Below are 144,179 nucleotides of genomic sequence, written 5' to 3' on the forward strand. Positions count from 1 at the left end.
TTCTCATGTTTCATAATGGTACAGTCAATAATTATTATTAATATTTCCAAAGAATAAAATTACAGTACCTGTGGTATTTAGTTGAACAGCTGTCATACTAGTGATATTGGTCCCTAAAATAGAAATACAAGTTTTCATGAGACAAAAGCCTCTGCTTTCTCTCTGTTACTCCTTTTCTCTGCAGAGCAGATTTCAGAGATATTCTTTGCGGATTATATCTCAGAAAGTTATCGTTTAAGGTGTTGACAGACATTGAGAATTCATCCTCCCACCACCAATCTCCTTACACATCCTTGTCTAAACCATAATATATTTTAAACCATGATGCCTTGCAATATTAGAATCTCATTATTGCTCAGAACTAACTTCAAAGAGAAACATACAAGGATTGCGATGCTGATTGAGGTTGTTCAGTTGCCACCTCAATCCACCCCAGACTCCATCATCATACCTTCTGCCCACCACCCGGACTCCCTGTCCTTTTACATTTTACTCTACCAACATTTTGTAAAACAGCTTTATTTTGAAGTTACCATCATGAGACAAAGTGTCTAGCATTTCAGAGAAGGACCATCTCATAAACATTTGTGATATTCTTCATTTTACAGATTATATCACAGATCACATACAGCTAAGGAAAAGGACATACAGCTAAGGAAAAAATCCTTCTCGGAGAAGGATTTTCATACTCCACCAACATTATGTAATGAATGTTTTGAATCAGAAAAATAAAGAAATTAAATCCTCAGGCAGGTCAGTCAGCAGTCAGGGTGCAGGGATTCAGTGTTATTTGATTGGAACCGGTTGGGAAATGAGGCTGTACCAGAGAGTAAGAGGTGGATACTGTTTCAGAATGAAATTCCTTAAGAGAATTGGATAAGAAGAGAATTCCGGTTAATTCAGACGCATTGGGATCAGTAGATTTAGACCCAATTAATTCAACGATTCTACTGTGTTTCTTTGAATTTACTGTGAACGCTCTCAAGTGAACAAATCCTAGTGTTCTAGATGGGGACATACATGTATATTGATAATAAATTTACTTTGAACTTTGAGAACAAATAGCGCCGGTTCTTCCTTTCATTATAGAGATGGGTATGAAATACTGGCCTCAAAGCCGTGCCCACAGCCTGTACAGGGTTAACAATAAATTGCATAAACAGTCCTCATGTTTCTGAATAACAATTTCTGCAACATGTTTCTAACATTACCGATATTGTGAAAGAACTAATTGACTGTACCTGGTGTATTCAGTGGGCGTGCTGTTACGGTACTGGTATCTGTAATGAAAATATAAAGTCACATGAGACAAACAGCTATGCCCGGTGTGTGATGCTGCTTATGGTGCATCTGTAGACTATGACACTGGTGTACAGTCTGAGAATAATGGATACAAGTAGTTATTACAGAATATCATAGTTACTGGCAGTTCCCTTCAATACTCAATAGAACAAAATAATAACCCAGTGACAATTCAGTACAAAATATTCACTAACACCGGTGAAAAATGTCCTTTGGAAGTCCTTTAAAGTCATTCCAACTAGAGACAAATTCAGATTTTAACTTTCGTCAGTGCTGTTCAACTCCCATCACCAGTCCAGCCCATCATCCACAAAACATTCTATTCTTCCATCTTGTTTTATTAATTATTTGATTTCTAAATTTCCATCAGCAGTGAGCAGGAGTTTCTTAACTCTAATACAATGTAATCTGAAAAGAAACTTAAAAGCAATATCTCCTTTCTTCACACTCCCTACTTCCACCTTGCTCCGTCCATTTATTTCTTCCTTTTTCTTCTCTCTCTTAGTTTGCCTCCACCTATGATTCCCTTGCCAATGTATCTCAACTCCACCATTACTCCGCTCACCTAACTGGCACTAACTGCCCATCATCTTACACCCCTCCTCATTCCAACAGTCACCTCAGAATCCTTTATCGCCACTCCTCTTCTCCCCTTTACACTGGCAGCCTTGTCTCTCCACTCTCAGTCCTGATGCAGAATTTCAACTCAAAACAGTTCCTTTCCTCCCAGAGATGCTGCTGGACCCATGATTTCTTCTTGTTTGTTGCTTAGGATTTCAGCATCTGCAGTCCCTTGTGCCTCTCTTATGAACAACATTAGGAGTTTACTTTGTGCTCAATATACTTCTACTGATGTACTTATGTACAATCAAGGAAGCACTCTCTCAGAAGAACTTCGAGACAATAATAGACTGGGTAACAGAGGCAGTTGCCTGAATGGTGTAAAGGATGACTGTCTTCAGAAACTTGGGTGTCTGGAGAACCTTGTCTCCCTGGAAAAGGCCGATTCAAAAGGAATGTTCATGAAGGAGTTGATCCAGGGCATTGTTTTTTTCGTCTACAACCAAGATAACCATTTACACACACTGTAAATAATTTGTCTGGAGCTCAATGAAACTGAGGCAAAAAATATCTTTCGTAATTAATTATTTTGTTCATTTTGTAAAAACAACTTGATGAGTTATAGAAGCTGTTTTAATCTTTGTCAGCATAAGGGAATTGGGTATACCCATGTAAAACAGATATATGCAATCTCGCTGCAATCAGAGATTAATACTGTTACGGTTACTATTTCAGACGTACAACGGACTGAACACATTACTTGTGCTATATTAGAAGCATTAATAGACAGCAAATGCTGGGGTCCAAAACTCTGAACAAACAAAAGAATATAAAACTGCAACAGTCCTCATGTTTCATAATAATACAGAATAAGGAACAAAATTAAAGTACCTGTGGTATTCATTTGAACAGTTGTCAGACTAGTGTTACTGCTCTCTAAAATGGAAACACAAGGTTTCATGAGACAAATGCCTTTACATTCTCTCTGTTATTCCTTTTCTCTACAGAGTATAGCGGGGGGGGGGGGGAGCAATTCTTTGAATATTATGTATCAGAAAGCTATTGTTTAAGAAGTTAACAGATAATGGCCATTGCTCTGAAATGACTGTAAATAGATACATATAAACTATTACTGGGTTGTTCAGTTCCTACCCCAAGTCACCACCACATTTTATACCCACTACCCAGACACTCTGTCCTATTACATTCTATTTCTGATAATATCCAGTAAAACAACTGTTATAAAGTTATTATCACAATGGATTTCGGAGAAGGATCATCATACTCCACCACACTATGTTGGAAAGACATTCCTACATCCTTAGCAATTTATTGGCTAAATTAAAGTTGGTACCATATATTTACTAAAACAACATACTTTTTGAAAACCACAGTCTTTGGATTGGGAGTAGGGGTGATTTACAAAAGTAATATAAAATATGATTGAATTCAAATATCGAGGATGATTGAAGTATTTAATCTCCTGAGAACATAAATCTTCAGAAAAAAATTTTGACAGAATTTTCAAGTAATGAATGTTTTGAATCAGATAAATAAAGGAAATAAATCCTCAGGCAGGTCAGTCAGCAGTCAGGGTGCAGGGATTCAGTGTTATTTGATTGGAACCGGTTGGGAAATGAGGCTGTACCGGAGAGTAAGAGGTGGATACTGTTTCAGAATGAAATTCCTTAAGAGAATTGGATAAGAAGAGAATTCCGGTTAATTCAGACGCATTGGGATCAGTAGATTTAGACCCAATTAATTCAACGATTCTACTGTGTTTCTTTGAATTTACTGTGAACGCTCTCAAGTGAACAAATCCTAGTGTTCTAGATGGGGACATACATGTACTTTGATAATAAATTTACTTTGAACTTTGAGAACAAATAGCGCCAGTTCTTCTTTTCATTATAGAGATGGGTATGAAATACTGGCCCCAGAGCCGTGCTCACAGCCTGTACAGGGAAAACAATAAATTGCATAAACAGTCCTCATGTTTCTGAATAACAATTTCTGCAACATGTTTCTAACATTACCGATATTGTGAAAGAACTAATTGACTGTACCTGGTGTATTCAGTGGGCGTGCTGTTACGGTACTGGTATCTGTAATGAAAATATAAAGTCACATGAGACAGACAGCTATGCCCGGTGTGTGATACTGTTTATGGTGCATCTGTAGACTATGACACTGGTGTACAGTCTGAGAATAATGGATACAAGTAGTTATTACAGAATATCATAGTTACTGGCAGTTCCCTTCAATACTCAATAGAACAAAATAATAACCCAGTGACAATTCAGTACAAAATATTCACTAACACCGGTGAAAAATGTCCTTTGGAAGTCCTTTAAAGTCATTCCAACTAGAAACAAATTCAGATCTTAACTTTCATCAGTGTTGTTCAACTCCCATCACCAGTCCAGCCCATCATTCACACAACATTCTATTCTTCCATCTTGTTTTATTAATTATTTGTTTTCTAAATTTCCATCAGCAGTGAGCAGGAGCTTCTTAACTCTAATCCAATGTAATCTGAAAAGAAACTTAAAAACACTATCTCCTTTCTTCACACTCCCTACTTCCACCTTGCTCCGTCCATTTATTTCTTCCTTTTTCTTCTCTCTCTTTGTCTGCCTCCACCTATGATTCCCTTGCCAATGTATCTCAACTCCACCATTACTCCGCTCACCTAACTGGCACTAACTGCCCATCATCTTACACCCCTCCTCATTTCAACAGTCACCTCAGAATCCTTTATTGCCACTCCTCTTCTCCCCTTTACACTGGCAGTCTTGTCTCTCCACTCTCAGTCCTGATGCAGAATTTCAACTCAAAACAGTTCCTTTCCTCCCAGAGATGCTGCTGGACCCATGATTTCTTCTTGTTTGTTGCTCAGGATTTCAGCATCTGCAGTCCCTTGTGCCTCTCTTATGAACAACATTAGGAGTTTACTTTGTGCTCAATATACTTCTACTGATGTACTTATGTACAATCAAGGAAGCACTCTCTCAGAAGAACTTCGAGACAATAATAGACTGGGTAACAGAGGCAGTTGCCTGAATGGTGTAAAGGATGACTGTCTTCAGAAACTTGGGTGTCTGGAGAACCTTGTCTCCCTGGAAAAGGCCGATTCAAAAGGAATGTTCATGAAGGAGTTGATCCAGGGCATTTTTTTTTTCGTCCACAACCAAGATAACCATTTACACACACTGTAAATAATTTGTCTGGAGCTCAATGAAACTGAGGCAAAAAATATCTTTCGTAATTAATTATTTTGTTCATTTTGTAAAAACAACTTGATGAGTTATAGAAGCTGTTATAATCTTTGTCAGCATAAGGGAATTGGGTATACCCATGTAAAACAGATATATGCAATCTCGCTGCAATCAGAGATTAATACTGTTACGGTTACTATTTCAGACGTACAACGGACTGAATACATTACTTGTGCTATATTAGAAGCATTAATAGACAGCAAATGCTGGGGTCCAAAACTCTGAACAAACAAAAGAATATAAAACTGCAGCAGTCCTCATGTTTCATAATAATACAGAATAAGGAACAAAATTAAAGTACCTGTGGTATTCATATGAACAGTTGTCAGACTAGTGTTACTGCTCTCTAAAATGGAAACACAAGGTTTCATGAGACAAATGCCTTTACATTCTCTCTGTTATTCCTTTTCTCTACAGAGTATAGCGGGGGGGGGGGGGAGCATTCTTTGAATATTATGTATCAGAAAGCTATTGTTTAAGAAGTTAACAGATAATGGCCATTGCTCTGAAATGACTGTAAATAGATACATATAAACTATTACTGGATTGTTCAGTTCCTACCCCAAGTCACCACCACATTTTATACCCACTACCCAGACACTCTGTCCCATTACATTCTATTTCTGATAATGTCCAGTAAAACAACTGATATAAAGTTATTATCATAGTGGCTCTCGGAGAAGGATCGTCATACTCCACCATCATTATGTAATGAATGTTTTGAATCAGATAAATAAAGGAATTAAATCCTCAGGCAGGTCAGTCAGCAGTCAGGGTGCAGGGATTCAGTGTTATTTGATTGGAACCGGTTGGGAAATGAGGCTGTACCAGAGAGTAAGAGGTGGATACTGTTTCAGAATGAAATTCCTTAAGAGAATTGGATAAGAAGAGAATTCCGGTTAATTCAGACGCATTGGGATCAGTAGATTTAGACCCAATTAATTCAACGATTCTACTGTGTTTCTTTGAATTTACTGCGAATACTCTGAAGTGATACGAATCCTTGGGTTCTAGTTTGGGACATACATGTACTTTGATAATAAATTTACTTTGAACTTTGAGAACAAATAGCGCCGGTTCTTTCTTTCATTATAGAGATGGCTATGAAATACTGGCCTCAAAGCCGTGCCCACAGCCTGTACAGGGAAAACAATAAATTGCATAAACAGTCCTCATGTTTCTGAATAACAATTTCTGCAACATGTTTTTAATATTACCGATATTGTGAAAGAAATAATTGACTGTACCTGGTGTATTCAGTGGCAGTGCTGTTACGGTACTGGTATCTGTAATGAAAATATAAAGTCACATGAGACAGACAGCTATGCCCGGTGTGTGATCCTGTTTATGGTGCATCTGTAGACTATGACACTGGTGTACAATCTGAGAATAATGAATACAAGTAGTTATTAAAGAATATTATAGGTACTGACAGTTTCCTTCAATACTCAGTAGAACAAAATAATAACCTAGTGACAATTCAGTACAAAATATTCACTAACACCGGTGAAAGATGTCCTTTGGAAGTCCTTTAAAGTCATTCTAAGTAGAAACAAATTCAGATCTTAACTTTCATCAGTGTTGCTCAACTCCCATCACCAGTCCAGCCCATCATCCACAAAACATTCTATTCTACCATCTTGTTTTACTAATTATTTGATTTCTAAATTTCCATCAGCAGTGGGCAGGAGTTTAACTCTAATCCAATGTAATCTGAAAAGAAACTTAAAAGCAATATCTCCTTTCTTCACACTCCCTACTTCCACCTTGCTCCCTCCGTTTATTTCTTCCATTTCCTTCTCTCTCTTTGTCTGCCTTCATTTATGATTCCCCTGCCAATGTATCTCAACTCCACCATTCCTCCACTCACCTAACTGGAACTAACTGCCCATCATCTTACACCCCTCCTCATTCCAACAGTCACCTCAGAATTCTGTATCACTTCTTCTCTTCTCCCCTTTACAGTACAGTCTTGTCTCTCCACTCTCAGTCCTGATGCAGAATTTCTTTTTTTTTGTAATTTATTTTTTATTGAAGTTCTTCAAACAAACATTTCCATAAGATGTATTTGAGGCATTGTACATATATATCATATAATCATATATATCACAAAATCTCCACAAAGTATTTATCTGAGGTATACACTTATAGAAAAGAGTGGAAAGAAAAAACAACCAAAAGGAAAGAACTATGTACAAGTAGGGAGTGATCTTTTTTTTACAACAGATTCATTGATTTTTGAGAATAAAATCTGGCCTGTGAGGCATTATGTAGTTAAACCATTTTTCCTAGTATGAATCAAATTGTTCCAGCTTATGGTTAACAGATGCTGTTATCTTCTCCATTTTGTAAATTTCCATTGTAATTTCCATCCGTGTATTTAAAGTTGGGCTCTCCTGTGATAACCATTTTCTAGTAAGTCTTTTTACCAGCCACCAACAGCATATTCATTAAATATTTATCTCTTTTCAACCATTCTTGAGGTATATATCCAAAATATATGGTCTTACTCTCCAAGGGTATTTCACATTTAAAGATGTCTTCTAGGGCTTTGTGTATGCCCCTCCAATAGTTTTTGATAACAGGGCAGTCCCAAAAAATATAATGATTTGCATTTTGATTTCCACAATTTCTCCAGCAAACAGGGAGGTTACTACCATAATGGGATTTCAGAGAGCGTGTAATAAAATATCTTATCAAGTTTTTCCATCCAAACTCCCTCCATTTCTGTGAATTGGTGCACTTCCATTGATATCTCCATATTGTTGTCCATTCTTCCTCACATATAATTATCCCTCTTTCCTTCTCCCATTTTGTTTTAATGTATTAAGTCAAATGTGTTTTAAGATTTGACAACCCCTTATACATGCTTGAAATGATTCTACTACCAATATCTGAATTATATGCTCTTCTAAAGAGCTCTATCAAGCATGTATTTGCCTTGGTTCCATATTTAAACAACTTATTAACATATTGTCGCATCTGTAAATACCAATAAAAATCTTGGTTTTCTAATAAATGTTTCTCTTTAAGTATTTCAAAACTGAACAGTGTTCCTTCTTTCAATATGTTGCAAAGAACTGTTATTCCTTTAGCTGTCCTGTCCTTAAATCTAGCATCCAATTTATTTGGTGTAAAATCAGAGTCATATGCACACCATTTAAGAAATGCAATATCTCCCTCTAGACTATATTCTTTTATGGTAGTTTTCCATATTTTAAGAGTCCATTTCACCCATGGGTTATCAATAGTATTTATGTACCTTTGCAGTTTGCTATCAGCCAAAATTGCTTGTATGGGGATGGGAAGTACCCGCTCCTCAATGTTTTTCCATTGAACGTCATATGATGGGTTTGCACAACATATCACAGCTCTCAACTGTGATGCGAAATAATAATCTCTAAGAGAAGGCAAGCCCCATCACCCCTTTTCCTTTGTTAATAGCAAAGTTTTGAGATGAACTCTAGGCCATTTACCCTGCCAAATATACCTTGATAGCATCTTGTTCCATTCATTGAATTGATTTTGATTAATCTCTATTGGTAGGGTCTGAAAGAGATATAACAGTCTGGCCAGTATATTCACTTTAATAGACTCAATCCTTGAACTGAGACTGAAAAAAGGAATCAGGCTCCATCTTGCTGCATCTTCCTCATTTTTTTATATAACGGCTGATAATTACATTCTGATAATTTTGCCAAATCTTTTGGCATAATGTTGCCCAAATATTTAAAAGAATCTGTGTGCCATGCCCAGGGGTATTGATTTTCAATTTCTCTTCGTGGGCTATAGTAATGTGAAAGTAATTGGGTTTTATCTATGTTGATCTTGTATCCTGATAATTGACCATATTGTTCAAAGGATTGCATCATTTTAGGTAAAGAGTATGTTGGTTGCCCTAGGTAGATCAAAATGTCATCCGCATAACAATCCAATTTATGCTCTGTCCCTTTAATAGTAATTCCCCTGATATCTTCATTTTGTCTGATGTATTGAGCTAATGGTTCCAGATATAATGTAAAGTGTAGTGGTGACCATGCACAACCCTATCTTGTGCCCCTTTCTAGGGTAAGACTATTTGATAAATATCCATTGATTTTGATCCTAGCAGTAGGATTGTCATATAGTGTCTGTATAGTTTTAATAATTGTGTCTTGGAAACCAAATCTATGTAAAACTCTGTAAAGAAAATTCCAATTAACTGAATCAAATGCTTTTTCAGCATCCATGCTTATCACGATTGCTTCGATTTTATTTTTTTATATATGATCCATAATGTGAAGTGTCCTTCATATATTGCCTTGAGTCTGGCATTGTCATATAAAACCTGTCTGATCATTACGTATCATTATGGGTAGAAACTCCTCTAATCATTTGGCCATGATGGAAGTAAATAACCTATAATCTACATTAAGAATGGATATTGGTCTAAATGACCCGCATTCCATTTTATCCTTACCTTCTTTCGGTATAGCTGAGATTATTGCTTCCTTCCAACTGGGTGGCATTTGTGCCTTTTTTAGAGCCCAGTTCAGTGTGGGGAATAAAACAGGAATTAACTCATTTTTAAATTCTTTGTACCACTCTGCCGTATACCCATCTCATCCTGGTGACTTGCTTAATTTAAGCCTATTAATTGCAGCTTTTAATTCAACTTCAGTTATGTCAGCAGTCATCCTTCTATTTTGTTCTTTGCTTAAAGTGGGTAATTCTAGAGAATTCAAGAAGGTGACAATTTGGGTTATGCTTCCTCCTGGAACTTTGGAATATAGAGTTTTGTAAAACACTTCAAAAGATTCTTGAATTTCACTTAGCTTAGATTTTTTATCATTTTCATTCTTGGGTCTCTAATTCTAAGAATTATATTTTCTGCTATCTTTTTTTTTCAGTTTCCACGCCAGTATTTTCATAGATTTCGATCCACTTTCATAATGTCTCTGCTTCATAAACATTAAGTTTTTCCTGATTTCTTGTGTAGCCAAATTATTTATTTCATTCCTAATTCTTTTAATTTCCCCTAATGTATCCTGTGCCAAATTCAATTTGTGTTTTTTCTCTAGTTTCTTCAGCCTATTTTGTAATTTCTCTAATGTTTTATTCCTTATATTTTTCTTATATAAAGATATCGTTATAATTTTCCCTCTTAAGACCGCCTTCAGAGTATCCCATAAAATGGGAGGTGAAACCTCTCCATTATCGTTAACTTCTAAGTAGAGACCAATTTATTTTTTTAATTTGTTCCTTAAAGAACAGATCATTGAGTAGACTTGAATTTAGTTTCCAAATAGTATTCTTTGGTTGTAGGTCAAAATCAACAGATAAATATATAGGTGCATGGTCACTTAAATCTATTGTCCCAATTCCACAGGTGTTTATTTTGTCTTTGTCTTTTCCAAATGTTATAAAATAGTCTATTCTTGTATATACAGAATGTGGAGCAGAATAATGAGTGTAATCCCTTCTGTCAGGGAAAGGGTCCCTCCATATATCAATTAAACCAATATCCTCAAAAAATGTATTAACTTTCTTATGTAAAGATTTTGTTTCATAGGTTTTTCTATTGGAAGAGTCTAAGTTTGGTTGTAATTGTAAATTTAAGTCTCCCCCGCATATCAGGAGACCTTCTGTTTCTGTTACCATAATATCAGTAATTTTCTGAAAGAAACCAAGATCACTTCCCGGGGGTGCATATATATTCAATAGAGTAACTGAATTGCCATCTCTATTCCCCCTTACCAGAATATATCCACCTTCTTTATCTCCCATTTTGAATATTGTTTCAAAATTTAGCTTACTTGAGATAAGAATAGCAACTCCTCTCCTATGTCCTGATTTATATGAAAAACAGATTAGTGAAGCCCATTCTCTTTAGTTTTTTATGCTCATTATCACTTAAATGAGTTTCCTGTAAATATACTACATGGGCTTGTTCTTTTTTCATTTGGATAAAGTTCAGAACTGAATTTTACCTTTTCCTTAGCCATCTGTATTTATCTGTCAATGTATCACTGAAATTAGAATAAAACTTAATCGATCTGCTCCCTGAACAAATAAGAACCAAGAAATTCAAATATTAACAAAAATAGCAACGAATGTGTGATTCCAAGGCTCAGGCCTCTAGTAGATGACCCTGCGTTGAGCTAGAAGAAATGTCTAGCTGTGGGGGATAACCCCTCCTACTTGTGAGTTGAGGGCCTCCATTGCAGTATTCATAAAAGTCAGTGAACAAATCCATTACACAGAAAAGATTTCCCTGTGTACTCCTCCTATATATACATATATATATATATATATATATATATACACACACACACAAATATATATATATACACATTACACACATACACACATATGCACACATATATATATTCTCATTTTGGTGGGGAAAAAGGAGTAAGTGAGTGAATAAACAACTAAGTAATATAAAATCCACATTATAGTAAGTATTTCTCGAGATAGGTATAATACCGTGTACTTTTGCTTTCGTTTAGTTTCTCAACATTTTTAAAGTTAGCCAAACCTTATGGCTATTCTGAAGGGGGTGAGTACTGTCTTTGGGAAGCTCCCGGTCTCTTCCTGATATGTTTCTCTTGACCTCCTCCCGTCTCCTGTCTTCTCATTTCTTGCACTATTTCCCAAGCTGAGCAGGACAATTCCTCAGCCAGGCTGTCCTTTGTTTTGGTCATGCTGACGGGCAACCCTCTGGCCTTCATGTCTGTAGTTGCCTTTTCCACTGTCTGGTACAACTGCATCCCATTGTCATAAAACACTTGAAGTTTAGCAGGGTACGGAGATTGAAATCTAATCTTATTTTGCTTTAATATTCACTTTACTTCAGAGTATTCTTTATGTTTCTGGAGGACTGCGGGGGGGGGGGGGTAATCTTTGTGGAAATATTTTAATTTATCCTCTAAAAACACTCTCTTCTTACCCCAGGCTCTTCGTAGTATCTTCTCCTTGGTGCTGTACCGAAGGAATTTAATTATTATTGAGCATGGCTTTCTATCTTGGCTAGGTTTCGGGACGAGCACGCAGTGGGCTCTTTCGACTTCCAGCTTCACAGCCGGGATCCAACGCGTCCCATAGTAACTTTCCGACAAACTCCATCATAGACGAGCCCTCCACTCCTTCAGAAACGTAGTTTCTGATATTTTTCCAGCGTGATCTTCCCTTCAGGTCAAGCAGTTTCCCTTCTTGGTGATGTATTATTTTTATTGTCTTGCTCAGTATCCATTCCATGTTTTGAACGCGATCTTCCACCTTCTGAGTTCGAGTCTCTGCCACCGCTATTTTTTGATTAACATTGGCAAGCTCTGCCTTAATATCACAGATCTGCTGCTTCATATCTTTCTGGACCTCCATTATTTCTTTCAGGATTTCAAACATATTCGCCGCTTCGACTGTAGCCACCTCACTAACACATGGTCGGGTCGGAGAGCTGCTCGCTGTACTCCTCTCAGACACAGGCTCCGCAGTGTCGCTTTTTTTATTTCCATTTCTTCTCCCCATTCTTGCCCCTTTTCAGTTCAAATATTTTTCTAAAAATATTTTATTTGACAGGTTAATGGGGCTTAATACATGTTTTTCTGGAGGAACGTGACTTAAGCTGCTATTCTCGATGATGACATCACCAGCAAAAAACCCTGATGCAGAATTTCAACTCAAAATGTTGACAGTTCCTTTCCTCCCACAGACGCTGTTTGACCCATGATTTCTTCTTGTTTGTTGCTCAGGATTTCTGCATCTGCAGTCCCTTGTGCCTCTCTTATGAACAATATTAAGAGTTTACATTATGCTCAATATACTTCTACTAGTGTACTTATGTACAGTTTAGGAAACACTCTCTCATAAGAACTTGGAGACAATAGTAGACTGGGTACCATAGACAACTGCCTGAATGGAACTAAGGATGTCCGTCTTCAAAAACATGGGTATCTGGAGAATCTGACTAGAAAAATCCGATTCAAAGGAATGTTCATGAAGGTGCTGATTCAGGGCAACTTTTTTCAGTCCACAACCAAGATAACAATTAACATGCATTGTAAATAACTTGTCCGGGGCTTGAAGAAACTGAGGCAAAAATAGCTTTTACAATAAATGATACGATTCTTTTTGTAAAAACAATTTGATGAGTTATAGAAGCTGTTTTAATCTTTGTCATCAAAAGGGAATTGGGTATTCTTCTGGAAAAATAGAAATAAACAAACTCGCTGCAATGAGAGATTGATACTGAACATGTTTCTGATTAAGTAACTAGTTGGACGTACAATGGACTGAACCTGTATTTATTTTTCACTTTATTAGATGCATTATTAGACCGCAAACGCTGGGGTTCAAAACTCTATGCAAACAAAAGAATATTTATATAATTATAAGTTTTTTTGTAAAAACTGCTTGAAAAGATATAGAAGCTGTTTTAATCTTTGTTAGCAAAAGTGAATTGCATATGTCCCTGATTTACAGATATATACAAACTTTCCGTAATGAGAAGATAGTATTGAAACTGATCGAGGAAGTATTTCAATTGGACAAAAGATTAAGCATTTTTTTTACTTTTTCTTTGATGCATTATTAGACAGTAAATGCTGGAACTGTATACAAACTAAAGAACGAATACCCGCAGCAGTCATCATAGTTTGTAATGTTTCATCATATATTGTAATGATAAGGTATCTAATTATTTATATCTTCAAAGAACAAAATAACCATACCTGTGGTATTCATTTGATCTCTTGACGTACGACTGGAATTGTTCCCTAAAATGGAAATACAAGGTTTCATGAGACAGATATCTTTGCTTTTTCTGTTATTCCTTATCTCTACAGAGTATAGCACAGGGGTATTCTTTGAAGATTACGTATCTGAAAGGTATTGCTTAAGATGTTAACCGATATTGACAATTCATCCTGCAACTACCCAACTCTTTACACATCCTTGCCTAAATCATTTTATATGTTTCACCAAGGTGGCTTGTAATATTAGTTAATAAATCTCACTATTTCCCAGAATTAACTTCAATTAGGAACATACAAGGATTGCGATGCTGATTGAGGGTGTTCAGTTGCCTCCCCAATTCACCGCTGACTCCATCACCATACCTTTTGCCTACCACCCAGAGTCCCTGTCCTTCTATAACTTTCCCTGGTAAAGCTTTACTTTGAAGATACTAGTAACTGAGATAGAGTGTACAGTGTTCCAGAGTGTACAGTATTAGATATGTTATATTTTTCAATTTACTGATCACAGCAAAAATACAGCTAAAGAAAATGAACAAGAGAAAACACAAAGGTTTTGGTGTTATTACGGTTGAACTTTATTGAAAGCTACAGAGTGCAGTTGCCTTCAAACACCAGGGGTGATTAGAAAATCTAATCTCTTTTTCTAATCTAATCTTCTTTTCTTTCTTGGTTTCATGGCTACCTGAAGTAGAAGAATTTTAAGCTGTATACTTCAATAAGAAATAAACCTTTGAAGCTTTGATCCTTCAAAGTTCCTGATTTATGAACAGTCCATCCTTACAAAACATTGTTTGAGAGACTGGCAGGTTGGATTTGCCCGCTACTCTGAGATTGCAGGTATCTGCTGCTGTGTGGAACTCAGTTCACAGTAATGTTTTGCAGAACATCTGAATGACTAAATTAAAATTCCTGGTTTAATTATTTCTTGCCCTTAGTTGGCCAATGTTTTTATTTAAGTACACAATTCCAAATGTCAAATTGTTCAGTTTGCAGACTGCTCTCTGGAACAGATCTCAGCCATAACCTGGGGGAGGAGCTGAATTAATATGAATCATTCAGGTTCCTACCAACAACCCGTTAAATCTTCCTCAAAACACCTTCCACTTCAGGTCAAGATTTCAAAGACCCTTCACAGGCAGGATAGAACAAATAGTCTTCTTTTGTCAATTATTCTTAAATTATTAGAGATAAGCAAAACTGCTGCTCCCAACTGTGATACCCACTACATATATACAGGTTAGAATAAATCATATCAACAGTTCCCAAATTTATTAGGGATTAGAGATCTGCAACACAATTCTCATATTATTAATATTTTCAGGAAGTAAATTTACAGCGCCTATGGTATTTGTTTGACGTAATATCACGACAAATATTCTGGTCACTAAAATGAAAGTACAAGATTTTACATGAAACAACTCTGCATTCTTTATGTTATTCCTTTTCTAATATTTCTACAGAGATAGCACTGCCATCCCCTTGAAAGATTATGCAGCAAGAAGCAGTATTATGCAACATTAGAAGTTTAATAAATACTGATAACTACCCAATTTCTTTACACAACTAATTTATGGCCCTGTCTAAACTGAATAGAAATGATGATTTTCACCAATAAGACCTGTAATGTTTGTGAAAATATAACCATTGCTCTGAATTGAATACAAACAGATACATATAAACTATTACTGTTCAGTTCTTACCCCAATTCATTCGAGTCTTCGCCACCACATTTTATACTCACTAATCAAACATTCTGTCCCATTGCATTCTATTTCTGATAATGTCCAGTAATATGACTTTATTGTAAAGTTATCATCATAGTGGATCTTGGAGAAGGATTAGTGTACTGCACCGCAATATTACAAAAATATTCCTGCATCCTTTACAATTTACCAGCTAAATTAAAGCTGGTACTGTATATTTAATAAGAAACATACTATTTACAAACCACAGAGTCCTTGGATTGGGAATCGAGACGACTAACCCAAGTTATATAAATTGTGGTTGTCTTCAAACATCATGGTTGACTAAAGCATCTAATCTACTGAGAACATTAATCTTCAAGAAAAATATTGACAGATTTTCAAGTCATGAATGTTTTGAATCAGAAAAATAAGGGAATCAATTCCCCAGACTATTTAAGTATTAACTTCCATAAAAGAATTGGATATCCAGTGAATTCCATCTATTTGGGACACATTGGAACGAATACATTTTAGCCCAAATAAGTGGCTTCTCCAATTAGCTGGTTTCATGAAAATAGTTTAAATGCTGTAAAGAAGACAAATTACTGTTTAACTATGTACCAAATTATGTATTTAAATGAAATAGAGAGCAAATTAGAACACTACCAGTGCTACTGGTGGTTGTCTGTCATATTGGACAATGACAGGAAATCTGTGCAGAAGAGTTATTAAAATGGAAAACCATTGCACTGAGGCAGTTCTACACTCTTGACCCTGGAAGTCTGGGTCCAGTGGTATGAGGAGATATCACAACTCGGGTTTCCCCATGTCTTCTCTGTGCCTCATCATGCCCTTCATTCTCCATGGAGCATCACAGATCGGCCTTGCTGGCCGCCAGTTGGATCTCAGCGTAGATCTCATCTACCCAGTCCACTGGAACTGATTAAGCATGTCCCTATCTCACCGGCTGCCCTCACCTGATTTAACCAGCCTGTCGAAATGGTATGCAAAGGTATGGCTGCTGTCAAATGTAAACAGCTACTTGGAGCCTCAGGTGAGATCTGAGAGTTGGGTGGGGACCAAAGGTAGCATTCACGATGATCATCGATACTTTCAAATTCTTCATAGCACCTAGCTTGTTGAATTAGTGAAATCACTTCATTTTCACTCCAGGCCCTGTTTCAGGAATTTCCAAGTCTGAATGCTTGAAACCACATTGAGCAAAGTAGTTCTGGGTTGTCATATTACTTATTTCTCACCAACTATCAGTGCTTTTTTAACACGAACACACACTACTAACGATATTTAAAAGCTGTACTCTCTAAGCCTGGTGTAGTGTTCAACAGCCACACGATTGCACATGACTGGCGCTAGCTAGAAACCATTTGGCAACTGTGTCTGGTCCCAGTTAAGCAGCATAGAGCCCCAAAGGAATGAAGGGAATCCTGGCTATTTTCTCAATTAGTTTTTGGTCTTTAAGAGTTGTTCCAAATGAACGGTTGCTCCTATTAACTGACATCCCAATTAACCAGAATCCACTCTATTTCACTACAGGACACATAGACAGTGTTCTCTGATGGGACAAGGGGATTAAATCCATTCTGAGAAGGCTGCATAGGCATGATGGAATAGAGAATTCTGTCTTTTGTTCCACCATCAACATGGATAGGTATTAAATTCTGGTTTCATTGCAAAATACTCCGCTCAAATTTGAAATAAAACATTTCAGAAAACCTCGTTCTTTAACAACATAATTTATGGATTAGTTTTGTAATTTTGCTGTATAATTAAAGAAATAATTTAGAGCACTCTGGTTGTTTAATACAGAGGGTCTGTTGTCCCCTGTAATAAAAGTACATGATTTCATATGAGACAAACTGCCAAGCCTGCTGTGAGAAATTTCCTTGTCAGTTATCTGCAGATTATGGCAATGGTGTAATATTTCAGAATATCATAGAATAATATTAACCTCTTAATAGTTTAATAGATATTAATATTAGCCTGGAATCCTTAATTAAACTAAGTCACGTTCTCGTCAGAATGGAATAGAAGTGTCATCATCACCAGTGAAGTGTGTTCTCTTTTGTAAAACATTTACCCTTGTATTGAAACCACTTCAAACATGGCAAAAAATTAAATGTTAATATTAATCAAAGTTGTTCTTTTCCCAATTCTTTTCCCAACTCCAACCCATCCCATGTTCCTCACTACATCTTCCACCTAACACCCAGATTTTTGTTTGATGGGAGGAGGCTAATAATTTTATTCGGGTAAATATTTCAAGGAGCCATGGCTGGTACAATGGAGCAAGTAGACTTGTTCCATCAGCTATTCCCAGGATAATTAGGGAAGAGCAATAAATGCTGGCCTCCACCTTCAATACACATGGAAATAATGAATCACAACCGCAGTACTCATGTTGTTTTATAACCAAAAAACAAAATACAGCAAAGCATCTATAGTATTCTTTGGAAATTATGTCATATTAATGATGTCACTGGTTTTGTATATTTTCCTATGAACTATTTCACAAACATTTACAATTTTCTAGTTATATCTCAGCTAGCTAATTAAAATAGAGTCCAGGGGAAAAGTCCTCAAGACTAGTAAGGGGGAATTAAGTACATGCATGTTTCAGCACCAGGGATGGTAATCTTCAGATGCGCAGGGTGACTAGGAAATCTAATCACCAAAGATGAGAGGAAATAAGAGACACTCACTGTATAGTTCAACATTTTGAATGGCAAAAGCAAGGAAAAATTTAACAACTGCTTTCTGCAAATCTAGTTACCTTGGTTACCTTATAAGGTACTTATACAACAACTCGAGGGAAAATGAGATAAAAGAGTTTCTATGGTCTGTTACTCACAAGCTGAAAGTGTAATGGAAGCTACAGCATTTCAATATGATCTATGTAAAGATAATTATATATACTTCTCAAGGGTACCGATTAATTCCATATTCAAAAGAATAATATTGAAACTAATGAGATAATCAATTAACTAATGAGATAACCAATTAACTAATGAGATAACCAACAGACCTAAGCAGATTCCCTTCGCCACTACTATCCTCTGTCTGACAGAATTGGTCCTCAACCTCAACAATTCCCTTTGGCTCCTCCCACTCTCTCCAAACCCAAGGTTTAGTTATGGGCACCTGACAGGTCCCCAGCTATGCTTGCCTTTTCATTGGCCATGTGAACTGATAATGTTCCCTGATACTTTCTATGGGGTGTTGACCTCTATCTATATACTGATACCTTTTTATAAACCTACGGACTCTCACAGCCCTTCCCACACTATTCCCTTTTCCAGTTCTTTCATCTCCACTACATCTGTTCTTAGGATGAGAGTTCCCATTCTAGAATATCTGAAATATACTCCTTCTTCAAACAACAGTGATTCCCTTCCACGACCAATAAGGGTACCCTCACCAGCATTTCCTCCATTTCCTGTACATCTGCCCTCATGCCATTTGCCCACTGCCATAACAGGGATAGGGTTCCCCTTGTCCTTACCTTGCATTCCCACTAGCCTCCATGTCCAGTACATTATTCTCTGTAACATCCTCCATCTATAAAGGAACCCTACCACTAACCATATCTTTCCCTACCCCCCACCCACTCTCCACTTCCTGTATAGGTTGCTCTCGACATGAGTCTCTTGTCCACTCATTCCGCCCCCCATTGATTTCCCTCCAGGACAAGTGGCACACCTGCCCCAAAACCTCCTCTCTCACCACCATTCAGGGCACAATCTGTCCTTCCAGGTGGGAGATCACTTTCGGGATCATCTCCTCTATCCAGTGCTCCCAGTGGGTTCTCCACTATATCGCTGAGACCCAACATAGATTGGGGAATTGCTTTGTCACTCCCTTTTGCTCTGTTTGCCACAAGGGCAAAGTTTCCCTGAGACCACACATCATGACATGTCAGTCTGTGGCCTCTTCTACTGCTATGCAAAGGGCACGCTCAGGCTGGGGGAGCAACATCTTATATTCCATCTGATTAGCCTTCAAATTGATGGCATAAACACTAAATTATGGTAAGTTCTCCTTCTTCTCACTTCGCTCTTTTTCCATTCCCCATTATGGTTCCCCTCTCACCCCTTCTCCTCACCAGCGCATCACATACTCCTTCTCTTTCTTCCATGGTACACTGTCCTCTCCTATCATGTTCCTTCTTCTTCAGCCCTCTACCTCTTCCACCTATCACCTCACAGCTTCTTATTTCATCCCCCCTCCCCCTCCCACACACCTTCCCTCTCACCTGGTCTCACCTATCACCTGATGGCCTTTACACCTTCCCCTTCCCCCACCTTCTTATCCTGGCCACTGCCCCATTCCTTTCCATTCCAGATGAAATGTCTCAGCTTGAATGGTCAACAGTTTACTTGCCTCCACAGATGCTGCCTGACTAACTGAGTTCCTCCAGCAACTTGTGTGTCTTGCTCAAGATATCCAGGGTCTGCAGAACCACTTATTTTTAAAATTAAGGTAAGAGTTTCAAAGTTTTGTCAGAAGTACAGTGCAATGACTAGTGTTGGCCTTTTGCACTTTGTGGTGTGCAATAAATATTGCTTCACTAGCAAAACTCACAACTTGTAAATTATCAATGACAAAGTCGCAAAGAGAAGTTCCCATCTCTTGTATCAATAAAATATTTGCCACAGATTTTGAATTTTATTACTAAGGTTTGAAGAACAAGTTTACAGCACCTTTTGGGTTCTTCCGACGTATTGCCATATTAGGCACTTCTGTTCCTGTAATAGAAGTGGAACATTTCAAATGAGACCAACAATTACTTCTGGTGTGAGACTTCCCTTTGTAGTGTGTCTCTGGACTGTCGCTTTGGTGTAGCATTGGACGATAAAGTGGGGCAACATTTTTCTTTTAGGAGTTGAACATATATTCACAAGTTATGACAAAACTTCATGGTACTAAGATGTATTATTTTTCAGGTTGAATAGAATTGGTATTCATTACATCAAAATTTATAATTGTTGGTGCTAAAATTTTTTATTTGATCTGCAGTCACTTCCCACAGAGAGAAATTTGTATTTTAATACTAATCAAAGTTGTTTAGTTCCCAGCACCAAGCCATGCAATTCTCCCCTATCTCATTATATTGTGCTTCAGATGTACAGATGAGCAACTGTTTTCTTCCAACTTTCCATCAGTATCAGCCATGATAAGGCGATACTCAGAGAAGGGCTGTGGTATATAAACAATAGTTCTGATGTTCACAGTTTGCAGATCATAATTGTGGAATTGTATGCACAAGACAGGTCCTTTGCCCCAACTGTATCCTTTTTGTAGCAATGCATCTTAGCTGGTTTAATGACGTACATTCTAGGAAATAGCATTGGACTTGCTGCAGGAATGATTTATCTTCCCACCAACTCCCTCCTCCTATCCCCTGGACTACTTGAATGATTACTTTCTTACTATGAGCAAGCCTAGAAAAACAGCTCCATTTCTGAATTCCCAGACACATCTAATAGAAGATCTGTAGGATTGTTACACAACCTTTTAAAGCACTTGTTTACAATCCCAATCAAGTGCACCTCAGGACTTTATGGGGGGGGGGGGCTAGTGAAGAAATAACAGAGTACATTGTAGAAATAATATGTCATTATCCACTGGTAAAAGTTTGAAGATTGGAAGGTGGTTAATGTTGTTCAGGAAGGGTAGCAAAGACAGGCCAGTGAACTACAGATTAGTGATCCTCACTTCAGTTATAGGGAAGTTGCTGAAGGAAATCCTGAGGGATGCAGTCTCCCAGCACTTGGATAGTCAAGGCCTGAGCATGAGTTGTCAGCATTTGTCACCAGCCAAACCAGGGAACTTGTATCGTGAATGAGAGTGACCTGACGAGTGTTGTAGAACAAAAGGATCTGGAAGTACAAGAGATGCACAGAAATTCACAGAGTGGTGCTCAAGTAGACAGGAAGGTGAAGAAGGCATTTAACAGGCTGGCCTTCACCAGTCAGGGCATCAAGTTTAGAAGTGGGGTCAAATGTTGCAGCTATGTTAATGTCCCATTTAGGGGGCTTGAGATATAGCCGGGATTGGCCATGCTGGATCTTTACTCCTGGGACAGTAGAGGAATGAAATGTGACCTCACAGAAGTTTATGAAGTCATGAGGAGTATGGATAAGGTGGACAGTCATTGTCTTTTCCCAGGATAGAGGAGGCCATAAATACACAATCAGAGAGGAGAGATTTCAAAGTAACCTGAGAGGTAACCTCTTTACACAGGGGGTCGTGAGTACCTGGAATGATCTGCCAGAGGAAGTAGATGAGGTGGGTACAATTGCAATATTGAACAGGGGTTCAGAAAGAATCATGGAGAGAAAGGACTTGACAAGTTATGAGCCAAATGGAACTAGCAGGGAGGATGTAGTCAGCAGGGACCAGTTGGGCTGAATAGCCTGTTTCCATGCTGTATTACTCACGGATTCTATTTGGTTGGATTAGGCTGGTACATTTACTTACAATTAAAGGAAAGAAACTTTCTTATCCTTGCTTGCTACCCTTCCTTCCCATCTTCAAACTTTTACTAGTGGATAAGAAAGTGGACACCTTGGACTGGGTAGACAGCAATCAATGGGACAAAGTTTGTTTTGTTAGTGATCAGGTAACTGCTTCAAAGGTGCAATGCAGGCATGATGGATTGAACACACATCTTCTGCCCTTTATTTTATTATTATTAGGGATGAGCAATAAATGCTGGCCTTACCAGCAAAGCCTGTTACCTGTATACAAACAAAACAAAGGCATATCAGCAGACACATTATCCTTCATGATGCAGTCAGCATCTAGTTTCTAATATTATTACAATTTCCAAAGAACAGATTTACAGTACCTTGCATTTTCAGTGAAAATGGTGTCACACTAGAAGTACTTTCCCCTATGATTTAAGTATAAGGTTTATCATGAGATAAGTTGTCTTGCTTGATATGATGTCCTTATATAATTTTTATCCACATTATGGTACTAGCATACTATTTGGAGATTGTGTAGTACAAGTTATTTTCTCTGCATTAGATTTCTCCAGTCAATGCAGAAATCTATAAAAACTTTATTTCTCTGATCTGCAATGCCTTGCCTCCATATACTTCCCAAAGTGTGTTTCCCTTTATAGTACAGATTTAGGGCAGATTTAAAAATGTTTTATGAGACTGTGTCTTAATACTACATTACCACCAGAGCTACTAATAATAGGACAGGGATCCATAGAGTCATTGACTTAGAGAAAAGGACTGTAAAGAAACCGGCCCTTTGGCCCATTTAGTTCATGCCGAACCGTTTAAGCTGTCTATTCCCACTGACCTGCACCAGAACCATAGCCCTCCATACCTCTGCCAACCATGTACTGATCCAACCTTCCCTTAAGCATTGAAATCAAGCTTGCATGCACCACTTGTGCTGGCAACTTATTCCACACTCTCGCAACCTTCTGGGTGAAGAAGTTTCCCCTTTATTTCCCTTAAAATTTTTAACCTTTTAAACTCATTTACTCTAAACCAGGGATGGCCAACCTACGGTGCATGCGCTAAAAGTGATGCATTATATGATTAGAAGTGGCGCGTTGCACCCCAGTGATAATAATAATAAAGGAAACCTACTCATGCAAACAGTATTAACCAAAAACTGATTTGTAGAAAAAAAATCTGTAACAGGAATTCAAGTAGCTTAGAGCTAGAAATGGGTTTTACTGAGAATAAATCTAAAACTTAGCAATTATTTTTAGCAATTTTATTACTTCATGCACATCTTTTAGTGAATGTTATCTTCTTTCACATTAATCTGTTTTCAGTTTTAAAAATGTTTAATGAGTCAAACTAGGAAAGAAGGACTTTTGTTCTGCAGTCATTCCATAACTGTTCAATACATGTTTGATACTTGTTTGATCCTGATGCGCCAGGTGTCTGCACCAGCGATGCATTGCAGGTTTTTGTCAGTTTACAATTGACACTCGTGCGCTACAGAGTTGTGCTTTGTTCGTCCTTTGTGAACATTTGCAGTTTTGTATTTTTTTGAAAATTAAGCCTTGTTTTTACATTCAGTTACCAATCACAGTGCAAAAAGCAGAAAGTGATAGTAAGCGTGAATTCAATGAACAGTGGGAAAACAAGTTCTCGTTTATATCAGGAAAACCATTGTGCATTGTTTGTGAAAACATTTTCTCACATAATTGAGGACATGATCTTAATAGACACTATAAAAGACAACATCAGACTGAAATAGAAGGAAAACCGTAGCATGTGCTTGGGTCTGAGTTATGGAAAGAATATGTGATTAGGAAAAAGGAAGAAATCAAAAGAAGATAAAATATATTTGTTAAAAGTCTCACTAAGGTAAAGTAATGTTTATCTTGGATATCTACCAAATCAATATATCATGTAAAAATGCTAAATATGTCCATATTAACATATTTTTACAAGAATTGAATAGGGGAACAAGAATTGTGTGGTGCATCTGAACTCGTGTGAAAAAATTGACGCATGGAGTGTAAAAGGTTGGCCACCCCTGCTCTAAACCCATGACCTCTAGTTGTCGTTCCACCTAATCTCAGTGGAGAAAGCCTACTTGCATTTATCCTATCAATGCCCTTCATAATTGTGTACAACTCTATCCAATATCTGAGAACAAAATGTTCTTACCATGGAGAGAGTGCAAAATGCTCTCACTAGACTGATGACTGGGATAGCAGGACTGATGCATTGGGATCTGGGTTGGTTAGGCCTCTATTCACTGGATAATATCAGATCGATCGGTGATCTCAGAAACTTACAAAATTCTAACAGGACCACACAGTTTAGATACAAGAAAGACATCTCCTGATGCCTGAACAATCCAGAACAAGTGATCCCAGGTACAAAATTTATACAACACCATAAAGAACAAAGATCTAGCGTATTTCTTCACCCAGAGGCTGGAGAAGCTGGAGAAGGCAGAAGGGAAGAGGAGAGTGGTTGGAGTGGCAAACAGAACAAGATTTGTGATGGGAACTAAATAATTTGGTTTAGTTTTACATTCTGAATTTGAAACATAAGAAAGATAACCAATGAAAACTTTTGCTGCTGATAAAAAGGAAATATCTGTTCATTTCAGACAAGGTTAACAGCATTTCCTAAGTATTGTAAATTGGCTGCGCTGTTTCAGAATTACTAGCCGCAGTGATAAGGTGTTGCTCATGGAAAGTTTGAGAAATTGAGAAATACTTGCATGAAAGCATGTTATTTTTCAAGATTCCTCGTTACATCCCAGCTGCTTTAATTGTGCACAATGAAGGACAGCAGTCATTAGGAAAAGGTATTAAATTCTAGGATTGGGTGACAGGAATAATCTATCCACATGGTGCAATGGTTGATGGAACTCAGTATGTGGCACATCTGGAGCATCCAAAAGTCTAAGAGCAGAGAGAAGTATGAGGAATGTTCACAGAGCTGTTTAAATAAGTAGATGAGTGGGAGTAATTTCAATGATAGATCCACCAGCAATTAGAGTTTGTGACATCAGTGTAATTTATTATGGAAACGGAACAGAATGAGGGGAAATTTTGTTTGTGGAACTGCTTTTAAGATCTGGACTGCAAAATTGAAAAATGGTTGTTTCAGAGTTATTGTTCTTAAGTGAGCTGGATATCTTTCATCCAAAACAAGACTATTTGATGGGAGAAATGTAATTCGGTAGATCACCTTAAACCAGACGACCAAGTTTCAGAGGATTTTGCTACCATGCCCCTGCCACTGCAACATGACCAAGAACGTGTCAACACACCTCTGTACAAGCCAGAGGCCTCTGCTTTTCCTTCATACATGGGACATAGGAAGTGAGCTGGCGGCCCATCCGAACTCCAGACAGCCACACAGTGCCAGTTTTAGCAAATTTTTGGGGTGGCTTGTGCAAGGTAACATAATTAGTGGAAATGTACATAATTCACAGCCACCAATGTTGAGTTGGGGTTCACTATAAGAGGCTGGTCTGCCATTTTCATTTGCAAAAGCATCTAATATCACAGCAAGTACATTTGTACATTTATATATCATGAAGGGAAACACTCTTTAGAAAGAAAATGGAGGACTGAGTATAGGTGTGGTACAATTTATCTCAATCATACAAAGGGTGATAGTCTGTGGACACATGGGGAGCCTGGAGTATCTTGGAAGACGAGGGTTAAAACAAAATATTTACAAGGTGTTTTAAATTCCTCAATATTTAATGAAAATCTCTTGAACAAATTTAAATGGATGTACTATTTATTACAAAACATACAATTTTTCTTGTACATTCACTTCTAACAGAAATAAATTCTGATATTAATGTTGCATAAAATGTTGGTGTTCCCATCATACATATCTTACTAAAACTCCCTCCCACTACTACCCTGACTCACTGCCCCATTACGTTAAATCTTCACTAACTCCAGGAAAAACTGTTGCTTTTACCAATCTCCATCAGCAGAGATGAGCCTTCTCAGAGAAGGCTGATGACATTGTAATACTGTCTCATGATGCATTACTAAGATCTTTAGTTTGAGGTCTACATTATTTCAGATGCTGTATTTATGTACAGTCAAGGGAATCATTCATTCATAAGAATATGGAGGCCTTGGAGGTGGTATAGGTATGATTTAGTTAAGTGCTACTTAAGATAATTGTCTTCATACATGTGGAGCGATGGGGAATCTAATCACCAGAGTGTAGGGAGAATTATGAGAAATATTTACAGGAGGGGTTCAAAATTCTGAATGGCTGTGATTGGGAAACAAAAGAATTTGTAATGACTGGCAAGTCACAAGGAAATCAAGTCTGAATTCCATATATGTATATATATATATATAGAGAGAGAGAGAGATATTATTATATGAACTAGAAGAGAAATGAGAGGAATCTTCTTTCCTCTTTTGCAATGTATTTTAATGATTGTTACCAAAATTCTGAAAAGGAGTATCACCCATGAAAAGATAATTTCATATAAATCTGAAGGGGACAAATATATTTGGTGTATAAAAGAAGGTACTAATGAAACTAATCAGGTAGCTAACTAATCAGGTCTTTATTTTAAAAGAGTCATAAACTGGTCTTATTCTATTATTTTATCATTATTGGGAGAGGAAATAACTCTGGCCTCAGCAGCAAACCCATAAAATACAAACAAGGAAAAATATAAATCGAATGGGCAGTCTTAATGACACAATTCTTGCTTTGTTTCCATTCTGCTAATACTTTCAGAGAACAAATTTGCAGTACCCGTGGTATTCTGTACAGATGATGTCATTGTCATTATATCGTTCCCTACAATAAAAGGGAAAAGTTTCCGATGAGATGCAGTATTTGGTAATGTTTCTGTGGATTCTGGCACTAGTGACTAATCTAATGTGACATAAGATTAACTTTTCAAGAGGTTAATATATTGTCAAGATCCCCAACACTTTATGGAACCAAGCTGTACCATTGACAAGCAGATTAATAAAGATAATAATCTGAACAAACCTTAACTAACTTTGGCAAATGTTCATCTTTTGTCTGATATCTCTTCTCACTCAAAAGGATTTGCATCTTAATGCAAATAAATTTTGTTTAGTTCCCACAACCAAGCTATTCCACATTCCCCAAAACTCTCTTTACCACCCACGCTCCCTGCCCCATTACATGGTGTTCTGATAATGCTCATGGAATGAGCTCCAATTCCATCAGTAATAAGAGGTCTTTCTTAATGAAGGATGGTAATATGTAACACAAGTAATCTTAAAGCTGTTGGTGAGATTCTAACATTTTGCTAGTTATATCTCAGCTGGTGTATTGAGGGAAACAAACTTTAAAAAATGTTGAAAACTAAGTACTTAATCAACTTAACTAAATGGTTCAAAGGATGATCGAATATTGGTGCTGTAAAAGCTTCATTATTCTGCAAATTTGGGGTATCCTGTGCAATACACACAAAATGCTGGTGGAACTCATCAGTAGGGTCTCAAACTGAAACATTGAGAGTTTTTTCTCCTCCACAGATGCTGCCTGATTTGCTATTTCCAGCATTCTGTGTGTGTTGGTCATGTCCTGCTGAATGTTTCCACTACTCTCTGTCCAGATGTCCCAGTGAAGAGTGTTGGACAACTGGCATCTGCTAGAAACAGTTCATCCTGAGTACTTGCACACAAGTTGTTGCCTTTCAGGATATACTGTTGCATAAGACACTGAGAGCAAAGGGAATATTCATATTAAACTGAATTGACCACATCCCTGGAAAGGAGATCCTGCAGTACAGATGGGGCAGAGTTGGCACTTGAATTAATTGTTCTGCTCTTTTATTGGTAGGAATGACTGGAATATGCTCATTCCATCCATCATTGTTTCCTGATAAATCCAATCATCACTTTTTATGGGCCATAATTACTGAATTTCTAAAGCAAGTACTTGGTATTCCTAACATTTCCAAAGTGTTCATAACTATATTGAAGGAAGAATGTGTAGAATGGATCCAGACTTTACCTCCCTTCTACTGTTACATTACCTGTTACAACTGGTGGAAGTGATGACACATTCAAAGTGATTGTCTCTGTAAGGAAAGTAAAGAGTTAATTTCAGATCTGCAAACACGAGGAAATCTGCAGATGCTGGAAATTCAAGCGACAAGCACAAAATGCTGGTAGGACACAGCAGGCCAGGCAGCATCTATAGGGAGAAGCACAGTCGACATTTCGGGCCGAGACCCTTCATCTGGACTAACTGAAAGAAAAGATAGTAGGAGATATGAAAGTGAGAGGGGGAGGGGGAAATGCGAAATGATAGGAGAAGACAGGATGGAGAGGGAGGAAGCTAAGAGCTGGAAAGGTGATTGGCAAAAGGGATAAACAGCTGGAGAAGGGAGAGGATCTTGGGATGGGAGGCCTAGGGAGTAAGAAAGAGGGAGGGGAGCACCAGAAGGAGATGGAGAACAGGCAAAGAGTGATTGTGAGAAGGGCAGAGAGAGGAAAAAAAGGGAGGGAAAAAGGGGAAAATAAATAAATAGATAGATAGATAGATAAATAAGGGTTGGGGTAAGAAGGGGAGGAAGGGCATTAACTGAAGTTAGAGAAATCAGTGTTCATTCTGGAGGCTACCCAGACGGAATAAAAGGTGTTGTTCCTCCAACCTGAGTGTGGCTTCATCTTGACTGTGCAGAAGGCCATGGATAGACATATCAGAATGGGAATGGGATGTGAAATTAAAATGTGTGGCTACTGAGAGATCCTGCTTTCTCTGGTGGACAGAGCATAGGTGTTCAGCAAAATTTCTCCTATTTCTCCCAGAGAATTTCTCTGCATCAGGTCTCACCAATATATAAAAGGCAGCACCGGGAGCACCAGATGCAGTATACCACACCAGCCGACTCACAGGTGAAGTGTCGCCTCACCTGGAAGGACTGTCTGGGGCCCTGAATGGTGGTGAGGGAGGAAGTGTAAGGGCAGGTGGAGCACTTGTTCAGCTTACAAGGAAAATTGCCAGGAGGGGGATCAGAGGGAAAGGATGGGGGGGGGGGGGAATGAATGGACAAAGGAGTCACGTAAGGAGTGATCTCTGTGGAAAGCGGGGGGGTGGGGGGAAAGAAAGATGTGTTTGGTAGTGGGATCCCTTTGGAGGTGGCGGAAGTTACAGAGAATTATATGTTGGACCCGGAGGCTAATGGGGTTGTAGGTGAGGACAAGTGGAACCCTATCCCGAGTGGGGTGGCGGGAGGATAGGGTGAGAGCAGATGTGTGTGAAATGGGAGAGATGCGTTTGAGAGCAGAGTTGATGGTGGAGGAAGGGAAGCCACTTTCTTTAAAAAAGGAAGACATCTCCTTCATCCTGGAATGAAAATGAGTTGCCAAGCTTTGTCTCTCAGGTCTTAGGGTAGAAGCAAGAGGTGCTTGTGAAAAGAACCTGAAAGAATCTTTAAGTAAATTGACGAGACTGTCCTGCTCTAGTGGGTTATATCTCGTGTTAGGGACACACTCCAAGCACAGATGTGTTTTGGTTAAGGCCTGAGTTATTTTTTTCCTGGTTACAGCTATGGTTACTTGACTCTTCTTTAGGGAATCTGCCTCAGAGAGTGGCTGGTCTCATCACGATGAATAGCTTAGACTATCTGTTGCTTTTTATTTTGTAAGCTGGATTATTACCTCTACAGCAGAGAAGGCACATCTATCAATAGAATGCTGTGATGTGAACTCAAATGAAAAGTAGCATAATAGAATTACTCCAATCCAACTGGAAAGGGATAAGTTCCACATTACTTTTCAGGAAGGATCACCTCAGTTTTGAGCCATTTAATTAATATAGGATATCCCAGTCCCATTTCTTGCTAAACAGGCATCCATTTGTTCTCAAAACTCTTCTACTGCCTACTGCCAAAGAAGCTGTCATACAAGGAAGTTGGTCTGACAGGCATAAGACCCCCTCTAGCCTCAGTTACTGTTAAAGCTGAACACAGTTATTGAATGCCTTTGACATTCAAGCTCAAAACCACCTGCAACCTGTCAAAATATAAGAGTAACATCAAAAAATTATGAAAATGTACCAAAGAGAAACAAAGTGATGTACTTCAGTGACTACCACCCAATGGCCCTAACATCCAGCATCATGAAATGCTTCAAGAGGCTGATCATGGTTAACATGAACTCCAGCCTCCCAGGCAACCTCAACCCACTGCTATTTGTCAGCTACTGAAACAAGTCCATGCTAATAGCCGTCTCTTTGGCCCAACACTCATCTGTAGAACATCTGCACTGTAAAGGTACTTACATCATTGTTTATTGACTACAGTTCATTATACAATACTATAATTCTAAACAAACTCCTTTCTAAACTCCTAGATCTAGAACTTTACAACAGGATCCTTGACCTCCTGAACAACAGACCTCAATTAGTAAGGATGGGTAGCAATATCTCTGTCACGATTATCCTCGACAATGGTGCCACACATGGCTGCATCCTTAGCCCTAACTTATTGCCTGTACATGCATGACTGTGTGGCCAGAATCTGCTCTAACTCCATCTTTAAGTTTGCAAAATGATAATGGACCGTATCTCAAATAATGATGAGCAGGAGTGCAGGAAGGAGATAGAGAGATTAGTGACATAGTGTCATGACAACAGGCTTTATAACCTCGATATCTAACAGACTAGCTTCCTGGGATATAAGTGCTCTTTCAGTCACCTCTTTAAAGTGCGTCATTAAAAATGGTTATGTCCAATTTATTTAATTTAACTCTATTTAATCTAACTAAAACAAGATCATTTAAAGACTAACAACCCAAGGAGATATATGGAATAATGGAGGCAGTAATAAATACAGCTATTAATATTGTGTCAATGTTCTCAAAAATCTCACACCAAAGGAACTCATTAAATCATCATTGTTGCAAGTAGTGAACTGCAGAGGTGAGATTATAGACATTCACTTTTTTGGCTAATGCACCAGTTCCAGTTGAAGTAGAGAAAAAGGACTTGCATTTTAGCTGTCAAATCCCTTTTGCGATATCACAACAAGTTTTCAATCAAATGACATGCCATATAAAGTCTAGTTATTATTGTGGTACAGAAAATCCACACACAACAAGATCCAAAACAGCCAGAATGGTTATAAATTGGAAATATCCAACATGCTCTCTTGAGTGAGGTATTAATACTGGACAGCTCACCAAGGAGAACTGCCCTATTCATTGTTGAGTTATGGCCATAATATCACCGCTTTCTACCTGAAACCAAGTGGCCGAATGTTCCACGTGAAAAAAGTTCTCACTGCACTACTCTGTCACTCCCAACTCATTAATAAATTAATTAAACAATTAATGAACACTCAAACAAAAGTCATAACAGTTTTCAAATAGGTCTTAGCTAATGCTAAAATTCATGAACAATCAATGTGGTAAAGTACACAGCTATAAAATAGTAGGAGATATGAAAGTGAGAGGGGGAGGGGGAAATGCGAAATGATAGGAGAAGACAGGATGGAGAGGGAGGAAGCTAAGAGCTGGAAAGGTGATTGGCAAAAGGGATAAACAGCTGGAGAAGGGAGAGGATCTTGGGATGGGAGGCCTAGGGAGTAAGAAAGAGGGAGGGGAGCACCAGAAGGAGATGGAGAACAGGCAAAGAGTGATTGTGAGAAGGGCAGAGAGAGGAAAAAAAGGGAGGGAAAAAGGGGAAAATAAATAAATAGATAGATAGATAGATAAATAAGGGTTGGGGTAAGAAGGGGAGGAAGGGCATTAACTGAAGTTAGAGAAATCAGTGTTCATTCTGGAGGCTACCCAGACGGAATAAAAGGTGTTGTTCCTCCAACCTGAGTGTGGCTTCATCTTGACTGTGCAGAAGGCCATGGATAGACATATCAGAATGGGAATGGGATGTGAAATTAAAATGTGTGGCTACTGAGAGATCCTGCTTTCTCTGGTGGACAGAGCATAGGTGTTCAGCAAAATTTCTCCTATTTCTCCCAGAGAATTTCTCTGCATCAGGTCTCACCAATATATAAAAGGCAGCACCGGGAGCACCAGATGCAGTATACCACACCAGCCGACTCACAGGTGAAGTGTCGCCTCACCTGGAAGGACTGTCTGGGGCCCTGAATGGTGGTGAGGGAGGAAGTGTAAGGGCAGGTGGAGCACTTGTTCAGCTTACAAGGAAAATTGCCAGGAGGGGGATCAGAGGGAAAGGATGGGGGGGGGGGGGAATGAATGGACAAAGGAGTCACGTAAGGAGTGATCTCTGTGGAAAGCGGGGGGGTGGGGGGAAAGAAAGATGTGTTTGGTAGTGGGATCCCTTTGGAGGTGGCGGAAGTTACAGAGAATTATATGTTGGACCCGGAGGCTAATGGGGTTGTAGGTGAGGACAAGTGGAACCCTATCCCGAGTGGGGTGGCGGGAGGATAGGGTGAGAGCAGATGTGTGTGAAATGGGAGAGATGCGTTTGAGAGCAGAGTTGATGGTGGAGGAAGGGAAGCCACTTTCTTTAAAAAAGGAAGACATCTCCTTCATCCTGGAATGAAAATGAGTTGCCAAGCTTTGTCTCTCAGGTCTTAGGGTAGAAGCAAGAGGTGCTTGTGAAAAGAACCTGAAAGAATCTTTAAGTAAATTGACGAGACTGTCCTGCTCTAGTGGGTTATATCTCGTGTTAGGGACACACTCCAAGCACAGATGTGTTTTGGTTAAGGCCTGAGTTATTTTTTTCCTGGTTACAGCTATGGTTACTTGACTCTTCTTTAGGGAATCTGCCTCAGAGAGTGGCTGGTCTCATCACGATGAATAGCTTAGACTATCTGTTGCTTTTTATTTTGTAAGCTGGATTATTACCTCTACAGCAGAGAAGGCACATCTATCAATAGAATGCTGTGATGTGAACTCAAATGAAAAGTAGCATAATAGAATTACTCCAATCCAACTGGAAAGGGATAAGTTCCACATTACTTTTCAGGAAGGATCACCTCAGTTTTGAGCCATTTAATTAATATAGGATATCCCAGTCCCATTTCTTGCTAAACAGGCATCCATTTGTTCTCAAAACTCTTCTACTGCCTACTGCCAAAGAAGCTGTCATACAAGGAAGTTGGTCTGACAGGCATAAGACCCCCTCTAGCCTCAGTTACTGTTAAAGCTGAACACAGTTATTGAATGCCTTTGACATTCAAGCTCAAAACCACCTGCAACCTGTCAAAATATAAGAGTAACATCAAAAAATTATGAAAATGTACCAAAGAGAAACAAAGTGATGTACTTCAGTGACTACCACCCAATGGCCCTAACATCCAGCATCATGAAATGCTTCAAGAGGCTGATCATGGTTAACATGAACTCCAGCCTCCCAGGCAACCTCAACCCACTGCTATTTGTCAGCTACTGAAACAAGTCCATGCTAATAGCCGTCTCTTTGGCCCAACACTCATCTGTAGAACATCTGCACTGTAAAGGTACTTACATCATTGTTTATTGACTACAGTTCATTATACAATACTATAATTCTAAACAAACTCCTTTCTAAACTCCTAGATCTAGAACTTTACAACAGGATCCTTGACCTCCTGAACAACAGACCTCAATTAGTAAGGATGGGTAGCAATATCTCTGTCACGATTATCCTCGACAATGGTGCCACACATGGCTGCATCCTTAGCCCTAACTTATTGCCTGTACATGCATGACTGTGTGGCCAGAATCTGCTCTAACTCCATCTTTAAGTTTGCAAAATGATAATGGACCGTATCTCAAATAATGATGAGCAGGAGTGCAGGAAGGAGATAGAGAGATTAGTGACATAGTGTCATGACAACAGGCTTTATAACCTCGATATCTAACAGACTAGCTTCCTGGGATATAAGTGCTCTTTCAGTCACCTCTTTAAAGTGCGTCATTAAAAATGGTTATGTCCAATTTATTTAATTTAACTCTATTTAATCTAACTAAAACAAGATCATTTAAAGACTAACAACCCAAGGAGATATATGGAATAATGGAGGCAGTAATAAATACAGCTATTAATATTGTGTCAATGTTCTCAAAAATCTCACACCAAAGGAACTCATTAAATCATCATTGTTGCAAGTAGTGAACTGCAGAGGTGAGATTATAGACATTCACTTTTTTGGCTAATGCACCAGTTCCAGTTGAAGTAGAGAAAAAGGACTTGCATTTTAGCTGTCAAATCCCTTTTGCGATATCACAACAAGTTTTCAATCAAATGACATGCCATATAAAGTCTAGTTATTATTGTGGTACAGAAAATCCACACACAACAAGATCCAAAACAGCCAGAATGGTTATAAATTGGAAATATCCAACATGCTCTCTTGAGTGAGGTATTAATACTGGACAGCTCACCAAGGAGAACTGCCCTATTCATTGTTGAGTTATGGCCATAATATCACCGCTTTCTACCTGAAACCAAGTGGCCGAATGTTCCACGTGAAAAAAGTTCTCACTGCACTACTCTGTCACTCCCAACTCATTAATAAATTAATTAAACAATTAATGAACACTCAAACAAAAGTCATAACAGTTTTCAAATAGGTCTTAGCTAATGCTAAAATTCATGAACAATCAATGTGGTAAAGTACACAGCTATAAAATCCAAGCATTAACTGCAATTTTATGAATTAAAATCAAAGGAATTCTATCTCGGTTTCAAGTTTAAGAAAGAAAAGGCATGTCTTTTTATTATTCTTCTGCAATGTAGGTGAGGATCTAGCATTTACAGACCATCTCCAGTGCCCTTAACAATGCAGTGAGTCATCTTCCTGAACGTCAAGTTCACAAGATCTAATTTCAGTACTTTTACCCAGTAATGATGAGGAAACTGTGATATTCTTCCAATGCAGGATAACGCGTGGCACTAGGGAGGCGGTGCTCTCCTGTGGCTACGATCTTTATAGCTTCTGGTGTTTGGCAATGCAGAAGATGCTTTGCAAGTGGCTTTAGCAATTAGCAGCAATGCATCTTGCCATAGTTACACAATGTCCATGTAGAGCCCAGTGATATGGTTGGGTGATAACAGAGCTGCCAAGCAGTGTTTTACAGTCAGCGATGTATTCTTTACAGATAGTCAGTGTTGCAAAGTAAGAATTGCATCAGTCATTTTATACAATGCAACTTTTCATAAACAATTGTGTTACAATAACAAGATACTCAAGTGTTAGTCTTGCTGGCTGGGGACTAACTTTTGGTTGCTATACTGAAGGCACTAGATTAACCTCCCATCTACCTTTGCTTCTCCTTTAAATAGTTTCCATTGTCAGTGGGATAGTTAGCGTTTGTGCAGCTAACATAATTCATAGTTACTACAAAGGAAATGAGAGAAAATGATTTTCACAGAGCTATTTCAGTATGCACAGAATGTATTGTCAGAGAAGACAGAGGAATCTAATGCAACAACAACATTCAAGAGGAAATTAAAATTAGTTTGAGGAGGAGGTATTTACAGATATTTTGTGTGAGAGCAGGATATAACAGCAAAGTAGATTAATGATCCAAGAACAGTGGATTGAAAACACTGACACCATCCTCAATATTTCTATAATAACTCAATTCAGCAATCGCCAGTAATCTTTAACTATCCAATTCATGCATTTTTTCTTACATACATACATAATATTTTCAAAGAGACATTTTCAATACCTGTTGAATGTCTTGTTGATGATATCTCATTAAGAGTGCTGCTCTCTGCAAAGACAGTAAAAAGTCAGAAACTGAAATGTTAGTTATTGTATCAGCAGATCCCTTATAGGTGGTAAGTAAGTAACTAGAAAGTCCTTATATATTCACAACAAAACTCAAGAGTATTTGTTCTCAACAGAGTACTTTTGAAGTGAAAATTGTCCATACCAGGCTCCAAAACCTATGTAGTAAACTTTCTATTCCCCCATCAGAACCCTAATTTGCCATTCAGAAAATATGGAAAGGTTTATAAGATGTTGGTCAGGACACACTTGGAATACTGGGCCCTAAATCTGGCCCTGGTGAAGGTCCAGAGAAGGTTCACAAGATTGTTCCCAGGAATGAAAGGCTTAACATCGGAGTTTTAATTTTTTTTATGAGTCTGTGGTCAGTGGAGTTCGGAAGGATGAGGGGAGATCGCATTGAAACCTGTTGAATACTGCAAGGTCTGGATAGACTGAAAATGGAGTGGATGTGTCCATTAGTAGGGGAGTCCAGGGAACAGATTAGGAATGAAGGGATATCCCTTTAAAACTGAAATGAGAATGAAGGTGTTGAATTTATGGAATTCATTGACACATAGATCTGTGGAAGCTTGGTTAGGCTAACATTGGTAAGGGGTTAAGGTTTACAGGGAGAAGGTCAGAGAAAATGGTTAAAAAGAACTAGATATGATTGTGAAGTAAATCAGATCGCCTAATTCTACTCCAGCCTAATAGTGTAATGGTCTAATTTCACAACAAGTACCTTTAGCCTTCTATTTTTACAATGACAATGTACTTAGCATTAGTAATGTTTCCTAAAGTTTGATTGGAATGCTGCAATTTATTGCACACCATTGCTTCTAAATAAAATCATTCAGAAGCCCTGAAACATATTTTTGTTTATTTTCTTTTTCCAAAAACTTCACCTCAGAAAATAAGGTGATTCGCAAAATCCACACCAAATAAAGTCCATTCTGTTTTTCTTCTCAAATTGGTGATGTTGAGAATTTAAATCTTCAAAATACTGACTCAGAATTGATATTACTAGCTGGAAATGAGCTAAAAGTAATTTGTTTGAATAATGTTGTTTTTATTTTGGGTGCTAACTATACAAAAAATTGATTTACTTTGAGTTCCACACCAACAATCTTCACTGGTTAAAATCATACCATTTGCAAAATAGACACTTCTTTAAATGATCCATATTCTTACATACAATAGTTGTCTATAATTAAATGCATACAATAGTTATGCCATCTCCCTGTGATGCCCCTTTCTAGGACTTTTGATAGAAATAGTAACTCAGAGGAAATTGTAAAGAACAGGACAGAACTAGACATACTGTATATGACGCAAGCTCATTGTTCTCATCCTATTTGAATGGATACATCATTATCTGCAAGAAAGTAGGTTGACCTCCCAGCTAGCATGACATTGCTTCTCCATTAAACAGCTTCCATTGTCTGGAGGGTCAGTAATTAGCATTTGTGCAGCAATCATAAATATTAGGTAGTAGAAAGGAAATAAGAGAAAATTCTGTTTTACACAGTTATTTCACAATGTGCAGAATGCACTGCTGGAGAAGATGATGGAAGACTTTGCAACCTCAGCTTTCAGGAGGAGATTGGATATATTTTGAAGGGGACGTACTTACAAGTTTTGGATGAGAGCAGAATACCAACAAACATTCGATAAATGTCTGCAACAATGGATTGGAAATACTGATAATGTACTTATATTTCTGTAAATCAATTCAGCAAATCCCAGTAATCTTTAATTACAAAATTCATGCAAGATTTTACTCACATATGTAATATTTTCAAAGAGTTATTTTCAATACCTGTTGTATGTGTTGGTGATGATGCATCAATGAAAGTGCTGCTCTCTGCAAAGACAGTAAAAGATCAGAAACAGAAATGTTAGTTTTTGTAGCAGCAGTTCCCTTGCCGGTGTGCTGTACAGATCTATACCAAACTCAAGAGTTTGATGTCAACGGGCTAGTTTTGAATTGAAAGTTGTTCAAACAGAACCATGCTCCAAAACCTGCATAGTAAACTCACTATTCCCCCATACAACCCTTGTAAATTTTTACCACAGAGAAAATATGGAAGGGTTTATATTGTGTTTGTCAGAACACATTTTGCCCTTTATCTGAGAAAGAATGTTCTGGCCCCTGGAGAGCATCAAGAGAGAATCTCAAACTTCCTGAACTTCACTTGTCCCATCATTATTCCAATAGACAATAGACAATAGGTGCAGAAGTAGACCATTCGGCCCCTCGAGTCTGCACCGCCATTCTGAGATCATGGCTGATCATTCACTATCAATACCCAGTCCCTGCCTTGTCCCCATATCCCTTGATTCCCCTATCCATCAGATATCTATCTAGCTCCTTCTTGAAAGCATCCAGAGAATTGGCCTCCACCGTCTTCTGAGGCAGTGCATTCCACACCTCCACAACTCTCTGGGAGAAGAAGCTCTTCCTCAACTCTGTTTTAAATAACTGACCTCTTATTCTCAATCCATGCCCTCTGGTACTGGACTCTCCCAACATCTGGAACATATTTCCTGCCTCAATCCTAACAAATCCTTTAATTATCTTAAACGTTTCAATCAGATCCCCTCTCAATCTCCTCAATTCCAGCGTGTTCAAGCCCAATCTCTCCAATCTCTCTGCGTAAGACAGCCTTGCCATCCCAGGAATCAACCTAGTGAATCTACGCTGCACTTCCTCAATTGCCAGAATGTCCTTCCTTAAACCTGGAGACCAAAACTGTACACAATATTACAGGTGTCGTCTCACCAGGGCCCTGTACAAATGCAAAAGGACATCCTTGCTCTTGTACTCAATTCCCCTTGTAACAAAGGACAACATTCCATTTGCCCTCTTCACTGCCTGTTGCACTTGCTCATTCACCTTCATTGACTGGTGAACTAGGACTCCTAGGTCTCTTTGCATTTCTCCCTTACCTAACTCTACACCGTTCAGACCATACTCTGGCCTCTTGTTCCTGCTTCCAAAGTGGATAACTTCACATTTATTCACATTGAATGACATCTGCCAAGTATCTGCCCACTCACCCAGCCTATCCAAGTCTCCCTGTATTCTCCTAACGTCCTCTTCGCATGTCACACTGCCACCCACTTTAGTATCGTCAGCAAATTTGCTGATATAGTTTTCAATGCCCTCATCTAAATCGTTGACATAAATCGTAAAGAGCTGTGGTCCCAATACAGAGCCCTGTGGTATCTCAATGACTTATGGATTCAATTTCCATTGTCTGAAGGGTTTGTGCTCAGCATTTGTGCTGCTAATATAATTCATAGTTTCTAGATGAAAAGAAGGGAAAAATTATTTGTTTTACACAGCTAGTTTACAATGTGCAGAATGCACTGCCTGAGAAGACAACGGAAGCCATTCCTCATCAGCTTTCATGAGGACATTGGATATATTTCGAAGAGGACATATTTACAGGTTTTAGTTATGAGCAATATATGAGAACTCATTTGGTAAATATTGCAAGAACATTGGATTGAAAATATTGATACCATCCTTAATATTTCTGTAATACAATACAGCAAATCCCAGTATTTGCTAATTAGCAGATTCATGCAAGACTTTTCTTACATAAATAATATTTTCACTGAGTCATTTTCAATACCTGTTGTCTGTCCTGTTGATGACATCCCATTAAGTGTGCTGCTTTCTGCAAAGACAATAAAAGACCAGAAACTGAAAGGTTAAGTATTGTAGTGGCAGCACCTTCATAGGTGGTGGGTAGGAAATATACATAAAGTCCATATATAGTCACAACAAAACTCAAGAGTTCTTGTTATCAACAGTCTACTTTTGAAGTGAAAATTGTCCAAAAAAGAACCAGACTCAGAAACCTGCATAGTAACCTCACTCTTCCTCTTCACAACCCTAATTAAATGTTTGCCACTTAGAAAATATGCAATGTTTCAGGAGACCCTCAGTACTCTAGAAACTTTCTAACTCTGGATGGCAGGATCTAACTTTGGCTAGAGTGGCTGCCAGCTGTTTTTGGATCTCAAGCTGGCAAGAGAATTGAAAATCCACCTCTTGCATCTCAACCAGCAGCTTATTGCCATGGCTCTGGATGTGAGGCATTTGCTGCCAGGGCAGATCAACCATGAGGCATTTCAGCTGAAGCTCAAGATTGGCTAGCATATGGAATCAATTTAGCTCCATCTTCTTCACTCCCCAGAAGTACTATTCATTCTGGGTCATCCCTGGATTTCATCTCACAACCCGAAAATCAATTGAACTACTGATCTTGTTCTAGACTGGTCAAACCAGAGTGAGAAATTCCTCGTAAAGAAGCCTAAGTCATTACCTCTGGAAATACCTCCTGGGTTTAATTTGAAGACACCTTCTGAAACATCTTCCAGGACAGCCTCCAAGACAACTTCCAAGACAACTTCCGAGACTACCTCTGAGACAATGATTGCAACTACTTTTGAGACTACTTCTGGCATGCCACCTGAAATATCTGTTGAACTTTCACCTCTAACCCCAATGCATCTGATTTGTCTAGAGTAATTGCAGAATATTCAGGTCTGATGGAGGTCTTCAGCAAGAAAAAGGCTACCACTCCACTGCCTCACCAGGACAATGACAGCACCATTGATCTGTTGCTGAATACTTGTCCTCCCCAGGGACAGCTCTTCTACCTATTGGCCCCAGAGAGAAACAGCATGGAGGACTACATCAAAGAAGCTCTGGCGTCTGAGTATTTCCAAACATCCACATAACGAGTTCCAAGTAAATTTTATTGTCAAAGTACATATATGTTACCAAATACAACCATGAGATTCATTTTCTTGTGGGCATATTCAACAAATCTATAGAATAATATCCATCGCAGTATCAAAGAAAGAGAACCCAACTCGGGCATTCACAGTTCCCTCGCCGGTACACTGTACGGATCTATACCAAACTCAAGAGTTTGATGTCAACGGGCTAGTTTTGAATTGAAAGTTGTTCAAACAGAACCATGCTCCAAAGCCTGCATAGTAAACTCACTACTCCCCCATCACAACCCTTGTAAATTTTTGCCACACAGGAAATATGGAAGGGTTTATATTGTGTTGGTCAGATCACATTTTGCCCTGTATCTGAGAAAGAATGTTCTGGCCCCTGGAGAGCATCAAGAGGGAATCTCAAACTTCCTGAACTTCACTTGCCCCTTCATTATTCCCATGACTTATGGATTCAATTTCAAGGACCTTTTATCTGATGTTCTCGATATTTATTGTTTGTTTATTTATTTTCAAAATGTGTTTTTTTTTGTTGGCCCAGTTTTATTTCCCTCCTATCAACCATTACATTGCTTCTCTTTTAAATAATTTCCATAGTCTGAAGGGGCTGTGCTCACCATTTGTGTTGCTAACATAATTCATAGTTTCTAGAATGGAAAGAAGGGAATTTGTTTTTAATATTTTTTACACAGCTGGTTTACTACGTGCAGAATGCACTGCCTGAGAAGACAACGGAAGCCATCGCACATCAGCTTTCATGAGGATATTGGATATATTTCGAAGAGGACATATTTACAGATTTTAGTTAAGAGCAGTATGCGAGAACTCATTTGGTAAATATTGCAAGAACATTGGATTGAAAATACTGATACAATCCTTAATATTTCTGTAATACAATACAGCAAATCCTGGTATTTGTTAATTACCTGATTCATGCAAGATTTTACTTATATATGTAATATTTTCAAAGAGTTATGTTCAATACCTGTTGTATGTGTTGGCGATGACGCAGCATTAAAAGTGCTGCTCTCTGCAAAGACAGTAAAAGATCAGAAACAGAAATGTTAGTTTTTGTAGCAGCAGTTCCCTCGCCATTGCGCTGTACCGATCTATACCAAACTCAAGAGTTTGATGTCAACTTGCTGGTTTTGAATTGAAAGTTGTTCAAGCAGAACCATGCTCCAAAACCTGCGTAGTAAACTCACTATTCTCCCATACAACCCTTGTAAATTTTTGCCATAGAGAAAATATGGAAGGGTTTATATTGTGTTGGTCAGGCCACATTTTGCCCTTTATCTGAGAAAGAATGTTCTGGCCCCTGGAGAGCATCAAGAGGGAATCTCAAACTTCCTGAACTTCACTTGCCCCTTCATTATTCCCATGACTTATGTATTCAATTTCAAGGACCTTTTATTTCATGTTCTTGATAATTATTGTTTATTTATTTATTTTCAAAATGTGTGTTTTTTTGTATTGGCCCAGTTTTATTTCCCTCTGATCTACCATTACATTGCTTCTCTTTTCAATAATTTCCATTGTCTGGAGGGTTTGTGCTCAGCATTTGTGTTGCTAACATAATTCATAGTTTCTAGAATGGAAAGAAGTGTAATTGTTTTTAATAATTTTTACACAGCTAGTTTACAATGTGCAGAATGCACTGCCTGAGAAGACAACGGAAGCCATCACACATCAGCTTTCATGAGGATATTGGATATATTTCAAAGAGGACATATTTACAGGTTTTAGTTAAGAGCAGTATGCGAGAACTCATTTGGTAAATATTGCAAGTACATTGGATTGAACATACAGATACCATCGTTAATATTTCTGTAATACAATACAGCAAATCCTGGTATTTGTTAATTACCTGATTCATGCAAGATCTTACTTATATATGTAATATATAAGTTTATTGCCAAAGACAACAAACTGTGCACATACACAAAGAACAAACAATATTTTGAATAAATAAGCAATAAATATTGTGAACATTAAATAAAGAGTCCTTGAAAGTGAGTTTAATGGTTGAGAGAACATTTAAGTGATGGGTTAAGTTAAGTGATGTAATCCCCTATGGTCAAGAGCCTAATCATAATAACATAGGGGTAATAACAGTTCCTAAACCTGGTAGTACAAGTCCTGAGGTTCTTGTGCATTCTTCCTGAAGGTTGGGGTCCCTAATGATGGATGCTTGTCTCCCACGACAGTCCTTAATCAGATTGGTTCAAATGTTGGGAAGGCTTTACCTGTGATGGACTGGGCTGTATCCACTACTTTTTGTAGCATTTGCCATTCATGGGGATTGGTGAATCCATGCCAGGCTGTGATGCTGCCAGTCAATATTCTCTCCACTACACATCTACAGAAGTTTGTTACAGTTTTAGATGTCATGCTGAATCTCAGCAAACTCCTAAAAACATCAGGAAATAGAGGTGCTGCCATGCTTCCTCTGCAATACAAACACCAGGAATTTAAAGTTGCTAACCCTCTCCACATACGATCCTCTGAAGAGGACCAGTTCATGGACCTCTGGTTTCGTTCTTCTGAAGTCTATAATCAGCTCCTTGGCCTTGCTGACATTGAGTGAGAGGTTGTTGTTATGACACCACTCAGCCATATTTTTAACCTCCCTCCTATATGCTGATTCTTCACCACCTTGGATTCAGCAACGGCAGTGGTATTGTTAGCAAACCTGAATATAGCATTGCAGCTGTGCTTAGCTACACAGTCATAAGTGTAAAGCGTGTAGAGCAGGGGGCAAAGTACACGGCCTTGCGGTGCACCTGTGCTGATGGTGATTGTGGAGGACATGTTGTTGACAATCTGAACTGAGAAGAGTCTTCAAATGAGGAATTCCAGGACCCAATTTCAGAAGGAGGTATTGAGGGTTATTGATTAGTTCTGTGGGGATGATGGTATTGAATGCTGAGCTGTAGTCAATAAAGATTGTCCTGGTGTCTGTATCTTTGCTGTCCAAATGTTCCAGGGTTCAGCGAAGAACCATTAAGATGGCATCTATTGTGGAACTTTTCCTCCAGTAGGAAAATTGGAGTGGATCTAAATCAGGCAGGGGTTCAGCTGTTTCATCACCAACTGTCAAAACATGTCATCACTGTGGATGTAAGTGCTGCAGGGTGAGCATTATTGAGGTAGGTCGCCATGCTCTTCTTGGCCACCAGTATAATTGAAGTCGGCTTGAAGCAGGTGGGTACCAGTCGTTGCTGAAACCAAAGGTTAAAGATCTTGATGAACACACCAGCCAGTTAATCAACACAGGTCTTTAGTACTCAGCCAGGTCCCATGTCCAGGCCAGATGTTTTTTGTGGGTTCAGCTCGCACATCAGCTTCAGAAACCGAAGTCATGGGACCATCGGGGGATCAGGTGGCAGGAACCGACAGCGTGGTTGATGAAACATCACCATTTAACTTAAAGCTACCTGCCACTCATTCAGGTACGCACTCTGAGTGATGAGGAGCCTGGTGTACAACCAGAGCTGCATGTGGTAGGTTACCATTTCAGAGCTTGGAGGAAGGGGTGACTGCTGCCAGTTCAGCAAGGGCTGAGGACACGTTATTTCTGCTGTAGAGGACTTTGGTGAGAGGAGCAGAGTGTTGCCCTACAAAGGAACGCTGATGGGTGCCTGCAGTGAAATGTCTGGCCCATCGGCAGGTGCAAGAGGAAACCTGGGCAGGACGTCATAAAGCATGAGCTGTCCAGCACCACATGCTCGGAACCTGGAGTCCATTCTTTCCAACATGGAAGTGCCAGCCAAATCCCTCAGTGGAACCAGCACGCAGCCTCTGGTGACCAAAATCTCAATAGCTTTTGTAGCATAAACAAAGTCACCCGGTAGTGAAAGCTCAGCTCAGTACTAACTGGTGCCAATGTGCCTGTGAGTACCAGTGTTACAAGTTCTCCTGAAGTTCCCAGTAATTTCCACTTCAGCACATTACTGGAATTGGCTCCACACTAACCTATATCATGGAGGCTTATCTACTGATAACTCAGCGATTGCTACGGATTAAATGTACCTTGATTCCTTCCAATATATCAAGCAGCAAACCATCAAATTAGACTACTAGCACCTGAATCTTGAGTGAGTTCTTATTAACTTGCTTGGTCCATGCCGTTAACAATGGAATCCGCAAACACTCAACGATACTTTGTGTTGTGGGGAAGTTGGTCCTCTACGTCCTCATTCGAAAAGCCAAGAGAGGAGGCTGTGTACCAGTTCTGTTGGAATAAATCAGCCTGCAGCCCCATTTATGGAAAGGTGTGCAGCAAACTCTGACCTGTGGTAGGTATCTCCAATCCTGAACAGGAGGCATTCGGCACCTGGAAGAGGACTGAGAAGTACAAGCCCATGACTGCTGTGTAGCACATGTGATGAGATGTGTCACTCTTCCCTGCCGATAATGGCAGCTCTGTGAATATGTCAGGAAGCATCCACTGTGGGACAACTTGAAATAGTTTCAGAAATAATTAATCTGTATGTATTACACAAGCCATTGAAAAGTGATTCTGGGGTCCTCCTGTTGGCTGAACTCTTGATCCTTTCTGTGAGTCAAACACATTACAGCTTCAAGGATGAATCCAACCTGCCAGCTGCATTGATACATTAATATCAGACCTTTACTGATATCAAGGTCTGTCTAGTCCTCATGGCTCAATTTCCATTATGACCACTGGGAAAATGACAAACTAGAGTTAAATTGGCACCCATATCCTAAATGGAGAAGTATTGCAAACAAATCTTTCAGCTGGCATTTTGATTGGATCTTCAAATCCTGTTTCCATGCAGATCCGTCTCCCATTTCTTTCTCTGTTTTTGATGAATTCCCAGTTGATCTATCCATATGTCAGGCTGAAAATATGCTCTGAACCTTCATTGAATCTCCCTTGCCTAGAGAAAAGCAAGAATGGCACTGGGTGATTCCTGACTGTCATTCCATTCCGCTTGAGAGGAAGATTTTATTCACACTGATGCTAATCTTAAAAACCTGATTGACATAATGACCAAAGAATGTGATGAGTTCTATTCCAGTGAATGTGCTTCTACTTTCCAGGGACCTACTCTGTGCCCGAGTTCTGTGTGTGATTGCACCACTATTGGTTTAGTATTATGAAAAAAAAAGGTTTATTTGCAATCAGCCTTCCTTTACAATTAACTTTTGTATGTTGAAGTACCAAATAAGTCCACGTTCTTAATTTGGTGATAGAAGCAAGTGAGGGTGGGAAAAAATATCAACTAAAAACACACAGCAGATTAGTTCAGATATATAGGAAAACGTAAAAAATGCAGTCAGCCTGTCACTTCAGTGTAAAACAAACTCTTCCCCGAAATGGAAATGAAACAACTAATTGATTATACGATAATTCCAACTATACTTAGCTATAATCGTGTCATGTAAATGATTCATCTTAAAAAAGAAGTTAATCTCTTCTGTGTTTCATTTGTATAATTTATCATCAGGATGTATTAGTTGACAAATTTCCCTGCAACCACTATAAAAAAAGGGAGATGTTTCCAGTACCTGTTATGGCTGATGTTGTGGGTGCAGCAGTGGTGTTGTTGGAAAGAACTGAAAGAAAGTAACTGGAATTAGATCAGAAATAGGAGAGGACCACTGTCAGTAATGTCAGCATAAACAGCCAACAATTCCTGTCACAATGAATGACAATCATTGGTCATAATAACATTCCAACTTCAGCTCATCAACTTTTTTCAAAGCAAAAATTAAGTTCCAACAAGAATTTTCAACTATAACCACTAGATTGCTGCCTCATAAATAATATCAGGATATCAATGTAAGAAGGAAACTGTTGATACCTGTTGTGCTGAAAGAATCAGTGGAGTTAAGATCTGAAAACAGACAGGAAGATGGTTATGCAGTGTTGTTGTATAATAGGGTTACAGTTAGTGAGAATTTTCAATCATTCAAACAAATTGTCCCTTCTTTGGGATGACATATAAATTCCTTTCATACCAAATTGTTTTATTCATTACTGAATCAGGTATCCAAACCATTCTATATTAACCTTTAACCAAGTGCACCATGTAATGTTGTTGATTCCCATTTAGTTCTTGAATTCTTATGAAGAGTGCAAGTAACTTATGATTTCAAAGCAGACGGGAAGCAAGTCCAGGGAAATGATGATTTCTTTAATGCTTGGAACCATCAAGAATGGAACATACTTACATATGCTGACAGATGCTGTTCCTGCTGGAAGGGCAATGCTATTTCTGATGGGGTATATTTGAGGATATTGGTATCATGTGACCAGTCCTTAGTAGCACCTAAACACCAGGGAGGTCTACCCATAGTATTACTCTTAACTCACAGTTCATGACTTTACCAAAGCAGGAGATGTGTGCAGGAGTTTAGTATTGTAAAGTGCCTTTGCTGGGCATTATATTTCAAATAGAGGGATGGAAGTATGTTCTACTCAAAGGAAGCATTGCTGCCTCCTCACCTTCTGCAGTCCATGAGGTAAAAACAATCTCAACAAGTGGGTCCAGTTGACATCAGCTGACAACAGAATACTGTTCCATACTTGATGATTGGAGATGGAATGGTAAGCAGAGGTTTGTAGGACCTAATCACTTAACCAGGTGGAGTCAGGAAGCCATTTGTAGACATGTTGAGACTCGTACAGCTTAAGTTCAGACATAGAATACAGGACAGTACAGCACATGGAACAGTCTCTTCAGCCCATGATGATTGCACTGAACACAATGCCAAAATTAACTAATTCTCTTCAGCATACAATATGCTATAACTCAGTCCTCATTGCAGGATCAGCAGTGGAAAGGGTGAGCACTTCCAAGTTCCTGGGTGTCAACATCTCTGAAGATCTATCCTGGGCCCCACATATTGATGCAATTACGAAGCAGTCACAACAACAACTGCAAGTCATTAGGAGTTAGATGAGATCTGGTATGTCACTAAAGTCCCTAGCATGTTTCTACAGATGTACCATGGAGAGCATTATAATTGGTTGCATCACCATCTGATATGGACAGGTCACTGCACAGGATGGGAAAAAGCTGCAGAAAATTGCTGACTCAGCCAGCTCCATCACCGGAACTCGTCTCCCCAGCATCAGGGACAACTTCCAAAGCCAATGCCTCAAAAAGGTGGCATCCATCATTAAGGACCCCATCATGCAGGACATGCCATCTTCTCATTACTACCTTCAGATGAAGGCATTGAGAATAACATCAGCAAGTTTGCTGATGATACTAAGCTGGATGGCAGTGTGACATGTGATGAGGATGTTAGGGGAATTCAAGGTGACTTGGATAGGCTGAGTATGTGGACAGATACTTGGCAGATGACGTTTAATGTGAATAAGTGTGAGGTTATCCACTTTGGGAGTAAGAGCAGGAAGGCAGATTATTATCTGAACGGAGTAGAGTTAGGTAAGGGAGAAATACAAAGAGATCTAGGAGTCCTTGTTCATCAGTCACTGAAGGTGAATGAGCAAGTGCAGCAGGCAGTGAAGAAGGCTAATGGAATGTTGGCCTTTATTACAAAGGGAATTGAGTACAAGAGCAAGGAAATCCTCTTGCATTTGTACAGGGCCCTGGTGAGACTACACCTGGAGTATTGTGTACAGTTTTGGTCTCCAGGGTTAAGGAAGGACAACCTGGCTGTAGAGCAAGTGCAGCGTAGATTCACAAGGTTAATTCCTGGGATGTCCAGACTGTCTTACATAGAGAGATTAGAGAGACTGGGCTTGTACACGCTGGAATTAAGGAGATTGAGAGGGGATCTGATTGCAACATATAAGATTATTAAGGGATTGGACAAGATAAAGGCAGGAAATATGTTCCAGATGCTGGGAGAGTCCAGTACCAGAGGGCATGGTTTGAGAATAAGGGGTAGGTCATTTAGGACAGAGTTAAGGAAAAACCTCTTCTCCCAGAGAGTTGTGGGGGTCTGGAATGCACTGCCTCGGAATGCAGTGGAGGCCAATTCTCTGGATGCTTTCAAGAAGGAGCTAGATAGTTATCTTATGGATAGGGGAATCAAGGGATATGGGGACAAGACAGGAACTGGGTATTGATAGTAGATGATCAGCCATGATTTCAGAATGTCGGTGCAGGCTCGAAGGGCCGAATGGTCTACTTCTGCACCTATTGTCTATTGTCTATCAAGGAGGAGGTACAGGAGCCTGAAGATACACATTCAAAATTTCAGGGACAGCTTCTTCCTCTCTGCCACCAGATTTCTGAATGGACAATGAGCCCATGGACACAGCATCACTATTTTCCCCTCTCTCTTTGCATTACTAATTTTACTTAATTTTATATTTCTTATTGTAATTTATGTGCTGAGTTATGTATTGCATTGAACTGCTGCCACAAACAGCAAATTTCACAACATATGCCTATGATATTAAACTTGATTCTGATTCTGATATACTGCGTGCACCATGGCACAACACAGATAACATTTATGTATTTACAAGCATGCAAGATGCAAGATATCTGACGCAGGAAGTTCAACTTTCGTTGGTATGTTGCCATATCCAAAAGTGAAGGGCAGAAGTTAAACCGCTCTGCATGCTAAATTAGTCAGAGTATGAGCCAGAAGGATATGGTGTTGTGCCCTGGTGAACAAGAAACTGGTTTGAAAATGAGTGTAGCCTGGGCAATGGTTACCTTCAGGTTAGCAAACATCTTCCAGAATGAGTTCCAGGACTTGTGCAGATGCTCCTTTGCACCATCTGTTCGTGCACTTTATTCCACTGTAGATTATAACCTCCCATCCCAACAAATGCCAGACTTGCTTTACAATACTGTAAAAGCATTGTGCATTGAATCTCTCCCTCTCCCACATACACACAAACACATAGATATGTACCACAGATAATGCTTTTTATGAAATATTTGTATGTGAACAGATAGATACTTGGCTTGGCCAGCAGTACCTGTGCATGCAGAGATTGACCAGCAGGGGGTCCCAATAACACATTACAGGAACCATCATTTGCCCTGATCTCCACAGTGAACGGTGGAAGTCAAGAACTAATCCCAAGAAGCACAACAGATGAGGTGGGTCCTTTTAACATTATTGACATGAAATGTTGGAAACAGTCTACATATCCATTACACCCTTTAAAAATAGAGCAGGGTTTCCATTTGAAACTGACAACTCTGTTTTATTTATTGTATCAAATGCTGACAAATATACTTATTGTTTTCTTGATTTTTTCATGTATCCTAATTTTTGTAATGTCTGTTTGTTTTCCTTGTTGCTTTATAGTCATTATCTTTGCTATAGAAATGCATCAAACTAAGATTTTTTGCCACTCCTTCCCTGGCAGGTGTTTTGGAATTAGAAACACGCTATATGTTCACTCTGGATCATAATGATAACAAAAATTAATGCATTTTCCAACAAAATTATTCAGTAAATCTGTCTGCCTCACAGTTGTTTTGATCCATATAGAACATCTTCCTTTTTGTCTCTCTATTCACTGATCAATCTAATGTCACGAATTTGCATCGCATTCGAAGTATCACTGCTTAATCTGTTCCGTACCTTCTGTTCCTTAAGGTTGTTATAGCCAGGGCTGGTAATGGGGATAAGCCCCACTGCCTATTAAATGTTCCCAATGGCTGGTGCCTCAGGTAGCCTCTGATAACCAAGTCCGTTTCCTGGCCTTCAGGTGTGGCTTAGCTACTAAGTCCGGCAAAACCGTTTCTACGGAAATGGTTCTACTGATAGCAGAAAGGTCAAAGGACAAAGGGCAGGTTACTGGTGCCTTAAAGCCAGTCACTTTGGGCAGATGGGGCTCATCAGCTGTGGATGGCAGCTCAACTAGGAGTAGAAAAACTCTGATCTCAAACTTCTGCTGATTTGCGACTGTACTTACTCACAGGGAAGGGTTCAGGAGTAAACCCTGAGGAAAACTCCAGAGCTGGAGTTGCTAAAGCAGTCTTACATTGAGTTCAATGTTGTTTGGCAACTCCTGTGATAACGTTGGTACCGAACAGTATCAGTCTCTGCCATTCCTTTGGATTCGTCAGATGCGTGGAGAGGGGGAGCTTGCTACATGGGCAGCAGACTGTTCTCCACATTGTACTGCCCAGGCTTGCATATCTAGACAGCTAGGATACAATATCCATGGTCAACTGTGACTGATGGAGGCCTCAGACCTTACAATATTTAATTTATGCACTTCACTTTGTTTATTTATGTGTAACTCAGCTGTAGATTTTATCTATACTTTCATAAGTTATTGTGTGTGATATGTATGTTTTATGTACTACTGTGCTTTACACCCTGATTTGAAGAAACATTGTCTCATTTGATAGTATAAATGACAATAAACTTGATTTGAATTTTGTAATGCTCCTACGACAGACTTGTACCATACCAATGTACTTAAAGTAAGAAATTATTTGTTTGGATTCCATGCAAACAAACCTTTATATACATATTCTGGTACATGTGACAATTATAAACCGATTACCAATATATGAACGAAAAACGTTATCAAGATCTACTGCAGAGAATGGAAAGCCACACCACCCCTCAACTTATCTAAAGCACCCATGGGGGCAGAGCATGGAAACCAAACAACATCTAACATCTAAACAAATTGCGTGCCTTCACTTGTGCGTACAGAGAGAGTACTGCTGTCGGTATTATAAAGAGCAAGTTGCACTGGAGATTATTTCTCTAGGTCAGGTTTTTCAGGTCTGACAAGGAAGAACCTAGTGAAATAATCAACTCTGCAGATGCAGCCTTCTGTTTGAAAGTCTTTGTGTGCCTGTGGATTGAAACTGCTACCTAACTTTGACATTCACCCCGGAATGCCGATTGCATCTGAATTTGGGCTGGAAGCAAGTTCTTCGGGGGGTGGGGCTGAATCTGGGTGATAGGTGTTATTTGATAAAGATCTATTGATGGTTTACTCTTACAATTATGGGCCCTTTCATTGGAATTGGGTATTTTTGCCTTTACATAACAAGGAAAATCTGCCATTCACAGACTGACTTGAGAAAATCTGCAGATGCTGGGATTCCAAAGCAGCACACACAAAATGCTGGAGGAATTCAGCAGGCCAGGAAGCATCTATAGAAAAAAGTAAACAGTGGACATTTCGGGCCCAGACCCTTCATCGGGACTGGAAAGGAATTCATGGAAGAGAAGTCATTTCACTAAACTATTTCAATTGTATACTACATAGAGCACTAGGTTCTCCAGTAATTCTCTTCTGCAAGGTTCAGATACTGGCAATAATACCCATGGATGAACAAAAGTCAAGGTTTGTATTGCTCAACCTTAAGCCATGCAAACGTTGTCAAAATCGTAGGTTTTAAGGCATGGGAAAACGAACATTACAGCATTAGTGTGGAAGGTTACCTGATAGTCAGAGCCACTCGGTGGAGTAGAGGGGTTTGTTTCTGAATGACTCTATGGCCAAGGTGAAAGTGCAAGTTCCTATAGGGAAGGGTGTACTGGGATCAGGAGAAGCAGAATGTAAACAGCCAGGAAGACAAATGGTATGTCAGCCTTTACTGCAAGAAAGCTCATTCACTTGCAAGGACTCTTCATCTCATCTTCTCAATATTTGTTGCTTATTCATTTATATTTTTTCTTTTTGTATTTGCCCAGTTTGTTGTGTTTTGCACATTGCTTTTTGTCAGTCTTGTGGGAGGTTTTTCATTGATTCTATTGCGATCACAAGAAAATGCATCTCAGGGCCGAATATAGTGACATGTATCTACTTTGATCACAAGTTTACTTTGAATTTTAAAGCTGGAGTACAAAATTAAGGGAATCTTGCTGAGCTTGTGCAGAGTTTTAATTGTGCCATGTGCAATTTTGGTCTCCACACTTGATCAAGATAGTACCAGCCTTAGCAAGCAGTGTACAACTCCTACAAGCTGGATTCTGAGGTTGAGGAAACTGTTCTGTGCAAATCGAAGACACAAGAGACCGCGGATGCTGGAAATCTGATGCAACACGCACAAAAGTTTGGGGATACTCAGCAAATCAAGTAGCAACAATGGAGGGAAATGAATAGTTGATGTTTTAGCTCATGATCCTTCAACAAGACTGGAAAGACAGATTGGAAATAGCCGATGTAAGGAGGAGGGGATGGAGCAAGCATTGTCAGTTGATAGGTGGATCCAAATGAAGAGTGTTGTAAACAGTTGACAGGGGGAGGGGGGATGAGAATAGGAATGCCTTGCAAAGCTGGGAGGTGATAGGTGAAAGTAACAAAGGACTGAATAAGGCGTAATCTGATTGGAGAGGACAGTAGACCATGGAATAAATGGGAGGAGGTGAAGAAGGGAACTAGAGGGAGGAATACGTATGTGGATGAAGGACAGATTGAGAGGGTGTGGGAGGTAAAAAAGATGGCGTGATGGGGGCTGGTGGGAGAAAGGGGAAAAAATGAAACAGAAGAGAGTGGTTACCAAAAGTTAAAGAGATTGACGTTATCAGGTTGGAGATTACCAGAGTTTCTGCTAATGTGTGCCTAGCCTCAGTTTGGCAGTAGAGGAGGCTGTGGACAAACATTGTGATGAAAGACAGTTGGGAATACTCCAAGAGCTGGCATTGACTCAATGGGTTGAATAAGCTCCTTCAATGCCACGATGTCATTTGAGAAAAATAAGAGATTTAGAGAAAGACCTTCAGCTGGAGGGCCTCTATGACTATAGCTAGAACTCCAGCAGGGCAGAAGAAAATTTGAGTGGCATCGCTATGTCATACTGCAGCAGACTGTATCGAACCACATCCTGGCTAGATCAGGACACTGATAGAGATAAGTGATCAGGAAACATTGCCACTGTTCACTGGACAAGTTGGACAAACAACCTGTAGGAATAATTGCAAATAAAAACTACATCAAAAGGGTGCATATTGCTGCCGTTGCAAGGGTTGCCCTGGGCAGTCATCCAGACAGATAGCTGGGTGGCAGCAGGTCACTCCTTGCACCTTGCATGATTTCCAATGAATGCAAAGACACTGGAGATATTGTAATTAGAGTTATGAAAGGAAGGGTGACCTAGGTAAGGTATTTTACAGCCTGCTCAGCAATGGAACTTGAAATCTGCCAGCTAATTTCAAAGGAAGTAAACCCATCTCAAATGTAATATTGAATCTTATACTGTCACAGAGGGAGACCATTTGGGCCTACTTGGACTGTGTCGGCTTCCAGCGAATCAATGCTATTGGTCACCTTAACCCTCTTAGTTCCCTGTAGCCTTGAAACTGATACACTCTCACACACGTCCACCAACTTCCCTTTTATTCTTTTTGCCATTAGCCAACACTAAGGTGTAATTGACAAAGGGTAATTAACCCACCATTATGTTTTTGGGAAGAGGAAGCCAGAGCACCTAAGGGAAACCAACACAGGTGCTATAAGAATGTGCAAACTCCACACAGGTTCAGAATGAAACCCAGGCTCCTCAAACTGTGAGGCAGTAGCACTACCTGCCACACCACTGCACTGTCCCGATAGATCAGGGGTTCCCAACCATTTTTATGCCATGGACCCCCTACCATTAACTGAGGGACCCCAGAGAAGGATTGCTTAAAGGTGAAGATGCAAACCTATGTAGTTGTAACATATGATAGTGTAAATGAAAGGTTGTTTAAGTCAGATATGAAGCAACAAGGAAGATACAGACAGAAATAGGAACAGTACATAGAATAGTACAGCATAGTTCAGCCCATGATGCTGTGCCAACCTGTTAAAACTTGCTCCGTGATCAATCCAACCCTTACCTCATGCACGACACTGAACTCTCCATTTTTCTTATGTTCATGTGCCTATCCCAGAGTCTCTGAAATGTCCCTGTTGTGTCAGCCCCAGCAGCACCCCCAGCAGTGAATGGAGCCACTCAAAGATGCCATCACCCAGCCTCATGATGGGACATTCGTGAGCAGGACAAAGATGAGGCAGGGGGTGCTTTTCTCACCCTTAACTGATTTCAACAGATGACATGGTGCTTTTGCAGCTGAGTCACTCTGAAAATGTAAAGAGCAGAGGTATTTCAGGAACACTCTGATTCCTGTAGACCCACACTAAAAGCCACCAACAAACAATGGCATTTTAAGCTTTCAGTTGATCTACATAGAATCTTCCTTCTGGTTGCCTACAAGAATAAAACTATGAATCCTTCACCAAAACAATAATTAGAGATAAACATCAGTCTTAATATCAAATGTCTTTCCTAATTTAGTCCTTAATCTGCTTGCAGTTTGAAGAATAGTTTCACTCTTTTTTTAAAAAAAGAATTGTTTTCACTATTAATCTATTAGTCTTTCTAGATCACCTAAAGGTATCAGATGCCACAGCCTAAGTATGAAGGATAATGCATTAAATAGATTAGGATTCTATAATCGGTTTTACCTGCACAAAAGGCCACTTATCTTTCAAACAGCTCAGTAAGCTATTGACTAGCTGGAGAAGGCAAATGCTCACAAAAGTCAAGCACTTAATCGTAAATCCCAACGATGATATTTGAGCTCCACGGATTAACGTTGTTCTGAGGACTGGTTTAGATGGTCAGCATGGACCAGAAAGGCCGAAGGGCCTGTTTGCGTGCCTGTGACTCTATGACTTCTAAGCAACTGGTCCGATAAGATCGCCGGCGGACCAGGCTAACCATCTGATAATGGGATGCTACATTTTCACAACATTCTCTGCTCACTCTTTAAAGTTCAACGTAAGTTGATTTACAAAGTACGTTATGTCACCATGTTGTAAGCTGTTTCAAGCTCCTTATCTAAGAAAGGATGTGCTGACATTGGGTAGGGTTCAAAAGAGGTTCACAAAAATGATTCCAGGACTGAAAGGCTTATTATATGAGCGGTATTATATGAGCGGTGTTTTATGGCTCTGGGCCTGTACTCACTGGAATTCAGAAAAATGGGGGGGGGCGGATGTGGGTGTGATCTCATCGAAATCTATCGAATGTTGAAAGGCCTCAATACACTGGATGTGGAGAAGATGCTTCCTATGATGAGGATCAAATGACACAGCCTCAGAACAGAGGGGTGTCCTCCTTAGAACAGAGGTGATGAGGAATTTCTTTAGCCAGAGATGGTGAATCTATGGAATTCACTGCCACATGCAGCAATGGAGTCCAAGTCATCAGGTATATTTAAGGCAGAGGTTGACAGGTTCTTTGATTAGTCAGGGCATCAATGGACATGGGGAGAAGGCAGGAGACTGCGGCTGAGAAAGAAATGGATCAGCCATGATGAGATGGCAGAGTAGACTTGATGGGCTAAATGACCTAATTCTGCTCCCCTATCGTATGGTCTTATGGTCCAATATCCTGGCAAAAATGGATGATTACTTAACATGAAGTCAGTTGAGGTCCATTAAAATGGGGTTCTTTCACTTACAGCTTTGGGTTCAAGTACACTCAGACTTCCACAAGAATAGTTGATGTAACTGAGAGGTTTGTAGGAACAAAATAAAGGAAAATGTGATTGGACCTTGTTCCATTAGGAGCTGTGTATTAAGTTCTTCCATATGTTTGGCCAGGATTGAAAGGCGAAAGCTAACAGAATGTTTATTGTAATAGACCTAGTCTTTAAGTCTCCATTTATCAATTGGAAAAGAGAGGAGATCAATACAGAAAAGAGAATTTCTAAAATGTCTACAAGGTTCTTCCCACAAGCAAGTGCAGAAGAATTGTGAAATCCCTCATTGATCAATTTTTAATGGTAAAATATCCTGCTTATTTATCACAGCCTAAAACTAGATCTCCTGGCCCAGCAGGTTCACGCCGGCTCCCAGCTGGGCAACCCTATCATTCCCATTCCCCCATTCTGATTTTCCTGCAAACTGCTCCCTCTCACATGCCACTTAACTCTTCTGTTTTTCATTACTTCATCGCCTACTTACACTAACAGCGATTTACTAAGTAAACCCACCAGCAGATCTTTCAGATGTGGGAGAGAAACTGAAGCACTCAGGTGAAACCTACAGTCATAGTGAGACTGTGCAAACTCCTGACAAGCAGCAGCCCAGGTCGGGATTGTACCCAAGTTGTGTGGGTTGTGAGGCAGCCACACTAATTGCTGCACCACTATGGCTCATCGGAATAAGCTGTCTCTATCCAAACGCATTCTGCATCTAATCTTACTGAGGAATTGAGATTGTAACTATCCAAACTATGGAAAACTAGGAGGCTTAGGATGTGACAAAAATGAAATTATCACTCTTGTTTATAGCCTGAAGTGTCATACATATAGATCAGATACTTGTTTGCATGCAGAAACTGAAGTCTTCCAATCTTCCAATCTAAATCCACCAGACAGAATAAGCTCAGTTTAGGCTTCGGTACTCCCCCAAGAGGAGCACAAGCTCGTCCTGGTTTGGAGACTTGTGTTCCTCAATGACCCAGAGAACTATGTTGGCTGGAGTCAGGGCTTCATGCTTTGGCTCTTGGTAGAGTCACCCATGCCAAACAGGTCATGGGGTAGAGGCCAGACTAAGAGTGGTCTACCAGTCTTCCAAGTTCGGGGGATCAGCTCAGGGCTAACAACCCTGACTGATAAAACAAAAATGCTACACAAACAGCAATGAAGAATCCTTCTACATCTGAGTGTGATGGTATACTTGAATCTTCATACCGAACTTGCATGACTGACAGTAGTGAAAACTGAGCTACTGACATGAAAAAGGAAGCCCTGAACACTGCAGGAGATAAAGGACCATCATTGCTGCCTTAAACAGCAGCAGTGTGATGGCAGTAGAGAGGCTTCAGTGCTAAAGTTCCTGAGGTATACACCCACGGTGCCAAAGTTCACCAAACCAAAACAGCAACTAAGAAAAAGCAGTAGGTTCAGTAGTAGTGGTTAGATAATGTCATGGACAGGATATGAAAGATTACATGTTGTTGGAAAGATGATTGCTTAAGGCATAAAGAGCTGCACTTACTATTAGGCAATAATAAAGCAAATATGAAATGGAATGATGAGTCCTGATTTCAGTAACAAAGGAGACATTAGTATCGCATTGCATTTGCAAAGCAGAACAATGGCATCTGGAAGAAGGAAATCATTGTTATACTTTCACACCTTTTTATGATCACTGCTGTTTACAGTGTTTTCCCATTTACAGAGTGGCCTTTTTCTATTGGCTGAGCTTCGCTTCTTGCTCTACTTTGCAGCTTCATTTTGAAGGTCAAACAGGGTAGGTCTGGGCGGGGTAGGGTATTAAATACCAAATTCAATGTGAGCCTGTTACTTTTGGCCAGTCCTTTCACAAGCTGGCAATAGATATCATCAAACATGCTTTTATTCCATACCACTGAAACCATTACAATAATAGCAGCAGTGAAATAAATAATTAAAGGATTGAAGCAAAACTTGTTAATCACCTAGCATCAGCTGAGCACACAAGGGAGCTATTGATATAAGATTGATGGTTTTCACGTCTCCATGGAAGTTTAAGTGAAAGCTGCAGAGCTACAATTTGCTATTAAACTAGCATGGAATTATTGCTTATTTGAAGCCTAATATTATTAATATGCATGCATGGCCATAGCAGCAGAGTGTAAAATATAAAACTTATATTTTATAAGTTTATACATTATACACACACACACACAACTATATACGTAAACACACTAAATGTGCAAAAGTCTTAGGCAATCTAGATTTTTATATGGTTTCAGATTTTATGGTCTCCATAAAGCCCTCATTTCAACATCATCAAGGCTGTCTGGGATTTCCTGGAGAGACAGAAGCAAATAAGACAGCCGACATCTGCAGAAGAACTGTGGCAAATTATCCAAGGTGCTTGGAACAGCTTAGCAACCAATTCTCTTATAAAACAGCACTACTATCTACCTATTAAGAACAAATGCAATTTTAAAGACAAAGGGTGGTCACAACAAATATTGATTGCATATAGTTTTTTTACTGTTTACTGCTCTCATAATAATTTTTTGACATTTAGAAACTTTCCATTTCATTATTTTTGAAAGCATCTTTGCTTTACAGAAATTTGCATGTGCCTAAGACCTTTGCAAAGTAATGTGGTAATTTTATGTGCTGCACTGTGAGGCTACCACAAAAATAATATTATTACATATGTGAGTGAGGATAAACTTGATTCCAATATGGGTCTCTATTGTAGACTGAGAGTGGGAAGGGGCAGGGAGAGGGGAATCACTGTTGAGAAAAGGGGAAGGAAGAAGGGAGGAATCGGGAAGTATCGGAGAGAGAGGCATTCTGTAATGAACAATAAACTAATTATTTGGAACAAATGAACTTGCTGGGACTCAGGGCTGGGTTTCTCTGCAGCTGCACCACCCCCCTGCTCCAGGCACTCCTTCTCTGTCCCATTCCCGTATTGACAAATACAGTACCATCGAGAAGTCTGAAGCACCTGAGCTCTTTGTGTGTCTAAGACTTCTGCACAGTGCTGTATATACATATATATTAGCAAGAATATAAAGGCAAGGATGTATGGCTGAGGTTTCAGAAGCCATTGGTCAGACTGCATTTGGAACATGGTGACCGATTGTGAGCAACGTGGGTGTGACACTGTTACCGCCTGGGGCATCAGAGTTTTGAGTTCAATTCCGGCATCTTCTGTAAAGAAATTTGTACGTTGCTTCCCGTACAAAACATTGGCTTCCTCCAGGTGCTTTGGTTTCCTTCTGCAGTCCCATGACTTACTGGTTAGTGGATTAATTGGCAATTGTAAATTGTTCCGTGATTAGGCTAGGGTTAAATTGGTGGGTTGTTGGGCAGCACTGCTCGAAGGGCCAGAGGGGCCTGTTCCATCTGAATCTCCAAATAAATTACAAATAAATAAATGCTTTGGGGGCTCCAAATCTAAGTAAGCATGTGCTGGCCCTGGAGAGAAACATGAGAATGATCATGGAATTGAAATGCTTAACATATAAAGGGCATTTGATGATCATGGGCTTGTACTCAATTGAATTCAGAAGGATGAGGGAAGATCTCAGCATCTCTGGTTCTGTCTGCGAGGAGTTTGATCTAGTGTCTCCAGTTTCCACATTTTTCCAATGATGGACATGGTGGCTGTGAATGACCTTGAGCATTTAGGAGAAGGTAAGGATCTGAGGGGAATGTAGGGAGAATGATGGAATGTGATTGATGTAGAGGTAGGGGAAATTAGTATCTGATGGTTACTGTGGACAGAGTGGATCAATGGGGTTGGGAGGGGTGGTGTAGTGGTATTCTTTCCACACTCTATGATAAGGTGATTCCACCTACTGGACTCTTTCCATGGGGATGGTTTTGAATAAGCTGATCTGAGTGCACAGAATGAAAAGGGAAATTAATGATCCTGTTGATCACGCGATTGAAATGTAAAGCTATTCACCAATCAATGCGGACACACCAAGCCTCACTATTTGGAATCCTCATGTAATTACACACTAATTTGCTGCCTGGAAACAAAAGCTGTTAATGTGCACCAGCAACCTGAAAATAAACATTTCCCTCTGCTTCAGGTGACTGTATTTCTCCATGGCCCGCTCAACAAATTGGTTTAGTGATTCAAAGCAAATCAGTTACCTTTCCTAATGGTGACTGGAGATGGTATGAACCACCCATTATTCATCAAGCCACATCTCCTCTTTCATCAAAGTCAATGAAGGGTAAATTTGTACAAGGCAGAGTCACAATTCAATCTCTTCTACTTACAATGGCTTCTAGAGCAATGTGGTATTTACATAACATATTGATCTAACACGATAAGACAAGAAGCAAAGCCACAGGTGTTCCATGAATGTTCATGACCATGAACTGAATAAGTAAGATCTGGACCTACTTTAGTCTGGCTTGAAGAAATAATAAACACAAGATATTCTGCAGATGCTAGAAATCCAGAGCTGCACACAGAAAATGCTAGAGCATCTATGGGAATGAATAAACAGTCAATATTTTAGGCCAAGACCTGATAAAGAAGGAGGAAAATACCAGAATAAAAAGCTGGGGGGAGAGGGAGGAGCACAAGCTGGAAGGTGATTGGTGAAGCCAGGTGGGGGAAAGGGTGATGAAGTAAGAAACAGGGAGGTGATAGGCAGAAAAGGTAAAGTGCTGAAGAGGAGGGAATCTGGCAGGAGAAGAGAGTGGACCATGGGAGAAAGGGAATGAGGAGGGGAGCTAGGTGATAGGCAGGTGAGGAGAACAGGTAGAAGGCACCAGAGTAGGGAATAGAAGAAGAGGAAAGGGGGAGGGGAAAATAAAATAAACAGAATAACATTTGAAAAACATAACAAGAAAGATAAATCGACGTTCACGTCATCAGGTTGGAGGCTAGTTAGATGGAATATGAGGTGCTGCTCCTCAATCCTGAAAGTGGCTTAATTGTGGCAGAAGAGGAAGTGACGGACCAACGTGTCAGAACAGGGTGGCGGGTAGGAATTAAACTAGTTGGCCACCAGGAACTTCCACTTATTCCAGATGGAGTGGAGATACTTAACAAAGCAGATGCCCATTTTACATGGGGTATCACCAATGTAGAGGTGGCAGCATCGTAATAATTGGATACAGTAAATGATCCCAACAGGTTCGTGGGTGAAGTGTTGTCTCACCTGGAAGGACTGTTTGGGGCCCTGCATGGAGGTGAAGGAAGAGGTGTATGGACAGGTGTGGCATTTCTGTTACAAGGAGGGAGGTTAGTTCAGAGGGACGAATGGACAAGGGAATCATGAAGGGAGTTATCCCAGCAGAAAGCAGAGAGTGGAGGAGGGGTGGAGAAGGTAGAGATGTGTTTGGTGATAGGATTCTTTTGCAGATGGTGAAAATTGCAGAAAATAGTGTTTTGGATGTGGAGTCTCAAAGGGTGGTAGGTGATGACAAGGGGAACTCAGTCCCTGTTAAAGTGGCAGGAAGATGGAATGAGCATAAATGTCTGGGAAATGAAGGAGATATGGATGAGGGCAGCATAAATGGTGGAGAAAGGGGGACACTGTTTTTTTTGAAGAAGGGGGACATCTCGAATATCCTGGAAAGGAAAGCATCATCCTGGGGACAGATGAGGAAGAGACAAAGGAACTGAGAAAAGGGAATGACATTTTTACAGGAGGCAGGGTGGGAAGGGGTATAATCAAGATAGCTGTGGGATGCTGCCTGACCTGCTGAGCTCCTCCAGCATTTTGTGTGTGTTGTTTGAAGAAAGTGAGTTTGATAAATGGGAAGGACTTCTTTTCCTTAACACACAGGATTATTAGAACAACCATTCCAATCTGTGAAAATTTTGACACGTGGCATTATTTCAGCCTTTATCATTTTTATTGAAGTATTTTTAAAATATTTATAGGTCGGTAATTTTGGTGACATATTCAATACATTACACGACTTAATCTTTAAGCAATGTTGCAGGTTTGCTTTAACATTGCTCTGCCCGTAACTGCAAGTTACTGCAGAGAGTTATAGGCACAGATCAGCACATCTTAAAACACAGTTTTGGACGTCCTCTACGCTTTTTGCTGTTTGTGTAATACAGACAGCATAAAGACCCCTCCCACAATGGATATTCTATCTTCTCCCTCCATCTGACAGAAAACACAAAAGCCTGAAAGCACATACCACCAGGCGCAAGGACTGCTGTTAATTCACTGTTATAAGACTATTAGATGGGCATCTTATACAATGTGATGGACTCGACCTCACAATCTATCTCGTCGTGGCCTTGCACCATACTGTCTGCCTGCAATGCACTTTCTCTGTGACTGTAACTCTATATTCTACATTGTTATTTCCTTATAGAGCCTCAATGTACTGACGTATGGAATGATCTGTAAGGATGGTTTCTCAGTGATCCTCAGGACATGTGACAACAATAAACCAATTAACAATCATAAAGTGATTTACTTGAAGTTAATCTCAGTTAAGGATCAAATGAGAATGGAGGAGAGATGCTGGCCTTGTAAGCAACCTTGAAAAATAATTGATAACAAAATAATTTAGCTTCTTCAAAGTGCCAAACTTAGTAACTTCCAGGATAGTGAAAATACTTCAGAAATCAGGTGATGAGGAAATGAATTCAAAGGTAAACCCATGAACTGATACCATGGAAATCCTCTCTGGAATGCAAGGCGAAACCTTAGCCGGGGGTTGTCCTCAGACTTTGTTCAATTCTACCACCTGTTAACAAGGTTTCCGAGCCCATCAGATGAATTTCCAATGGCTGAGTGGGAGCCAACCCTGCAAAATTCCTAGCCACACTATAATCTTTTGTTCGAGTTACTGATCTGTGCAACCAGATTATCTGGAATGCCAAATCCAAGCTCTCCATCACAGAGCTTAATCTGTCAATGACATTTGGTGCTATTTGATTTTGCAGCATGAAAATTAGCCTTTTAGCTCAACAAAGGATTGTTAAAGCTTAGTCACAAGTCCTCTCCTATCATATTTTCTCCATCAATTTAACAATCTGTGCTTCAAATTTTCTTATCCATGCACTTATGCTAATCATCTCAAATGTTCTACATAATGATACATTCCACATCCTCGCCATTGTCAATATATTGTACTTACACATTGGTGGCCTCTCATTCCGGTCATGCCCACGTTTGGTTGGGCTACTGCCATTCATTCATGTTCAGCATTTCCAATTGTCTCATTAACATTTTGGGTTTGAACTCCCAGGGGGATTTAAAAAAACACGCAGCTTTGCCAAGCTTTTTCAACCTGACCAGACTACTTTGTCCTTCCCTGTGTGATTTGTCACTCATCTCCCTTGGCCTTTGAAGTAACAGGAATTCAAAGAAACAGAGACAATAAAATGACATCTGTGGGAGTAGTCAACCAGCAGTGCTCCTATAGTCAGCTCAAATTGTTTAAGTTGGTGTGGGAGGGTCTTGAATCTTCAAATCACAGCCAAAACCAGGCTGATGGTTTCATTGATTTAAGACAGTGTAGGAGTGTTGACAAAAGATTTGAGTTTAGTTCTAAAAGCTAAACCCAATTTGATAGGACTCTATCAAATGAGGTCTTATTCCATGAAAAAGTGAAGGGGGTGCAAAGACCATTCAATTTCTGAATTTTTTTGGGTGTATTAAAATAATAACATAGAAACAGAAAAACTACAACACAATACAGGCCTTTCGGCCCACAATGCTGTGCCAAACATGTACTTAATTTAGAAATTACCTAGGATTACCCATAGCCCTCTATTTTTTAAGCTGTTGAGGTTTTCCCAAAATGCTGTTTGCAGAAGTCACTAAAACTTCAAATTATGGCTCAATGAACAATTTTGTTAGGTTTCACAGTGCAATACCATATTAAGCTGACACCTTTGATGTGTAGCAACAAATCATGCATGGTGTTCTTCATAGGAAGCTTTTAAAGGGATATTAGCATGACAATCAACATTTTTCCATTTGCAGGTACGTTGCCAATGAATGAATGGATTCTGCAGTGTTTGGAGTTGTATAGAGTGCTCAGTGCAAGGAGACAGAGATCAGATGGTAAAGAACAATGTCGATGGCCGGTATGTCAGGAGGCTATAGAAAACCTGGCAGGCTACACACACAGACACCCACACCCACAATGCAGGATGTTACCACAGTGGTCTCTATAAAGATGTGAGTGTAGAGTATGAATGCCTGGAATTTGGAGAACCCTTAAATACTGGAGAGTTCTCTAATGCCCCTGGCAACACCATATGCTTGAGGGCTAGTCAAAAGAGAATGAATTCTTCTCTCCTTGATTAGCGTACTTAGGGTGAAATTTCTTATTCAATGATAAGCTCAAACTGCAAGGTGGCAGGAAAAAAACAATTCTAAATCTAAGACATTGAGAGTAACCATGACCATAACCTCTGTGGGCAGAGCTGGCTGGGTGCACTAGTGAGATTGTATTTGAGATTGTGTATAGTCATGCACCTCAGACAAAGTGATCAGCTTCAGTGTTATCCCTTGAAACAGCATTGTTTCAGCAAAAATAAGATTAGTAAAAACTGGCTATCATGTGAATATGTATAAACTGACATTGTTGAGACAGCCAGTTTTGAAAATTTCAGTGCAAATAAATCTTGCATGCTGTTTATATCATTTGTGGGAGCTTTATTTGCAGGAAAAAGTGTCAGTGGAAATGAAACTCCCACCAAAAATGTGTATGAATTTCTGAAAGGACGCCAACTCAGAAATTGTGCAAAATTGCTCTACCTCAGGGTAGGCTGATTTTTAACTCCATGGCATCATATTTCTTTAAAGATTTGCATGAATTAATTTCTAGCCCAAAGTATTCCCCCTGCCACAACACCTTTCTTTTTAAATCTGCAGTTGAATTCAACAGAGTTACAAATGTGCTATCTTGATTGCTGGTATCATTGCTCTGGGTATGGTTAAAATTACTTTTTGCTCTCCAGTGTAGGTAACAGAATACCATGCATAGTTAACATACTTCTTGCTTAACTTGAGAAATTAACTTAGCTAGTATACTTTATTTCCTCTCAAAATTCACCGGAATCTGTGCACATTGTAGTATTTGTGCAATGGGGTGATTAACATAACTTACTACAAAGAGCAACCATCCTGCCTGTTTTTTTTCAAAACTCAATGGTTAATGTGCAATAGTAACTGAAGCAAAAACTCCAGGATAAATCATCGCTGTACCAGCAGAGAAAACAAGTGTTATCTTTCACTTGATCACTGAGGAATCAGATGGATGCTACACTAGCCCACAATTAAAGAATTTGCAAAGCCACCACTAAACAAACCGAGTATACACCTTTACACAGAATTGATGCATATTTTTTAAATGCTTGATCATGCCATGCCTTCTTTTAAAGTGGAAAGGATAAAAGTCAAGTAATATCAAAAGAGCTAACATAGAGATAAACTTTATATCACATCACACATGCAGAGACTGTCTGTAAGGTGTACACGAAAAGCATCATTTTTTCCGAATGAAGTTGACGTATCTGTTTAATTTGGTTCCCACATTACTTTAAAGTAACATTATATTTCAGCCTCCTTTCTTCAGTTAAACTAGAAAGAATAGTGTTCTTAGCCTTTATCGTTTATTTATGAACTGCTCTGGCAGTACAAGGGTTTTTTTTTAATTTTGAAGTTTATGTCCTTAGAGTCAAAAAGATGGATTGGACTGAACCTTACTTTGATGGTGCATCATTTTATTAGGTCACCAGATTTCCAGCCTATTAGAATATGATTCAGTCAGATACTGATCCTTAATATTTGTCAGGGAATCTCAGGTCTGTCCAGGAAGGCATAATGGACATTAATAATCATATTTCTTAGTGTAGACCAACCAATAGATATTCCATATTGCATAAGGATGCGTGACTTTTGATTTGTAAAGTGCTGAAATACATAAACAAAAGAAATTGTAAAAAATAGCCATGAGTAATTAATGTAGAGTACAACTCAGGACTAGAGTGATAGAGGCAGAATTGTTCATTGGTTGTGTATGGGAAAGATGATTATTGCAGACAGTTGGACCAGGGAAGGTAGCATAGAAAGAACAGCTACATATTTGTATAGCCTATTATGACAGGCTTTGATAACAGGTATATTATAAAGTCTTAACCGTGACATGTATCTGTGACGTAAGTAAAACTCAATTGTAATGTGCTATAACCTCCTAAGCCCATCACAGGAATGTTACCAAACAAAAATGAAGAGTCAACTGCACAAACATGGCTTTTAAAGGGTTATTTTAAAGGAGAAAAGAGTGATAAAAGAGAAAGAATTCCAGAAAGATGGTGGTGTGTTCAGATGCAGCAGCTTTTATGGGGCTAACTAAAGGTGTTATTGTCTTTTATAAATGTATTTTTAATTATTGCAAAACCCTGCTGGACATTAAGAACCTAAAGTACTGCAGGTCTACCCCATCAGCGAGTTGCTCTCAGGCTGAGAAACTGAAGGAACTGGTCTTGGTGTGGACCATGTTGCAGAAGTGTGGGAGTTAGTGCGCAAAAATGGTGTGCAGTCTTACAGGGAGTGATTGTCTTAGTTGCTTTTCTTGTGATCGCAAGACCCCATTGGACGCTGGTTATGTGGAATACTACAAGTCCAATTTACTGGTTTATTGCAAATGGCAGATATGGAAGGCAGGGGAGTGAGCGACAAGGCCTCAGTCATAGTGAGGACTAGCCCTCAAGCTGTGGTGTTGCCAGGGACATCAGTGCTGCCCTCCAGTGTTTGCTCAGCAGACGGCAAGAGGCATTGTGTTCAAATGCAGATTGCTACAACATTCATGGACTCAGGAACATGGACCGTATTTTTTGTGATAGTTTTCTACTGCTGTCTGATATGTGCACCTTGCACTATGCGGATGGTGGGGGAGCTGTGAGGCTTTGGTTGTAGTGAAGACTAGGCCTCAGGCCATAGTGTCACCTGTTTGCAGCCATCTAGGAAAGCTGGAGACTTCACTATTGCCTCCATTGCTCACTTGGCCGAAGACAAGCTATATTGTGTTTGACTGCATACTGCTGCAACATTCATGGACTTGGGGACTGGACTATATATCTTTTGTGTGGAAGTCCAGGGCACATGCTTTGATAGATGAAGGTATGAAGGTATAGACATGACCGGTGGAGTGAATAAATTACTGGATTTTCAAGATGTCAGAATTAGATTGCAGATATCTTGAGGTTTGCATGCTGGAGGAGATTGTAGAGAATGGAGAAGTGAAATAACAGATGGGGTTTGGAAGCAAGAAAGAGAACTTTTAACATGCTTAACTTGGAGCAAATCTGTGTCAATAAGCACCAGACTATTGAAAGAACAGTAATTGGAGCAAGTTAAAACACAAGGACCACTGACATGGCGGGCCAGAAGTAAATTGGAACTGTTGGGTTTGGAGGGAACAACATGGTTTCTAAAGGAATATAGTTTATTATCATCCCCAGATTGTTTGAAAGACACAGAAAGTAATCTATCTCTCTCAGATCTGGTTTAGGCTGCTTTTCCTGAGCATCATTAAAGTCTGTTCCTTTGGTTCTTGATTAGCCAGGGCATCAAAGGGTATGGGGAGAAGGCAGGGGAGTGGGCGTGACTGGAAGCATTGAATCAACCCATGATTGAATGGCGGAGCAGACCTGATGGGCCAAATGGCCTACTTCTGCTCCTATATCTTATGGTCTTATATACTTTCTATCAAGTGTGCATTGATAATTTTGAACCATAGAAACATGGTGACAAAATACTAACAAGATTCACCTGTGTAAGGTTGGGTTTATATAATTTTATTCACATGTAACAACATTAAATATGTGTGCTTTATAATTAAAGCACCAGATCCATGGTAGCTATCCTTTATCATGAGTGGTTCTAGCTGGTCTAAGAATATTGATGGATCAGTACTAGAAAGAGCAATTGAACTATGGATTTACACTTCAATAATGTGCAGTTTACCCAAGTTTGTGCATATTTTACTTATTGGCATAAAGCTTTAAGTAGCTCATGGATATTACATTATTAACGGTAGGTATGATTTGATTCATCATGTTGTGATTCACTAAAGGATGCAAAGGGCAAAATTTCTGATCTTTTAATCAAGGACAATTGCTTTTTATTGAACTTCTAAGTTAGTTCATGGATCTGACAGTGCAATATTCCATCAAATAACAGGTGGCTAGGTTGGTTATTTTATTAATTTAGTTTGGGCTATTACACAACTTTGTGAAAGCAAATTCATTAGTTCATTTAAGAATAGGACAAGTAAATGAGGTGTAAAAAAGCCCAAGGCAATGAATATTATAAAAATACGATATCAAATAATTCATTTTTATCATTGTTTCAGTTACTTACCAAGTAATCTCCGTGAGATCCTTGTTCTGTGGTGTTCATATTCTGCTATGTAACATCAATAAATTTTAGAAGGACTCGAGTAAAATTATAAATATTGTTTATGTTACACATACCACAATTTCCAAACCTGTTTGGAATGGGTCTCGTTTTAACCCTGACTTATTAAAGAAGGTGCTTTCGGGAACCCTATTGGCCCTGTTGACTTGTGGATTAAGACCTCGCTGCTTCAGTAAAGCAGCCAACACAATCAAAGTAACTGAACACCCCAGACAGTTTCTCTTCTACCCCTGCCATTGGGCAGAAGATACAAAAGTATAAAAAATCACTGCCCACCAGGCTCAAGGCCAGCTTCTATCCCATTGACTAAGCCTCCATGTCTGAAAAGGTGGACCCTTGACCTCACAATCTATCTTGCTGTGGTTGTACCATATTGCCTGCCTGCACTATATTGTCTATGACACTTCATTCTGCACAGACAAAAACAATCTGCAGATGCTGGAAATCCAAGCAACACACACAAAATGCTGGAGGAACTCTGCAGGTTGGGCAGCATCTATGGAAAAGCGTACACTCGACATTTTAGTCCAAGAACGTTCAGCAGGACTGGAGAAAGAAAGATGAGGAGTGGATTTAAAAGGTGGGGGAGGGGAGGGAGATACACAGGGTGATAGGTGACATCAGAAGGGGGAGGGGTGAAGTAAAGAGCTGGGAAGTTGATTGGTGAAAGAGATACAGGGCTGGAGAAGGGGGAATCTAATAGGAGAGGGCAGAAGGTCATGGAAGAAAGAAAAGTGAGGAGGGGCACCAGAGGGAGGCGATAGTCAGGCAAGGAGATGAGATGAGAGAAGGAAATGGAAATAGGTAATGGTGAAGGGGGATGATTACCAGAAGTTCGAGAAATCAATGTTCATGCCATCAGGTTCAGTAAAGCAGCCAACACAATCAAAGTAACTGAACACCCCAGACAGTCCCAAATCCATGGCCTCCTCTACTATCATGATGAGGCCACACTCAGGTTGGAGGATCAACTCCTTATATTCTGTCTGGGTAGCCTCCAACCTAATGACATGAACATCGATTTCTCGAATTTCCAGTAATGCCCCCTTTCTCTCCTCACCATTCCCCATGCCTTTTTCCCTCTCTTCACCTTATTTCCTTGCCTGACCATCACCTCCCTCTGGTTCTCCCTTCCCACTTCCTTTCTTCCATGACCTTCTGCTCTCTCCTATCAGATTCCCCCTTCTCGTGCCCCTGTATCTCTTTCACCAATAAACTTCCCAGCTCTTTACTTCACCCCGTCCCCCTCTCGGATTCACCTATCACCTAGTGTTTCTCCCTCCCCTCCCCCCACCTATTAAATTGACTCGTCTTTTTTCCTCCAGTCCTGCTGATTGGTCTCAGCCTGAAACGTTGACTCTATTCTATTCCATAGATGCTGTCTGGCCTGCCGAGTTCCTCCAGCATTTTGTGTGTGTAGCTTCATACTGCATTTTGTTTTGTTTTCCCAAACATGACCTTGATGAGCTGTTGCAATGACATGATCTGTCTAGATAATTGCAAAAACAAGTTTTTCACTGTAGCTCAGTACATGTGATAATAATAAAACAATTCATTAATCACTGACTGGGAGCCTCTGGATGGAGAAAAGCACTGAGATGTACAGAGCAGATGGACACCTGCTGTAATTTCCAACATAGTGTTAAGAGAAGGAGATTAACTTTTACCTCAAGCTGAGGTGAGTTAAAAGTAGACCAAGCTCCTGATCATTTTGCAAAATGTGTGTTTTGCCAGAACAGTCACTGATAGCAATGATCATACTCAGTGATGACACCCCCTCAATTGCAAAGTCAACAAAGTTCACCATGAAGGTTTATATATTGTCATAATGTCGACACCACCACTGTTAATCAGGTGAATGGGGAGAAAATCCAGTTTGGTCCTCCTGGGATCTATTCCTGGGCTAGCATCCCTAATCTGTTCTCCTCCACAGAAGTGCATTTGTGTTTATTCCTGATCCTGATTGTGCAATTTGCAACAGCAATTTACCCTTGGGAAACTAATATCACAACTAATGTCATTTGTCAGCATAGTGAGAGCTACTTCCCCCATCATGGCACCTCTGGATGCCTGGCTTTCCCTAAACTAGTTTCTTTTTTGTGTTTGTTATTTGTTTTCTCTTTGAGCTGTAGCTCTGAGATTGTTTGAAGGGGATACAATAATTTCCTTCAAACATCAATAATCTCTACTTAAAAACATTGCCAAGTGATAAACTTGCTTGGATTACCACTGCAGAGTGAATTAGGGCATGGACAAAATTGTAGCTACCTGCTTTGATGCACCTAAGGTGATTGACATGAAAGATGGCTCATTATGGCCCATTGGTTATGCAGTTCATAAATCACAGTCTCTCACTCTCTCCATGCCCAATTATATCCCTCAGTAAGAACTATTCAATAGCTTAAATCACAATCTATAATGATTATTTCATTCTTAATATGTACATAGCTTTATCAGATTTTTTCCCAAGACTGGTAACACCAAAATAAATCATTCATGTCTACTGTTATTGTGATGTTTTATGCAAACTGTTATTGTGAATATTTTATGCAATAATCTCATGCAGTGAAATATTTTGTTTCACTTCATGGATCTGTTGAGGAATCTACTTTTTTGATCAAACACACAAAACAAGTTAGAGAAGACATCATATTTCACTGGACTCGTAATTAAGAGAATGGGTTACATTAGAGTCCACTATATTTTTCAAAATTTAATTCCTATTCTTAAAAAATGAATTATCAGAATGTGTGACCAAAAATCTGTTGATTTATTCCATTGTTTCTTTAATGCTCCCAGGGTAAGGAAACTTTCCTCTTTGTTCAGGTTGATCTGCATGCGATTCTATTCCCACACCAATTTATTTGGAGACCTAGAAAGCCACACATTTACAGCAAACCAGTATGAAGGATATCACTGATAACACTACCACCTTCTCAGGAACAATTGGGATGGGCATTGGTTGCCAGTGTTGACAACAATGCCTACATCTTGAGAAACAATTATGAAAAAATCAGTTCTTAAAGCCAATAATAAATGTTTTATCAACAACCGTCAAAACAAAATGGTATTGTGTTCCCAAGAGTTGGCAGGACCGCATTGCTGTGGCCCTTCTCCACCAGTGAAATCCTTCCTAATATGTAGCTTCAAAGCCAGGCTCATACACTCCACAAGTGTCACCAATCCAAGTGAGATTTTGACTGTATGTTCAGAGTGTTTCCAAAATGGATCCACCGATCAATGATGAACCTGGGCTTGGAGCCAATATTATTCTCCTCCAGGACATACTTACTGGAGTGACGTAAAAAATGAAACAGGCACCCTTTAAAGATTTTCTGCAAAGCTTGACTGCTTCTGAATCTCTTAATGCACTGCACTGTACTAAAAGACAAGGGACTGGAAATCCTATCCTTACTAACTTCTAATATCATCATGAATAATTGTTAGTGTAGTCTTGGATGAAAGGGATGGCAAACGTTTTCACAACAGTAGCTCCTGTCTAGAACCTCTGCCTTTTAGTAATGAAGTTATGTACATGAGAGTGGTGTTGTACATTGGGGGAGTTGGTACAAAGGTGGGATATTGATAAGGAACTTCAGTGTTGGCATGGTCAACACCATCAAATGGTGTAGTGAGTCTCTTACTACAAAATTACATAAAAATTAAAATTGCTATGGAACACTACATCTTTTTAACTATTTGTTTGTAGTTTTCCTCCATCCTTTGCTGACACTGAAGAACATACATGTGAAATTTCAAAAAGTGACTCAATGGGAGAACCAACAGATGTTTTGTAACAGTAAGATTTTACAGGGGAATGGTAATCATTCACACGAGAGAGCAGTTGTGAAGGACTGTATGATTTAATCTTGTCGAGACTTGACTTAAAACTTGCAGAAGTGCAAGATCTTAAACATTTATAGCCGTGCTTGCAATTTTTAACCCTCCTTAATTTATAAATGGGAACAAGGGAATGGTGTGGAAATAGAAGGGAAAATAAAGACCTGAGAAACTGAGCCACAATTTTAATGAATCCTTCTTAAACTGAGGTTTCCTCAGGTGGGGGGGAGTGGGGGAAGCAGTGCTTTAAATTGTCTATTTCATGATACTGTGTGAAGCAGGTTCAGGGAGAGAGAACTGGGAATAATTCAAAGTGTTCTAAAAGTAACTGAATACAGTTTGAACTCTGTGAACATTTGAAGAAGATCTTAGCTGATGTGTAGATACTGAGTTAAAACTATGTTAAACTAGTTAAAACTATGCAACAGTTAAAACTATGGTAAAATATTTCCACAATTTGCTTCACACAGTTGTCTAGATCTTGATTGAGGGGTGGGCCATTATCTCTTCTCTTTCCTCTGGCTAACAATGTAAAGGATATCCTTAAACTTTCTTTGCTGACATTCTTGGACTGGCCCTGTAAATTATATAACAAAATCTTTGCACAAGACCTTTATGGGTGAATGAGAAAAGTTAAATGAGGAAACTCCCAAAGTAGATGCAGTATTTCCTCCTTACCTGAACGTTTGAAACGCGATTTGACAAATTGTTCGCCTAAAAGATCAGAATTTTATTAATATTCTATTCCACCTAAATAAGCAGACTCTGATCGATGTCCAAACGAAGAACTTCACTTATATTAACCATTCCGTTTTATCTTGCTAATCGGTAATGAGTAATGAGTAAACTCTTGCCAGCATCATTTTGTTATCCAACACTTCTTTAATGGAGCTGATTCATTATGAATGAAAACCTTGCATACAAGAATGTATGTATATCACAATATCAGAGTTCAAACCTTGAAGGTACATTGATAAAGCAAAGCACCATTTTAGCACAAGATTAAATATTTATGTTAACAATAAAGCATTTTAAAGACTATTATCTTAAAGATATATTAGTAGTACCTGGACATTTGTAAGTAAAACTGGTCGCAAGGTAATATGGAAATAAAGCACAGAAAGTTCATTCCACTTGCCCATAGCATTCAAAAAGAGCTCAACTACGAACTCCATCTTCTCAGCCATGTTTCTTATCCTTCGACTTTCTTATTGAATAATCAGTCAGTCACGTATCAATCGACACGCAATATCCACAGAGAGTGATCCAAAAGCAATTCAGTGGTTCAATTTATTATCAGAGAATGCATACAGTATACATCCTGAAATCCTTACTCTTCACAGACATCCACAAAACAGGAGAAAACTCCCAAAGAAAATCCCAAAGCACACCCTTGCCCTCCACACACAAGCGGCCAACCCTCTCCATCCCCCTCCCTCCACTAGCTCCAGCAAAAGCATCAATCCCCAACACCCACCAAGCAAGCAATAGCAAAGCCCCCCAGAGTGGTTACTTCAATATGGAGCATTAAATATGTGCCATCCATAATCCCTATGTCCCTAAGTCCCTGGGGAAAAATTACCTCAGTGCAAGTTATAAATCTGCACTAAGACCTGAAAGTTGTGCTCAAATAACAAATGGCCTGACAGACATGGCATCTTAGGGACACTGGCTGTATTTTTTGAAGGAGCTGGTCAGTTTACTGAGCCAGCTATATGTTGGGTTCATGAAACACAAAATGTTCTTAGGAAAGTGTGACATTTCACAAAAAAAATGTCAGCTTTCTCTCTATCAAAATCCCACATACACATTCAACTTACAGGAAGGAAGACCTAGAGTTTGTATTAAGAATTCTTTTTCTAGGGGAGAGAAAAAGCAAAGTACCACTTATAGCCTAGATTAATAGTGTGGATTTAATACACAACTTCAAAGCAGAACTGGCTAGGTTGGAAAAGCAGATGAAAGGGAGATGAAATAATTATTCATACTAATGATGTTCAATGTTTTGGTTGGAGAAGAATTTGCCAACTATTTTCCCTTTAATTTGGTGTTTGCTCTTCCCATGCAATTATATAGCTTGGGTGGAGTTGCTGGTTATAGAAAGCTAAATCAAAGAAGCAGTCCCATGCCTGACATCAGCCACCCATTTTTACACAAAACCAACCAACACCCATTTTGTTCTCCTGACTTTCCATCAGTTCCACCCCCAAACTGCATCACTCAACTACACACTAAGGGCAATTTACAGTGTCAATCAAACTACCAGACAGTGAACTAGAGCAATGGAAGGAAACCCACACTATTTTGGGGAGAGTTTGCAAACTCCACGTAGGTGCCATTGGGGGTCAGGACTGAATCCAGGTCACTGGAGCTACGAGGCAGCTTTTTATCACCTGTACCACTGTGCTGCCCAGGATAGATTATGAATAGGAGGTTGGGAATTGTATAGTAATCTATTCTAAAGTACCTATGTATGCACATAGGATTTGGAACTGGCCTCACTTAATAAAAGTTGTTTTTGTTTTAATCTATAGACTATTTGTCATTTCCTGTTAACCTATAAACTTTCTGTTTTAATCTATAGGCTGCTAGATATAATGAAAAGATTGCTGTTGTTCGTTGGCAGAGCTCAATGTGTCATCTGAGGAAGATGAAACTTGCAACAAGATGAAGGTCAAATCTTAGACTCAGTAAAATCAGATGTAACCTAATGTGGGTTAGGGTTAGGGTTAGGTTACTGTTGCCCCCTGTGATTATTTTAATGTTGGAAGCACATCTTTTGTTCAGCCTGATGGATGGCTACAAAGATTACAGCTTAATCAGCACACTTAATGGATGCAGTGAGACTTACAGCAGTTTAACGTGGTGTCACTTTCCAAGGATACTCCGATGAAGTTCAAATGTTCACTGTCCCAGGTGATGACATTCCCGTCTTCACAGTCCAGTAGAGATATTAACCGCTGATTTTTTTCAAAGTCCCATAACCTGAACAGGTACATGTCTCCAACAAATGCCATCTCAAAGTTCCCCTGCAGCTGATCATCTTTTTGCATGTGTTTCTGCCCAAGCACCAGGCTCCCATCACCCCCAAGCCTTTGGTTATCCAAGCCCTTGCTCTCCACCAATGATTTGTTCACATAGATGTGAGCTTCTTTACTTTGGCCATTCCATGTTAAACATAAAGAATACCAGTTATCTAAGCGAAGCTTTTCTTTCACATCAATCTTCCAATGAAACATCAAGATTTCTAGATGGTTTTTCTTCACTATGATCCCAAGTTCATGCCTGGATGGACGACCAGGAGGGCTACTATCTATGTTGTAGGTAAATACTGCCATTCCATTCTTAATATTGCCTCTAATCCTGATGTCCACACATAAAGTAAATTCTTCAAGACTGGGGATCCTGGTTTCTGCTGACAAGGTCCCATATTCATTGTTTCTGTTATGATCAAAAACTGCTCTTTGACCTTTGAGGCTCGTGCTTGTTGCTGAAGGAACTGTAAAATAAAGATTGAACATGCTCATTGCCATTTAGGATAAAGATGAAAGAAAAATACAACAGTCAAAATACAGCAAACAATATATTCTGTTTCATGTAGCTCAAGCGAAGTGCAAGTGCTGTTCTTAGCTCTGATTAAAAGCATTACATTGGCTAGGAACAACTTTAGAATTAAGTGAGTAACACCATTGTCTGCAGCAGGGGTTCTCAGCCTTTTTTATGCCATGGACCCCTACCATAAACCGAGAGGTCCATGGACCCCAGGTTGGGAACCCCAGGTCTAGAGGGTAAACTGGATTATAGTGGCAGGAAAGTTAGTAATCCCAGTTAAACTCAGTGCTACAATAGGTTACACTTGGTTAGGGAAGGGATAGTCTGGATTAAGAGACCTATTTCATTTTCCTCAAAGGTTTCCAGGGTTAGGGGAAGGGAAGATCAGAGGTGCCTCTGATCTCCTGCTGGAACTTGGATAAAGAGGACTTCCTGATGGTTATCTCAAAAGACAGAGCAGAAAGTTAAGTCCAGCAGATGTTTGAACCCAGACTGGCCCCTTGAGGACCTGGCTCACATGGAAGCAACAATCTGCCTTCCCACCATCTATCCCATTCGGCAATCCTACAGAAAGTGATGAAAAGGGAAAGCAGAGACCAGGTTCAGGTGCTCTGCCATTATGTAATGAAAGGCCAGAATATTGATCACAAATATGATACTACCTTTGAAAGCTGCATCTTTTCTGTTCTGTAATAAGAGATAGTGCTGGATATGTATAACAGGTCAAATAATGGAAAGTTAATGTTTCGCATCAATGACACTTACCAGGCCCTTCATTAATTGTTAATGTAATAGTTAATTCTGTTTCTCTCTCCTTTGATGCTGCCAGACCAGCCGAGCAGTCTCTTAAATTTCCCTATTTTTTATATTTCAAAATTATCAAAGTATTTTTTTCAGCTTGCCAATTAGGGAGTCTTTCTTTTCTATTTTGTTTGTTACAGTTGTGTGTAACTATGACTACTTACTTCAGGCAATTTTTCTGAAACAAAGGCAGAACAAATACTACTGTCTAAAGGGCGTGGACAAAAATGTTGAAGTACCAAGTGGTATGTCATTATACATAACACATCAGTTGAAATTCAACCTAACGTCAAATTGCAATGTCACTGTTACAGTGCTCTACAGTTTTGATATTTTGAAACCTTTACAAAGGTGACTAGCTGATTCATAAGCATGTGATGTCACAAAATACAAAGGGACTCTCCCAAATGTGTTCCAGAGGCATGTGCAGGTCCCCACGGTTTGCCTCTCTCTCAAAAACTCTTCAAAAAACTGCTGGGAGTAATTATGTATTCTCAAGGACAAGGAGGTTTTCATCTTAATGATATATGCCCTATGGCCCATGATAAAAATTTAGAAAGCAAGGATAACATGAGGTGAAGACCAAATTTTGCCTGATATTCTCCCACTGTGAAATGACCTACAATAACATACAGCTCTGCTTGGTGTGCAAATAACAGTCATTTGTTCAAGATCCTGGCAGAAAGGCAACACAAGGTTTACTTGTTTCAAATCAGGTTAGAAAATTTGTAGAGTATAAATATTAAGCCTCTAAATAAGGACAATTTCAAAGCACTCCAAGGAAGTAGAGATCATGGAATAATGGATATGGTGTAATGTTGAAGCACTGTATCCTGATTATGAAAGTATTCTGTAGATACTCCTGTGGTTTATAGACTTCTGATAATCCTTGTTTAAATCACCTCTATGAAACGAAAAACTCATTGCCCCCACCCTCAACCAAAGGTAGCTAAACCCTCCCTCGGTTTTCTCCACATGAAAATCAGATTCTCACTCAATGAAAACCACTTCCGCCACCCACCACCCCTCCCCACCGAAGATTCCTGCCCCAGCCACTTCAGCTGCAGGTGATGTCCTTCCTAGCCCTCTCCACCACAAGGAAGTGGATTCCTTGCCTCAATCCCACAATGGATCTTAATTCCCAGCAGCAAGTTTGTTTGGTCTTGGTGTGATTCCTGCTCCACATTCCCTCGCGGAGATCAGCATTCTGGCTCCATTTTGTAGTGAGGTTATTTTCTAAACATTAAAGTTTTAACGATTAACTTGTTTAATTTGACTTCTTGTACTTTTTCTCATGCTGGTACTACTTCAACCTCTAAAATTCAAATACTTAACACTCAAATTTAGAGGATTTGTAAAGAAAGTGATAGTATGTGTCGAGCACATGCTTTTGGAAGAGGTTCTAACCCTTTGCTGAGTAATAGTCCTCAAAAGTTCTGAAGCTGGCTTGTGAGCTGATTTGAGAGACATAGGATGATGGAAGAAAACAGCTGTAATGATTTTGATTCTGTTACGTTCTCTAGCTCCAAAATCAAATCAAAAGAAAACACAGGAGCCCAGGAAAACGGGGCAGCTTCTATTTTACTTGAGTAAGTCACGTACATATGATGTGGTAGTGTAATGATGTATGCTTTTCACATACTTCTTATATACAACCCCTAGGGAATGATGTAAACAAAGAATGTTTAATCAACTAATACATTTACAATATTACTGAAATATTAAATATACTACAGATTCTTACCTTGCAGTACAGACACAAGAATAAATAAGACTGCACGGAGGAAGAAAATACGAGCTTTAGGAGACATCCGCCTGCCTGAGGTATAGCACTGCTCTCTACAGGGAACCATTCTGAGAAAAAAGCAAGGTGAAAAAAAATAAAAACATGGACAGAGTAATTAATGACATAACCCAAGCTGGAAAACACATAGCAACTAGCATATACATGGCACCTTAGACAAATTGATCGAAACATTTCAGAGGTGCAAACTCTGGACAATTCTGAGCTAAGAATTTCTCAGGAATTTTTACTGGCAGAGCCGAGATATAGGTGTGGAAGGAGGCAAGGAGGTAGGGCCAGTGAAAGACATTCTGAGTTATGTTATGATAGGCAGATTTATTGAGGGAATTCTACAACCAAAGGCCTGGACAACTGGACCCCAAATGACTGGGCAAAGGGCATGTGCAATGTGAGAAAAGGGTGAGCGTTGGAACTCACCTGGCTAGAGGAATAGTCTTCATTTTGAAACTTCAAAATATTCATAAAATTTGCAAATGTATATTGTGGTGTGTATATTGCAGTATGTTGCCACCCATAACATTTCAGTTACATCATTATGACATCAATTTCTCTTCATATACATTCCTTCAAAGAGGGCCTAGCCCCTCAGTGCAGAGTGACAGGAAGACCTTGAAATTGCAGTTTCTCCCAAAGCTGTCTGTGTGGTGGCTGCACCAGCTTTAAAGTATCCCTCTGCCTGTGCTTCTGCCTCTTGAAAGGCACCAATTCACAGCACGGGGGGTAGAACAGCTGCCTCACGGTGCCAGAAACCTGGGTTCAATCTTGACCTCGGGTGCTGCCTATGTGGAGTTTGCACGTTCTCCCCTTGACCCTGGATGTTCTGGTTTTCCCCACTGAACAAAGATGTGCAGGCTGGTGGATTATTTGGCTGCTAACATGTGGTGTCAAAATGGTTGCCATGACTCGTCTAGTGTGGTAGTGCAGTGGGTAGTGCTTGCCACTCTCACTTACAGCTTCCAGCACTGGCTAACAGTCTCGCGAAATGGAGAACTGAATTATCTATGTCTCTCCCTGCCAGTACATAGTCTCTCCTGCACCATGGCTCATGTAGTGCCTCTTCCTTCACTGGTAACACACAGAAACTTTCGGACTCAGGCAGAACCACAGAGAATGGGGAGGAGTTTTGGCCCCTGCACTCATAGCACGCATCCCACCAGTACCTGTGAACCAGCTTCCCAGCAATGAGTAAATAGCCCCACTGCCTTGTGGGCAGCCTCGGGAAAGGCGAAGGCTACGGGAGTAAGCCCAGACAGCAAATCCGGAGTGGAACCCCTCAGGCGGCTGGATGTCATTAAACATCCTTCCGGCAGCTTCTGTAGCCAAGCTGGTGCCAAACATATTGCTTCATAAGCTTTCCTTTGGACAACACTGATGAGGCTGAGAGGGGATCACAGGATCTCCATATCTTCCACCCAAGCTTGGGATGATGGCCATCATCACCCATTGTCCTCCGAGACAGATGGATGCCAAACAACCAATATGTGGTAAAACTTGCAGAGAGCTGCTGAAATTGTGGGAAGGAAGTAAGCCTGGGATTTAAGTTGGTTCAGTATAAATGAGTGAAACTTTTATCAGTGACAGTGCAGTCGAAGTTGGTCTTTCAACTATTTACTTCTGTTCATTTTCCTGTTAATCAACCCTAATCTGTATCTTAGTTTTGTTTACCCATCTCAATTCAGAAAAGCATAATAACCCATGGCATATTAATTCTTACCAGTTGCAGCTTTGAATTAATGTACACTACTGTAACAATTTCTAGTGCATCAAACAATGAAAAAGACCTTCTTTTGCCAGGGAAACCACCAACTGTATTCTGCTTAAAGTAAAATGTCAAAACGAAACATAAGGTAAATCCGTGCCAATAGGAAACCCTCTGCTGAACTGCTCCTATTAGAAGCAATGGCATCGTATTACTGATGGCATGCACCAAATGTTTCATGTCAGTGTTTATCTTGGCAACACACCATCTTAAAGAATCAGATCTTAATGATGTCAGATTGATATTATGATGGAGTAACTTGATGCAGCACCAGCTCCATTCCTGTTCATTTTGAAAGGCCAAGTCTTACCAGAGTTGTCACTGTGCTCCTATCAATGGAGAAAATGGAACATTCATTAAGCTATTCAACCTACAGAAGACAACATGGTGCTGCTTGTCAAAATGGAAATATATTCTGACCTTGGGTCACAGTTGAAGAACACACACCATACCTACATTCCTATACAAATGGCATAATAATACCAGTAAAATAAATCATGTGGAATGATTGTACAACTAGATCAATGCAGGATTTGATTCATTTATCTGGATTCTCACGTTCTCCTTTGGAAATACAATCTAATTTCTGACAATGTTAACTTTTAGTTATACTTACCTACAAATCCACCGCATCATGATAAGTCTAATAACTAACACATCTCCAGAATGGCTGTGATTGTTTTCCTTACAGCAGAAAAGTTTATAAGGGGCTTTGATAAGGTTACTATGAAGAAAATGTTTCCAAAGGCCAGAAGATCAGGGATCAAAGGACACAGGTTTAAAATGATTGAACCAAAAGTGAGCAGAAGAAGAACTTTGATATGCAACAACCATTTACTCAGTAACCTGCCTTAAGAAGTGATGAAGGCACATTCAATTGTAATTTTCAAAAAAATGGAATTGAATAAATACTTGAAAAGACACAGTGTGGGACTGATCTGGGAATCTGAAGAGTACTTTTGAACTATCGGTACTCAAGGCACTTTACTGGTCTTCTGATATTTTGGATATCTTGATTGCAAACTTTTTGGAGATTAACAAATAAGAAAATAGACTTGTTGGATTTATTGTTTTAGAAATGGAACTAAACCAACAAGAGCCACTGTGATTTTGTCAAAAATTTAATTTCTCTGATCTTTGAATGAAGCAAGTTCTGCAGGCTTTGTCCTCATGATTCACAGCCTTGTACACCAACAGTACCTTCCCCAGGGACCTTCATCCTCTACTTATTGGGTGGATCATTTTGAATATAAAAGTGAAGGAACTATGCCCCATAGAATAAAATATTTCAAACACTATCATACTTTGCACAATACAAATACTTTTGCGACTACATTTAAAGCTAAATCTTAGAAGTACGTGGGAAAATAGGCAAACCATTGACAGAATCTGTTGGATTGTATTATGTTGTTAGCTGGCTTCTTTAAATGAGGAAGCATGAACAATAAACTTGAAATTAGCGTGAAATGGAAATATCAGATTACTGCAGTACTGAATCAAAATGCTCATTTGACATTAACTTAATAGAATAAAGCAACTGAGAATGAATGGCTACTTGTAGTTCTCCGCTCTCCTTCAAGCATTTCTTGCATTAGAGTTAGGATTTCTTTAACCTGCTAGTGCTGGTTATTATTTCATCAGTTATGTAAAGTGTCAATAGTAATATGAAGCAACATTTTTATGGAATTTCAAGGATTCAAAGTTCATTTTTTATCAAAGAATGGATGCAACCTTGAGATTCATCTACCCTACAGACGGCCACGAAACAAAGAAAAATCATGGGACCTGTTCTAAGAAAAACATTACCCCTCCCCACCTGCACAAAAACATCATGCAAATGGCAGCAAAGAAAGGTGAGAAACAGAGAAGGTAAAACACAACAATTGAAAGATTTCAGACATATTCAGTTTGGCTCAGTGTTCATTATCTGCAGGCTGACCCAATTCAAAATCACCCAAGGTAGCAACAAAGAAAAGGAGAGACCAGAAACCAGAAGCACATCATAACATGAACTCCAGAGTCCGATCCAGAAACCACAGCGATTCAACCTTGCTCAGCACCCACTTGCCTCTAGGAGGACCACAACCTTGTTGTGGTTTGGAGGCCAGTGTCCCTCAATGACCCGGAGAGCTCTGTTGGCTGGAGTCAGAGCTTTATGCTTTGCTCTTAGTAGGGTCACCCATGCCAAACAGGTCAAAGGGTAGAGGACAGACTAACTCCTCCAGGTTTCGGGGTTCAACTCAGGGCTAACAACCCTGACTGGCAAAGGAAAATTGTTATGGAAACAGCAATGAAGAATTCTTCTACATCTGAGTGCGACGGTATTCCTGAGTCTCCACTCAGTACTTGCGTGACTGACAGCAATGAAAACCGAGTGGAAGCTACTGACATGATGAGGGCAGCCCTGAACACCGCCAGAGATGGAGGAGCTTCACTGCTGCCCTGAACTCCAGCAGTGTAACAGGCAGTAAGTAAGTAAGATCCAGAACTCCGGCACCATCCTCTGACAGCATCGAGGGAGAGAGAAGTCCTTTAAATACAGGAACATTTCTTCAGGGGCAGCAAGCAAGAGAGGGAGCAAGAGACCATCACACACAGACACCTTCCTCCAGCAGCAGCAACCGAGAGGCTGGTAGGCAGTGCTGAACACCCACTTGCCTTGATGATTTACAATCTTCGTCAGCCCTTTACTTAGTGAAAAATGGAATTGACACGGGCTCGTGCTTCGACTTCAGGCTTCTTGGCCTCAAGGCTGCTCGAAGCCTCACAGAGACAGCAAAGTGCCAGATCACTCAATCAGCCTGATAACACATTGCCAAGATGTAGATCACAGGCTGCAACAGTAGCAGAACCACATTTGAAAGAAAAAGAAAGTGTAAAAGAAGTGGAAGAAGTAGTTTTGTGAACTGTCTGGAGATGTTGACCTTGGTCACATTGTTCGCTGGTGCCATCTTCTTTTATTATCTATTGTGCAGATTGTTTTTGGATTTGGAAAAATTATATCTATTTATTATTAAACTATTTTTAAATCCTTTATATTTGTGTGATGCAGATATATCTACCTTTTTTTTCATTATTTTTCACAGTTTAGAATGCAATTCTAAATTTGGCCTGTCTCCTAAAACCCTTACTAATTTTTATAGGTGCACCAGATCTGGGCCGTACCTTCCAAATATCTGGACCTGACTTTCACTACCTTACTTTCCCTTTTCTATTTTCTAATTATGATTTATAATTTAAGTTTTTATTATATTTACTTCGATTTGTACTTCAGGGAGCGTGAAGAGCAGAAACAAAATATCACTGTGATGATTGTACAGTCTAGTATCAATTGTTTGGTGACAATAAAGTAAAGTAAAGTAATTCAAGACTAACTTAAATGTTGTATAATCAAGTGTAACTTCTTTCATGAGTATGATTATTGAGAGGCTAGTTCATATCCATCCAAAATCATTTCATTTCTACAAGGTAACATCGCTCCGAAGCTGTACACAGTTTTCCTTGCTACAAATTCCACCACAACTTCAACAAGCTTCCATCCAGAAGTAATCTTTGGGATAAACAAGAAGCTGTACAAGGATTGCCAGTTCCACTCCAGAATCATGGTCACTTAAACTCAATCACCAAGTTATTGTACATGTGCAAAGCAGCAAGAACCAAGTCATCATTGACTCCTTAACAGAAGAACATGTGAGGATGGTGTAATAATTCGTCCCACCTCCCCACCCCACCCCCCACCTTCCACATTCCCTGACAATAAAAGTCCAAGGCAAAATTCTAGAGAGTGTAGATCAATCTCATATCCACTTCTCAGAGAATGCGACATTGATGATGAAATTCATCACCACTCCCATGGATTAGTATACAGTAGTCTTCAACTAACTGAAGAAAAGAGTAGCTAAGCCCAGACCATCAAACCCCTTGGTCAAGCAAGCAGCTGCAATCCCTGTTCTCCTGTATGCTTCTAATTCAATTACATCTCACAATAAATACCTAAGCATTGGAAATTGCCACCAAAGTGATCTCTGCATGTCCTTACAAACTGATAATTTCTCTCTCCCACAGAAATATCCCCAGCATGGTGTGTCTGCTCAGTCCGAGCCAGCTCCAATGGTGAGTTATGCCCAACGCCATATTGCTGAAAGGAGCACTCAGCTCTCAGTTCCATCATTTCCAGCAATGGTGAAATTACAAACTCTTCTTGCAAATTAAATGTAGTAGTCTCAATGATTCCTAGAAATTCCAGGCCCACTACTATGCCATTTGGAAAGTAGCCGACTTCATCCAAATTCTACAATGGTAGCAAAAGCCATGAACAAGCAGCAGAAGGATCCCACAACATCACAAACAAGACATCTGACCACTTAGTAGCAGTGTCTCCAGATCCCACGCAGAACCAATCAGCCTTGTTGAAGCCCGTAGAACTGGAGAAGGAGCAAACCATTCTTCAGAAAGAAAATTAAGACTACAACAAAATGTAGGCCATCAAACCCAACCCATCTGTTCAGATGATTCAGTTATACCACTGATGAGCTAATGTGACCATTGCCTGCTTGCCATGGCACCATTCCACCAGCAGGAAAGATATAAACTATTCATTCTTCACCATTTTGGTGGAATCTTACAATTAGGTTGTTGTACTTACTAAACTGTTGCTGCAATAATTATCCTGCTTGGAATTCTAACTTTCTACAGTTATTCTTAATACTTACTGCTGCAATGAAGAAATTGCAGTTTCCTGTTGATATTAAACATATGGGAAGTAAATCTAAATCAGAATCGGGTTTAAAATCACCAGCGTGTGCCTGAAATTTGTTGTTATGTGGCAGCAGTACATTACAATACATAATAACAAAAACAATAAGATCAGATGGCAGAGGGGAAGAAGGTGTTCCTGAATTGTTGACTGTGTGCATTCAGGCTTCTGTGCCTTCTCCCTGATGGTAACAATGAGAAAACATGTCTTGGGTGATGAGGATTCCTAATGATGATTGCTGTTCATTTGAGGCATCGTTCACTGAAGATATCCTGGATGCTGGCAGTCTAGTGGCCATGATGGAGCTAATTGAATTTACAGCTTTCTGCAGCATACTTTGATCCTGTGCAATGTCCTTTCCATGCCAGATGGTGATACCACTGGTTAGAAAGCTCTCTGCAGTATATTCACAGGACTTTGCAAGTCCAACTCCCTTGAAGAAGGTGTGACACCCTCTGACTCAGGAAGTTTGTTACAGGTTGTGACATGAGCTTGTGGTATTTTTCTACAGTTCAGATAGTCAATATGGAATAAAGTCATCCAGAGTTATCTCTCTACACTAGTTCAACAACCACTGGCAGCTTATTTGCCTGTTGTAGGATGGGTGCCATGACCAAGTCAGCCTTCATTAAAATTCAATCCTTTCAGAAATAAAACAAACCACAACTCTGAGCCCACAGAACTCGCAGCAACACTAACCCTTGTCACAATCATAAAGGAGTTACTATTTAACAGTAAAATGACTCATAAGACCATCATCACTCAGCTTCCAGCATTTTGTCCATGTCCATGTGTCCCGGGTGTCCACAGATACGACATGGGATTTCCAGGACAGATGGGAGCCACAAGGATTTTGGTGCATTCCGGATAGAGATGATCATGTGGCAATCTGATACTGTAAATTGTATGTATTTTGAATATTTTATTAAGTTGATTTTGTATAAAAAGGTATTAAAAATACTCAGCTTTATAACCAGTAGGAAATGTTATAAATCTGAACACTCTCATTCTCCTTGTCTGAGAAGACATAACGATTTTTCAAGGAGTATCATCTCCACATTTCTCAAGGACTTCTGAATAATCAATGTGAGCTCCAGTGTGGTTAATCTTCCTTAGAGCTCTCCTGTTCCTCAAAACACAACTCCAGCAAATAGTGCAAAAATTAAACTACCAGAAGAACTCAGCATGTCAAGCATGTGGAGGCAAGGGAGGGCTGTATACAGAGACCAATGTTCCTACTAACTTGTCATGACCAGTGTTACGAATGAGGAGCAACTCTGATGGGCAGAAGGGTGCAGAGTCGCCCCCCCCCCTTTTTGAGAATCGCAAAATCGCTATTGGAAAATATCCCTGAAAAGGTACCAGCTATTGGGACAGCTCAGTTAGAGTTGGAAAAATTAAGGTTGGAACAGAAGAAAGGGGAGTATGAGCTCCAGCTAAAGGAGTTAGAGGCGAAGAGGGAGCATGAAATTAGGTTAAAAGAGCTGGAAGCAGCTGAAAAGGAGAGGGAAAGAGCTGAAAAGCAGAGGGAGTATGAGGAGGAGAAACAGAGGCAGCATGAGCTGGACATGGAGAAGTTAAAGCACGAGAGAAGGGTCCAAGGGGCGGACTGAGAGGAGAGGTTTAATGTTAGTCGGGAGTTTAGGTTAGTACCTCCGTTCGAGGAGATGGATGTTGATAGTTATTTCTTGCATTTTGAAAAGGTGGCAGTGAATCAGAAGTGGCCCAGAGATCAGTGGGTGGCGTTGTTACAAAGTGTGTTAAAAGGGAAGGCACAACGGGTATATGCGGCGTTGTCTGTAGAGGAGGAGGAGTATGAGAATTACGAGGAAGTAAAACAGGCCATTCTTTGGGCCTATGAATTGGTACCTGAGGCATATAGACAAAAGTTCAGAGATTTAAAAAAAGTGTGGAATCAGACGTATGCAGAGTTTGCCTATGAGAAGGGTGTGCTCTTGGATCGTTGGTGTGCAGCAGAAATGGTGGAAGAGGATTTTCTGCGTTTCAGGGAGTTGATTCTGATTGAGGAATTTAAAGGTTGTGTTTTGGATGATATCCGGATGTATTTGAACGAGAAGCCGAATAAGTCCATATCAGAATTTGCCAGGTTCACAGATGAATAAGCCCTAACCCACAAGACAAAGTTATCCTCGAATAAGAGTTACCAGAAAGACCGTAGGGATGGTAGAGAAAGCCCGCCGGCTGAGGCAGAAATTCAGCCAGCAGCTAGTGGTAAAAGTAAGGAGGAAGAAAGGCAGGCTGGCAGGAGGGTTCCTGGCTTGACCTGTTTTAATTGTGGAAAAGTAGGTCATATTGTATCTAAGTGCTTTGCTCCGAGGAAGGAGACAGGAAAAGGGAACGCAGCAGTCCCTACAGGGTGTATTGTGTCGATCAGAAAATCGACGAGAAAGCCCCAGGTAGATAAAATACGAGAGGGACATGAGAAATTTATTTCAGAAGAGACCGTGTCTGTGAAAGAGGGAGAATCACCAGTTCTAGTGCGGATCTGGAGAGATACTGGAGCTGAGCAGTCATTGATTCTCAGTAAGGTACTAGATTTTGGTCCCGAGACTGGAGAGGTAGCTTTGAGAGGCATAGGAAAAGGGACAGAAGCTGTACCTTTGCATAGGATCATTATAAATTGTGATCTGGTATCTGGACCAGTTGAAATAGGGGTGCGATCAGAATTCCCGAGAGAAAGCGTGGACATCCTTCTTGGTAATGATTTAGCAGGTGGTGACGTGTGTTCAGCCATGGAGCTGACAAGCAAGCCTGTAAGTGTTGAGGACCCGCTCCTAGATTCCAAGATCTACCCCGCATGCACGATCACTCGCAGCATGTCGAGAAAGGCAGCTGAGAAAGAGACCAGTGTAAATCAGTCCAGTGTCGATTTGGCCGAGACGTTTTTACCGACCCTGTACCATGAGGGGTTAGGGGATGGTAAAATGGAGAATAGGGAGGTGAAAGAGAGTAAAGGAGAGGAGGTAGACCTACCCTTAGCCAGGAGGAAATTTTTAGAGGCACGGAGTAAAGATGAGAAACAGATAAGGCTGTTAGAAGGTCCAGGGTTGGACATGGATGATCTGTCTGGCATGACCGAACAGTTTGAAGAAGTTGAAAATTTTAAATGTGTTCCCGATAATGAAATGAGGGCAGTCCTAGATGAAAAGGATGCCATTACCTTGAAGAAGTCTGCTGGGTTAGCAGATGAGGTTGTTTTAACCCGCAGGGTTGAGTTTACTCCGGAAGGGAGTTGCCCAGAGAGTAGCTGGGAGGATCAGGGGAACTTAGAATTTGAAAGGGGGATGGGTATTGAAAACCTGGAAGAGGCAAATGTCCCATTTGAGTGTGTTCAAGATGTGGATGCACATGGTACTGAACCTAGTAATGAAACTCAGGAAAAGTCTGAGGTATCTGATTTAGTTGAAAAGGAATGCAGTCCTTTTGGGTCAGATGGACTTGGTTCAGTGAAGAAAGGGTTGATCTTGGTACTGGTGGGAAGTGAGAATTCCCAGTTGTTTGTGTTAGAAGGTGTGTTAAAAGTTAGTGAGGAGATAAAAGGTGGTGATGTGGATATTATTATTGAAGGAGAAGGGAAAAGTGTAGTTCCTAAATTGAATGAAGAAAGTTTAAAGTCTGGATTGGTTTCAGAAGCAGTAACCAGGCTGAAGGAACAATGGCTAGTTAACAAGGTGCCTGTGAATCAATTACAGTTTGATTTGGAATGTAAAGGTGCCCCACTCGCTAATGTTATTCAAGGGTGTGCTGTGAAGAGGCAGAATTTGAAATGTTGTTTGGACAAAGAGGGATAACTTGCAGATGTTAACCTGAAAACTAATAGAATGAAGGGTCCTGAAGATAAAATTAATGACTTGCTTAAAAATAAAGAATTGTGTGGAAGTTCAGAAGATGGGCTAAGTTTGGAAAACATTGTTGATAAAAAAAACTCCTATGAAAGGAGTATGCGAAAGCCTATTCCACACTGGTGAGCAAGCTAACCACGTGAGAGTTCAGTGGAAAAGGGGGGAAGGTTGACAAAATGCCACTTTAAATAACAGGATCTGGTTTTAAGGGATTTCGACAAAGCATGTAAATAATAAAGACAACACCATGGAAGATTGACTGTTAAGTTTAAAAGTAAAATAAAGATTAGTATTTGCATAAACTTTTGTAATGTACTACAGAATAATCACACATGTATTGGTTCACATTTTGTAATATACACTTAAGCTAAGATCACAACTTTTTAGTTTTGTTTTGCTGAAGAAAAGGAATAAAAATAGGTGGTTATTAAATTGGAGTCTGATGCTACAGGAATTTATTAAGGTACAAGATATTAAGATATTAAAGGAAGTGACAATGTAATCGCTAAATGTTTAGATGTTAAATTGAATGTATAACTATATTACTCTGTAGTGAAAACTCTTTTGTATTGTGTTAGATTCTGAATTTCTGTAAGACTCTGTATTAGTTAATTTTCTCCTTTTTGGTGAACATTCTTAGAAGGATGGGGGTGTTACGAATGAGGAGCAACTCTGATGGGAGTTGCAGAGTTGCCCCCCCCTTTTGAGAATCGCGAAATTGCTATTATTTCAGGTCTGATACCAAAGTAATGAGAGAGTGACAACGCAGGGATACACAAAGGTGGAATGTCTCCTCCTAACAAAAGCGGAACAGAACCACTGGTTACTGCTATTGTCTCTTGGAGAAGGAATTGTGTATTGAGTACTGATCTATTCATTGAAACCCCTCAGGGGGCAACCAGAGTGGTCTGGTTGAGGGATTGCATCATCCCAACCTGATTGACATCTGAGACCCCGTGAATGGGCATAAAAGTAAGGTCTGGGGAATGCCCCTCAGATGCACCAGGAGAGATGCTACGAGACCGGTGGGGGCTTGTGTGTGTGTCCAACCTTGCCTGGTTGACGAGTCCTCCACGGAACGGTCTAGCTAAAGGACGGAGTGGTCATACGTGAATGGCCACAGCAACAACGCATCGACGGATCAAGATCGTAAAAGGAAAGTCAGCAAGTTAATAGCTGTTATTCTCTCTCTCCAACAATTGCAACACCGCGAACAACAACTACCGCAGCCTGCATGAACTGAACTGAACTTTATATTTTCATCGGACAATACATTATCCCCTAGAGAATGATAGAGCTTATTTCTTATTGATTATTATTATACCCACACTTTTAGGTTTAGTATTGATGACGAATATTATCTGTATATTTGCATTGATATTATTTTTGTGTATTTTTACTAATAAATACTGTTAAAAATAGTATCATCAGACTCCAACGGATACTCCTATCTTTGCTGGTAACACACCCAGTTACGGGGCTCGTAACACCCGTGTGTGCAGAAATCTTCTGCTGTGCCATTTTTTGCCCAGTGACAACAACAGGAGCACACTGAGTTTTTAAATGGAAGTAAACATGAAGCAATTCTGAAGATAATAAACTACCAAGTCTGGTTTGTTGTTCACTGTTTAAAAGAAATAATATAATACACATCAATGAATCTTATTTCTCATACACCATACAAAATATTCTCATATACCAATTCCTTTGCATGCTAGTGACAAAAGATGTCTGTGGCCGCACACTTTAGAGGGAACCTTGGTTGAGACTTTGAACCAAATTCCAGCATCTGCAGTCTCCAACAATGCCAGGGGATGGTCAAAAGGAGAGGCAATGTGTGAAAGGGGGAGAATGGGCAAATGGAAAATGTGCATCTGGGTGCATTTTCCACCCAGAAATTGACCACTAATCATTCTCTGATTCGTTATATCAACAAAGCACACAACATGCAGATGAAAGACCTCAGACTTTCACCAGCCATCTGACACCACTGCTCACAACTCCATTGTCCACTTCCTGACCACAACCAACACTCACAGTCCCAATCACCCAACCCAGCCTCAATCCTCAAAGGCACTCATCACCTCAACCCTCTTCCTCCCCATGAGCTCCAGCTCTGATTACCACTGTGAAAAACCACCATCATCGCCTCAGCCACCACCAGCAGCCTCACCGTCTCTCTCCCACACCAAGCATCATCCCCAATCCCAACTTCAACCTCATCCTCAACCAGCCACCACCATCACCCCAGATCCTACCTCCACCTCAACCCAACCTTCAGACCATTCCTCAAACTCAAGTTGCGTCTCAAACTCTACCTTATCCCAAACTCAAACACCACCCAGATGCAACCACGTTTCCAGTCCCAGAAGTCGTTCAAACCACAATCACCGTGCCGTTCTGAACCGTCGTCGCAAACCCAACCTTCATCCCAGACGCGAGCGACAACCTTTCCAGCCAAGCACAACGCCTACCTGCCGGGAGTTGCAGCCCTGGGGTCTGAACGGTGTAAAATTCATTCTTGTTTGAACCGTGGACGATCAGCGATCATTCCGCGAAAGTCTCTCTGTCCACTGTCAGAGCAAGAGTTTCGTCGTTCCTTGGTGCTGGTGCCGAGACTCTATCTACCCCAGTGCCGACCCGATCCACGCAAAGTCAGTGCTTTACTGTCGGTTGCTTTTCGGGAAGTTCCTGGTCAGCCTCCAAAGGTGCAGCTCTGAATCAGTAGTCTGGGAATCACAAGTGTCAGGCGGCGGACAGAGATTCCCGCGTCTCTCTCTCTCCCTGGCAGTCTGACAGCCCCTCAGTATATCGCGCTACTGATCCCCACAATACAATTCCTAGCGAAGCAACTCACGAGGATTCGGCAGATCGAGGCGGGGGGCCAGGTTCAGTTCCAACCCCTGCGAATTTGCGGCAAAGGTTGTTTCTTCACAATTCCGGAAAGGATGCCAAACAATACAATTTAACCTTCCTTGAACGCAGTAGGTGTAATGGTTTGTAAAATGCAAATCAATACCTCATGTAGAGGTGGGGCAATTATAGAGAAGGTCTGCTGATCGGGTTACATTCTTCGTTGATGGAAAGGAAGCGTTACCGAGATTTGCTCGAGGGATCTGCTTGTCTGCAAAGGGCACGAGGCACGGTCCTCGCTCCTGAAATATCGCTTTGTCTTAAGTACATAATATAGATTTTTATTCACCCGCTGACGCTGTGCGTGGACTGCTGCTAGAGCCCCCACTGTCCAGACAAGGTGGTAATGCACGATTGGATAAAGTCAGAGCAATGAAAGTCGCTGTGTCCGCCAGTCAGTTCAAAGCATCACCTTGGCATTCGAGTATCACCGGGACAGCTGTACAACTTGGAAGCACTAAGATCTGCAGGGCATTTTTCATGTGTGCCAACCTAGCTGGTCTGTTACTGCGCCACAGTCCTGCGTCATTTAACACCAAGAGCCACCTCGCCAAAATTGGCAATGCTCATCAAAGCCGAAAATATTGTTAAATTAGTGGTGTGAGACCATGTTTTACACTATAGGACTCATGGTTGAGGTCTCCTAGGTTCTACCCTCTATAGAGGTTTTCAAAAGTTGTTTGGATGGGCGGACGAATATGAATAAGATGGACAGATATTGTAAGTAGGAGGGGTTAGTTTGGGGGGGGGGGGTGTTGATTTACATTTTAGCTGGTTCTGCACAACATCCTGGGCAGAAGGGGTTGTCTGTGTGCTGTATCCCTCAAATCCATGCAGGAGCAGAGGCCCAGGTGGCTATTTCTGTTCCTTAACTGGGACACAGCAGCAAAGTTTTAGCATTGTTCAGCCACTGTTAAATCACAATATTGAGCAAAGGTGCAACCTTGAACTTCCCTGTCTGTGTAGTTCAGGTGCACCCAGGCAATAGGGAGGTGTCTACGCTTCTTCTTGTCTCTGGGCAGCAGGGCTAGCACAACGCTTTGTAGTTCCTGCCACTGCTGCCTGTAAGGAGTTTGTATGTCCCCCCCCCCCACACACACACACACATGACCGTGTGCGTTTCCTCTGGGTGCACCGGTTTCCTTCCATAACCCAAAGATGTACTGGTTGGTAGGTTAATTGGTTGTTGTAAATTTTCCCATGATTAAGCGAGGATTATGTCAGTGGTTGCTGGGTGACACGGCGTGAAGGGCTGGGAGGGCCTATTCTGTGCTGTATGTCAATAATATACAAATAAAAAATAAGATCATCAAAAACCCCTTCCACCACGGGCATTCTCACGTTTCCCCCTTTCCATTAGGTAGAAGATACAAAAGTCGTAAATGAATGCACTGCTAGGCTTAAGGACAGCTTCTATCCCCCTGTTATAAGCCAACTGAACAGTCGCCTAATATGAGAAGATGAAGTTTGACCTTCCAATCTATTCTATTATGACCTTGCACCTTATTGCCTGTCTCCACTACATTTTCTCAATAACTTAGTTCTGCATTCCTTTATTGGTTTGCCCTGTACAGTACACTGTAGCCCAGATGTGGCTGTACGCAGTTAAGGAAGAGAAATAGCCACCTAGGCCTCTGCTCCTGCATGGAGTTGAGGGATACAGCACACAGACAACCCCTTCTGCCCACGATGTTGTGCAGAACCAGCTAACTGTTTTGCATACCATTCATACAGAATGATTCAATACTGTTATTTCACTGCATCTCAGTACATGTGACAATAATAAACCCATTTACTAATTTACCTTTTTGATAAAGGGTCTTGGCCCAGAATGTCGACTACTTATTCCCATCCATAGATGCTGCCTGATCTGCTGAGCTCCTCCAGCAGGTCATGTGGATTGCTCTAGGTTTCCAGCATCTGCAGGACCTCTTGTGTCTTATTAATTTACCCATTGCTCTGTCAGTCCTCACTGTTCAGACAAGGGGCCATGTCTGGATTCTCAGATTGACTTCTCTCCCTAACACAGGGGTCGGCAACGTTTACCACTGAAAGAGCCAATATGGACCCATTTCCCACAGAAAAGAAAACACTGGGAGCCACAAAACCCGTTTGACATTTAAAATGAAATAACACTGCATACAACGTTTTTTTTGCCTTTATGCTATGTATAAACAAACTATAATGTGTTGCATTTACGAAATTGATGAACTCCTGCAGAGAAAACGAAATTACATTTCTGCATGCAACAAAAACATTTTGAACTCCGAAAAAAAGATGTTGGGTTGAAGGTTACTCCATAGTTAGCCTACCTTGGATCGAAGAATTAAAAGAAAGCGTGCACTGGCGGGTGTCAGGCATTGGCAGTGGTGATGTATATTAATAACGATAAAAAACACGTTGTAGCGGTGTAGCGCTACACGCAGCGCTAAAATAAAGACACTGCAGTCAAAGGTAACTTTATTCGAACTAAACAGCCTTGATTTAAAGCCTCCCTCAACCCGTCCCCGTGGGCGTGGATGCTCCAAAAGACACGTACTCACAAACCCCCGTAGGCTATCTCCCTTAGCCGAAACGGTGGCTAATTGTGAGCCGGTTCGGATGTGCCAGGAAATTGGGTCTCCACAACGTTTTTAGATTGTACAAGATCACCATAATCTTCAAATTTCGAATTACATTTCAAAAAGTAACAAACCACGGGGAGCCGCAGCACAGAGATCAAAGATCGCATGCGGCTCCGGAGCCGCGGGTTGCCGACCCCTGCCCTAACAGGTGACATGCCGCTTACATTCCTGTTAAACTGACTCTAGTTACTGAGAAGCTGGATATTTAGCTCAACTACACCGTCAAAGGTTATGGTATCTTTGAGCACCACTCTGGGGCACAGGGTAGTGACTATTTGAATTCAATCCATTCTAATTACATTGTTTTAAACATGCTGACAAGGATAAACTTGTAGGACATTCACAAATACAAGTGAATTAACTGTGAGGAATTGCGATTTTGGTAAGACAAATCAGGGCAGGACTTACCTAACGAATAGTAAGGCCCTGTGGAGTGTGGGAGAATGGAGAGACATAGAAGTTCAGTTTCTCATAAGTCGTGACACAGGCAGACAGTGGTGAAGAATGCATTTGGCATCCTTGCCTTCATCCGTCAGGGAATTACTCCAAGAGCTGGGACAAAAGCATTAACATACTGTATGCCAGGCTGCTGTTTATTGATTACAACATCATCCACTCAGTACTGATCAATAAGCTTTAAAACCTGGGTCTGTACCTCCCTCTGCAAATGAATACATAATGTTCTCATCAGGAGACCATTGTCAGTGCGGATCCAAAAGAGTATTTCCTCTTCACTGACAATCAACACAGCAACACCTCAAGGATGCAAGGTTCCTTTCTCTACACCCGTGACTGCGTGGCTAAGCACAACACAAACACCATTTATAAATTTGTCAGTGGGACAGGTGTTGTCAGCAGAATCTCAGGTGGTTACACGGAAGCGTACAAGAACGAGAGAGATCAGCTGGTTGAGTGGTGTTGCAAACACAACATCACACTCAGTTTCAGTAAGACCAAGGAATTGGTTGGGGACTTCAGGAAGGAGAAGTCAGGGAATACACACCAGTCCTCATTGAACGGTCTGCAGTGGAAAGGGTGAGCAGTTTCAAATTCCTGGGTGTCAACATCTCTGAAAATCTATCCTGGGACAAAAATATTATGAAGAGTGATTGCCAACAGCTATACTTCATTAGGAATTTGAGGTTTGTTTTGTCAGCTAAGACTCTGGTAAATTTCTACACGTTCAGCATTCTAAATGGCTGCATCACTGTCTGGTATGGAGGGGCGACTGCACAGGATCTGAGGGTGTTAAACTCAGCCACCTCCATCATGGGCACTAGTTTCCCCATCATAGAGGACATCTTCAAACGGGAGCATTCATCAAGGACCGCCATCGCCCCGGACATACCCTCTTGTCATTGCTACACACGGGAGCCTGAAGACACACACTCAATATTTTAAGAACAGCCTCTTCCTCTCCGCCATCAGATTTCTGAACAGTCCATGAATCCATGAACACTACCTCACTATCTTTGTTCTCTTTTTGCCCTTATTATAAATGTATTATATATATATTCTCCTATGTATAATATTTCTTATGTATTGCACTGTACAGCTCCCAACAAATTTCACATCATATGTTAGTGATAATAAACCTCATTGTGGCAGCATGATACAGCTGTAAGAGGCATTGGCACAGCCACATCTGGGCTACCGTGTACTGTTCTGGTTGCCTCCTATAGGAGGGATGATTTTTAACTGGAGAAGATGCAAAAAAAAAGATTTACAAGGATGTTACTATGACTGGAGAGCTTAGGTTATAAGGAAAGGCTGGATAGGCTGAGTATATCTTTTCACTGGAGGGCAGGAGGCTGAGGTATGACTTTCTAAAATCATGAGCGGCATAGGTAAGGTGATTATCCGAAGTCTTTACCCAGGGTGTGGGTGTTAATAACCAGAAGGGAAAGGGGAAGATCTAAAGGTAACCTTAGGGGCAGCATTTTGACACAGAGGGTGGTGAATTCAAGGAATAAGTGGTACATGTGTGTACAGTTATGGCATTTAAAAGACAGAGAGAGGAAATATTTTGAGGGATGTGGGGTAATCACTGGCAAATGGGACTAGTTAAGTTAGCAACTTGATTAACATGGATGAGTTGGGTCAAAGGGCTAGTTTCTGTGCTTGTATAGCTCTATGACTCTAACTTCACAGAGACTTACCTGAAGGTGTAATAAAAATGAGATTGAGTAACACCTATTACAAGGTGTAGTCACAGTTCCTATGCATTCGAGTTTGCCTTCCATACAAAGCTCCATTTATAGTTCATTATGTCATAGAAAACAAAGGCAGCAGACAACTCTACAAATAGCCATTATCTGAAAACAATGGAGGTGTGCTAAGGGAACTGGATAAGGTCACCTTAAAGAACACTTCAAAGCCAGGCTGAAGAGATAAATATCTCCAGTCTATGAAGCTGCCAGTATCTCAAGAGAATTAAGGTTGTGAGAGCCTTCAGTGATAGAAAGAGTGCAACGTGAATCTACCTACGCCCCTCTCTCAGTCTGATCATCCCACAATATCAGTGCTGTGAGAAATAATTAATGGAGTTACTCCTGGTTAGCGCATTAATACGGCTTGTTGCAAGCCCATTTCTCGGCATTTGATTCTTGTTCTACTGTTTACCACCTTGCCCTTTGAGAAGCAACACTGCTGGTCTGGTAGATGTGTACTTCAGTTCTACAGCAAAGTTGCAGTTTCTAACCTGAAATGGCTCAGCAAACTATGCTGTTGTTTCATGCCACTACATGAATAGATGGGAAAGATAAAACTGAAGAGATCATCCAGCATTGACTTTTAACACTGTGAGGTAATTCACCTTACAAAGGCCTAATTAACAAATGGGGACAGTCATTTAAATTTGAAAAGCTGTTCCATAGCTTTTTCAAACAATGGTGTGACATACCATTGGGGAGGTGCAGTAGCATTGTGGTTAACACAATGTGTTACAGTACAGGCAATCCATGTTCAATTCCCGCCACTGCACAAAAGGAATTTGTGCATTCTCTCCGTGACAGCTTGGGCTTCTTCCTACAATCCAAAGACGTACCGGTTGGTAGGTTAATTGGTCATTGTAAATTGTCCCATGATTAGGTTCAGATTAAATCGGGGGGGGGGGTTGTTGAGCGTGTTACAATAAGCAGCTAGAAGCGGACCCAAGCACAGGACACAGGCATGGTGATAGCATTATTAATAGTTGCCAGGAAGGTTGGAGATGCTTAGGTGGACGTGACAGTTAGACAGCAAACTGGAGGAGCCTGGATTTGGACTTGGACACAGAGCATGGACTTGGACTCGGACCCGGAGCCTGGACTCGGACTTGGACATCGAGCCGGGACTCAAACTGGGACATGGAACCAGGCCTCAAACTGGGACACGGAGCCAGGCCTCGAACTGGGACACGGAGCCAGGCCTCGAACTGGGACACGGAGCCAGGCCATGTAGCCGGGGCTTGGACACAGAACGGCAAAAACAAACAACGACTGTCAATTCGTATCTTGGCTCGGAGTAGCAACAAATGGCCTGCAATCCTCAGCTGGCCACAAGACGACAAAACCCAACAATGAGAGCCAATTCGAATCTTGGCTCGGAGTGGCGGCAAATGACCAGCAATTCTCAGCTGCCCATGAAAATGACAGAATTCGTACCTCGGAGTAGCAGAAAACGGTCAGCTAAACTCAGCTGGACATGACAATGACAGAATTCCCAAAACAACCCCAGGCACCGAAGCAACTTAGAGTCCACTATTTTCAATGGCCCAGAACGTGCATTGCCGCACTGGCTCAGGTAACGGTCCAGCCCTGAGTAGATTTAAGCCGGAGTTTTTATGCTGCCAGTTCGGATGAGAATCAGGTTGCCCAATCAAGGAGCCCAGGGGAAAAGGGAATTAACTGAAAATGAGTCAACAGCCGGACAGTGACAATAACAACCTTAAGGTACCCTAAAGCAAAGTATTCATTAAGATCTGGGTGAGTTTTTTACGATCTCATCTGTACATCACTGTGCTCAGTCTAGAGGGGCTGTCCCTTAGTGAGACGGGACCTTGTCAGCGATTGCAATGATTGAGGTGGGTGAGTGGCACAATATTTGTAAGATATGACTTTATGAGTATAACTGCAGTAACTTATTTATTTATTGATGTACAGCATGGAATACACTCTTCTGGTTCTCCGAGACTCGCTGCTCTGTCACGGTCCAGCCCTTTGACTTCTCATTTCTGTTAAATTCCTTTTTCCCGTGCTCTCTTTCAAAATTTTTATTATTTTCTGCACAGAGGAATATAGGGTACAATAAGATATATATTATAAGTGAAAAAAGTACGAAATACATTGTATTAAAATATGGTTACAATCACAAAACCCTGTATTCATAAAAATAAAATTAAATCGTAATATTGAAATATAGTAATATTGTTATACAGAAAAAAAAATCTAACCCACTACCAAAGTCAGAGCTGTTAGGAAAGGCAAGAATCAAGGGGAAAAAACCCTTATCATATAATAAAATATATTATTAGCCACCATCAAAGGTTTGAAAAAACTCAAAAATGGTCCCCACAATGTTTAAAAGTCTTGACTTGATTCAAAAACTGAACATTGGATCTTCACTGAAATGATGTACTTCGAGACACCTATAAAACCTTTTGCTGCAGTCAAAGGACCGTGGTGACTATATCATTTAGGAGAGCGTCAACCACATCATCAAGAGTAATCAGCTTCCTTTGCTATTACTGCTTCGTGACTTCCATCCAGCAATAGGGTAAAAAAAAATGGTCAGCCTAATTATACCACGTGGAAAGAGAAGGGGGACATTATGGTCAAGAGATGATGCCAAACATCGTTGGGAAGCAGCAAGGAGAGGGAGAGAACAAGAATTGAATGAGGCCAGGGCCGCAAGACTTCAGGATCAAAGACTCAGGACAAAAAAGAAGAGAGAAGGAGAGACAGAGGAGGAGAGGCATGCACGTCTCCAGAATGACAAAAACAGGCACAGGAGGAGGAGAGAGGAAGTGACAAAGGAGCTGAGAAATGCACATCTCCAAGATCAGAGACAAGAACAAACAGCAGAAGAGATGAAGAGATGGCACATGAAAGGACTGCACGTCTCCAGAATGACAATGAGAAGCAGATCAGCCAAAAATGTTGCCATCCGAAGTGTCCTTCGTTAAACGAAGAGGAGCTATATTTGCCTTGCTACGCATCTTTCTTCTTCAATAAACTGGTTTTTCTTCTTCAATTTCCAAACCAAAACAATACCAATAGCATTCAGGAAAATTTAATGTTCATTTTGGACACATCAGACTGCACTGCCCTTCTCTCAAAGGGTGTCCCAATGGGTCACCTCATTGTTTAGTATTATATTAACCATGAGGACTGTCTGGTATGGGTTTCTTTAGAAGCTAACTCTGTTATTAAATTTTCTATTATTTCTCTTCTCGGATCCTCACTCCCTTTATCTTTTAGTAAACTAATTGAAAATTTGGTAGTTAAACATACTTTGAGGATCTGGATATAATTTAGAAAATTCTTTGGTCTATTGAGATTTTCTTTGTCTAGTCCCATTTGTTCTAACTATTTTTTTAAACCTTCGATGACCGATTCAGTTTTTAAAGAATGGGATAGATTGGATATTAAATGCTTCCATGATTTGTTTGTTGGAGAAAGTCTTCTTTCGTTTGAGCAAAGGTCAGCTAAGTATAGTTTACCCAAAACTAACTTTTTTCGTTATTTACAAATTAGAGACTTTCTGCGTTCTCAACTATATACATTTCCTATAAGTTCAAATAAGGACTTACTAGATGTAATTTTTAATATGAAACCTTTTTATAATTGTTCAATATCCAATATTTATGGTATGTTGCCAGGAATGAGAAACGCTCCTATAGACAAAATTAAAAATCTTTGGGAACGAGATTTACAGACTTCAATCTCTGAGGAAAGTTGGAATGAAATTTTTAAGCAACACAGACAAAATGCTGGTGGAACACAGCAGGCCAGGCAGCATCTATAGGGAGAAGCGCTGTTGATGTTTCGGGCCAAGACCCTTCATCAGGACTGAGTCAGCACTTTGTGAGTCCTGACTAAGGGTCTCGGCCTGAAATGGTGACAGCACTTCTCCCTATGGATGCTGCCTGACCTGCTGTGTTCCACCAGCATTTTGTGTGTATTGCTTGAATTTCCAGCATCTGCAGACTTCCTCGTGTTTGCCAATGAAATTTTTAAATTGGTTATCACTTCATCATTATGTGCCCGTCATTCCCTCTTACAATTTAAAGTGGTTCACAGGGCTCACATGTCTAAAGATAAGCTATCTCATTTTTATTCGGATATATGTCCTTTCTGTGATAGATGTAATAATGGAGAAGCTTCATTAATTCACATGCTTTGGACATGTCTGAGCCTTGAAAGACACTGAAAGGAAGTATTCCAAACTTTCTTGGTACCTTTCAAGGTAAGTTTTCAGTCTAACCCTTTGACCACATTATTTGGTATTGTGGGAAGAAAAGACCTTTATTTTGGAGACACCTGTTTTGCATATTTTGGCTTTTATTTCTCTTATAGCTTGGAGGGTGCTCGTGCTTAAATGGAAGGATGCTGTTCCGCCTACTCTCGCTCAATGGTTATGGGATGTTATGTCATGCTTAAATTTAGAGAAGATCCATTGTTCAGTTTTTGAATCTAACCAAGACTTTTATACATTGTGGGGACAATTTTTGAGTTATTTTCAAAACCTTTGATTTGTTGTAAAAGTACAGATGGTGGCTAATAATATATTTTATTATATGGTAAGGATTTTTTCTCCCTTGTTTCTTGCCTTTCTTAACAGCTCTGACTTTGGTAGTGAGTTTAAATTTTTTTCTGTAAAACAAGATTATTATATTTCAATATTACGATTCAATTTAATTTTTATGAATACAGGGTTTTGTGATTGCAACTGTATTTTTAATACAATGTACTTGGTACTATTTTATTTTTTCTTTTGACTTATGATATATATCTTCTTGTACTCTGTATTCCTCTATGCAGAAACTAATTAAAATATTGAAAGAGAGCAGAGGAAAAAGGAAATTAGCAGAAATGAGAAGTCAAAGGGCTGGACCGTGACAGAGCAGCGTGTCTCGGAGAACCAGAAGAGTGTATTCCATGCTGTACATCAATAAATAAATAAGTTACTGCAGTTATACTCATAAAGTCATATCTTACAAATTTTGTACCACTCTTCCCCCTCCACCATTGCAATCGCTGATAAGGTCCCGTCTCACTAAGGGACAGTCCCTCCAGATTGAGTACAGTGATGTACAGATGAGATCGTAAAAAACTGCAGTAAGTTGTAAACTCAGCCAGCTCCACCATGCACTAGCCTTCCCAGCACCCAGAACACTTTCAAAGGGCGATGCCTCAAAAAGAAGGTATCTATCATTAAAGAACCCCATCACCCAACTGTAACCCAGGTTAATCAAACCCAAAGTTGTAATTTTAGAAAGTATAACCTGCGGAGGGATGAAAATGAGATTCACTGATTTTTAAAAAAAAGAATTTGCAAAAAAGATAAAGTAAACACGAGGAAATCTGCAGATGTTGGAAATTCAAGCAACACACACAAAATGCTGGTGGAACACAGCAGGCCAGGCAGCATCTATAGGGAGAAGCTCTGTTGACGTTTCGGGCCGAGACCCTTCGTCAGGACTGATCGAAAAGTTGAAGGGCCGAAGAAATTATTGTTGGGGAACAGTGAGAGAGGGTTTCATTGAACTCCCGTTGGAGAAGATTTAAACTTCTTCAGTGTAGGCATCATTGGCAGAGGCTTTGCAGTAGTAAATTTAAAAGGCAAACATGAGGAAATCTGCAGATGCTGGAAATTCAAGCAACACACACAAAATGCTGGTGGAACGCAGCAGGTCAGACAGCATTTTGCGTGTGGTGCTTGCAAAAAGCATTATGCAAGGGTTGGGTGGACTGGATGTAGCAAAGATTAGAAGCTGAAGACATGAATTGATAAGAGTGAAATTAGTAGTGAGTACCTTTACCTTACTAACTTGAAGCGCTCAGGGCGAAACTCCTGGAGGGGAGACAATAGCGATAAAAGATTTGTTGAACCTACAGCTATAACACGCAGCAGCTATAACGAGAAAGTATCTGCAGAGATGAAGATCCAAAATCCCTACCATGTATTCGGGAATTCGTTCTGCAAAACCATACCAAGGGATTTGGTCAAGTTTTTGTACAGGCTTGTGAATTAACTTTCTGTGGATGACAAACTATTTCATTCCAATGAACCAAGAGAGAAGATGAGGAGATTTGATAAAGGTATACAAAAATATGAGGAGAAACCTCTTCACTCAGAGGGGCAGAGAGTGTGGAGCGTGCTGCCAGCACAAGTGATGCATGTGAGCTCGATTTCAATATTTAAGGGAAGTTTGGATAGGTACGTAGATGCTAGGGGTAAGGAGGGCCATGGTCCCAGTGCAAGTCAATGGAATTAAGCAGTATCAATGATTCAGCATGGACTAGATGAGCTGACGGGACTTTTTCTGTGGTGTATGTTTCGATGAATCTACGACTCTATTTGAGTAGATGTTGTTAATGCCTTCCTTTCCTATGATACCCTTCCAAATACTGAAGTCCCAACCAACTCTGGCACTGAAGTTCCATTAGCGAATTATCCTCCTTGGGGACGCTGGAGAGTGTTGTGTCTCACCAGGCATATAGGGCCTCTTTTTCATACTCATGTGAGTCCGGAGTTGGTGAGTCAGCAGTCATCTTGTAGTTGGCAAGCATCAGACGGATCGCCATGAGGCATTCAGTGACCCGACGGAAGTTCAGAGAGTTGACTGACTATCTGATTCCTTACGTGCTTGCCAGCTGCCAAAATAATGTGTAACCATCCTTCTCTTGCTTCAGTGGTCCTTCATCTGTCAGGGGGATTTCTGACAGAGCAGCTAAGTCAGTCTGGCATCTCTTCGGTTCTCTGGCGATGATCACAGTTTTCCTCTCTGGTCAATCACTGGTCACACTATCTGCCAGATTCCAGGCGCCAAAGGTCAGATTTGCTTCTGATCACGTATGGTGATCCTCCTGGAGGCAGTAATCCAGTCAGGACGTCTCGAGGCCGGCTATTTTTTGGTCACCTTTCCAGCCCCTTCCCCGAATGGGATAAGCAGAGTGGATCTGAAATGGAGCTGCTCTTCCTTCCTAAGTCTTACAGCCCAGTGACTGAGTTAAACATCTACTGCCCAATGTGCCAGCTCATAACTAGGGGCTTCCAGACCTCACAATCCTGCCCTCGATGTCACTTGCTGATCACCACGGGATTTAATCTGGGATGTCAGGGTGGATTCCCAAATGGAGAATGCCTGTGTGTTTAACATGGGGAGGTTGAAGCACAGGCAGTCACCACGTGGTCCTTGGCAGATCAGGGTCAGAGTCCAATGCCATGGAGTGCAAGACCACTGAAAACCCTTCACCACTGCAGACTTTCTCTGCCGTTGTGATGTGTCATCACCTTCCACCATTTAGATCTTGTTTGGATCACTCTTTGTCTGGAACTTCTCCCTTGACCCGACCACCATGGGTCTCCACATGGTATCATCCTCAGGATCTCAGAAACTCACAACCCTTTAAAGCAGAGCTTCCCAATCCTGGCCCCACTGACCCCTTGCTTAATGGTATTGGCCCATGACATAAAATGGTTGGGAGCCTCTGCTCTAAAGTGATGATCATTGGAGAAGATTTTAATTTTAAATGCAACAATAGATACAGCAACAAGTGCAAAACAGCTGAATGGATTGCAAAGATGGTCAGATTCAGTATCAGAATCAGGTTTAATATCATCGGCATATATTGTGGAATTTGTTAACTTTGCGGCAGCAATACAATGCAATACATGATAAATATAGAAAAAACTGAATTACAGTAAGTATATATATAAATTAAAAATAATGCCAAAACATAAATAATATGAAGTAATAATCAAAAATAGTAAATAATTCATGGGTTCAATGTTCATTAAGAAATCGTCTGGCAGGGGGAAGAAACTGTTCCTGAATTGCTGAGTGTGTGCCTTCAGGCTTCTGCACCTCCTTCCTGACAGTAACAATGAGAAGAGTAACAATGTAATCTGTAAACTGTGTAATCTGAAGCAATGCAGAAAAAAACCTACAGAAGTGAAAAAGCAGATTAACTGAGAAAGGTAGGCGTCCATGGACATGACAGCACACCTGGATGGGGGTGTGAAAGAGGTGATGGGTTCAGGAGTCAGATTAACAATGAAAAAGAACCTGCTCCTAAATCTGTACAACAAAAAGTGGTATAAAACTACAAATGGTATTTGACCTTATCCTCTCCAATCAACTTGTAGAAGATATATTTGTCCCTGATAGATTTCTCATCTGTCCATAGTCCCTTTTTTAACACTGAAGAAGTTCTCTATTGTGTTATACAACATTACAAATCTGCCAGATAGGACTCTTTAAGTAGTTCTGGCAGCTCACAAGTTAGCATCCATGAGGTTTTGTAAACAACGATCAGTTAAGTGTCCAACTCGAGTCATGGCCCACCTTATCTCTCATGCCACCACTGCTGTGAAGGCAAAGGTTGAATCTTGGTTCAATGGGGACTGTAGAAGGACATATGTTACAGCATCAGCTGTACTTAAAAGCTGGCTGCAAAAGACTTTATCGAGTTTAAACAGCAAAAAGCAGCACCCAACATGATGCCAGACAATAGAGCCAATCAATGCTCTGTAATCCTGTGTTACGAAACCCATAACTGGGTCACTTACCAGCAAAGATAGAGAGGTCCGTTGAAGTCTGATGGTACTATTTTAACAGTATTTATTGATAAAAATACACAAAAATAATATCAATGCAAACATACAGATAATATACGTCATCAATACTAAATCTAAAAGTGCGGGGATAATAATAATCAATAAGAAATAGCTCTATCGTTGTCTAGGGGATAATGTATTGTCTGATGGAAATATAAAAGTCACTCAAGTTCATGCAGGCTGCAGCCTTTGGTTGGAGAAAGATGGATTTTTAGAACTTGCCAGTTTTTCCTTTTTATGATGTCGATTCTTCGAAATGTCGTGGTGTCCTTTTCCTTTTAGCTAAGCCGTCTTCCATGGTCAGTCCCGCCAATCCCAGGCAACGGGAAAAGACGCACGCGGGCCCCACCGGCTGTCGTTATTAAACGCTGTCACGGGATTTCTAGCGTTTCTCCTGGTGCGTCTGAAGGGGTTGTTCCCCAGACCCTCTTTTATCCTTACTCACGGGGTCTCAGATGTCAATCAGGTTGAAATGATGCCATCCCTCAACCAGCCCACTTTGGTCATTCCCTGAGGGCTTCAAATAAATAGTACAGTACTCAATACACAATTTTGTCTCCAAGAGACAATGGCCGCTTTCCATGGCTTTGTATCGCTGAGGGGCCAGGACATTCCAAACCCCTTGTGGATTCTGTGTGTCTCTCTCTCATTTCCTGGGTCCCAGACCGCATTAATAGCGATCTTGCGATTCTCAAAAAGGAGGGGGCTACTTTGTACCCTTCAGCCCCTCAGAGTTGGGGCACAGTTGTAATACCTGCCACATTAAACTGTGTGTGGAGGTAGACAATTAAATGGCTAGTGGGAGGAGAAGAATCCAAGACCATTTCCATCATCAGCGATGACTGCAAACACTAAAGAGAAAGCTGAAGCATCCATGACCATACTCAAAGTTCAAAGTAAATTTATTACCAAAGTATGTATACGTCGCCATATACTACTTTGAGATTCATTTTCTTGCAGGCATTCGCTGTAACTGTAGCGTAGCGGTTACTGTGATGCCTTTACAGCTTGGGGCATTCCAGAGTTCAGAGTTCAATCCGAGTTTGTACCTTTTCCCCGTGAGAGCATGTGTTTCCTCCCACAGTCCAAGATGTACCAGTGTGTACGTTAATATGTCTTTGTAAAGCTGCCCTGCGATCAGGCGACAGTTATATAGGTGGCTTGCTGTGCGGTACAGCTCACTGGGCCAGAGAAGAACCTGTTCTATGTTGTATCTCTAAATAAATAAATAAGTATGAACCTACATACATATAAACAAAACAAAGAAATATTATAGAATCAATGAAAAACTACACACAAAGACTGATGAACAGCCAATGTACCAAAGAAAACACATTGTAAACATTTTTAAAAAGTAAGTAAATAGTACTGAGGACATGAGTTAGAGTCCTTGAAAATGAGTCCATAAGATGTGGAATCACATCAGAGTTGTGGTGAGTGAAGTTATTCCGCTGGTTCAAGAACCTGATGGCTGAGGGTTGATAACTGTTTCTGAACCAGGTGGTGTGAAACATATGGTTCCTGTACCTTCTTCCCAAAGGCAGGAGCAAGAAGAGAGCAAGACCTGGTTGGTGGGGATCTTTGATGATGAATGCTGTTTTCTTGTGGCAGTGCTCCTTGCAGGTGTGTTCAGGGGTGGGGAGGGCTTTGCCTGTGGGTGATTGCCAAAAAACATCCCCCCACAGTCACCATCAGCACAAGGTTGTGTGCTTACTCATCTGCTCTACTCACTTTTTACTTAAGACTTTGAGACTAAGTGCAGTTCAATGCCATACTTATATTTGCTGATGACACCACTGATGCTGGCTGAATCAAAGGTGGTGACGAAACAGCATCTAGAAAGGGGGGACTGAAAATCTGGCTGAGTGGTGCCACAGCAACAACCTCTCATTCAATGTCAGCAAGACCAAGGAGCTGGTTATTGACTACAGGAAGAAAACATTGAAGGTTCATGAGCCAGTGCTCATTGGGGGCATTCAGAGGTGGAGAGAGTCCTTTAAATTCCTGAGCATTATCATATCAGAGTATTATCCCATGACCAGCACGGAAATATTATTTCAAAGAAAGTAGGGAAGAACCTCTATTTTTTAAAGAAGTTTGCGCTGATCCAGCATGTCGCCAAAGAACTGTGTCAAACGTCTATAGATGCTCAGTGGAGAGTATCCTGACTGGCTGCATCACAGTCTAGTATGGAAGCACCAGTGCCCAAGAACAGAAGAACCTACAGAAAATCATGGATACAGCCCAGTCCATCACAGGAAAAGCCCTCCCCACTACTGTGCAAATTACAAAGAGCGCTGCCACAAGAAAGCAACATCCATCATCAAGTACCCCTCTATCCAACATCATGCTCTCTTCTCGTTGCTACCATTAGGAGGGTGGTACAGGAGCCTAAGGCTCCAGGTTCAGGAACAGTTATTACCCTTCAACCATAAGGCTCCAGAACCAGCGTGAACATCTTTGCTCACCACAACACTAAGCTGATCATTGAACACAATGTTCAGACTCACTTTCAAGGACTCTATAATTCATTTTATCAGTATTATTTACTTATATTATTATTTGTTTATATTGTGTTTGTAGCTTGTCTTCTTCTGCCATTGTTTGTTTATTTGTTCTTTGTAGTTTTTCTTTGATTCCATAGTACTTCTTTATTCTACTGTGAATGCCTGTAAGAAAATTAATCTCAGTCCAGTAGCTGGTGACATATATGTACTTAGATATTAAAATTTACTCTGAACTTTGAACTGTATCCAGGACTTTTTCTATTCTGCCAGAAGTGCAGGTAGGGTGACCCATTTTATCTCCCTGCCATCACTGACTCCAACCAATTTGATGGACTCCTTACGTCATCACAGAAATGCTAAAAGCACCTAGGGTACCAAAAAAGTTTTGGGATCAGATAACATCCCATCTGTATTATTGAAGAATGATGTGCACCTCTAGCCAAGCTGTTCCAATCCAATTACTACACTAAAATCTATGTGAGAAACTTCAGACAAGTCCAACCTAATTCCTACCCAGAGTCTACTCTCAATTACCAGCAATGTGTTGGAAGGCTTTACTAATAATGCTAACAACTGGGACTTACTTGCTAATAAATTGCCCATTGATATCCATTTTGGATTTTGCAGTTGCAGCCCTCATCATAGCCTTGGACTACACATCAAGCAGAATCTCCTGAATTGAGTGACTGAATTCTAACAGTGAGGCAGAATTTGCTTAAGTAGTCATCACAGGATCCTAGTAAATATGAGATGAATCAGCAGCAAAGGAAAACTTCTCCAATAAATTCTCAAGGAAGTTGATCGTGATTGTTGAAATTCAGTCATTCTAAACCTAGAGCAACTATACAGCACTTCCTCTAGGAAATGTTCTTCAGCTGCTTCATCAAAGATCTTCATTGCATTTTAAGGTTAGAAGTGGGGATGTTTATTATAATTGCACAATTATTGCATAATCCTGCAGTGAGTGACTCACCTCTTGAAAGCCTCTGCTTAAAATGCTCATCAGGAATGTGATGAAATGGTCACCTCTCACCTGGATGGGTGCAGTTTCAAAAGGAAGTCTCAAGCAGTTTAGAACAAAGCAGTCTGCTGAGTTTCACCTCATTCATGACCAGAAGCATTCACTCCCTCTGCCACCAATTTACTGTGGCTGCAATTGTATCATTTACAAAATGCACAACATCTATTCAGCTCTATTTAAGGAGATAATCTGAAATCCAAAAAAGGGAAATTAAAACACTTGACAGAACTTGTGTCGAAACAATTGTAGCCAGACTGTAGCCTCTCCCATTTAATGTAGCCTTGCGCAATATATTTTAATTTGCTTTTGACATGCTTCCAAAGACATTTCCCACAAGCAGATACACCAGTAATGTCTTTTCAAACATTACTGCAGCCGTAACAATTTCCATGACACCTTTTGCTGAAACACTTGCTCCAGAGTAAACAAAGTCTTGCTAAGTCCAGTAGTAATGCTGGTTAAGGCTCAAAAGCTGACACTCCGGAGAACAATCTGAATATAAAGTCAAAGTTATTAGTGCTTCAATCATCCAAATAATCTCGTGCAAATATTAGGATTGTTTTTAAGCTGTTACATGGTACAAATAATTCAAAAATGTACACATTAATTTATGTGATCAGTCAAAATGCTTACTGTTTCTATCTGCAGTAATTTCATACCTTTCTTCATCTAAAGAAATCCAACAACTAGCATAAATCACTGTTTATAGAATGCATAACCAGGAAAGATGAAGGTGCTTTGAAGTAGTGACTGTTGAGATTGAAGACTTTCATTTATGTTACAGCTGTTACCAAGCTTCACTCTGGGATTGTTATTGAACACATTGGTAACTAAGGGAGACAACAAAATCTCCCAGTATCACCTCTTTGCTAGAAATTACTCTCCTTTGAACCAAGATGTGCTGCTTGGAAACAGAAAGCCAACTGAGACAATCTTTGAGCTTAATACCAGGATGTAGGATTAATCAAACAGCTTATAAGAGGAGTATCTCTCCACCCACCTTCCCTTCCCATTGTAATGCAAGGATCATTGGCATATTGGCACCCAAGCAAATTGACATTTTTGTCTTCAACTACTTGCCTCCAAAGTGAATGAGTTGACTATGTACACCTAGATTCACTTCTTCACTAACTTAAGTCAGAAAAGAAAATCTGGTTTTCCATTTATTGCTGTCAGCGTTTCACCCATTAAATGTTGATAATTACGGTTATTTATTAAGCTTATTTTGCAGACATTCTGAGTGCTGAATTAGTTCAGCCGAAATGGCTCTGACTTATTAAAACTCTGTAGTGTATTCGAGCCACAATAAAGATTGGATACTATTACTTATGCACACAAAATTAACCATTCATCGCTAATTTTAAATGTTGAAAAGCAGTAGGTACAGCTGAAAATCTAAAATAAAAAAAGTAAGTTCTAGAAATTCAGTGGATTCCAGTTCATTGGGATATATTGGAGCCAGTACTTTTTGGCCCAATTAAGCAGCTGCCCCAATTTGCCGAAGTGTCATGCAAATAGTTAAAAAGGTGTAAAAAAAGACACTGAGTGACAAGTTATGTATTTAAATGAAATACAGAATAAATTAGCACACTATCAGTGCTGCTACAGTATTGTGAAACTGTGCATTAGTTCCTATTAGTTATTGACAGAGGATTTCCAGGATATGCTGTTGAGTTCTTTTGACTGACTGTAAGTGAACAAAATCAGTGCAGACAACTAATGCAGATAATGGACTGCCTTTATAGAACCATAGAGCACTACAGCACAGAAAACAGGCCATTTGGCCCTTCTAGTCTGTGCCGAAACTTTATTCCACTAGTCCCATTGACCTGCACCCAGTCCATAACCTTCCAGACCTCTCCCATTCATGTATCTATCTAATTTATTCGTAAAACTTAAGAGTGAGCCCGCAGTTACCACGTCAGATGGCAGCTCATTCCATACTCCCACCACTCTGTGAAGAAGTTCCCCCTAATGTTCCCCCTAAATCTTTCCCCTTTCACCCTAAAGCCATGTCCTCTCGTATTTATCTCTCCTAGTCTAAGTGGAAAGAGGCTACTCGCAATTACTCTGTCTGTACCCCTCATAATTTTGGAAACCTCTATCAAATCTCCCCTCATTCTCTACATTCCTAGGAATAAAGTCCTAACCTGTTCAATCTTTCCCTGTAACTCAACTCTTGAAGACCCTGCCACATCCTAGTAAATCTCTGCACTCTTTCAATCTTACTGATATCCTTCCTATAGTTAGGTGACCAGAACTGCACACAATATTCCAAATTTGGCCTCACCAGTATCTTAAACAACCTCACCATAACATCCCAACTCCTAATCTCAATACTTTGATTTATGAATGCCAGGATGCCAAAAGCCTTCTTTACAACCCTGTCTACCTGTGACGTCACTTTCAGGAAATTATGAATCTGAACTCCCAGATCCCTTTGTTCCTCCGCACTCCTCAGTGCCCTACCATTTCCTGTGTATGTCCTACCTTGATTTGTCCTTCCAAAGTACAATGCCTCACACTCGTCTGCATTAAATTCCATCTGCCATTTTCTGGCACATTTTTCTAGTTGGTCCAGATCCCTCTGCAAGCTTTGAAAGCCTTTCTCGCTGTCCACGATACCTCCAATCTTAGTGTCATCAGCAAACTTGCTGAGCAGCTGCATCACTGCCTGGTTCGGAAATTACACCATCTCAGATCACAAGACCCTGCAGCAGGTAGTGAGGTCAGCTGAGAAGATCATCGGGGTCTCTGTTCCCGGCATCACGGACATTTACACTACACGCTGCATCCGCAAAGCAAACAGCATTATGAAGGACCCCATGCAGCCCTCATACAAACTGTTCTCTCTCCTGCCGTCTGGGAAAAGGCACCGAAGCATTCGGGCTCTCATGACCAGACTATGTCACAGTTTCTTCCCCCAAGCTATCAGACTCCTCAATACCCAAAGTCTGGACTGACACCTTACTGCCCTCTTGTCCTGTTTATTATTTATTGTAATGCCTGCACTGTTTTGTGCACATTATGCAGTCCTGGGTAGGTCTGTAGTCTAGTGTAGCTGTTTTTTTTTCCTCTGTGTTGTTTTTTAAGTAGTTCAGTCTAGTTTTTGTACTGTATCATGTAACACCATGGTCCTGAAAAACATTGTCTCATTTTTACTATGTACTGTACATAGCAGTTAAGGTCGAAATGACAATAAAAGTGACTTGACTTTACTTGATCCAATTTACCACATTACCATCATTGTTATAGACAGCAAACAACAATGGTCCCAGCACAGATCCCTGAGGCACATCACTAGTCACAGGCCTCCAGTCTGAGAAGCAATCATCCACCACCACTCCCTGTCTTTTCCCACACAGCCAATTTTGAATCCAGTTTACAACCTTTCCATGGATACCCAGTGTCTGAACCTTCTGAACTAACCTCCCACGTCGGACCCTGTCAAAGGTCTTACTAAGGTCCATGTAGACAACATCCACAGCCTTTCCTTCATCTACATTTTTCGTAACCTCCTCGAAAAACTCTACGAGATTCATTAAACATGATCTAACACACACAAAGCCATGCTGACTATCCTTAATCAACCCTTGGCTGTCCAAGTACTTGTATATCCAATCTCTCAGAACACTTTCCAATAATTTACCTACTACTGATATCAGGTTCACCGGCCTGTAATTACCTGGATTACTTTTAGAGCCAGCCTTTTTTCAACAACGGAACAACATAAGCCACTCTCTGGTACTCCGGCACCACACCCATGGCTAAGGACATTTTGAATATTTCTGCCAGGGCCCCTGCAATTTCTACACTAGTCTCTCTCAAGGTCCAAGGAAATATCATGTCAGGCCTGGGGGATTTATCTACCTTTATTCGCTATAAGGCAGCAAGCACCTCCTCTTCTTTAATCTCTATATGTTCCATGACACTACTGCTTCATTCCCTTCCTTCCATATACACTATGCCAGTTTTCTGAGTAAATATTGATGCAAAAAATCCTTTTGATAATTGCTTCTTCAAAATCTTCATTTTCATTGTAATATTCAAGGTGATCATCAATCAATACCTTCAAATTATTCGTAGTCCCTAACTTGTTGAAGTAGAAAAATCATTTCATTTTCACTCCCAGATAATTCTGGCATTCCCAACCCTGAATGCTTGAAACTGTAGTGATCAAAACAGTTCAGAATTACCTTACTGCTTTCTTCTTGCCAACTATCAGTGATAACATTCATGGCTTTTTGAACACAAACACTTGCAGCTGATGCTACTTAAAAACTGTTCAGTCTAAGCACAGTGTAGTGTTTAACAGCCACACAAGTGCACATTATTGATGCTAGTTAGAAACTGTTCTGCAACAGTCTCCTGCTCCAATTAAGTGGCACAGTGTCCCCAATGAGGGGAATTCCAGCTATTTTCTTTGAGAGTTGGCCTAAATAAGCGGCAGGTTCAATTAACCGATGGCCCAATTTACAAGAATCCACTGCATTTAGTGTGTTGAGAAGCGTCTATGCAGAGATAAAGTTAAATTTTCAGGTGAACAACCCTTCATCTATAATTTATATAGACATGAGGAAATCCCGAGAATTGATCTGTGGTCATGCTTTATTTGCATAATAGTTAACAAATAACATATATGCGCTATAATTAAATTAATGTTCCTTTACATAAAAGATCCACAGATGCATGAAATCTTGAACAACACATACAAAATTTTGTTGGAACTCAGCCGGTAAGCCAGCATCTATGGAGTAGAATAAACAATGGATATTTTGAACCGAGACCCTTCATTTCCCTTCATTAATGGCGTCTGACTTGCTGAGTTCTTCCGACATTTTGTGTGTTGTTCAATTCAAGTTTCTTGTTGGCCTGTAATATATTTCTGGTTGCTTTGAAGTGAAAGGTATAGACAAGATAAAGTGGGCAGATTAACTATTCTGTTGCATCTGTTCTGCCTTTCCTTTGTTACTTGAAATTAAGTGAGCTGAAGAGATTTTTTTTTTAAACAACACGGCTTCCAACCAGAAAGATAATTCCACTTCTGTGTGCTGTAACCTTGTTGACCTGTCTCTTGTGCAAAACCTTCTGAAAACTCAAATACATCAGATAAGACCATAAGATACAGGAGCAGAATGAGGCCATTTGGCCCATCCTGTCTGCTCTGCCATTTCATCATGGCTGATCCATTTTTCCTCTCAGCCCTAATCTCCTGCCAACTCCACGTATCCCTTCATGCCCTGACCAATACAGAATCTATCAACCTCTGCTTTTAATATACATAATGTCAGCTGCCTGTGGAAAAGAATTCCACAGATTCTCCAGCACAGGTGTGTTTGTTGCCTTTTTTGAAGCAGGTGGGAACACCCAACCTCAGGAGTGAAAGTTTGAAAATGTTTGAATACTTCCACCAGCTGGTTGGCACAAGTTTTCTGATACTGATCCATCTGACTTCAGCTTCTCCTTCTCAAATTTTAGGGTGAATTTGGTTATATTATGATCACCTCCCCTAAGGGTTCTTTTACCTTAAGATTACTAATCAATTCCGCTTCACTGCACAACACCAAATCCAGAATAGCTGGTTCCCCTGGAGGGCTCAATCATGTGCTGCTCTAAAAAGCCATCTTCAGATTCAGGTTGATTCAGATTCAGTTTATTGTCATTTAGAAACCACAAATGCAATGCAGTTAAAATTGAGACAACGTTCCTCCAGAACGGTATCACAAAAGCATATGACAAAACAGACTACACCAGAAAATCTACATTTTATTTGACAATCCCCAATCTGGAGCCGGAGTGGCTGCTGCATATTAATATCGCGCTACCATCTTAGCGCGTTCCCCGGAAAGGAGCTCCAAATCCGCCGGACAAAACAAGACCAAAAACTAAAGCTACAAGACCTGCACAAAACTACATAGTTACAACTTATAGTTACATCAGTGCAAACAATAGCACAATTGATAAAAAAAACAGACCATGGGCACAGCAAAAATAGTCCAAAGATGTCAAAAGACTATAAGTTCGAAAGAAACCACCACACAAATTCCACAAGTCCTCAGGGTCTCGATTTGATTTTGCAGGCCTCCTAGAAATTCCCCCTCTTGGAAGCGAGCACAAAAATAATTTTCCCAATTTACCTGCATATTGAAATCTCCTACGCTTATCCTTATCCATTAGTTATCCTTATTTGTTATTCTAGTCTCATCCCCAATATATTCCAATGCATTGGTCAAACATAACTTTCATTTCATATTTTCACTTGGGTCTCTGCTGTCCTACACACAAGAAATGGAGGTTTTGTGAATACTGGCAGGGCAAGCATATTCTAAATTCTCCCCCTCTGGTCTGAATACAGCTTCTATCCAACTCCCACCCCAACAACTTCAGCTCCAGCAACAAATCAGAAATATTGGATAGGCTGAGAGAGTGACCATATAGATATTTATAAAATTAAAAAGGACATAGTTAGGGCAGATAGTCAAATGTTCTTCCTAAGGTGAAGGGATGGTGAGAGGGGAGAAATTTAAATGAGCTGCAGGTTAACAAGTTCTAGTTCCCCCGATATATTTTCTACAATCATTAGTCCGGGCTGAACAACTTAATGCTGTGAGATCTCTGACCCTGTACTGTTTCAACACAGTCTTGAATTATGGTAAATTCAAACTCTGGGCCTTGTATCTATAAGCAGAGGTCAATTTTACTGCTGATTACTTCCTAATTTCTGGATTAGCTTTAACAGTGTTTATGAAGGATACGTGCTTCTAATGAGGACTACAAGGGGAAGAAAGCAGAGATCCGTGACCCAGTCCTCATCAAGGGATCAGAGGTGAAGAGAATCAGCAACTTTAAATTCCTCTGCGTTATCATTTCAGAGGATATGTTCTGGGACCAGCGTAGAAGTGCCAATACAATAAGTCCTCTACTTTTGTAGAAACTTGTGAAGAATCGGCATGTCATCTAGAACTTGACAAACTTCTATAGACGCACGGTGGAGAGCATACTGACTAGTTGAATCATGGCCTGATATGGAAGCTCTAAAGTCCTTGAGCCAAAAATCCTACAAAAAGTAGTGGATAAAGCCCAATCCATCACAAGTAAAACCCTTCCCACCATTGAGCACATCTGCAGGAAGTGTAGACGCAGGAAATCAGCATCCATCATCAAGGACACCTTCTACCCCCCACCATCAAGGCCATGCTCTCTTCCACACTGCTGCCACCAGGAAAGAGGTACAGGAGCCTTAGGTCCCATACCATCAGGTTCAGGAGCAGTTATTACCCCTGAACCATCAGGTTCTTGAACTACAGTGGAGAACTTCACTCATCCCAACAGAGAAATAATTCAATTAGCTATGGATTCAGTTTTGAGGATTCTACATCTCATGTTCTCAATATTTATTACTGTTTGTTGGATCTCACTGCTGATCCCATCCACCCAGCCCGCCAGCGTTGACTTTGCATGCTGGGCATGCCCCTATCACACTGGGATACAAGGCCTTCTGGCTACCCTCACCTACTTTAGCCAGCCTGTCAAATCAGTGTGCTGGTGCGTGGCCACTGTCAGATTGAAACTTGGAACCATAGGTAAGAGCTGCATGTCCAGTGGAGACCAAAGATGATGGAACTGCTCCAGAATAGACGATGACAAGCCCCTTCACCAGAGGCGCTGTCCTTCCCTGGACACCTGATGCACCCAGCTTTGTATTAGGTAACCGAGAAAACAAAGTCCAACTACTGGGATTGAACACATTGTGCTTTAAAGGATTCTCTTCACGTGCATACAGTCGTGGCTCAGTGGCACAGATAGTGGATTTGCTGCCTTTTGGCTCCAGTGTCTTGGGCTCAGTCCTGACCTTGGCTGCTGTTTGTGTGGAGTCTGCATGATCTCCCTGTGTCTGCATAAGTTTCCTCGATGAGCTCCAGTTCCCTCCCATATTCCACAAAAGTGCATGACGGAGGATTCATCAACTCACTGTAAATTGCCTGGAGTGGTGATAGTTGTGGGGGGGTGGGGGGTGGTTGGAATTGTTGGAAATGGGGAAGAATAAAAAGGCATTAATATAAAATTAATGTTCAGTGGTTCATTTTAATAACAGAGAATGTATACAGTGTACAGCTTGCAATCTTTACTGTTCCCAGACATCTACAAAGTGGAAGAAAAACCATAAAGAATAAATGACAGAAAAATGTTAGAGCCCCAAAGTCTCCCCTCCCCGTCCCATGTACAAGAAGCAGCAAAAGCACCAAGCCTCCTCGCACTTGCTCCAGCAAAGCTATCAAACTCCCACCTCCCACCACGCAGGCAAAAGCAAAGCCCCCAGGGAGCATGATCTGGAGTCCACCAAAAACTACTGGTCCACCCCAACACTGCGACATCTCAGGCAGGATCTCTCTCTCTCACTAGCGAGGGAGGGAGAGATATTGCTCTTGCAACAGGCGAGAGGGGAGAACAACAGCTTGCTGTTTCAATGTTGCAATCTGCCACAACGTGAATTGCTGATTGATGGCTAGTGGGCTGTAGGACCTGTTTCTGCACTGTATGACTGCGACTACATGAAGTACTTGAATGTTTCAAGATACTGCCACTCTATCAGGGTTTTCTGATATCTGATGATTTTATATCATTCACTGTTAATGATATTTGGGAAAATCAATTTTTACTTTTAATTATTGAAGCTTCTATCTTGGATGTCATCCAACAATTGTTGAATTAGTGACTTATCCATATGATGATCATATTTTGCTGAAATGTGACTGGAACAAATGCTCTAACTCTGCTATAGAGCAATTTTTTTTTATTTTCTAATGATACTGCCTCAGTCCTTCACCATCTCCAGAGCTGGAATAGTTTTCTTCTATGATTTGAAGTCCAATTTTATGATCTTTTTATAAATAAGCTACATAATCATTGGTTGGAGGGAGGGAAATAACCCTTTCAATATTTCACGAGTATGTGCATTGTCCGGTTTGCTGTTAATGATCACCTTCATGTCCCTGTTGGATCAGCATCCATTTTTTAAATTGTAGCTATATGAAGCACATTGAAACTTCATTCTATTTTAAGCGATTAATTTTGGTGTATGCTTGATATACATTTTCATAAGCATGAAAAGACATTGTGAGTGGATGCCCTTGCCACGTTAACAAAGGATATACTGTATCATGGAAGAACAGCTTCTTGTATTCTGTCTGTAATCTAATTGCATGAATGCTGAATTCACCAACTTCAGGTAAGCCACAACTTTTGTATTCTTCCTGAACTAACCGGATCCTCTCACCACTCTGACTGCTTCTTTCCAATGCCCAATCCCTCCCTCCTCAGCTCCTGGTGACCTCGTTTCTTTCCCCTCTGCCTGTCACCCACCCCACACTCACCTAATGCACTGCATTTCCTACCACTCCCCCAGCTGTTTCTATCTGCTCGTCATTTCTCTCTTGTTCATTTCCACTCTTCACCTTCCTTACTTATCATATTCCAAATCTGCAATTCCTTGTCTCTCATCACCTCCCATTCTCTGTCCATATCTCCCCCTTTGCTACCCGCATCTGCCCAAGTGCTCTTCAGCTTCCAGTAAGTACTGAATCCATCACACGTCAAGTTAAGTGAAGAGGTCCAATCATTGCTGCTCCATGAAGAACAACCCAACTCTCTGATTCCAACTCAGCACTGAACGGATTGTAAGGTTCTGCCATTTACCCACCAGAGCTGCAATAAAACAGGTAAGATTAATGAGTTCAGACTCTGCCAGTATGTTGGTATAATAAGTTATTATTACTGTCGAACAACCTCTCAAGATAGACAGTGGGTGCAGGAGTAGGCCATTTGGACCTCCTAGCCAGCACCGCCATTCACTGTGATCTTGGCTGACCATACACAATCAGTACCCCGTTCCTGCCCTCTCCCCATATCCCTTGACCTCGCTATCTATAAGAGCTCTATCTAACTCTCTCTCGAATGCATCCAGAGACTTGGCCTCCACTACCTTCTGGGGCAGAGCATTCCACATATCCACCACTCTCTGGGTGAAAAAGTTTTTCCGCATCTCTGTTCTAAATGGCCTACCCCTTATTCTTAAACTGTGGCCTCTAGTTCTGGGCTCACCCATCAGCGGGAACATGCTTCCTGCCTCCAGTGTGTCCAATCCCTTAATAATCTTATATGTTTCAATCAGATCTCCTCTCATCCTTATAAATTCCAGTGTATACAAACCCAGTCGCTCCAATCTTTCAACATATGACAGTCCCACCATTCCAGGAATTAACCTTGTGAACCTATGCTGCACTCCTTCAATAACAGGAATGTCCTTCCTCAACTTTGGAGACCAAAACTGCATACAATACTCCAGGTGGGGTCTCACCAGGGCCCTGTACAGCTACAGAAGGACCTCTTTACTCCTATATTCAATTCCTCTTTTTATAAAAGCCAGCACGCCATTAGCTTTCTTCACTGCCTGCTGTACCTGCATGCTTGCTTTCATTGACTGATGTACAAGAACACCTAGATCCTGTTGTACTTCCCCTTTTCCTAACTTGACTCCATTTAGATAGTAATCTGATATAAAAAGAAATTACTAATTGGAAGCTCATTCCCTCAGAAGAGAATTAATCCAATGGATTTCTTTTTAAAAGTACATTTAAAGTATCTTTCTAACATCTTCTGCTTGTTTCTCTTTTCTCTTCGTGGCACGGTAGCATAGTGGTTAGCACAATACAGTGCCAGTGACCCAGGTTCAATTCCCACCACTGCCTGTAAGGAGCTTGTACGTTCTCCCCCACCACCCACCCCCATCAGCCCGGGTTTACTCCGGTTCTCAGATTTCCTCCCACAATGCAAAGATGTACCGGATGGTAGGTTAATTAGTCATCATAATTTGTTCAGTGATTAGCCTTGGTTTAAATTGGGAGATTATTGACCTCAAAGGGCCAGAAAGGCCTATTCTGTGCTGTATCTCAAGAAATAAATAAATAACTCCACTTGCTTCTCTCAATCTTCACATTACGTTCTGTATATAATTTAAAAGTCCCCTTTAATTTTTTTTCCCTCATTTGGAATCTGCATTTCACAGTGAGCTTAGTTCAAATGACTAGCTGAAGGTTCTCTCACAGACTGTCATAGATATCCCGGTTTCCTCTTTGAGGCTGCACTGATATGTGTATTGTATTGATAAAATCCCCACTGCCAGGCTCATGAAACATTTACAAGATGAATGAGAACGCCAGTCTTGCAATACTGAAAAAAAACTAGGCCAACTTTGTGTTTGAATAAGACAGAAGAATGATTTTCCAGTAAATTACCTAATGATATTTTGCTGCAGTAACAAGTATACAAGTAGAGGCTTGTTTTAATTTCTCTTTAACTCTGGAAAATACTTTGTGCTGCTACTTAGTATTATTCATCAGCGTGCCAGGGACTAGAATAACTATTTCTTCAGCATCAGGAAATCACACAAATATAAAATAGATACTGAAGATCTGAGATTCTTTGCATAGATCTGAAAGAAGTGTGCCATCCACTTCTCTTGCTATCAAGAGCCCTCGGCCCATTCAGAGTTTTATTCATTTTATAGGTTTACTTCACAAACAGACCTTGAGGAACCTGCTTCATCTGTCACGGGCTATACCTGTAAGTGTGTAGACGACGTTGGTACCTCAAGAATGGCAATTTCATGGCTCACACGGAAGCTCTGGCAAAAAGCCAGGTGCACTCCCAATGAAAAATCCAAGATGTTGCCTTGAAGTCTGGAGACAAACAGCTCTCAGAGCAGACAGGAGAACCATCATCTTAGGCATTCAAGAGGGCAAACTCTACTTATACATAAAAAATTCAGCAACAGTATCCCCGGTGTATGTGTTTGGGCATTAAGGGTATACTGACTGGTCAAGGAAAAAGTGTCAACTGCACCAGTGACACCTTCCTCCTTGACGCTCTGAGTACATTTTATGCATGCTTCGAGGTGAAAAGCAAACAGGTGAGCAGCAATTTCCTGGAACAGCAGCAGACGTGAGAAGGATGCTGCAGTGAGTCAACAACCATAAAGGCTGCCTTGCCAGACAACATCCCAGGCTGAATACTCAGGGATCACGCACACCAGCTCACTGACGTCTTCAAAAACATCTTCAACACTTCACTCACGAGGCTGCTCACTCCCATGCACCATCATCCCTGTAACAAAGAACTCCACACCTAATTGACTACCACCCAGTGGCATTGACACCAATCATCATGAAGTGCTTTGAACACCTGGCTTGGCACTTAACAAAAAATTCCATACCTGCCACACAGGGTACTTACCAATATGCTTACTGACAGACCCTTCTACGACAGATGCCGTAGCAACTCTCATGCACCAGGCCCTGACACATCTCAAGAACAAGGGCACTTATGTCAGAATACTGTTCCTGGATTTCAGTTCGGCATTCAACACTATTGTCCCACAGACCTTGGTGAAGAAACCCCTCTTCCTTACTCTAAATAAACCATTGCACAACTGGTTATTGGACTTCCTAACCAACAATCCTCAAATAGTCAGGATGTTTAAGCGCTCCTCCCTCCCCGTCATCCTCATCATGGGAGGCTCCCAGGGCTGTGTGCTGAGCTCACCTAGCTCACACTCTGCTCACACACAGCTGCATGGCCAAACACCTAAGTCATCTCATTGTCAATTTTGCTGATGACAGGGGCAGTGGTGGGGCTCATTCCCAATGACAGCACACCAGTGGAAATTGCAAGCAGTTTGAAAGTTGTGAGGCTGTGCATCACACACAACCTCCCATGGTCCTAGAACACATCAGGAAAGCTCACCAACGACTCTACTTTCTGAGGAGGCTGAAGAGAGCTATACAAAGCACATCAATATTCACAAGCTCCTGCAGAGACGCAGTAGAGAGCATCCTAACATGCTGCATCACTGAATGGTGCAAAAACTGCATGGGGTGGACGGGAAGGCTCCAGAACAGGTAGTCAAAATGGTCCAACACATCACTGGCACCAGCCCATCCACCATCAATGATATATATAGAGAAAGGTGTCGGAAAAAGTCCAGCAAACGTGAAGGACTCCACCCACCCTGCTCATGAATTGTTTGTCCCACCACCATCACAGAGGAAGTACCATCCACGTCATGACCACCACACTCAAAACCTGCTACTTGTGTCAAGCTGTAAGGCTGATCAACAGCTCCACCCACTAACCCATCCTACTACCATTGCTTCATCAATTCCTCTCAGAGTCACCTTATGTAAAGGTACTCCCGTGCCTTGCATCACTTTATGGACAATTAATTTATGTAGATAAGCTATCTTGTGTACTTATATTTATTGTGCTTTTTATTATTGTGTTCTTTATCTTACTGTGTTTGGGTTTTATTGTACTGCATCGGACCCGGAGTAACACTTATTTCATTCTCCTTCACCCTTGTGTTTTGGCAATGATATTAAACAATCTTGAATCTTTAAATCGCATTAAGAAAAGTAAAGCCAAGGGCATAAGTTGTAAACACACTGACTTGGTCAAAATTTCCTGCTCATATTTTGGCTACACACCAGCATAACTCACCATATTTGATCGGAAGTTCACAGGAGCAGGAACCTAACAGTCTCTGCTGTGCTTTATCACTCATTGTTTCAGGAACCAAAAGATAAAATGTGAGGAGTCACAGTTGTTAAAATGCAAATTTAAATTCAAGTTTACTTATTATTCAACTACAGCTGAACAAAACAGGGCCAAGGTGTGAAACATACATGGCACATTCAAAATAGGGAGCAAAAATACATAGCCATGCAAAGAAAATATATATATATAGCCCAGGTCCCTGAGCGACATGTCCTGCTAATTGAGGGTGCAGTTCCCAGCAGTACGCAAACATACCAGCTATCCAGCTTGTCATTTCACTGATCAAACACTGGAAGGCAGCAACAACAGGAGTGGCCAGTCCTCATCCGAGCATGGATGCTGTGCTAAACCACCTCCGATGTCTTCTCTCCTGGACTGCAGCAGCAGGCAAGCCCGCGGCTTAAGGCCCAATTCTCACTACAACTGAGGCCACGGAGCTCCCCAGCTATGTGTCATGCCATCAAACAAGGGAAACAGACCTGCAGCATTGTACATTATCGAGGTCCAACAGGGACTTGCGATTGCACGGGAAGTATCCAGAGCAACCACCCACGGTTACACTGCACGCCTCCTTCACACACCAACTCTGATGCCTTCCTTTAGCAGGCAGTAAATCCATCTGTACCTCTGCCAATATGCAACTCTCTGAATTGTAGTACTGAATTGAATGGTAGAACTATAGTACCCAAAGTTCTTGGAGTCCATAATTGTCTCGTGATTGTAAAGAAGACATTTTACAAAGAAAAAAAAAACACCTTTGGTTGGTCCCAGAGAGGCCAGTGCATCTGAACGTGCTGCCATCTTGTCGCAAATGATAAATAACAAAATCTAGAGACTTCATACATCCCTAATGGTTATAAATACAAACATGGTTTCATGTGGGTAGCAGGGTTCAGGCCACAGAACAGACCAAGAGCGAGAAACAACCCTATGTTTAGGCAAGTTAAGTGCCAGGCCCTGCTCCACCCACTCATGCTCAGTAGCTCAGAGATATTATGTCCTGCTTAGACATTGAAAAGATTCATTATTCCCGTCTTAATTCGGGCATAAAGTTCCAAATGGTGTGGGGACCTTTCCTTGAATATTTTCATAATTCCCTTTTAGATTAAGGGTGCATTCCTCCCTTTTTCCTTTTGCATTTAAATCCCTTAAGTCCATCTTCTTTCCATTAAGATTTACAGTTTTTTTGTGTGTAAACATATTATTGTTCGGGAAGTAGGCAATACACCTTCTTTTTATAAATACAGCTCTGCGGTGATAAAAGTTCTGATTAACTTTTTTATATATTGTAAGGTTGGCTTGGAGTTGGGTAGTGGGAAGGTGGGGTGGTAACTAACTTTGTATGTTTCTACTATGTGTGCTTTTTCTCGATTGTTATGAATTGTACTTTTGATACATTTGTTTTGCACTCATAAACCTTTTTTTGTTGTTTTTTTTGTCGCGTTGTAGAAACTCATAAAAAAATTAATTAAAAAAAAGTGCCAGGCCAAATTGAAAAGGTCAGGGTGTTGGAACTGGAGGCAAGGGACGGACCAGTTTTGCCTGGTTCTGCTTCGTTTTGCTCGGAGTTCTGCGATGTTTACTCAGCTCTACGCTGAACTGCTTCTGTGGCCTGCTCAGGCAGCAGTGATGACTGGATTCGTCTCTGTGGTCCCATGACATTTATCAGCTCTGCAGTGAACTATATGTAAAGGAGGTTTCTTCTTTTTTCTTTGTTACTGTGTATGTAATCAAAAGGGCTTCTTTGTTTTGTTAACTAGCAGGAACGCTCCTTTGTTGCGAGAGAACGCTGGAAGCTTGTTTGGGTTAAAATTTACTGATAATGAGAATTGTATTCCTTTGTAAACCAATTGGGATTAATGTTGTTCTTTCTTCTGAGTCTGTAAGCGGTTGTTGATGGGCTTTTGGGCAGATCGGCGCGAGGGGATTGAGAGAGAGGACGCAATGCTGTAAGCTGGGTGAGGAACGGACGCCAAAGGGGGGGTCCGAGGCCAGGAGGTACTCCAAGGAGGGGGGATGAAGCTAGATGTGCTTGGTTGACCACTCGGAGGGTCCTGAGCTGCGAGTCGAGGAGTTTGGAGGGGATCGAATGGTGGCCAGAAGACTTCAGTAATTGAGCTCCAACGGTTGTGCACAAAGTGGTTTTGACTTTGATAAGTTTGGCGCCTTTTCTTTATTTTTTTCTCTTCATATATACTGTATCGTTATTAATCACTTAGTTATAGTAACCTTTATAAATTGTACTCACTTAAGTGCTTATGGTGTACTGTCTGTTATTGGGCGAGGCGGGGACATCACACAGCATCCACACCAGCTGATTACCCAGTTTGGCGGGGCCAAAGGCTGCTCCCCCAGACAAGAACGAGCTGAGCGAGCCTGAGGCGACCCAGGGGGTTACATATAGCTGTGGCCTGCTCCGGCAGCAGTGATGCCTGGATTCATCTCTGTGGTCCCATGACACTTATCAGCTCTGCAGTGAACTACAGCTGTGACCTGCTCCAGCAGCAGTGAAGCCCGGCTTTGCGTCTTTTGTAAAACATCATTTCTGAATACCATTTACTTACTTTGATTGTTTTCATGATATTTTGTTCCCTCTGTGTATTGAGTGTCTGACAGTCTTTTTGAACTGAGTTCTTTTGGGGTTTCTTCGTTTTGTGGCTCAGGAGATGAATCTCAGGGGTGTATAATGTATAAATACTTTGATAACAAAAGTACTTTGAAATTTGAACTTGAAAATGATGATATCTGACATCTAAGCCCCAGACACTACTTTTGTTTTTAATTGTTGGGTTTGTTGCTTACTGCAATTGGATACCTGGAGTATAATGCATGGATGAGAATCATGCAAGTGCTGTTATTTCTTCCTTTGGTCTTCCTTCTCATTTACCAGAAGTGGTTGAGGAAGGTACAATTATATTTAAAAGGCATTTGGACAGGAACATAGATGGGAAACATTTAGAGAGGTATGGGCCATGTGCAAGTAAATGGGATCATCATAGACAGGCATTTTGGTTGGCATAGACAAGTTGAGCAGTAGAGCATGTTTCCACACTGTATAACTTCATGGATCTATGAAGTCTGCTTCACAGATAGGACGACATATTCCTCTTTTCCTTATCAGTCCATACATAGCAGGTTCTTCAAAATGTATAGTCAAGTGGAATACAACTTAAAGTTGCATAAGCACAATGGGATTGTGAGGAAATACATACAATATTTAAAATACTATTTCCAGCAACTTATGAATTGATGTTAATGTGGGTGGATAATAGTTTTCTTTTTTGAGCTGTGTAAGTGTCTGCCTGTTTTAACAGAATGTTTTAAGTGATGGGTCATAAATCTGAAGGCTTATCTACTGTTACAGGGGCTCTGTGGGTAGAAATTAGGCGCCTATAATTTTTATAGATTATAGTTTAAATAAAAATACTAAAAAGCTCGTGAACACCTCAATTGTATGTGCCTCTACCATTACCTTGCCCTGCACATCTCCTTGGAACCTGAAATGCATCTCCTCTGGTGTTAGACATTTTGACCCTGGGATAAAGATGCTGGCTGGTTAATCTGTTTACATTTACCTTAATCGAATAAACATTTTCAGATCTCCCTTCAGCCTCTGACACCCCAGAGAAAACAACCAAAGTTTGTAAAATCGATCGCTATAGCACATGCTCTCTGATCCAGGTAGCAGTCCTGATAAATCTCTCATGCATCCTGCCCAAAGCTCCAGCACCTTTTCAAGAATGCGACTAGAACTAAATGCAATACTCCCAATGTGACTTAACTAGAGCTTTATAAAGCTGCAACATAACTTCAAAACTCTTGAACTCAGTTCTTCAAAACAAGCAAGCCACATGCCTTCTTTATCAACCTGTGCTGTCACTTTCAGTGAACTATGGACTTGGACCACTGGATCCCTCTGCACATCACCACTGCTAAGGGTCTTCCATGAACAGCGTACTGCCTCTTTATACTTTCTCTCCAACAGTGCAACACCTCACATTTGGCTGGGTTAAACTCCTTCCATCATTTCTCTTCCAATTTTTGCAATTGATCTAGATCCCTCTGTAAAATTGCAAAACACACCAAATGCTGGAGGAACTCAGCAGGCCAGGCAGCATCTATGGAAAAGAGGCTGAAATGCAGGATCTCAAAGGTAGTAATCTCCGGTTTACTCCCAATGCTATGTGCTAGTCAGGGCAGGATTAGAAAGATAGAACAGATGAATGCATGGCAGAAAAACTGGTGCAGAGGGCAGGGTTTCAGATTCCTGGATAACCCAAACCTCTTTTGGGGTATGGGTGACATGTACAAGAGAACAGGTTGAATTTTAACTAGAGGGATAACAATAACCTGGCCAGAAGGTACAGTAGTTCTACTCAGGATAGTTTAAATTAGATTGGAAGGAGGGTGGGAAACAGAGCACCAGGTCATAAAACAGAAGGAATAAAAAGAGACCAGGCAGAGGAATGATAATAGACACAAATGGACAGATGAGTTGAAGTATGAGTATTTTAATGCCAGGAGTATTATGGTTAAGGGTGAAGAACTAAGAGCATGGATCAGTACATGGGACCATGATGTTGTGGCTGTAATAGACACTTGGTAGAGGGAAAGGGGGACATGAATGAATGCTTAATATTCAATGGTTTTGTAGTTTGAGAAAAAAATAGAGAAGGAGATAAAAAGGGACAGGGAGTTGTGCTATTAACCAGAAACAATATCACAGCTGCTGTCAGGAGGGACATAATGGAGGGCTTGTCCATTGTGTCTATAGGGGTGGAACTCAAAAGTACAAAAAGTGTAGTGTAATCACTCTGATGGGTGAGAAACAGGTGTCCAGACGGATTTGGGAAAGGAGTAAAAGCATAGGGTTGTTGTGGTGGGTGACTTCAACTTTCCTAATATAGATTGGGACTTCCTTTATGCAAGATATTTAAACAGAGCCGACCTTGTTAGGTGTTTCCAAGAGGGTTTCTTAAATCAATATGTAGATCATCCAACAAGAGGAGGGGCCATACTGGACCCAATATTGGCGAATGAGCCTGGTGTCCAACATTTCAATGGGAGAACGATTCGGGACCACCTCTCCTTAAGTTTTAAGGTAGCTATAGATAAAGGTAAGTGTAGACCTTGCAGAAGAGCATTAAATTGGTGCAGGGTAAATTATTATAATATTAAGAGGAACAAAGGAGAGTTCATTGGGAACAGCTGTTTTTGTGTAAGTCCATATCTGAGACATTGAAGGTGTTTAAAGGCTAACTGCACAGAGTCCAGGTTAGGTATTTTTTAGTAAGCAGGATGGACTACAATGGCAAGGTCAGGGAACCTTGGATGTCAAAATAGGTAGGTGGATTTAGCTGAGAAGAAAAAGAAAGCATATGTAAGATTTAGGAAGTTAGAATCGATTGAAACACTTAAGGATTGTAAAGAAACCACAAAAGAACTCAAAAAGAAAATTAGGAAAGCAAGGAGGGGACATAACAGAAGTCCTTTGCAAGTAGGGTTAAAGAAAACCCCAATGCATTCTATACATACACCAAAAGCAAGAAGATAACTAGGGAGCAGATAGGACCATTCAAGGGATAAAGGGAGAACGAGCGCTAGAAGATGAAGGATATGGGTGATGTCCGAAGAGATTACTTTACATCAGGATTTACCAAAGAGAAGATCATGGATGGTAGGGAGATCAGAGTGGAGCATGATAACTTGATAGACTTCAGCTTCTCCTTCTCAAGTTTCAGGATGAATTTGATCATATTATGATCGCTTGCCCCGAACGTTTTTTTTAAATCTTCAATTCTTTAATCAAAGACTTAATCCAGTTCATTGCATGACACTCAATCCTTAATCTGGTTCATTGTACAATACCCAAACCAAAATTGCTCATCCCCTAGTGGGCTCAACTACGAGCTGTTCTGGAAAGCCATCTCATAAACATTCTAGGAATTCTTTTCTTGAAATCCAGCACCAACCTGATTTTCCAAATCTACCTGCATATTGAATTCCCCCATGACTATTGTAACATTACCCTTTTGGCATACATTTTCTATCTCCTGTTGTAACTTGTATATCATATTGTTACTACTGTTTGGGGGTTGTATACAACTCCCATCATGGTCTTTTTACCTTTGCAGTTCCATAGCTCTATCCACAATGATTCAACACTTTCTGATCCTTTGTTATCGCTTTCTAATGATTTAATTTCAATTTTTACCAACAGAGCCATGCCAGCCCTTCTGCCTTCCTGATTGTCCTTTCAATACAATGTGTATCCTTGGGAATGCAGCTCCCAGCTAGAATCTTCTTTCAGTAATGATTCAGAGATGCCAACAGCATCATATATGCCAATCTGTAACTGTGCATCTGTATACTGCGCAGATTCAAATATAACACCTTCAGTCCTGTATTCACCCTTTTTGTTTCTGTCTGCCTTTTACATTGCAACTCATTCTGTTGCCTGCACTTTTGTCCCATCATCAGCCTCTCCTTGCTACAAGTCTCACGACACATTGCCTCTCTTTGTAAACCAACATCCTCATCCTCGGTACTATCCCTCCTACCAAATTAGTTTAAACTCTCCCGAGCAAATATAGCCAACCTGCCTGCTTGGATAATGGAACCTGCTGGGATGGGTGTAACCCGTTCCTTTTGTACAGGTCATTTACTCCCCATGATAGATCCCAAAGATCCGTAAATCTGAACCCCTTCCCCCTGCACCAGCTCCTCAGCCACACATTCACCTGCCAAATCATCCTATTCTTACCCTCACTGACACACAGCACATGCAGCAGTCCAGAGATTACTGTCCTGAGGTCCCATTTTTCAGCTTTCTACCTAGCTCCCCAAAATCTCTCTTCAGGACCTCCTCACCTCGTCTACCTATGTCATTGGATAAGTTCTCAAGGCCTGGTGAGATACAAGGTGGAAAAATTCTCAGGGTGTGGTGGGATATACACCAGGTTATTGAGATGAGATTGCTGGAGCTTTGGCCAACATCCTCATGTCCTCTCCAGCCACAGACAAGGCCCCAGAGAGCTGGTGAAAAGCGAATATTGTCCTTTCTTCATGGATGATCTTGAAAACTATAGACCTGTCGGTCTCTGATCTGTGGTGGGGAAGTTACGGGCGAGGATTCTTGGAGTTATGCTTGATGAGCAATTGGAAAACCCTGGCCTAATTAAAACAGACAGCATGACTTTGTGCAGAGCAAGCAGCTTCATTCTAACTTGACTGAGTTTTTGAGGAGATGATGAGAATAATTAACAAAGGTAGGGCAGTGGATGTTGTCTACATGGACTTTAATAAGCTGTTTGACAAGCTCCTTCATGAGAGGCTCATCCAGAAGATTAAGATTCATGGGATCCACTGATTTGGCTATTTTTATTCAGCATTGGCTTGTGAAAGAAGACAGGAGGTATTGGTTCATGGGACTTATTCTGGCTGGAGGTTTGTGTCTAGTAGTTTTCCACAGGAATCGATACAGGGACCTCCACTGTTAGTAAAATAAACAAATGACTTGGATGAAAATGTAGATGAGTGGGTCAGTTAGTTTGCAAATGACACAAAGATCGATGGTGATGTATATAGCATTGAAGACTAGGAAAGGATGCAGAGGAACAACAGAACATCTGCAGATGCTGGAAATCCAAGCCAAACACACAAAATGCTGGAGAAACTCAGCAGGCCAGGCAGCATCTATGGAAAAGAGTACAGTCAACATTTTGGTGCGAGACCCTTCAGCTGGACTGGAGAAAACAATATGAGGAGTCAGAGTTAGAAGATGGGGGGAGGAAGATACACAAGGTGATGGGTGAAAAATGGGGGAGCAATGGGGGAAGGGAGAAGTAAAGAGCTGGGGAGTTGATTGATGAGAGAGATACAGGGCTGGAGAAGGGGGGAATCTAATCAGAGAGGAGAGAAGGCCATGGAAGAATGAAAAGGGGGAGGAGTACCAGAGGGAGGTGATGGGCAGGCAGACAGGTAAGGTGAGAGAGGGGAAAGGGGATGGGGAATGATGTGGGTGGGTGATGAGGATATTACCAGAAGTTCAAGCCATCAGGTTGTGGGCTACCCAGACAAATATAAGGTGTTGCTCCTCCAGCTGAGTGTGGCCTCATCATGACAGTAGAGGAGGTCATGAATTGACATACTGAAATGGGAATGGGAAGTAGAATTAAAATGGGTGGCCACTGGGAGATCCCGCTTTTTCTGGCGGAAGAAGCATAGGTGCTCAACGAAGCAGTCTCCCCATCTATGTCAGGTCTCACTGATATACAGGAGATCACACCGAGAGCACCGGATACAGTAGATGACCCCAACAAACCCACCTGGAAGGACTGTTTGGGGACCTGAATGGCAGTGAGAGAGGAGGTGTAGAGGCAGGTGTAGTACTTCAGATTCAGATTCAGCTTCAGTTTATTGTCATTTAAAAATCACAAATGCAATGCAGGTAAAAAATGAGACAACGTTCTCCTGAATGATATCAACAAAGCACATGACAAAACAGACTACACCAGAAAATCCACGTAACGTTTGGCAATCTCCAATCCAGAGTCCAGAGAGGCTGCTGCGTATTAATATCGCGCTACCATCTAGCGCGTTTCCCGGAAAGGAGCTCCAAAACCACCAGACAAAACAAGACCAAAAACTAAAGCTACAAGACCGGCACAAAACCACATAGTTACAACAGTGCAAACAATAGCATAATTTGATAAAAAAACATAGGCCATGGGCACAGTAAAAATAGTCCAAAGATGTTAAAAGACTATAAGTTCGAAAGAAACCACCATACAGTTTCCACAGGTCCTCAGGGCCTTGATAGACTCGTCATCCCACGCCCACAGCAGAAGGGAGTACCCCACTATGGACTTCAAGGCGCCGCCCAACTCAGCCACACATTCGCAGCACACAATGAAAGCTCTGTCAAACCCAGCCTCGCAGACACAGCACACACTGAAAGCGACCTGACTGCAGCGGATTCCAAGTCCATCGAACCTCCGAGCCTCCGACCATCCCCTCTGGCACAGCTCCTCCGAGCACCATCCTCTGCCGAGCATATTAAGACGCCCCCACCAACGGCCACCGACAATGCGACCCTGAGGACTGGGGGCCTGTTCTTCTCAGCAGAGACCCGGACAACACAGCAGCAGCAGCAACGAAGAGGGCCTTCCTTGAGATTTCCAGATGTTCTTCTGTGCTCCGTGCTCCCATGTCCATTTTTCATTAGATTAGGATTGCGCACGGCACCCCATTTGACAAATAACATATCAGCTCCGGGATGGCCGCTGCAAGCTGCGTTGCACCACAATCTTGATTTTTGCCTTGATCTTGATACTTGTTCTGCTTGCAAGGAAAAGTTCCAGGAGGGAGATCAGTAGGGAGGGATGAATGGACAAGGGATTTGTGTAGGGAGTGATCGCTGTGGAAGACAGAAAGTGGGGGGGGGGGGGGGAGGGAGGGAAAGATGGGCTTGGTGGTGGGATCCCTTTGGAGATGGCAGAAGTTACAGAGAATTACGTGCTAGATGCAGAGGCTGGTGGGGTGGCAAGTGAAGACGAGAAGAACTCTATCCCTGGGGGTGTGGAGGGAGAATGGGGTGAGAGCAGATGTGCACAAAATAGAAGAGATGCAGTTCTGAGCAGTGTTGATAGTGTAGTAATGGAAGCCCTTTCTTTGAAGGAGGAGGACTTCACCTCCATTCTGGAATGAAAAGCCTCATCCTAAGAGCAGATGCAGCTGAGACAGAGGAATTGATAGAAGGGGATGGCATTTTTACATGTAACAGGGTGGGAAGAGGTACAGTTCAGGTTGCTATAAGAGTCAGTGGGTCTATAGTAGACATCAGTAGAGAAATTGTCTCCAGAGTTAGAGACAGAGAGATCAAGAAAGAGGAAGGAGGTGATGGAAATGGATCAGGTAAATTTAATGGCTGTATGGAAGTTGGAGGCAAATTTGAAGTTGACGAGCTTGGCATGGGTGCAGGAAGCAGCATTAAGGCGGTTGTCGATGTAGCGTAGAAAAAGCGGGGAGTGACACCAGTGTAGGCTTGGAGTATAGACTGTTCCATGTAGCCAACAAACCTATCTTTTTAGATCACTTTGTGGAGGTCTGTTTTCACTTTGACACAAAAGAGTATTTTTCTGTTGATCAGTGTCACAAAAAGCCAAATTAAATCCCGTGATTTAATGTTAAAAAAAACAATAAAACATGAAAACTTTCAAGGGGGTGAGTAATTTTTATAAGCACTGTATGTCTCGTGTGATTTTAAGCTCTGTAAGATCACCTCTCAATCACTTCCCACTGCTGCTCTTCTGGTTTAAGGTGGCACTGGTGAATCTCAGCAACTTCTGGTAGGCCACTAATGAAACAAGGAAAACAACTAAGTACTTTGTTAATCACTCTGCTTCTGGTCAACAATCATCGCAAAGGGTAGTTAGTAATTTCCCTTTCGACTTGGAGGTAATTCAACGTGGCAGAACAAAGCCGAGGCAAGGCAGCAGGCCTGTCACCGAGAGTGAGGAAGACCCGATGATCGGTCGACTTAGGCGCCAGGCTGAATCGGAAAGTTCAGGTACAAGCCAAATCAAGCTGGCGAGGTCCAGGTCCCAAAGTGTAATGAAGCAACTAACCTGATGTTTAGTTGAAGGCTTAGGCATTGGGCTAGACTGAAAAAAATCAGGGTATCAGGGTCCAAGGCAAGGATTAGGCCAGTTCAGCTCACTGTACCACTCTGCGCTGAACTACGGGTCTGCGGACATGACTGTTTTTATGGACTTCGGAACGCTACTTGCTTGCATTTATTGCATACATGATTTGTTTTTTCTTTGGGCATATTAGGTTTTGTTGATCTTTTTAAAATATTTTGGGTTACTTTGCTGTGTAGTTGCCCATTAGGACATGAAACCCAAGGTTGTATAATGTATACATACTTTGATAATAAATGTATTTTGAACTTTGCCTACATCAGTCCAACTCTTTCAGCACAAAATAGTTCCAAACTCATTCATGCTTATTTAGAAGAGTCCAGTTGTATACGTAATACTTCTTAAAAGCAGCAAAAATGCTTTACCGACATTGCTTTTTTATGTTAGCAACTGCCTAAAGCCAAACCATCTGGTTCAACCAATTGAAACTGTATCCATGAGGTGGGGTGCTGAAAGCTCTAAGATAGCCCAATGGGAGGTTGATGAAAGGTGAATAGGACTGTAAAGAAGGGAGTAGGGAGTGCTGGCTGCGTGACGACACTCAATAACATAATGAAGACCTATCAGTCAAACTGGAATCCCGAAATTAAAACCGCAAAGAAATAAATCAAAAATAATGAAAGCTCTTTCAAGATCCATGAAAGGACTACTCCTAAAAAAAAATCATCTGTCCTTCATCTCCATAGTTGTTAATCTGCTGCATTTTATATGGAATCTTTGATTTTTATGACAACTTCGTTAATTTGATACTGGTAACTCCTTCCGACAGCAATGTGCATCACTAAAAACACGGGAGTTCTTAATAAACAAAGCATATTGTTTTTGCTTGCAGTCATTGTTGTGCACCTGCAGTTCCCTCTTTTCTATTCATGCAATGATGTATGCTTAGATGGAAGGCTCATTCATGGTATGCCCTAACACAAGCATCTTAGGCAATGGCATATTACAATATACACTATTATCTACTGTAACTTACAATATACACTATTATCTACTGTAACTTCAATTTTATGTCAAAAGCCCATTTTTTGGTAGCTGAGAACAGTCTCAGGTTGGAGGAGAAACACCTCATATACTAGGCAGCGTCTAACCTAAAGGGCATGAACACCGATTTCTCTAACTTCCAATAACTTTTCACCCTCTCATTTCCTCTTCTTCTATTCCCTGCTCTGACTTCCCTTTTATCTCTGCACCTTTCCTGACCAGCCTATCATCTCCCCCTGGTGCCTCTCCTCCTTTCCTTTCTCCCACAGTCTACTCTCACCTCCTAACAGATTCCTTCTACTCCAATCCTTTACCTTTACCACCTGTCAACTCCCAGCTTCTGACTTTATCCCCTCCACCCATCTGGTTTCACCTCTCACCTTCAACCTTATCCTCCTTCCCCTCCCCTCATTCTGGCTTCTTCCTCCTTCCTTTCCAGTACTGATGAAGGGTCAAAGCCTGAAATATCGACTGTTTAGTTCTTTATTTAGATGCTGCCTGATCTGCTGAGTTCCTCTTGCATTTTGCATGTGCTGCACTGAATTTCCAGCATCTGCAGAATCACTTGTGTTTATGCAGTACCATACTGGTAACATTCCATTCCCTGCAACATGTAATAGTCTGGTGTAATTCCATAAGAAAGGAATCTCAGTAGTTATGACAAAGCATTGGAGACACCTATACATACGTTGAATGTAGAGATTTATTCAGAACAGATAAAATGTTCAAAATGGTGAAAATATCTCTCGTCATGGTGATCCTCAGAAAGATATATGACGATGAATTTTAAGCTTTGCTCAAGTTGCATGCCCAATTGACAAGGGCAAAAAAATCATTACATTAGCCCATCTTAATGTAAATAATGAACGTCATCATGACTCAACCATCGAAACCCACAGGACCTTCATCTCTAATATCAAACTAACCTGAACCAAAAATATTCCAGAAAACCATGTAGGTTATGCTACAGGAATATATAAATATTACAAACTTGAGGAATAACCTTTACGTACTTCAAGAGGTGTTCAGAAGACTTTATCAACAAGATGTTACGTTGCAAGAAGGCAATTGAGCAGGAATATATCAGCGATTTATTTCAGCCTCTAGGTAGCTGAAAATATATTGTTGCCAATTAAGCAAAACTTCAAACCATCATCAAAGCTCAGAAACTTTACTGAGCTCCATTTCCAGGTACGATTTAATGCTGTATTGGTTTTTGGTACAGCGTTGATCCTACCTCATTAGCTGAGAATGATGGGCTATGATGGTAAGGAAAAGATAATTAAAGGGCATTTTGTCTACAGAAGTAAAGCCTTAGCTTTGAGTCCTTTTTTGATACAAAACAGACACTAAAGCTTCTTTTCAATACTTTTAAGAATGGAGCTTGTATAATGCTCAGGAACTGCATGGGCTATAGGATGGGAAGCCTGTTGGTAACCTATTATACACACTAACCAAAAGCTTAAATAATCTACTCAGATGGAGGAGGAGATGTTGGCAATTATATTTGAAGATAAAAGATTTGTTTTTTGAATTGACCACATCCACTGGTAACTGTTCGCCAGCATTTGCTGACCATCTGCTATTGCTGCAATTATGGCATCATGAACGCAGAAGTGGGTCGCCTTACATTTGCAGATAGACTGCGACATGGGGAACAGCACAAAATGTCACACTGCTGTGAGTATCAAGCACCAATGAACACATGAAGCAAAGTTTGTTCTTTACAGGAGGCAGATGTGAACATTGTGTATCTGATGCCATGTACGTTGTTCTTGGTGTACCTGGCCATACATGGACTTGTGCATATGACAACAAACTCAACTCGTGGTTGATTGACTTCTGTGAATTTCTCTTTAAGAGCAGCAGTAATTGCTAATTGGCCCATCCTCATCACAGAATCAGAAGTGGACTGAATTAGTAACTTTAAATTCCTTGGTACCATTATATCAGAGGAGCTGTTCTGGGACCAACATGTTAGTGCAATTTAAAAAAGGCCTGTACTTTCTTAGAAGTTTGCCCAGATTTGGCAGGCCATCTAAAACAGGGATCACCAACCTTTTTCTGCACCGCAGACCAGTTTAATATTGACAATATTCTTGCAGACTGGCCGACGGGGGGGGGGGGGGGGGGGGGAGTGGGTGGTGGTGGGGGTGTTAATCACGACCAGAATATTTTTTAGATTATGAGGACACTCAGTTCTCGTTTATTGTCATTTAGTAATGCATGCATTAAGAAATGATACAATGTTCCTCCAGTATGATATCACAAAAACACAAGACAGACCAAGACTAACTGACAAAAACAACATAATTATAACATATAGTTACAACAGTGCAAATCAATGCCGTAATTTGATAAGAGCAGACCACGGACACGGTAAAAGAAAGTCTCAAAGTCCTCGATAGCCCATCATCTCACGTAGACGGTAGAAGGAAGAAAAACTCTTCCTGCCATGAACCTCCAGCGCCGCAGAGCTTCCCGATGCCACCTCTGGAAGCATCCGACCACAGCCAACTCTGAGTCCGTCCGAAAAACTTCGAGCCTCCGACCAGCCCTCCGACACTGAGCACCATCTTTGCTGAGCGCTTCAACCTCGGCTCCGGCCGCCAAGCAACAGGCAAAGCCGAGGATTCGGGGCCTTCCTTCCGGAGATTTCTTGATCGCACAGTAGCAGCGGCAGCGAAACAGGCATGTTAGAAGTTCCACCAGATGTTCCTCCGTGCTTCTCACGTCCGTACCCATCAAATCAGGATTGTACATGGCCCTTACTTACAGATAACAGATATTCATTCCTGGAGTGGCTGTGTGCACGGCATATAGGTGGTAAGTCAACTATAAGCCATTTATAAGTGGCTAATACACTCAATTTTGTTTTTAAAAGGGTTTATCTAAAAAATTTAATATTAAACACACAGCGCATATTTTCCTTGCATGAACATAGTGATGTCAATTATAACTCACTTATAAGTCAATAGCATCATAATATTTTAAGTAACGTTTGGATATTGAACACACAGCGCGTATTTTCCTCATATGAACATATAAAATCATTGCAACACACCAGTGAGAGGGCAAGGTAAGAGTCAGAGGTCCCCGTACCGGGGCCATGGCAGTCGCAGTCCAGAGAGAGCGACCGAGCGAGGAGTGCGTCAGGGCGCCCGCCTGTCCCCCTTGTAGGTAGGTAGGATCTATCGGCCAACAAAAGTTTGGCTTGAGGGATGACTTCCAGTAGACCGCAGTGAGTTTGTTGCTCTACTACTTACAAAACCCTGAGCCCAAATTAGGTTGGCTGCAAATATTTTAGCACTGGGTTCCCCACGAACATTCAGTGTGCTAAACAGGTTTAGAGGTGGCGCCCATCTGTCCGCGCTCCAGGCCAGTATCAACGGCACTTCTCACCGGCTGCGCTAGGTGGCCGGTTACCCGACGCCAACCAGTGATCCCTGACGCTAGAGTATCACTGCATTTAGGCGACTGATGACCTTTCATAGGTAATGACTTTGCGTGCATAATGATCTTGTGTGCGTTTAAGTTCAAAAATGGGCGTGACAGGGAATGAGGAAAGGTGCAGCTGACTCATATTGTTTCATATCACCAAATCCTATCGTTTCTTCGCGGCCCAGTAGCACATACTTTGCGGCCTGGTACCAGTCCGCGGCCCGGTGGTTGTGGACCACTGATCTAAAACTTTGACCAACTTCTATAGCTACGCAGTGGAGATTAAGCTGACTTGTTGTATCACAGTCCAGTATGGAAACACCAATGTCCAAGAATGGAAAAATGTACAAAAGCTGGTGGATACAGTCCAGTCCATCACAGGAATGTCCTCTCCTCCATTGAATATATCAACAAGCAGTGCTGTCACAAGAAAGCAGCATCCATCATTAAGAACCCTACCATCTAGGCAATGCTCTCAGCTGCCATTGGAAAGGAGGTATTGGAGCCTTAAGTCCTAAACCACCAGGTTCAGAAACAGTTATTACCCTTCAACCTTCAGGCACCTGAACCAGTGAAGATAACTTCACTCACCTTATTGAATTGAATTGAATTTTTTGAAATCTTACATCTGTCCCTCAGTGTGAGGGAGTAACAATGTTCGCGTTATGAGTGGACAGATAGAGTGGACAGCCAGCACCTCTCCCTCAGGGCACCACTGCTCAATACAAGAGGACATGGCTTTAAGGTAAGGGGTGGGAAGTTCAAGGGGAATATTAGAGGAAGGTTTTATACTTAGGGAGTTGTCAGTGCGTGGAATGCACTGCCTGAGTCAGTGGTGGAGGCAGCTACACTAGTAAAATTTAAGAGTCTACTAGTCAGGTATATGGAGGAATTTAAGGTGGGGGGGGGTTATATGGGAGGCAGGGTTTAAGGGTCAGCACAACATTGTGGGCCAAAGGGCCTGAACTGTGCTGTATTGTTCTATGTTCTATGACTCCGTTGCAATGTACAGACATGTGAATTTATGTTTAACTGTTGGCCCTGGTTTTAATGCTGCAGTACTGTTTACCAGATGGAAGCGGCTGTAACAGTTTATGGTTGGGGTGACTGGTGCCCCCGATGATCCTCCAGGCCTTCTTCCTGCACCTGCTGCTATAAATGTCCTCAATGGAGGGAAGTTCACACCACTCTCTGCAGTGCCAAGTGATCAAGGTTGGTGCAGTTCCATATGAGTTATTATTTGTTTATTTTGCATTTCAATATATTTTTTTTGCATATTGTTTGTTTGTCAGTTTTTGTGCATAGGTCTTAATTGTTTCTATTGTATTTCTTTGTTCTATTGTGAATGCCTGAAAGAAAATTAATCTAAGGGTAGTATGTGGTGGCATATGCGTACTTTGATAATAATTTTTTTTGACTTTGACGTATGTAAAAAGATCCAGTTTAGAAGTGAATGTGACTAGAATAGAATATTTTAGACCTTTGGTACATTATTATAGAGGCATTCCATCACAGGGAGTATGAACTGCCTTGAAACCAAGGTTACAAAACAGGGATACAAACCAGCTAATGAGATCACAGTAAGATTATGGAGGAAGTTCATACTAAATTCTTGGGATGAACCTTGATATACAAGGAGAGAGATGACTTAGTCATTGGATGTGTGATAGGTCAGGACAGCAGTATACAACTTCTCTACAATTAATCCAGATATGGATATGACCAACAAAACTACTCCAATGTACATAAGTAGATTATTATGAAGAAGGTGTGTTTGACCTATATGGTTTGGGTAATACTGGGTGTGATCCATGAACTGCTTTCCGTGTGTTGTTACAAATATTTTACAGTGGAATGGAGCAAAACCAGTTCACCGACTCCATTTAATATTAGATAATGTATACAGTGTACAACCTGAAATTCTTACTCTTCACAAAACATCTGCAAAACAGAAGAAAAAACCCCAAAGAATGAATGACAGAAAAATGCTAAAACTCCAAAGCCAGAAATATTAATAATCTGTCTATGAAGTTATAGTTCAATAAAACATTTCATTAGATGAAATGAGAAAGTATCTTCCAGTATCCAACAAAAGTTCAGGGGTAACACAAGGGGGAACTTCTTTACTCAGAGAGAGGTGGCTGTGTGGAACGAGCTTCCAGTAGAAGTGGTAGAGGCAGGTTTGATGTTGTCGTTTAAAAAAAATTGGACAGGTATATGGACAGGAAAGAAATGGAGGGTTATGGACTGACTGCAGGTAGGTGGGACTAGCTGAGAGTAAACATTCAGCACGGACCAGAAGGGCTGAGATGGCCTGTTTCCGTGCTGTAATTGTTATATGGTTATAATCTTTTGCAGGCAGTTTTCCAGTTCAGATAAAGCCATTACCAGATATAAATTCACAATTCAGCTCACTTCACTTTGAACAATACCTAAAGAGTAACGTGCTTCAATACAATATTCTCTTGCATTACTTTTCAACTACCATTTGATTCTGCTGCCACCTACTTACACACATGGGTAATTCACTACTGTCAATAATTAATCTGTCATAATAATTCTGAGTTGCGGGAAGAAATTAGGAGGAGATTAATTAGAGAGAGCCCATACATTCGTGGGGAGATGGTGCAGACTCCTCAAACTCAGCACCCGAAGTCAGGATTGAACCCAGGAACCTGGAGCTGCCAGATGGAACCAGTATTTGCTGCACCCTACTTCAAAAAGTGGCATCTTCCACTAAAAACAGGTGATAATCGTGTTTGAACACAAGGTCATACTTTGTTTGACCTAGCTTGGTGGTAAAAGCATTCAGTGAGCCTTTGGGTGACAAATTTTATGATAAGAAATTGCCTTTTCCAACCAATGAGATTGTGTGCAGTTTTGGGAGGTCTATTTGCAGGGTAACTTTTGGCAAGAGGGTGATATGATGCTAAATAGGTGTCGTGCTGGTAAGTCAATGCTTGGAATCTGAAATTAAAAACAAGAAATGTTAGGAATGTTCTGCGGGTTTGGCAGTGTTTTTGAGCAAAGAGGAGCAGGATTAATGTTTTATGTTGATGACTTATGATCTAACCATCTTCTCCCAACCAGCACTGTCAAACACTTAGGTCATTCAGGAGGAAATCTCTCCTGATTCCCATCCTATCACAAACATTCCCATGTGGTGATTACAGACACCATAATGAGACCACCACACCCAATCTTTACCCAGTCCCACACATCCAGAGGGTTAATTTTTTCCAAAGTCGGTCTAGTTAAAGTCTACCATCAGGTGCCTGTGGCTCACAGGACATTCCCAAAATGGCTGTGAAAACCCCGTTTGGCCTCTTTGAGATTCTGTGCAAGTCGTTTGGGCCGAAAAATGCAGCACAGACTTTCCAATGGCCAATGAAGTGTGTACTAAAAGACTTAGAATTTCTTTTTGTCTACTCGGATGACATACTTGTCACCAATGCACCCAAATCTGAACATATATCTCATCTCCGCACACTTTTCCAGCACTTGAGCCAACATGGGTTGATTATTAACCCTGCTGAATGCCAGTTTGGGCTGTCAGCTTTTGACTTTCTCAGCCATCGCATCTCCACAGAAAGTGCAAAACCTGTCCCATCAAAAGTAGCTGCTATTATGGATTTCCCACCGCCCTGCACTACTAAATAGCTACAGGAGGTTTTAGGCATGGGGAATTTCCTTCGCCACTTCATTCTGCGAGCTGCTGTACCCATACTTACCCCATATCGTGCGCTTATAAAACAATGCCCCGATCACGTGCTTGACTGGTCAGCTGACATGACCAGGGCATTTGATGATACCAAACAAGCTCTTTCTAACGCGACCCGACTGGCGCATCTGCTCCCCAACACTCCCATACGACTGACACTTCAGACTATGTTGTGAGTGCTGTGCACGACCCGACTGGCGCATCTGCTCCCCAACACTCCCATACGACTGACACTTCAGACTATGTTGTGAGTGCTGTGCACGACCCGACTGGCGCATCTGCTCCCCAACACTCCCATACGACTGACACTTCAGACTATGTTGTGGGTGCTGTGCACGACCCGACTGGTGCTCCCCAACACTCCCATACGACTGACACTTCAGACTGTGTTGTGGGTGCTGTGCACGACCCGACTGGCGCATCTGCTCCCCGACACTCCCATACGACTGACACTTCAGACTGTGTTGTGGGTGCTGTGCCCGACCCGACTGGCGCATCTGCTCCCCGACACTCCCATACGACTGACACTTCAGACTGTGTTGTGGGTGCTGTGCACGACCCGACTGGCGCATCTGCTCCCCGACACTCCCATACGACTGACACTTCAGACTGTGTTGTGGATGCTGTGCACGACCCGACTGGCGCATCTGCTCCCCGACACTCCCATACGACTGACACTTCAGACTGTGTTGTGGGTGCTGTGCACGACCCGACTGGCGCATCTGCTCCCCGACACTCCCATACGACTGACACTTCAGACCGTGTTGTGGGTGCTGTGCAAAACCCGACTGGCGCATCTGCTCCCCGACACTCCCATACGACTGACACTTCAGACCGTGTTGTGGATGCTGTGCACGACCCGACTGGCGCATCTGCTCCCCGACACTCCCATACGACTGACACTTCAGACTGTGTTGTGGGTGCTGTGCACGACCCGACTGGCGCATCTGCTCCCCGACACTCCCATACGACTGACACTTCAGACTGTGTTGTGGGTGCTGTGCACGACCCGACTGGCGCATCTGCTCCCCGACACTCCCATACGACTGACACTTCAGACTGTGTTGTGGGTGCTGTGCACGACCCGACTGGCGCATCTGCTCCCCGACACTCCCATACGACTGACACTTCAGACCGTGTTGTGGGTGCTGTGCAAAACCCGACTGGCGCATCTGCTCCCCGACACTCCCATACGACTGACACTTCAGACCGTGTTGTGGGTGCTGTGCACGACCCGACTGGCGCATCTGCTCCCCGACACTCCCATACGACTGACACTTCAGACTGTGTTGTGGATGCTGTGCACGACCCGACTGGCGCATCTGCTCCCCGACACTCCCATACGACTGACACTTCAGACTGTGTTGTGGGTGCTGTGCACGACCCGACTGGCGCATCTGCTCCCCGACACTCCCATACGACTGACACTTCAGACTGTGTTGTGGGTGCTGTGCACGACCCGACTGGCGCATCTGCTCCCCGACACTCCCATACGACTGACACTTCAGACTGTGTTGTGGGTGCTGTGCACGACCCGACTGGCGCATCTGCTCCCCGACACTCCCATACGACTGACACTTCAGACTGTGTTGTGGGTGCTGTGCCCGACCCGACTGGCGCATCTGCTCCCCGACACGCCCATACGACTGACACTTCAGACTGTGTTGTGGGTGCTGTGCACGACCGGACTGGCGCATCTGCTCCCCGACACTCCCATACGACTGACACTTCAGACTGTGTTGTGGGTGCTGTGCACGACCCGACTGGCGCATCTGCTCCCCGACACTCCCATACGACTGACACTTCAGACTGTGTTGTGGGTGCTGTGCACGACCCGACTGGCGCATCTGCTCCCCGACACTCCCATACGACTGACACTTCAGACTGTGTTGTGGGTGCTGTGCACGACCCGACTGGCGCATCTGCTCCCCGACACTCCCATACGACTGACACTTCAGACTGTGTTGTGGGTGCTGTGCACGACCCGACTGGCGCATCTACTCCCCGACACTCCCATACGATTGACTCTTCAGACTGTGTTGTGGGTGCTGTGCACGACCCGACTGGTGCTCCCCGACACTCCCATACGACTGACACTTCAGACTGTGTTGTGGGTGCTGTGCACGACCCGACTGGCGCATCTGCTCCCCGACACTCCCATACGACTGACACTTCAGACTGTGTTGTGGGTGCTGTGCACGACCCGACTGGCGCATCTACTCCCCGACACTCCCATACGACTGACACTTCAGACTGTGTTGTGGGTGCTGTGCACGACCCGACTGGTGCTCCCCGACACTCCCATACGACTGACACTTCAGACTGTGTTGTTGGTGCTGTGCACGACCCGACTGGCGCATCTGCTCCCCGACACTCCCATACGACTGACACTTCAGACTGTGTTGTGGGTGCTGTGCACGACCCGACTGGCGCATCTGCTCCCCGACACTGCCATACGACTGACACTTCAGACTGTGTTGTGTGTGCTGTGCACGACCCGACTGGCGCATCTGCTCCCCGACACTCCCATACGACTGACACTTCAGACTGTGTTGTGGGTGCTGTGCACGACCCGACTGGCGCATCTGCTCCCCGACACTCCCATACGACTGACACTTCAGACTGTGTTGTGGGTGCTGTGCACGACCCGACTGGCGCATCTGCTCCCCAACACTCCCATACGACTGACACTTCAGACTGTGTTGTGGGTGCTGTGCACGAACAGTTGGTCGAAGGCAAATGGCGACTACTCGCCTTCTTCAGCCACCAGCTCCGTCGCCCCAAAAAGAAGCACAGCACGTTTGAACATGAGCCTCTGGTCTCTACCTGGCTGTCCGTCACTTTCGTTTTCACATTGTTTGTCGACAACAAATCCCTCATGCATGTGATGGGCAAAATATCAGACCCTTAGTCTGCAGGGCAGCAACGCCAACTGACCGACATATCGGAGTTTACAACAGGCATGGGCAAATGTGGGGTTCCATACGGCTATAACCTAGGTCCCATTTGGTTGTAAAATGAATATATTTAATCAAAGACTGCTTTCCACACTTTGCTTTCCATACTTTCATAACCTATTTGTAATCATAATTTTCCACGTCTTCATCTGAACTTGCCACACTCTCTGAGGTGGA

The sequence above is a fragment of the Hypanus sabinus genome, chromosome 4 (genome assembly GCF_030144855.1).
Source record: "Hypanus sabinus isolate sHypSab1 chromosome 4, sHypSab1.hap1, whole genome shotgun sequence".
NCBI classification, from domain to species: domain Eukaryota; kingdom Metazoa; phylum Chordata; class Chondrichthyes; order Myliobatiformes; family Dasyatidae; genus Hypanus; species Hypanus sabinus.